This window comes from Stenella coeruleoalba (genome assembly GCF_951394435.1).
Source record: "Stenella coeruleoalba genome assembly, chromosome: 2".
NCBI classification, from domain to species: Eukaryota; Metazoa; Chordata; class Mammalia; order Artiodactyla; family Delphinidae; genus Stenella; species Stenella coeruleoalba.
In genome coordinates, this window is record NC_137147.1 from 45,100,076 (window position 1) to 45,216,936 (window position 116,861).

Consider the following 116,861-nt stretch of genomic DNA (forward strand, 5'->3'; position numbering starts at 1 on the left):
GGGAACACACTTGTGGTTTAAGTTTGGTTAATTTACTGGCTGCTGCAAGAGAGCATGCAGCCTCTCCTGGGGATCCTGGGATGTCTGGGCAAGAGAGACTTGGGAGGGGCTTACCTCAGGGCATGGGCCAGTGCTGAGTGGTGCTGAGGAGGGAGCGGAAGAAGCGGGGATCCACTGTGGACTGGTGCTGTCACGAACAGGGGCACTTTAGCAATTGAGGTTTCTCTGTCATCTTTGTTCTGGAAGCAAAAGCAGAGCAGGCGATGTCACTGGTAAGAAAGCAGTGATCACTCCAAAGGAGAGGAATTGTACAGCCTGAGGAGAAACATGGTTTACATGGCCTTGGCCTCCTCCTGTTGCAAACGTTTTTTAAACTTCTGTTAGACATATTCTGGTCTGATTACCTGTTTCTTGGAAACTACCATTTAAAAACCTCTTTTCTGAATCCCTGGGTTGGAAATTGAGGCTCCTTCCCTGTGTCAAAGTAACCCACAGGGAGTGAGACGTTCCATTTTCCTTGATACTTCAGACAGCGAAGTTTCTCATAAATTACAATGGCATTTCCCAGTAGAAATGTAATGTGAGCCAGACACGCAATTAAAATTTTTCTAACAGCCACATTAAAAAGAAACAGGTGAGTGGCGAGGCCTTCGTGGGGCAGCCAGAGCTGTGTCTGCTCAGAGGTCAGCCTCAGACACCAGCTCTCAGTCTCCCTCTCAGCCTGTGTCCTCGAAGCCAGAGGACCAGGAGGCCACTGGCCATGCCCAGCGGGCCCAGCATGCAGGAGGTGGACACTAGGCAGCAAGGCTGCTGCCAGAATCATTTCTCCAGTCAGTGTTCAGAGTATTATCATTTTGTGCATTTGTGGTGGGGGGAAGGTAGGGCTCATTTATTTTTCAATAAGGTTGGAGATGTAAGTTTGGTTCACTGGCAGTGTGGAAAGAGACCCACTGAAGGGCCCCTCAAGCCCAACCAGTGGGCTTCCTGTAGAGTGGGAGTGCCAGGACTAGCCTGCTCTCGGGCTCCGGGAAGGGGGGCAGGATCTCAGGCCAGCCCGCTCCAGCTCATGACACAGTTTGGCTTTTTTGGGAAGCAGATGGGATATTCCCGCTCAGCAGCCCCCAGCTTTCCCACAGGGAAACCCTGGAGCCATCCTTTAAGCCAACAAGATGCCCCGGGCTTGAGCAGAGAGAACTTCAGAGCCTGGGAGGTGAGGCCTGGCCCAGCCTGATGGGCCCCACCCCCCAGCTGCCACCGGCCCCTAGGACTGTGCCTGAGGCCTAGAGTGACCAACCTGGCAGCTGTTCTGAGTTTCAGCAATGAGACTGCCAGGTCCTTGGACCTGGACCAGAGGGAAGTGAGGCTCAAGGACCTCACTCAGGCTGTGGCAGCCATCCTGGGCATCCATCACGGAAGCAATAAAGCTCTTCCCGGAAATAAACAAAATAAATAAATAAAAATAAATTTTTAAAAACAACAGGTGAAATTAAGTTTAGTAATATATTTTAACTCAATAGATTCACAATTTATCCAAAATATTATTTCAATACAGAATCAATATATTAAAAAAAAAGTTAAATTAGACATCTCACTTTCTTTTATTCATACGAAGTCTCCAAAATCCAGTATAGCAGATCTCAGTTTTGAGTTTAGATTTTCATTGAAATAGTTTATCTGTATTTAGATGTCATAAAATTTACAGTTGAAAAAGTGTACTGATGGACCAACGTTGTTCCAAACATACTTGAGTTTTCTAATAACTGAATCAAGTACCAGGTTGTAAATTCAAATTTAGACTAATTAAGATTAAGTAAAATTTAAAATTCAGTTCCTCAGTCACCCTAGTTACATTTTAGCCACATGTGGCTGGTGGCAACCATGTTGGATAGGTCAGGTCCATGATTTTAGAGAACAAGTTTTCTCATCACCATGCCCTTGATGGTAACTAATAAAAGCAGATTTTATAGGTTCACATTATCCTTAGTTCTTTTTTTTAAAATTTTTATTTATTCTTTAATTTTATTTATGGCTGTGTTGGGTCTTCATTGCTGCGCACGGGCTTTCTCTAGTTGCGGTGAGTGGGGGATACTCTTCATTGTGGTGCGCGGGCTCCTCACTGCGGTGGCTTCTCTTGTTGCGGAGCACGGGCTCTAGGTGCGCAGGCTTCAGTAGTTGTGGCACGCAGCCTCAGTAGTTGTGGCATGCGATATCCTTAGTTCTTTCTTCTCCTATTCCACCTTTTTTGTACCACAAATTCTCTGCCACGCTAAAAGAACTCTCGATTTTCTTAGATTCCAGTTTTTCTCTTCAGCTGCAGGGCAGGCCCAGCTACCCTAAATAGAAGCTCAGGACGGCTGATCAGCCCAGTTTCCTCCCCTTTGCAGAGATTCTATCATCATTGTGAAATAGAGACATTATCGTCTACATCTTCCAAGTACATCCCTGACAGCATAAAGGGACTATAAAGAAGTTTTTCAAAGCTCTTCCCTGAAATGTGATGCTGTTACAAGTAAGACACACCACAGGTTCCTTTGTGCCTGGAGTTAGCATTAAAGAGTTTTGGCAGGGCTTCCCTGGTGGCACAGTGGTTAAGAATCCACTTGCCATTGCAGGGGACACGGGTTCGAGCCCTGGTCCGGGAAGATCCCACATGCCGCGGAGCAACTAAGCCCATGTGCCACAACTACTGAGCCTGTACTCCAGAGCCCATGAGCCACAACTACTGAAGCTCACACGCCTAGAGCCTGTGCTCCGCAACAAGAGAAGCCACCGTAATGAGAAATCTGTGCACCACAACAAAGAGTAGCCCCCGTTCACCGTGTGGCGTACAGGCTTCTCATTGTGGTGGCTGCTCTTGTTGCAGCACGTGGGCTCTAGGGTGAGCAGGCTTTAGTAGTTGTGGCACGCGGGCTCTAGAGCACAGTCTCAGTAGTTGTGGTGCGTGGGCTTAGTTGCTCTGCAGCACGTGGGATCTTCCCAGACCAGGGCTCGAACCCGTGTCCGCTGCATTGGCAGGCAGAGCCTTAACCACTGCGCCACCAGGGAAGTCCCTCAATGACTAACTTTATTGTACATATGTGCTTTGAAATTTGTTGAAGCTTTCTTCATGGCCTAATATATGATTATTTGTAACTGTTCCATGTATACTTGAGAAAAATATGTATTCTCTGATTGTTGGATGTTTATTTGGCCTAGTTGTTAATTGTTTTGTTGACATCTTCCATATGTCCTTGCTAAAATTTTGTCTGTTTGGCCTATCAATAATGAGAGATGTGTATTGAATTGCTCACAATAATGGTGGATTTATCCATTTTTTTCTGTAGCTCTATAAATATTTGTTTCATCTACTGTGAAGCTATTTTGTTAGGTGCATACATGTCTCAGACTGCTCTAGCTTGGTAAATTGAACCTTTTATCATTCCACCATGAACGTCTCCACCCCTAACATGTACCAGCTTTTTTCTGGTTAGTTATTGCCTGACATAGTATATACCATCCTTTTATTTTTCACTGTTTATATCCATGTGCTTTGGGCATATGTCTTTTAAACAGAATATGTCTGGATTTCTAAAATCCCATCTATCTTCTAACTGGTGAGATTACTTCATTTATACTTACTATAATTATTGATATCTTTGTAACTTTTTCTATCTTAATTTGTAATTTCAATTTATCTCACCTTTTTTATGTTTTCTACTTTAAAAAATGATATAGTAGACAAGAATTTTATGACATCTTCATATCCCTTGTTTTTCCTTCATTTCCACTTTCCATATCTTATTATCTAGAGTGTTTCATTCTAGGTTAGGTTAAATATATGCTCTCCTTTTCCTTTGCTCGTAGCAGTTTTTAAACAACAACAAATACTTCAAAGGTATTTGCTCATCTTAAAATATCTGTTTGTCTCTCTGTACCTGCTGCTATATAGAAGCAGGTGCAGTTTGTCCCAAGAGAATAGCAGGGATGACACAAAAGCCAAACAATTTCTATCATATTTTATCCTCCATTGCCTTATGCCCCATGCCATATGCATTATCCCATAAACACCAGTTCAGAACAGCCATATTGCTCCAGAATTTTCTATTTCCTTGGTATTTGGGTGTTTACCAGGTAACTTGGCTGTTTTTTGTTTTTTGTTTTCTCTCTGTAGCTCCTCTGAGATTGATCTTGGGGGAAGGAGCTAGTAACTTTATTTTGTCAGCATCTTGTAGGAAGCGGAACAGGAACTAATTATTTCGTTTAATTTTCCTAACATCCCTAAGAGGTAGATAAGGAAATGGAGATTCAGAGAAGCGCAGAAAACTTGCCAATGTGAAGTGGCCATTTTAAATGCCAACCATTTGACCCCAAATCCTATGCCCTTTTCCATTCTCACACCAACACGGAAACAAGCTATGTTTCCAGCCAGGAAAATGAAAATACCTCAGTTTGAGTCCTGATTCTGCTACTTAGTTAGCTGTGGGATCTTGTACAAGTCACTCATCTTCAAAGTCCTTTCCATCACTAAAGCTGCTAATTCCTCAGTTATACTCTCTGCCTGTGTTTCAGTAATTCCTAATGAAATTTTAATTCATTGCAGTATGGTTTCTGCCGCCACCCTTCAGCTGAAATAATTCTCACCAAAGCTGCCAATCACACCCTTGCTGCTAAACGGATAGAACGTGCAATGCTGTGTCCTTCCACATGTTATGCTTTGCTTTATTATTTCTTAATGCACTAAAGTGCTTTAGTTATAGTTAACTCAAAAAAATCATCTGAGGCTTTGCAGGGGGAACTTTTCCCACAAACAGCTATACACACGGGTTTTATTTACATGTGATGCTGGACAATGTATTAAAAAAGTGAGAAAAGATTGAAGATACCACACACAAATTAATTCAAGATGGATCACAGACCTCAACATAAGAGCTAAAACTACCAAGTTTCTAGAACAAAAACATAGGAGAATAACGTTATGATCTTGTGGTAGGCAAATAGTTCTCAGGAAACAAAGCACGAAAGATAAAAGAAAAATATTTTAAATTAGACTTCATCAAACTTAAACCCTCTGCTCACCAGTGATGCTAAGAAAATGCAAAGGCAACCAACAGAGCCAGGTTTTCTACTGTTAGGGTGGGAGGTTACAGATAAGCAAGGGGAGGAGGCTAGAATGATCCATGTGGTAATGGATTAGAGTTGGAGGCATCAGCATGAACTCATGATTAGCTTAATGTAGGTACAGATGTTTACATATAGAAATATTTATAGATCTGTATATACATATGTTAGTCTACTTTCTCACCCTATCAGCTGAGAAACTCCCTAGTAGCAAGGAGCACACCTACTGTCCGGATCTTGGTTTCTAGTACCATTCTCCAATAAGAGGACCTGAACAGACATTTTTCCAAAGAAGACATATAGATGGCCAATAGACACATGAAAATGTGCTCAGCCTCCCTTATCATCAGGGAAATATTGATACAAATCAAAACCCCAATGAGCTACCACCCCACACCTGTCAGAATGGCTATTATCAAAAAGACAAGAAACAACAAGTGTTGTCAAGGATGTAGAGAAAAGGGAACACTTTTGCACTGTTAGTGGAAATGTAAATTGGTGCAGGCACTATGGAAAACAGTACGGAGGTTCCGTAAAAAAATAAAAATAGAACTACCATATGATCCAGCGATTCCACTTCTGGGTATTTATCTGTAGAAAATGAAAACATAATTCAAAAAATATATACCCCTATGTTCATTGCAGCACTATTTACAATAGCCAAAATGTGGAAGCAACCTAAATGTCTATCAATGGATGAGTCGGTGGTATAATAAGATGTAGTATACACAGACACACAGACACACACACACACACACACACACACACACAGGAATGTTACTCAACCATTAAAAAAGAATGAAATCTCACCATTTGTGGCAACATAGATGGAACTGGAGGGTAATATGCTAAATGAAATAAGTCAGACAGAGAAAAACAAATACCATATGATTTCATTTATATATAAAAACCAAAACAAACAAAAAACAAAACAAAACAGACACTGTGGGAAACGGTCAGCCTTGAGAGCAAGCTGTGGACATGCCAGGCATGCCGCCGCTGCTCGAAGGGACTGTCCCTACTTGTTCCCCTCCTTGTTTCATTCCATGGGAGATAAATCACCAGGGCCCAGAGATCAGAAAGAATGTAAAATGAGACAAGCAAAGCTGTCTTTCCCCTGCACGTGCAGGTTATTTTGGATAATTCCGGGTTTTCTCCCAGGGAAGTTAACCTTGAAGCCGAGACAGTCTGTAGATGATGTAAACCACCATCTGGCAACCAACCTCCCTTTTTCTAGTCTATGTAATCTGGAACTGTAGCATAATAAAATTTGCCTTGTCACCATCAGTTGTCTTGGTCCTTCTGACCCCATTCGTCGGTACTGCTTCAGTTCCTTACCCCTTCCCTTCTGACCCTGGGCGGTGAAATCCTCTTCCTCCGGCTGGTCCGCGGCAAGAAACAGACTCATAGATACAGAAAACAAACTGTTCGTTGCCCAGGGAGGGAGTGTCAGGGAAAGGACCAAATAGGTGAAGGGGATTAAGAGGTAAAAATTTTCAGCTATAAAACAAATGTCACAGAATATGGTAAATAATATTGTAAAAACTTTGTATGGTGACTGATGGTAACTGGATTTATTGTGGTGATCATTTCATAATGTAAAAAATATTGAATCACTATGTTGTACACCTGAAACTAATACTGTATGTTAATTAGAACTCAGTTAAAAAAAAAATTCCACACCTACATTTCCCCAAGAGAAATAAAACATGACCACAAAAAGACTTGTACAAGAATGTTTATAGCAACTTTATTCATAATAGCTAAAAATTGGAACAATTCAATATCCATCAACAGGAGAATGGATAAGCAAATTATTCAATGGAATACTTTTCAGCAATAAAAACAACGGCTGATTCATGTTAACAGTAGGGATGGATCTCGAAAACATTACACTGGGAGAAAGAAGGCAGACAAGAGTACCTACCACTCCTATTTTTAAGGTGATAGAAATCAGAAGAGTGATTGTCTAAGCTGTGGGAGATTTGGAAGGGGGCTTGAGAGAACCGGGTGATGGAAATACTCTATATCCTGATTGGGTGGTGGTTACACAGCTGTTTACATTTAGCAAAACTCATCAAATCATATACTAAAAAAAACTATGCTTTTCACTGTATTTGATAATTTTACCTCTATTTAAGAAGAAAAAAAAAGGACGAGAAAAAAAAAGACTGGTAACGCTGAAAGGTAGCAGTAAAAGATGTAGAAGAAATTTGATGTGGTAATAAGCCCTTTCTTTAAAACGTTAAGTGAAGAAAATATTCCAATAAGCTCTGCTGGATTTATGTAATCAAATAAGGACTCAGACTCTGAGTCCCCTCTCCTCCGTCCGAGTTCCTCGGTCTTTTCTCGGATACCCGCGAGGCCCCGGGAACTCCAGGGCGGTTTCAGGCGTAGCGCCCTCTCAACCGCCGGCCATTGTAGCTCCCCGACAGCCCCACTGCTCCCACCGCTCACCGCCTCATCAATATCGCATCGCGGACCCGCCCATTGATTCAGCTCACAGCCACCCTTTGAACGGTCCGTTCACCTTTCAATCAATTCAAACATAGCAAGGAGCTAACCAACCGCAAGCCTCGGCGAAGGGAAGAGGCGGGTACTTTTACAGGAAGTGTTGCTTAAAATACCTCCAATCAGAAGTTCGGTGTGGGAAGTTTGAATTTTGCCGAGTCTTGTAGGCGTTCCTTCTTCGGAGGCGGCGGTGGTCTTCCAGGCCCAGAGGGTTCCTTTACTTTTAGTTTGGTTGAGGTTTCACGCTAGAAGCTGCCTCAGGTAGGTGGATGCTGGGGAGCTGGGGGGAGGGCGCTGGTCCGCTTCCTTCTAGAAGGTCTAGAAGGGTCGGAGGACCGGCGGCTGCGAGCTGGACGCCGCTCAGGGGAGGCTCCTCTTAGGACCGTGTTACCTGTCCTTCCCGAAACTGATGACGCAGTCCTTCGGAAGAGTAAATATTTGTTGCCATGATCTGTGTAGCAGCATCATTTCACCACCGGGGCGTTATTGGCTTTGGGCCCCAACATTATTCCAGTGTCTCTTTCCAGGTTCTATGACAACTAAAAACGCCTGGGTTGACAACCTTGGCAAGCAAAACTAAGGCATTCTAGACTTTCAAGCTGGAAGAAACTCCAGTCAGCCAAAGAAGAGAACTTAGATGTGTGTGAAGAGCCAGGCTGCCTGGCTTAAGATTCCAGCTCCACTACCTTTTAGCTGTGCAAATGTGGGCAGTTAATATACCTCATCTGTATAACGGCAGTTATACTAAATACCTTTTAGGGTTTAGGTGATAATTAAATATGCCTTCGGTGTTAGTTCTCTCTCTCTCTCTCTCTCTATTTGCCGTGTATAGTTCTCTGCTGTGTTTTTAAATACCTAGTACGTAATTTTAATTTTCTTTAATATTTGCGGGAAGTGGCAAATCAAATAGTAGAGGAGAGTTCTTGATTAAAAAAGCACAGTCCTTTGTCACTTCCCCTGGGCCTTTAAAGGAGAATGTTATTAGCATCCAGGTCAGATGAATTCTCATGTTTTTATACTCTGTTGATTGCCTAAAATAATACAACATTTGAATTTGTTGCATTTCTTGTGCAGTTTTTTTATCTGCATTTTTCTAGTGGACTCTCTTCTTGTTGTTGAAGGTATAGTGTGCTTGTATCTTTTTTTTTTAAATAGACCTTTATTGGAGTATAATTGCTTCACAATACTGTGTTAGTTTCTGTTGCACAGCAAAGCGAATCAGTCATATGCATACATATATCCCCATATCCCCTCCCTCTTGAGCCTCCCTCCCACCCTCCCTATCCCACCCCTCTAGGTGGTCACAAAGCACCGAGCCGATCTCCCTGTGCTATGCTGCTGCTTCCTACTAGCTATCTATTTTACATCTGGTCGATGCTACTCTCACTTTGCCCCAGCTTCCCCCTCCCACCCCATGTCTTCAAGTCCATTCTCTATGTCTACCTCTTTATTCCTGCCCTAACTTTCTAATGGCAGACCTCCGTCCTTTTTTTTTTCCTCCTTCTCTTTTAAGCTGGCAAGACTTTTCCCTGGAGAATCAATCCTCTTTCTCCAGTTTGGCTTGGTTCTCCATACCAGCTGTATAGGAGATGCCTTTAGACTTTCCACTTTCCTTTTTTCTTTTCCTCAGTTGGATCCACGATTTCTTGGAACCCATGACATTGTCTTTCTTGGACTCCCAAGGATCTTTCTAAGAAAAGAGCATATGCCAAGTAAACTGTATGATTTCTTATATGGCCGAAAAGAATTTTATTTTGCCCTCACCAGGGCACGCTGATATGATTATCCTTCTGCATCACCATGGTACTTCTGAAAACCCTTCTTGGGCTTCCCTGGTGCCGCAGTGGTTGGGAGTCCGCCTGCTGATGCAGGGGACATGGGTTCGTGCCCCGGTCCGGGAAGATCCCGCATGCCGCGGAGCGGCTGGGCCTGCGCGTCCGGAGCCTGTGCTCCGCAGCGGGAGAGGCCACAGCAGTGAGAGGCCCGCGTACCGCAAAAAAAAAAAAACAAAAACACCTTCTTTTTCTCAATCTCGTATATCTAACTGCCTATTTATCATTCCTACCTACCTAATAGGCATCTTGTGTGTTTTGTTTTTTGGCTTGAGAAAAAATGCCAGCCTGCCTGCATTCATCACCAGGGGAAAGTTAAGGAAACTATTCTGTATACTCTATCCCTATTTTCACCTTTACTTCCTACTCTATTTTGCAGTGCTCTCTATGGTAAGCCTAGACCCTCTTATTTATATTCTGGACTTTAGCTTCCTGGGCTTCACTTCATCTGTCAAGCAAGTTCCTGTTCAGAACCTCAAAATAGGTTGTAGTGTTTTATCTTTTGATAACCTCCTTCCCACTCTTCAGTCACATATTTATTCCATTTTGTATTTTTTATTATGTAAATTAACCCATTTATTATCGGCTAGCAATGTTTCAAATGGTGGCCTTCTACTGGTCCTTCAATTCCTTCAGTCTTCTGGTGACTTTACTGTGACGGCAGAAGTGGTGTTGTAGGTCCAGGCACCATCAACAACCGTTTTCATGCAGGAAATGCCAAATGCCCACAGCTTGTCTCTTCATCTTGGTTTTGCCACAGGAGCAAGTGTGCTAGGCGTGCTGGCTGATTTCAGTTTTCTTCACCATTTTCCTGAGGGAGGCAACATGGGTCCCGTATTTACCCACGATTCTGACCTTGGTGCGTTTAGCCATGTTGCCACAACCTAGGTCTGAGCCCAGAGAGCTGTATTTTAATTTTTTTTTTTTCAGAAGACTCTGGGGTGGGAGGTGAACTGGAATCCTAACTTTTTAAATAATCAAATGAAATTTCACGTAAGTTGGTCTTTCTCTCTTTTTCCTGATAGGATGGCTTCATCACATTTTGCCAGTCGACACAAAAAGCAATTAAGTACCGACATGATTAGAACTAAAATTGCTCATAGGAAATCACTGTCTCAGAAAGAAAACAGACATAAGGAATATGAACGAAATAGACACTTTGGTTTGAAAGATGTCAACGTTCCAACCTTGGAAGGTAGAATTCTTCTTGAATTAGATGAGATATCTCATGAGCTTGTTCCAGAAAAGGCCGATGTCAAGCCAAGTAAGTAAAAGTCTATTGTAATTTCAAGTGTTTGAAGAGTGAATAAAAGTTGGTTTAATACCTGAGGTTAAAAACAACCCTGACCAGAAGAATGGAGTTTTGAAATGCCATTCTAAATAAATAACTTGGTGTTTTCTACAACTAAATACTGTCTATTTCAAGTAAAGGCTGTGTTGGGAATTCCCAGATGGTCCAGTAGTTAGGACTCCACACTTCCACTGCCAGGGGCCTGGGTTTGATCCTTGGTGGGGGAACTAAGATCCTGCAGGCTGCCTGGCGTGCCCCCCTCCCCCCCAAAAAAAAGCACTCAAGTAAAGGCAGTGGACGTCCTAGCTAGGCTAAAGCCATTCACCTATGGAGTATTATAACACTTTTTACCTATATGACCTTACAGGAATCCTAAAGTTCTTACTTCTGGAGCTTGGATAAGATAAATATTGACAAGATAAATTGATAAGGGACATAAAAATAGAACTGATTGAAGTATCCATGAAGTAAGGGTACTTTGCCAATGGGAACACTTCTTAGAGGGAAGAGCAAAGGATTCATCCCTGTAGTTTGCCCAAAAGGATTTGGGGTAATTAGTAGGGAAAGAACCAACCAGAAAAGAGAATGATCTCAGCAAGAGATAAAAATAATAAAAATGGTTGTCTTAGAAGGCAAGGGATGCTATAGAAAAGAAGGAAGAGAACTGGGAAATGACATGCATTTAATCGGAAGGACTTATTGGACTCCTATTTAGTTGTGTTTATATAGCAGGCACTAGGAGCTAGATTGCAGTGAAATAAAGCAAGGATAAATTGTGAAGAAATGGCAGAAAGATGAAGTCTTAGAAGTTTTATAGAGAAAGAAATGAGATGTCAAGTTGTTTTACGTGTTCACTACTTCAGTTTTATCATTTTTCCAGAACCAGTGTAATGTGTGACACGTACAAGACACTCAACATATTCAGCTTAATTGCTTCTGTAAAAGGGGAGGTTGGGCTAAACTATTTCTTCCAGATTTGTCATTTTTGTGATTCTAAAGGAAAGTGAGAGAAAGGAATTGGATTAAAGTGTCGTAGGGTACTTTTTTGTTTTTGAGATGAAGTGATCAGTTTATGTTTGAAGGTCAAAGGAAGTGGGTTGGTGGTTGAGGGGGATAGAGTAAAGAATAACATCTCTTAGGAGTTCAGAGAAAATGAACACTGGGTCGTAGGATTATATAGGATGGCCTTTGAAGGAAGAGCTAGACATTTTCTGTCTGAGAAGAGGTGACATTACCTTCCTCTACTCATACCCTCTCAAATGCTTCTTTCCTCGACCAAAATCTTTCAAACAAAATTTAACCTTGTCAATATGCTATTAGAATATCTTTTATTCCTCATTTGCGAAGGCCTGGAGGTGGGAGTGGGTCTGGTATGTTCCAGAGAAAGCAAGTAGGTAAGCATGGATGGAGAAGGCAAACAGCTTAGCTCCCATAGAGCCCTGAGGGCCATCATTATAAGGACATTGGCTTTTTTTTTTTTTTTTTTTTTGGCTGTGCCGGGTCTTAGTTGCGGCACGCAGGCTTCTTACTTGCGGCACATGGGCTTCTCTAGTTGTGGTGCCTGGGCTCAGTAGTTGCGGTGCACAGGCTTAGTTGTGGTATGTGGATCTTAGTTCCCCAACCAGGGATTGAACCCGGGCCCCCTGCATTGGGAGTCTTAACCACTGGACCACCAGAGAAGTCCCTGTTTTGATTATTGTAAAGGATCTGCTTCTAAGGTGACTCATTCACATTACCAGCAAGATGATGCTGGCTTTTGGCAGGAGGCCTTAGTTCTTTGTCATGTGGACATCTCCATGGGGCCGCTTGAGTTCCTTAAGGTTCCACGTGGCCACTGGCTTCCCCCCAGAGCAAGGGATCCAAGAGAGAGCAGGACAAAAGCTGTGATGTCTTTAATGGCCTAGTTGTGGGAGTCGTTCTCTATCATTTCCACAGTACTTTCTTGGTTACACAGGTCAGCCCTATTCAGTATGGGAGGGGATGACACAAGGCATGTCTACCAGGAGGTGAGAATCGCTGGAGGTCAGCTTGGAGGCTGACTATCATAGAAGCTAATTAATTTAAACATGAAGTAATACATGCCTAGTACATAGTAAACAGTTATATATTTGAACAAATGAAGGTGAAAGAAATAGGAATTTTAAAATAGGGGTGGAAATAACTTGAAGTGCTAAGGAATTAACAAGAAGTTACTAAAAGCATTTCTTAGCAACAGTTGAAGTTAGAAGTTGTTTGCCTAACTTTTTATCTGAAATGTTTTATATATTGTATTTTTCTTTTTTTCTTTTTCCTACTTAGAGTCAGTGAAAACTATTCTAGGTGATCAACGAAAGCAAATGCTCCAAAAATACAAAGAAGAAAAGCAGCTTCAAAAATTGAAAGAGCAGAGAGAGAAAGCTAAACGAGGAGTATTTAAAGTGGGTCTTTATAGACCTGATATTCCTAGTTTTCTTTTCTCAAACCAGAGTACTATGAAAGCTGAGCCAAAAAAGGTAAGTTTAGTATCCTAACTTGATATATATTCCTTTTAACTGGAATTTTCTTTAGGAGATTAGATGACTAAAATAACCATTTCCCCGAGTCCCTTTATTCATTTAATTAGCTGGTAGGAGGTGGGAATGACATAATAGTAACTCAGAAGATGAAAACAGGGTCTCTTGATGTAGCTGTATTTAGGTTGAGATTGGATAAAACTAGGACAGCTGGTAGAGCCAGGCTGAACAGTGAATGCTATACCAAAGTATTTGGCATTTATCCTCTAGGATATGGAGAGTCAGGGGAGGTTTATAAACGAGGTTGTACCATTATCAAAGTAATACTCAGGGAAGATTAGGCTGGACTTGAGGATTATAGTCTAGAAAGGGAAGCATTTATAGATAGGAAGACTAGTTGTGAGTTTATATTGTGAATATTCTTTATAGAATAGGTGAGATGAGATAAGTGGACTGAGACATTTGTTTAAAAAGAAGAAATAGGGGGCTTCCTTGGTGGTGCAGTGGTTGAGAGTCCGCCTGCCGATGCAGGGGACGCGGGTTCGTGCCCTGGTCTGGGAGGATCCCACATGCTGTGGAGCGGCTGGGCCCGTGAGCCGTGGCCACTGAGCCTGCGCGTCCGGAACCGTGCTCCGCAGCGGGAGAGGCCACAACAGTGAGAGGCCCGCGTACCGCAAAAAAACAAAAAACCAAAAAAAGAAATAGGTTTAAGATATCATTTTTCTGGAGATATAATTGACATATTAGTTTCAGGTGTACACCATAATGATTCATTATTTGTATACATTACAAGATGATCACCACAGTTAGTCTAGTTACCATCCATCACCACACATAGTTACAAAACTTTTTTTCTTGTGATGAGAACATTTCAGATATACTCTCTTAGCAACTTTCAAATATACAATACAGTATTATTAACTGTAGGCACCATACTGTATATTACATTCCCGGGACTTACTTATTTTAAACCTGGAAGTTTGTACTTTTTGACCACCTTCACCCATTTCACCTACCCTGCACCTCACTCAAGTGATGGGCACCTGAGTTGTTTACAAGTCTTGGCTATTGTAAATAATGCTGCAACGTACATGGGGATACATATATATTTTTGAGTTAGTGTTTTCTTTTCCTTTGGATAAATACTCAGAATTGGAAATGCTGGATCATATGGTAGTTCTAATTTTAATTTTTTGAGGATCTTCCATACTGCTTTTCATAGTGGCTGCACCAATTTACATTCCTACCAACAGTGCTCAGGGGTTCCTGTTTCTCCATATCCTCACCAACACTTATTATTTCTTGTCTTTTTGATAATAGCCATTCTAACAGGTGTCATGTAAGACATCTTAGGAGATAAATTTGATAGGACTGGTGACCAAGTAGATGGTGAGGGGTGGAGGAAGTTGAAAAGTTAGAGATAAGATGATGATTCTGAAGATAATAGTTTGATCAATAATACAAATTTTGCTGCTGCTAGAAGAGATGAGGAAGGCAAGAAAAGCTTAAGTGGGTGAATATTAATACCCTTTTTAAAAAAAATCCTATTTGGGCCATCTAGACATCAGGCAGTTGGGAATAAAAATTTGGAAATCAGGATGGGGATCCATGCTAAGATGTGGATTTTGGATATGATATTGGGAGTATGAATGGACACTTAAGCTATAGAACTAAATGAGACCATTCCAATTAGGGTATATAAAATTATGAAAGTGAGATCTAGAGAACACCTTTAGGTGGGCAGTGATATGCTGAAAAGGACTGGTCAGAGTGGCAGCAGAGCTAAAATGGAGGATAGAAGCTAAAGGAGGAGTGATCTAAAGAGAATGGTTAGTGAATCAGGAAGGATGAAGTTTGAACAGATCAGTTGGATTTGTAAACTTGTAAACTTGCTAGTCACTGGTGATTTGCTATTTATTTATTTTATTATTTATTTATTTATTTTTGGCTGCGTTGGGTCTTCGTTGCTCTGTGCAGGCTTTCTCTAGTTGCAGCAAGCCGGGGCTACTCTTCATTGTGGTGCGCAGGCTTCTCACTGAGGTGGCTTCTCTTTGCGGAGCACGGGCTCTAGGCGCGCGGGCTTCAGTAGTTGTGGCATGCAGGCTCAGTTATTGTGGCTCGTGGGCCCTAGAGCACAGGCTCAGTTGTTGTGTCGCACAGGCTTAGTTGCTCCGCGGCATGTGGGATCTTCCCGGACCAGGGCTCGAACCCGTGTCCCCTGCATTGGCAGGCAGATTCTTAACCACTGCGCCACCAGGGAAATCCCTGATTTGCTATTTAAAGATATGTATAAAAGATCTCATTGACTGTATACTCATTCCTGATTTAAATAAGAACTGAATAATATAAAGGCTGAAGATATTGCTTGTTTTTCTAGGCTTCATGAATCTCAATGATTCATTTGACAGATCTTTGATTTATTTACTCTGTATGATCTTAGGACACTGTAGAAGAGACCAAAATTAATAAACTGTAGTTCATGGTGGAAAGATACAGATAAATATGTTCTTTATATTAGAGGAAGGATAGATTGTTTATATTTGGAGGAACATCAAAGAAGACCTCTTGGGATTAGATTTAAGCTGTCTTTTTAGGAATATGTAGATACCAATCATTGGTCTACACTGTAAACAACTATTTTAAAATATCTTAAAAATATGTGTAGGAGGAACAAGAGACACATCGTTGTGGGTTTTTTTTTTTTTTTTAATTTTGGCTGCGTTGGGTTTTCGTTGCTGCATGTGGACTTCTCTAGTTGTGGCGCACAGGCTTAGTTGCGCCGTGGCGTGTGGGATCTTAGTTCCCCAACCAAGGATCAAACCCATGTCCCCTGCGTTGGAAGGTGGATTCTTAACCACTGGACCACTGGGGAAGTCCCTGATTATGTTTCTTAAGAAATTTTACAGAGTTGATAAATACCTTATAATTTTTTAATTGGTCTTTCTCATGCTAAATGTTTTTCACATTTTGTGATTAGGTCTCCATTTTCTTACTGACAATGGACAGATATAATCATGAGATTTGAAGGCAAATTGTCAAAGCTAGGGAAGTAAGCTGTACAGTATCTTTTCATAAACAGAAAACAAAAGATCCTAATACTCTAGTTTGTTCATCTACCCCCTTTTAAATATGTCTAGCTAATCACATTAATGAGGATCCTAATACTTGGAAAATATGCTTTGAAATTTCTTCTCTCTCCTCATTGAAAAATATGGGTAAGTTTTGAAGTTATTAACTTAAACATAATTTAAATCAAGCCAGAACCAGAAAAAACAATAACTTAGGGAATTCCCTGGCAGTCCAGGGGTTAGGACTCAGTGCTTTCACTGCCAGAGGCCTGGGTTCAATCCCTGGTTGGGGAACTAAGACCCGCAAGCTGCACGGCACGGCCGAAAAAATTAAAATTTAAATTAAAAAAAAATTAAGTTAGCAAGTATCTTTTTGCCATAAATTATTAAGGATAAAATTTAACTTTAAAATGGAAACTTTATTTCATAATGAAACATGGAAGTAAATTTTGCCAGTTTATTTATTTTTTTAACTTTATCTTCTTTTGACTGTTTTAAGGCTGTTCCATCTTCTGTACGGATTACGAGGTCAAAGGCCAAAGACCAAATGGAGCTGACAAAGGTAAAGTTGATAGTTAGTAAGTCATTGTTAATAAAATGACAAATTGTACTTTTTTTTCCTCAGAGTAAGTAAATTTATTTTTAATCTAATACCATCTTCAAGCATAATGATTATTTTACTAGAGTCAATAGTACTACCAAAATCACTGTTTTGGTATGGTGGCAGAGCAGATTTGGCTAGATGCTAAGGAAATAGTCACTTAAAATATTCTTTGCCCAGACATCCCTTATGAGATCTATACTAAACTCTGTGCCACACTCTTTTTTGTTTGTTTGTTTACCGGGCTTCTATTATGCATCCCATGTCACCATGAAGTGCAGATAGGGATATAAAGCATACAGGGTGAGTGTTATAAACTTATGGGTCTTCAAAACACGGTTATGGATAAACTTATTAGGAGGATTACTAAAATAAAGTTAAGTGGGCAAAGAGGGAAATAGTATGCCTCTTTGTCAGGTGAGGAAGCTAAGTTTCATGTATTCAATGAATTTGAGTCACTACCATGTTCCTTTAGGCTCTAGAATATAACTGAGCAAAACAAACAAAATTCCCTGTTTTCAAGGAGCTTACGTGAGAGAGAGCACTAAAAAAAGAACTATATAGTATGTCAGATGGTCAAAAGTATTATATTATGGGGGAGATTAAAAAAAAAGAAGAAGAAGGGAGGTGGGGAGTTTTGAAGTAGGTGTAGGGTGGAATTTTGATCAGGCCTCAGATGGTGGCATTTTATTTTATTTTTAATAAATTTATTTATTTATTTTTGACTGTGTTGGGTCTTCATTGCTGTGCGCAGGCTTTTCTCTAGTTGCTGCGAGCAGGGGCTATTGTTTGTTGCGGTGTGCAGGCTTCTTATTGTGGTGGCTTCTCTTGTTGCAGAGCATGGGCTCTAGGCATGCGGGCTTCAGTAGTTGCAGTGCGTGGGCTCAGTAGTTGTGGTGCACAGGCTTAGTTGCTCCGTGGCATGTGGGATCTTCCCAGACCAAGGCTCAAACCTGTGTCCCCTGCATTGGCAGGCAGATTCTTAACCACTGCGCCACCAGGGAAGTTCCCAGATGGTGGCATTTTAAATGAAGTCTTTAAGGAAATAGAAGAGTGAACTGTGGGAAAGAGCTTTCTTCCAGGAGAAGAATTTTCTAGACAAAATTCAGAGGTCTTGAATTGAAAACATGCCTGGTATGTTTAAGGAGTCTCAGAAGATTATAGTCAGTTATTTTTTTAATAGCTTAGGTTATTAGCATTTTCTAAATTCTAGGTTTCTGAAAAAGCTTGTAAGGAAATGTATATAATGGAAAACTTGTTTCTTCATTTCATTTTATTTGGGGTAATGGGTTTTTTGCTGAGTCATTTACAATATCAGGTTTCAGATGAGGGGTCGATTTACACATTAAAAATGTGGTGGTTTGGTTCATTATGCAATTAAATCACATAGTACCTAATATTTTGAATAGATTGATAATGGGAGTGATGTTCGAGCAATCCGACCTGGTCAAAGACAGGCTTCTGAAAAGAAAGTGTTGGACAAAGAGAAAAAAGGTAAGTTCTGATGTTGCCACAACAATAATTTAAAATTACCACAAACATTTGATTTTATTATTTGTTCCCACAGCTATACAACCTGTAATGCCGCCAGTGAGAATGACTCGATCGGCTACTCAAGCAGCAAAGCAGATTGCCAGAACAGTCCCGCCTACTACAGCAAGAAAGCCAGTGACAAGGGCTACTAATGGTAAGAACATTTCTTGATCAGTGACTGAGCTAGGATGTTTTGGTACTTGAGGTTCTTTGTGTTCAATTTTTAAAAATTAATTAATTTTTGGCTGCATTGGGTCTTCGTTGCTGCGCGCGGGCTTTGTCTAGTTGCAGCCAGTGGGGGCTACTTTTCATTGTGGTGCACAGTCTTCTCATTGCATTGGCTTCTCTTGTTGCGGAGCATGGACTCTAGGCGCACTGGCTTCAGTAGTTGTGGCTCTTGGGCTCTAGAGCACAGGCTCAGTAGTTGTGGCACACGGGCTTAGTTGCTCCGCAGCATGTGGGATCTTCCCGGGCCAGGGGTCGAACCCGTGTCCCCTGCATTGGCAGGTGGATTCTTAACTACTGCACCACCAGGCAAGCCCCTGTGTTCAATTTTTAAAATCATTATGTACTTTTTTGAGTAGGAGAGGAGGAAGATAGGTTTTGTGCCCCGATATCCTAGTGGGTGCTCAAATGTTGAAGTACTGAATTGGTGTAAGCAGTGCTTCAAAGTGAAAAATTAATGGCCCCAATAAGTTACAGTCCATCCATTTGGTGGAATACAATGTAACCATTTAAGAACAATGTATGAAAGAACACTTAATGACATGGTTAATCGTATTAAGTGGGCAAAGAAAATCAGCTCAAACCCTGAACAGTATGATTGAAATTCTAAAATATGTATGTGAATGTGAACATAGGAAAAAACTGGAAAAACGTACTCTGAAGTGTCAATAGTGATTACCACTGAGTAGTGAGTGTAAGCTTGGGTAAAATTTTTGATTGTTGTTGTTTTTGTGCTTTTTAAAATTTTTTCTAATTTTCTATAATAAATACATATTTGATATTCAGAGGCAAAAGGTAAAATACCTTAACACTTTTGTTTTGAAAACAGATGGCCTAAACTTGGCAGGAAATTTCATCTATTTATTTCCTATTTTATAATGTGACTTTTAATCATAAAATTCTTTGACATACATTCCTATTGCCTGTTTTCCTTTCCCAAATTAGTACTTTTAATGCAGCATTTTTTATCTAGTCTAAATGGATGGCTTATTTCACTTTTATTTTAGTTAATGAAGCAGAAACAGAGGCACCAAATCAAGGAAGACCTGCCAAAAAGATAGGAACAAAACCTGACAAGGTAGAGTATAAACATCTGTTTATTTCTAGGTACTTTGAAAATCTCACTACTACTTTCATAAAATTGAAATTAAGCATATAGAACTGCTTCAAGAAGATAACTTACAACATGTGTTAAAATCTCTTGAACCATAAAGAAGCATCAGGAGGATTTACTGTTGTTTTTCAGGTGTCTTATCCTCAGAGTTTTATAGGTAGAGAAAGCATAATTTGATTAACAGGAAATAGAGAAAAGTGATAAAAACACAGCTGACCGAAACCTTCATGTGGGAACTAGCTAAGAGATAGGATGGAGTAGGGTGAAATGCATTGACTTTGGATTCAGCTAGGCCTGAGTTTGAATATTGTCTCTGCTTCCAATTAGCTATATAACCTTGGACAACTTAGGAATTTGTTTTCCCATCTCCAACCCGTAATACCTACATGGAGTAGTTTTAAGAATTAAATAACCTAACATTTCTGATAGCGTCTACCATAGTACATGGTAGAGTCTTCAAAAAAGAGCCACAATTTTGAGGCCCCAATGCCTTGTTTTATAATCCATGCTACACAGTTCCTTAACCTTAAAAAAGTTAGGGACTTCCCTGGTGGCGCAGTGGTTAAGAATCCGCCTGCCACTGCAGGGGACACGGATTTGAGCCCTGGTCCGGGAAGATCCCACATGCTGTGGAGCAACTAAGCCCGTGCACCACAACTACTGAGCCTGAGCTCTAGAGCCCGCGAGCCACAACTACTGAGCCTGCATGCCACAACTACTGAAACCCATGTGCCTAGAGCCCATGCTTCGCAATAGAGAAGCCACTGCAATGAGAAGCCCATGCACTGCAATGAAGAGTAGTCCCCGCTCACTGCAACTAGAGAAAGACTGTGTGCAGCAATGAACACCCAACGCAGCCAAAAATAAATTTATTTTAAAAGAAAAAAAGTTATGCCAAAGTATAAGAAATGTGGCTAGATTCTTAACTAAAAATTAAAAATCAGAAATGTAAAAACCTCTAAAAATTATGTTTATATGGGTGGGTGAAATCGGTGAAGGTGGTCAAAAGTTATAAACTTCCAGTTACAAAGTGAGTCCTGGGGATTCACTATAAAACATAGTGACTATGGTTAATAATACTGTGTTGTATATTTGAAAGTTGCAAAGAGGGTAGGTCATTAAAGTTCTCATCACAAGAAAAAAAAATTGTACCTTTGTGTAGTGACAGTTGTTCATTAGACTCATCGTCTAGATCATTTTGCAGTATATACAAATATCAAATCATTATGTTGCACACCTGATACTAATATAATGTTATATGTCAGTTATATCTCAGTTTTAAAAAAACCAAATAATTAAATTGACAGAGAAAATAAGCTTCACATTTTATATGGTTAATCTCACTGTGTCGTCACACTGAAAAATATTTTTCTCATGATAAATTTATTTATAATCAAGGTGATTTTAAAAGAGGATTTGGTCCTTGACAATAGTAGTCATCCAATAAACATTGGATTTCTGATTCTCAACCATGGTAATTATCAACATAATTTAAATAAAAAGGTAGGTGTTTGTTAGGTGGGTAATTTTTCCACCTTAGTTTTCATATATTTAATTTTAATACTTAAAACCTATTATTTAGTCCTTTTAATGAGGATTGGTTCTGTGTCTCTCTGGATCATGACAGTGGTTTAGTTAGCTGGCTACTGATTCCATATTTACATTTAATTGTATTTATTTTTTTCTCCTAAATTATGCACAAGGGACACATAGCTCAACTTTCATATTTTCAGGCCTGTAAAAATTGGTTTGAATATATCCCCAGAAGAGAAATTCTTACTCCATTCTGTTTCCTCCCATCTAGGCCATTTCCTTTAAAGTTGATAGTGAAGAAAGTACTTTGGATTCACAAACCAGTACAACAATTGGAATGGATCCAGATGGTGTCTTATCAAAAATGGAAAATTTATCTAAGACAAATAGTGCAAAAATGAAGGGGAAGAATTCCTTTGCACCTAAAGATTTTATGTTTCAGCCACTAGATGGTCTGAAGACCTATCAAGTAACACCTATGACTCCCAGAAGTGCCAGTGCTTTCTTGACACCCAGTTATACCTGGACCCCTTTAAACACAGAAGTGTAAGAATTTAATGTTAATAATGAATTCCTTGCTAAGATGGATAACAAATGCCTTTCTTAGATTTGTCCTGTGCTTTTTAAAAGTTAATATTTAGTTAGTAAATTATATTAATTATAAATCATGAAACTTTGGTCTTTTAAAAAAATTCTTCAGAAGGCTACAGTAATGTATTTGACAGTTTTGGTATTTCCTATACATTGTTTTTATCATTATTTTCATGGTACACTTTGTGTTTTTTTGCTTTTTATAAGTGTCTTTATTATAATACTTAGAAATAAATGTTTAGAAGGAAGAGATTTCTATAGTACTGTAGTTCAGACATGGTTTGGGGTTTTTTTTGTTTGTTTTTTTGCCGAGTATTACTTTAGAAAAACTACTTCTAAAGCCAAAGATAATTAACTTGCAAAGTGGGGGGAAAATCAGTTGGAATCATTAAGAGAAACAGCAAGGTTGTTTTGCAAAGACTGGCTGGCGGCAAATTTACTAGAAACTGCTCAGCAGCATCCAAGACTATGAGCGCTTATGTTCCGTGAGGAGATCTTCACAGCCTTTGGATCTCATTATAATTAGTAAAGATGGACATTCCACTATAGGTGTTTAAATTTTTCCCCTCCAGAAAGACACATTAAAAAAAAATAGAAACATATTTCTATTAAATCCCAGGTTTTTAAAAAGTAACATCATTTTGAAATCCTTCAGTTAGATATAGGAGGCTCATGTTTCATAAAGTATTTTTTTGCTATTGTTTTTAGTGATAAGACTGTAGCAACAAAAGAAATCTTGGCACAAAAATGTAAAACTTTCTCTGCCAAGACAGTACATCAAGATTCAAGTAAACTACAATGTCCTTTGGGTTCTCTAACAGTTTGGAATAAAGGTATTGTATTTTAATTAATTTTTTACTTGCTTTTCTGGATTGTGATTTATCAGACATTTGTTTAGAGCCCTTTTCAACATATAGTTCAGGGATGTGATCTCAGGGTCAGGAGAGATGGGAAAACATGGGGAAAGATATCTGGAGAGAGAAAGAGTTGGAATAAGGAATACAGACTGAGAAGATGGGGGGAAATAAATGTAAATTTGAGGAGATGAATATAGGAGACACTTTAGAGGATATGTGGTGAGTGAAATCATTGAGGCAGAAATAAAATTTTAAAATTCAACACTGAAAAAAATTAAAGGATTTTAAAAAAGTTTGTCTTGTGGGGGATGTCATTTTATGAGTTGCTGCTTTGAAATTTATATGTAATATTTTCTTTAATCTGTAGAACATGTTTTAAATAAAAATGAAACTACTAATAAAAATTCAGATGGCCTTTCAATAAAAGAAGAAGTCCCATCACTTGAAGTAAATCAAGATCAGATATCTCAGCCACAGCATGATGTGCCATATTTCAGGTTTGTCCATTTGTTCCTAGTGTAAGAATTTTGTATCAATGTCTAGACATTTAAAACCAAAATTATACTATTTTTAACCTGAATATAGTAGATGAGTTGGGGGAAATTGAATTTTGGTGATTTTCATTTATCTTTTAAATTTTAATGATTTTTTTTCAGTAACTAGTACATTCATGTGGTTCCTAATTCAAAAGGTAGAAAAAGGTACAAGTGAGAAGTCTTTTTCCCAACTCTGCCTCCCAGGGGATAGTTTGAACCTTCCACGGAGGCAAGTGTTACTCATTTCTTGTGAATATTTCCAGAGGTAGATAATGCATATGTAAACTAACATAAACATGTGTGTGTGTATATATATATATATATATATATATATATATATATATATTTTAATATTGTTTCATTTAATGTTAAATGTAGTAGACATTCCATTTTAGTACTTAAAGAGCTTTCTCATGTTGTTTTGTGTGTGTGTGTGTGTGTGTGTGTGTGTGTGTGTTCTTTAATGGCCACATAGTATCCAATAATATGGATATACCATAATTTACTTAATAGGTCCCTGTTGGTGGTTATTTACATTGGGTTCAGTCTCTTACTATTACAATCAAGGCTGCCAACAACAAACTTGTATTATGTTTCAATTTTCTCATGTACAAGTATATAAGGACCTCAATTTACATTCCCCCCAGCAAGGTATGGGAGTTCCTATTTTCTCATACCTTTTTTTTTTCCCCACAAAGAACTAAATTAAAGTTTATTTTATAAAAGAAGGATAATGGGAGATGGTAGGAGGCTCTTTGGCCCACCAAATTATGAGATAGGATTATGTTTCTCTAACTGAATTGAAAATTAACATCCTGTTTGGGGAACTTCAACATGTCACCTAAATGCCTTGGAAGCATATCAGAGGCCTGCATTTCGAGAAAGGCCTTAACATTCCACATCACACAGAAAATGATTACATTCTGTTATCTTTGAGTGAATATAGCAAGAAAATTCCCATACCTTTTCCAATACAATGTTAACAATTTTTGAGCTTTACCAATCAAACAGATAAAAAATATTAGCTTTCTCTAGTTTATTTTATTTATTATTTATTTATTTATTTATTTATTTTGGCTGCGCTGTGTGGTGTATGAGATCTTAGTTCTCCTACCGGGGATCGAACCTGTGCCCCCTGCAGTGAATGCTTGGAGTCCTAACCACTGGACCGCCAGGGAATTCCCCTTACTCTAGTTCTAATATCCATTCTTTCTATTATGAATGAGTATCTTTTTATATTTTGGGGAACCACTTCAATTGTTTTTAGAGCATAATGTTTTAGAATTATAAGGTCTTTCAGAGATTAGCTAATCCACTGTGTTGTTCAACTGAGACATTGAGATGATAAACAATTTATCCAACTAAATAATGTCAGATCCAAGCCAGGTCTCTTTCTCATTAATTAAGCTGTTCCCTGTTGCCACTGGACATAGGCAGCTAAATTATTCTTCTAAGAAAAACTATCCTCAGTTTTCCTGCTTGGATGTTTTTGTAAAGAAACAGTTTAAATTTTAAGCCAGGGTTTCTTTTTTTTTTATAAATTTATTTTATTTTATTTTTTAAATTTATTTTTGGCTGTGTTGGGTCTTCGTTGCTGCGCGCGGGCTTTCTCTAGCTGTGGCGAGCGGGGGCTACTCTTCGTTGTGGTGCGTGGGCTCCTCATTGCAGTAGCTTCTCTTGTTGCGGAGCACAGGCTCTAGGTGTGTGGGCTTCAGTAGTTGTGGCTCGCAGGCTCAGTAGTTGTGGCTCACGGGCTCTAGAGCGCAGGCTCAGTAGTTCTGGGGCATGGGCTTAGTTGCTCTGTGGCATGTGGGATCTTCCCGGACCAGGGCTCGAACCCGTGTGCCCTGCATTGGCAGGCAGATTCTTAACCACTGCGCCACCAGGGAAGCCCGAGCCTGGGTTTATTAACCTTGGCACTACTGACATTTTAGACTGGATAATTCTTGTTGTGGGGTCTGTCCCCTGCATTGCAGGACGTTTTGTAGCATCCCTGGCCAGTAGCACTCCTCCAGTTCGTGACAATCAAAAATGCTTCTAGATATTGCCAAATACTCCCTGGTAGGAAAAATTGACCCAGTTGAGAACCACTGCCTTTGGACAAGCAAAGCCTAATAGAATCTTTAAGGCCCTATCACTGTAATTTGAGACTTACAGTAATTTGAGACTTAACAGTTTTTAGCTTCATCTTACTCTTGGCAATTGAATTCGCCTTAGTTTCATGGAAAATAACAGAACTAAGGAATGTCTGATTCTTTCTGCTTAGCCACTGAAAAATAAGAACAGAAAAGACTAGAAATATTAGCTTGAAAAATGGGCTCTTGGCATTAACCATCCACTTAAGTTTTAGGTGTGGAAGGATGGACATACATAGAATATCAAATTGTATTTATGGATTTTAACATATCACATTTCATAAAATAATTAAGCATCAGCTCTGGGAAGTTAATGTTGTATAATTGTCATAGTGCTAACGTATGTCATCATTTTAGAAATACTCTCCAGTCAGAAACTGAGAAGTTAACTTCACACTGCCTTGAGTGGGACAGAAAGCTTGAATTGGACATTCCAGATGACGGTGAGGGAACATTTATATGTTTTTATGTCTTACCTTTATTTTTTTTAATATGGTTACATTTATTTGAAACACAAAAATCCAGTGTTGTCCAACTTTATAATTTCATTGTTATTCAAAATAGCAAGAATTTTTCTTATCTCACATATGTTCACTAATATCTCTGTGCTAAAATGGTACCTGACTTACAAGATATAAGTAGTTAGAATATTGACTATGATTCCTGAGAGTTAGACATTTGCCTATTTTATTATTAGATTTTTTTACTGTGACTTTATGAATGACAGCTATAGTTGGTATTGCTTAAGTATACAAAAATATTTTCTGAACAAAAATTACCTAAATCAATATGAAATCAAATCAAAATCAATCAAGTTTTCTGAAAAGTTCCAACCTTACCTATTCAGGAAAGCTATTTAGAAAAAAGTCATTTGTGTACTGCCACATCAGTCCTTAGATACTGATGTGCAGTGAGTTTGACGTTGAATTCTTATAAAATACAAGGAGAGGTAGAATGCTCTTTACTGTGTAGCAATATGTATGAGAATGTATATTGATAATTTTTAGCAGGAATTGAAGCAGATAGTAAATGCTCAATATTTGTATGACAAAGTTTTGTAGTAGATAATTTTGTTTTGCTTTAAAGTAAGAATTTGATTCTGTAACTGTAGGATATTTGGAATGAGGTCGTCTTATCAGCTGGTTGGCTTGCAGTAAAGGTCCTGTCTTGTCCTTTAACTTTTAAAAACCTCATATTTCTTTTAGCTAAAGATCTTATTCGCACAGCAGTTGGTCAAACAAGACTCCTTATGAAAGAAAGGTTCAAACAGTTTGAAGGACTGGTGGACAATTGTGAATATAAACGAGGTGAAAAGGAAACTACCTGTACAGATCTGGATGGATTTTGGGATATGCTTAGTTTTCAGGTATGTGGTCAAGTATTTTGAATATGTTAACTTTGAGTCTGTTTTTTTTGTTTTTTTGGATTTTTTGAAAATGAGGTAACAGTAGTATAAAAGGGTTAGTATTAGCTACTTATGTGCCTGTAATATTAGTTATGTATTTCTTTATTTATTTGTGGCTGCATTGGGTCTTCGTTGCTGAGCGTGGGCTTTCTCTAGTTGTGGCGAGCGGGGGCTTCTCTTGTTGTGGAGCATGGGCTCTAGGTGTGCGGGCTTCAGTAGTTGTGGCACGCGGGCTTCAGTAATTGTGGCACGTGGGCTTCAGTAGTTGTGGCTCACGGGCTTCAGAAGTTGTTTCTCGTGGACTCTAGAGCACAGGCTCAGTAGTTGTGGCGCACAGGCTTAGTTGCTCCGCGGCATGTGGTATCTTCCCGGACCAGGGCTCGAACCCGTGTCCCCTGCATTGGCAGGCAGATTCTTAACCACTGCTCCAACAGGGAAGTCCCTGTGCCTGTAATATTAAATGAGATATTAGCACCTTAATAAACTGTAATGTGCTGTCTAAATTTTTACTTTATTTATTTATTTGTTTATTTGACTACGTCGGGTCTTAGTTGCAGCACATGGGATCTCTGTTGTGGCATGCGGGGTCTTTTAGTTGCGGCATTCGGGAATCTTTTAGTTGTGACATGCGGGATCTTTAGTTGCAGCACGTGAACTCTTAGTTGCGGCATGTGGGATCTAGTTTCCTGACCAGGGATCGAACCGAGGCCCCCTGCATTGGGAGTGCAGAGTCTTAGCCACTGGACCACCAGAGAAGTCCCAAGTGCTGTCTAAATTTGATGACTGATTTCTTCTCCTCCCCTATATTGTCAGTATGATTTCTATTTGGGTTGGAAACTGAGATTATATTCAACTGTTGAATAATCTGTAATGATTCTACATGTGAGAAGATGAGTAAATCTAGTCTTTAGTAGTTCCGTTCATCCAGCAGTTACTGAGTTCCTACCGTGTGCCAGACATTGCACTAGGAGTTGATAATATAAGGCACATTCTCGGCCCCAAAGGAGTTTGTAGTTTGATTAGTGAGCTAGACAAAATATATCATTCCAATCTAATGTAAAAAAGTGCTATGAGGGCTTCCCTGGTGGCGCAGTGGTTGAGAGTCTGCCTGCCGATGCAGGGGACGTGGGTTCGTGCCCCGGTCCGGGAAGATCCTGCATGCCGCGGAGCGGCTGGGCCTGTGAGCCATGGCCGCTGAGCCTGCGCGTCTGCACCCTGTGCTCCGCAACGGGAGAGGCCACAGCAGTGAGAGGCCCGCGTACCGCAAAAAAAAAAAAAAAAAAAAAGTGCTATGAGAGAGGGAATCACTAGGAAGATCAGTAAAGGCATGGGAGGAGATGATACTTTGTAGCTTTTTGAGCATATTTTAGAAATAAGCATATAAATTACTATTTCAGGAACCTATAGTCAACAACTATTAGACATTTCAAGAAAGCCTCAAACCTGAAAGAAAGAAGCCAAAGCAAAAATAAGAAGAAAGGTATTTGGATGGAGGAAGTGGACCAATCTAGGAAGTATAGTATCCAAATAATAGGAATTCCAGAAAAGGAGTACTGAAAAAATAGAAAATCATCAATGAAATGGTTTAAAAATTTTCCCCAGTACTGCAGGACATGAGTTCCAGATTGAAGGAGCCCACTGAGTGCCTATCACTGTGAATCAGGTGTAGACCCACACCAACGTATGCCATTAAGTATAACTGTACAACTCTTGGGATGAAGAGAAAACTGTAGAAGCTCCCAGAGAGAAAACAAGTTTCATACAAAGGGTCAAGGATCACAGTAGCCTTGGAGTTCTCAACTGCAACATTTAAAGCTGGGAGAACAATGCCCTCAAACTTCTGAGGGAAATAACTTCCAACCTGGAGCTCTGTAGCCAACCAATCAAGTGTGAGGGTGGAAGGGCATTTTCCAAACACACACAGTCTCAGATTTTACCTCCCAAGCACTCTTTCTTAGCAAGCTAAGTGAGAAAGTACCTCACAAAAATGAGGGAGTAAGCCAAGAATGGAGGAGGAGGTGGGTTGGATCCCCAGCAAGGGGCCAAGAGAATTGAGGCTGAGGGGAGACAAGAATGTGTGAAGCATGCTTAGGAAGCAGCACTTCCTGATCAGCACAAGGGGACCAGGGGCTCTACCAGACCTGTCTCTGGAAAGCTGAACTGAGTAAAATACCTGATTTGTTTTTTATTAAGAGGAGATTTAATGCATTCTTTTTTTTTCTTTTCTATTTTTAAAATTTATTTTATTTATTTATTTTTGACTGCGTTGGGTCTTTGTTGCTACGCGTGGGCTTTCTCTAGTTGTGGCGAGCAGGGGCTACTCTGTTGCAGTGCGTGGGCTTCTCACTGCGGTGGCTTCTCTTGTTGCGGAGCACGGGCTCTAGGCGCATGGGCTTCAGTAGTTGTGGCATGTGGGTTCAGTAGTTGTGGCTCTAGGACTCTAGAGCTCAGGCTCAGTAGCTGTAGCGCGCGGGCTTAGTTGCTCCGCGGCATGTGGGATCTTCCCGGACCAGGGATCGAACCCGTGTCCCCTGCATTGGCAGGCCGATTCTTAACCACTGGGCCACCAGGGAAGTCCTTAAGAGGAGATTTATACTTACTGTGCAGAGTTTAGACTGAATCGATGATAGACACATGAACAACTAAGCAAACAAAAGCAAAACAATTATTATGTCTAGAGAAAAGTGAGTAAAGGAACATAATAGTCTCAATAACTTTATGGCCCAGATGTGAATAGTGTTTATGTAGTCATAATATAAGCATTACTTTGTGAGCAGTTTTTATACATTTACCAGTTTTCATATTGATGAGTTGGTTAACTAGTATCCTTTGAAGGTGGTCAATTAATTCTGTGTTTCTTACTTTCATTGTTAATTTATGGATTTAAAGATATTTGATGTGTTTTCATTATTTACAGTTACTGTCTTTACTGATGCTCGTTTCTCAGCTTTGGCCAATGACAGCCTCTTCAAACTGGCTGCTGGGGCCTTTTTTTTTTTTTTAAGAGTTATATTGAAATACAATCTGTGTATCATAAAATTAGCCTGTTTTAAATACCGTATGCTAACACATATATATGGAATCTAAAAAAAAAGAAAATGGTTCTGAAGAACCCAGAGGCAGGACAGGAATAAAGACGCAGACATTGAGAATGGATTTGAGGACACGGGGAGGGGGAAGGGTAGGCTGGGACGAAGTGAGAGAGTGGCAAGGACATATATACACTACCAAATGTAAAATAGATAGCTAGTGGGAAGCAGCCGCATAGCACAGGGAGATCAGCTCGGTGCTTTGTGACCACCTAGAGGGGTGGGATAGGGAGGGTGGGAGGGAGGGAGATGCAAGAGGGAGGAGATATGGGGATATAGGTATACATATAGCTGATTCACGTTGTTATACAGCAGAAACTAACACAACATTGTAAAGCAATTATACTCCAATAAAGATGTTAAAAAAATTTTGCCTGTTTTAAGTGTACAATTCAATGACTGTCAGTAAATTTACAGAGTTGCACACCGTGACCGTAATCCAAATTTAGAACATTTTTAGCACCACAAAAGGATCCGTCCTGCCTATTTGCAAGTCAATCCCCATTCTCACTCCTAGCCCCAGGCATCACTAATCTTCTTGCTGTCTTTGTAGATTTGCCTTTTCTGGGCATTTCACATTACGTAGAATAATACAATATGTGGTCTTTTGTATGTGACTTCTTTCACTTAGCATGATGTTTTTGAGGTTCATCCATGTCGTAGCTTGTATCTATATTTATCAATTGATGGACATTTATATTGTTTCTACTCTTTGGTGATTATGAATAGTCTTCTATGAATATTCATATACAAATATCAGTGTGGATATATATTGTCATTTCTCTCGGGTAGATACCTAGATTTTGCTGGATCATGTAGTAAATTTATGTTTAACTTTTTAAGAAAGTGCCAAACAGTTTTCCAAAGTGATTACTCCATTTTACGTCTCCACCAACAATGTGTGCTCCTGTTTCACCACATCCATACTTGTTACATTGTCTGTCTTTTTTAATACAGCCATCCTAGTGGGTGAGAAGTGTCTCTGTAGTTTTGATAATGATGTTAAGCATCTTTTCATGTGCTTATTAGCCATTCATATGTCTTTTTTGGCAAAATGTCTAGTAAAATCTGTTGCCCATTTTTAAATTGGTTTGCCTTTATTACTGAGTGGTGTTTTTCATATATCCTGGATACAAGTCCTTTATCAGAAATATTATTTGCAAATATTTTCTCCCAATTTGTGGCTTCTGTTATAATTTCTTAATGATGTCTTTTGCAGTATAAATGTTTCTGATTTTTGTATTTTTTGGCCACACTGCACGGCATGCAGGATCCTGACTAGGGACTGAACCCGTGCCCCTAAATTGGGAGCAGAGTCTTAACCACTGGACCGCTGGGGAAGTCCCAAATGTTTTTGATTTTGATGAAGTTCAATTTATCAACTTTTTTTCTTTTATGTTGTGTACATGTCTAAGAACTCTCTTTGCCTAACCACAGGTCACAAAGATTTTCTCTTATGTTTTCTTCTAAAAGTGTTACAGTTTCAGCTCTTACAGTTAGGTCTGTGATGCATTTGTAGTTCGTTTTTCTGTATGCTGTAGATAAGAGTCTAAATTCATCTTTTTTCTTGAGGATATCCAATTTTCCCAGTACTGTTTCTTGAAAAGATTGTCTTTTCCTCATTGAATTACAGTGGCAACTTGTTGAAAATCAGTGATCATAAATGTAATCCTGAGTCTTTTTGACGTTTAAATTTTTTTTTTTTGAGAGAGATTGAGAATACATATGAATATAAATGCATAGTAAGGGGACTTGAAGCAAGTTTACCAAACTGTTGACAGTGGTTACCTCGTTGGAGGAGATTGGAAATACCAGAAGGATGGGGATATTATTTGAATCTTTTAAAATGAGATTGTGTGAAGAGAATGAGAAGGCATGCCACAGACTGGGAAATGAATATTTATAAAAGATGTATCTGATATTTGATATAAACATCTGTATCAAAATATACAAAGAACCCTTCAAACAACCTGATTTTTAAATGGAGAAAAGACCTGGTCAGACCCTTCACCAAAGAAGATACACAGATGGCAAGTAAGCATATGACAAGATAAGGCTCAACATCGTAGATCATTAAGGAATTGCCAGTTAAAACTACAATAAGCTACCACTGGATGCCTATTAGAATGGCAAAAATCCAAACCACTGACAACACCAAATGCTGGTGAATATGGAGAGCAGCAGGAACTCTGATTCATTGCTGGTGGTACATTGCAAAATGGTACAGCCACTTTGGAAGACAGTTTGACAGTTTTTTACAAAACTAAACATGCTCTTATCATACAGTCCAGCAATCACAGTCCTTGGTATTTTCCCAAATGGTTGAAAACATATGTCTACACAAATATGTGTACACAGGTGTTTATAGCATCTTTATTTATAATTGCCAAAACTTGGAAGCAACCAAGATGTCCTGTAAACAAAGAGAGAGAGATTGTATTCATATTGTGTAATTTAGGAAACAAAAACATTTAGGATATCTCTCCTACCATTTAGTGATCAAAAATAATTTAGGAGAGTTATCCATATATGGCTTTTTTTTTTTTTTTTTTTTTTTTTTGCGGTACGCAGGCCTCTCCCTGCTGTGGCCTCTCCCGTTGCGGAGCACAGGCTCCGCACGCGCAGGCTCAGCGGCCACGGCTCACAGGCCTAGCCGCTCCACGGCATGTGGGATCTTCCCGGACCGGGGCACGAACCCGTGTCCCCTGCATCGGCAGGCGGACTCTCAACCACTGTGGCACCAGGGAAGCCCCCATATATGACATTCTTTGTGTAGATTTTGAAGGTTTGTAAGACCAAAAAGAACAATGAACAATTTTACTATAAGAGTTTTTCACTTGAATACTAAATTCAGGGTGATTTAGTCTAATTTTATGTTGCCATTCTCAATTTTTTTGAAACTTCAGTTTATTAGTTTGTAATTTTAATGTGGTTAGCATTAATCTGATAAACTTGTGCTTTATTTATTAATAGGTAGAAGACGTAAATCAAAAATTCAACAATCTGACCAAACTTGAGGAATCTGGGTGGCAAAACAATAACAATACAAGCAAAAAAGTTTTTCGGGTAAGTTTGTGGGTTTCTAATATAGACTCTTCTACTCTAAATTTTATTTTCAAGCTTTATAAACATTTAGCTTCAGATTTTTTATCATTTTTTAAAATAAGTTTCATATATTGCTTACAATGTGCTGATTGTCTTTGAAGAAAGAAAGGAAATGAGCAATGCAAAATTCAGGATGGTTATTTCCGGAGGGAGGAAGGATAGGGGCTATGATTGAATTGGGGCTGTGATTGATTGAGAGCTTCTGAGTTGCTACATAGTGGGTGTGTGTGTGTTTGTTTTATTCTTTAAATTGTGTTTATACATTTTTTGGTAATAATAATGGTAGAATTAGATAATTTATATAATGCTTAGTATGTGACAAATGTTGTTCCAAATACTTTACATGTTTTAACTCATTTAATCCTCAACAATCCTCCTGAGGTGGGTACTGTTATCCCCATTTTACAGTTGAGGAATATGAGGCCCAGAAAGATTAAGTTACTTGCCCAAGGTGGAGCTGGGTTTCAGGCCAGACTTTCTCATTCCGGAATTCCTATTCTTATCCAGTAGGCTGTGCTTTTGTGTGATATATTTCAAAATGAAAGATTTTTTGGGTTTTTTTTGGCCATGCCGAGTGGCTTGCGGGATCTTAGCTCCCTGACCAGGGATTGAACCTGGGCGCCCTGCAATGTAAACGTGGAGTCCTAACCACTGGACCACCACAGAAGTCCTGAAATAATTTTTTAAATAGAAAAGAAAGAGGAACAATGGCTCTTTAGAATGTCTGTCTTCTTCCCTATACTTTGTCTTGTAAAATTTCCTATTACTTTATCGTGATAACTTCCATTCTTATCTATTTGTAGAATTTTTTCTAGTAATGTTTTAAACTCAGAGTTTTTGATTCAGATGAATGCTTCTCAAACCACAGTAGAGCATTGCCAGTTTTCCTTTTAGATTTTAGAAAAATGTCTGTGGTTATAAAATCAGGTTTCTAGATTGGTACTTTATCATGCTATGTAATCCATAGCAAAACTGTTTTAAATCCTTAGGAGTTTAAGCTGTTACAGTATTAAAGAAACATTTTAATAAAATTATTTTACTAATTGTTATGACAAAGACTCAAAGGACATTGACAAAATTGATTGAACGAGTTTTAAATCTACTAAACAATGAAGGATGCTTGAACATTTTGAAGCTACTGTGGATATTTCTTATTGAGTACTTAGTCCTGGAAACATTAATATCATCAGGGATGCAGATAATGGCTGTATCAGTACAGCAGTATATCAGAGCCTTGTAATTCTGCCCCTTGTCACCAGGTGTCTCTCTCCTCCTACTTTATTTATAGGCTACTGTTAAGATATTGGACAAATAAAATAAAATTTATCTTTTACCTATACTTTGTTACCATTCCCTTCTACCTCCTATTCATTGCCTCTCATTCCATCACTTATCCTGTTTTCATCTTTCCCTCTTTTTTCCATCAGTTTTTAGGTATGTTTAAGGGTCTTATCTCTGTTTACATTAGGAAAAAGCAAAACAACAACAGCTAAACCTGTGAGGGCCACATCTGTGTACTGTGAGGGTACACAGTTATCTGTACCTCCCCTTCCCCCATTCCCATTTCTTTCTTCCCAGTCACAGACAAGCCTCCTGAAAAAGTTGTCTATACTCTGTCTTTATTATTTTGATTCCCACTTACCTTTCCAACTCACTGCAATTCAGCTTCACCCCCTCTATGCTTCCAGAACAGTTATAACCAAGGTTATTGATCCATTAATTGCTGCAGTTATTAGGTACTTAATTATAAAATCTAGTCCCTCTGCAGTATTAAATACAGTCTACTCCCTCTTTCTTGAAATTATTTTATACTGATTTTCCTCCTACCTCTGTCCCTTTTTATCAGTCATGTTTGCAAGTTTCTTTCCATTTATCCCTTAAGTGTTTGTGATACTCCAGTTCCTACCTCAACTCTCTTCTCTCCTTCCATATTCTTCATGCGCAATCTTACCCACTCGGCGATGATTCCCGAATCTGTATTTCAAACCACTCTTACTGCTGACACAGTAATACTTTAAAATCTGTGTATCCCAAACTGAAATCATCTTCACACACATCGATGTTTCCCTGTCTCAGAGAATGGTATTATCATCCCTCCAGGCCTCCAAGATAGAAACCTGGCTATCTTCTGTGGTCCTTTCCTTTCTGTATTTCACCACCTTCATTCCACGTATCTAAAAGATTGCTAAGTCCTCTCAATTCTTCCTCATATCTCCTGAATCTGTTTACTTTTTTCCATTTTTCCCTCCGTTATCTAACTGCTAGCATCTTTTTCCAGTATCACTGAAGTAATCGCCTTCCTAACTGGCTTGTAACCCTCCAATCCATTCTCCAGGCTGGACACAGAGTGACTTTTCCAGAATGCAAATTTGATAATGTTAACCTCCTGATTAAAAATCATCAGTAACCTCTATTCCTTTGTCCTCTGTGTAAATGTAGCTCCTCAAAATGGTTACATGTGAGGGATCATAATTAGCTGTTACTTACCTCTTGCCAACTCCTCTGTACTTTCTTTCATTCCTGGTTTTGCAGACATGCTATTCTCTCTACCTAGCCCTTTCCTCATCCCATCTTGTAGCCCACCTAGCTGTGATTTCAGCTCAGGTGCTACTTCCTATAAGCCTTCTTGGTGCCTCTGAAGGTTGATTAATTGATAAATTCAGCCCTCTGAGTTTATTTCTAACACGACATTTATTCTTCTCAGTGTCCTTATCTAGCTCTTCCACTGTGAAGCTGAGAACTCCTTGAGGGCAGGAACTTTGTCCTTTACCTTTTGAACCCCAGCATTTTATTTATTTATTTATTAAAAATTTATTATTTTTAAATTTTTGCCTGCTTTGGGTCTTCGTTGCTGCATGTGGACTTTCTCTAGTTGCAGCAAGCGGGGCCCATCTTCATTGCGGCGCGCAGGCTTCTCATTGCGGTGGCTTCTCTTATTGTGGAGCATGGGCTCTAGGCACGCGAGCTTCAGTAGTTGCAGCACTCGGACTCAGTAGTTGTAGCCCATGGGCTTCGGAGCAGACTCAGTAGCTGTGGTGCACGAGTTTAGTTGCTCCGTGGTATGAGAGATCTTCCTGGACCAGGGGTTGAACCTGTGTCCCCTGTATTGGCAAGCGGATTCTTAACCACTGCGCCACTAGGGAAGTCCAACCCCCCCACCCCCCGCAAGCATTTTAGCACGTATTAGGAGCTTGGTAAGTATATGATGAATGTGTTGAGTATTTCATGTATGCCTTATTTGTTTTTCTTATAAGATGGTAATGAATCCCTTTAATAAGTCATAATTTCTCTTCACAGAAAAAAGTTGTCTCAGGTATAGTGAGTAAACCCAAACAGGATGATGGTGGAAGAATTGCAGCTAGAAATCGCCTAGCTGCCATAAAAAATGCAGTGAGAGAGAGAATTAAGCAGAAAGAACATGCTGAGGCAGCAGCCTCTGCAATGCCAAAGGAAGTGGATAAAATAGTGTTTGATGCTGGATTTTTCAGAATTGAAAGTCCCGTTAAATCATTCTCAGGTTAGTTTTTCTGCTGAGACTACTAAACGGAAATATTTGGGTTGGATGGGAGCTTGTGTAAGAGGTGAAAAATAGTTTTCACATGAAGATTTATGTGTTTTCTGTGATTTCTGAGAAATAGCTTATGGAAGGTGGGTTTGGTTTAATTTTCATTTGGAGTAAAAATTTTCCTCCTATCTTTTTTTTTTTTTTTTTGCGGTACACGGGCCTCTCACTGTTGTGGCCTCTCCCGTTGTGGAGCACAGGCTCCGGACGCACAGGCTCAGCGGCCATGGCTCACGGGCCCAGCTGCTCCACGGCATGTGGGATCTTCCCGGCCCGGGGCACGAACCCGTGTCCCCTGCATCAGCAGGCGGACTCTCAACCACTGCACCACCAGGGAAGCCCCTCCTCTTATCTTTTTGAAGTACAGTAAATGTACCAATTTCCTTATTTTATTTAAAAAAAAATTTTTTTAATTTATTTATTTGGCTGCACCGGGTCTTAGTTGCGTCATGCGAACTCTTAGTTGCGGCATATGGGATCTAGTTCCCTGATCAGGGATCGAACCTGGGCCCCCTGCATTGGGAGCGCGGAGTCTTAGCCACTGAACCACCAGGGAAGTCCCCCATTTTCCTAATTTTAAAATATTGCAGTGTAACCAGCTTTTACTACTTCAGGAAACCATTCTTTCTTATGATTTTCTAACTCTGGTTGTATTTTTCAATAGCTATTTTTCATAGGCTATCTTTATTAGATTGAATTTATTTACCTAGATTGAAATTATGTATAAGCCATATAATGAGAGGTCATAGTTGAGGTAATCTGTTTCTTCAATCTTGGTAGACATTTTTTTTTTTTTTTTTGCGGTGTGCAGGCCTCTCACTGTTGTGGCCTCTCCCACTGCGGAGCACAGGCTCCGGACGCGCAGGCTCAGCGGCCATGGCTCACGGGCCCAGCCGCTCCGCGGCATGTGGGATCCTCCCGGACCGGGGCATGAACCCATGTCCCCTGCATCGGCAGGCGGACTCTCAACCACTGCGCCACCAGGGAAGCCTGACACTTCTATTAATGCTTCAAGTGCTAGATGTTTATTTTCAAGGAGAAAGGGGCTAAGTCCTCTTTAAGTACTAATCAGGAGAAGGGATTTTTTTTTCCTATTATTTAACTGTGTCCACTTGGAAGATTTCTGACAATAAACTTGAGTTGCTACTTAATATTTACATTAAAATGTAAATTTATCACCTCAAGTATATTATTACCTCCCTGTCAATTTAGGTATCACACCTAGTGGGTGGTTTTGGTGTGTTTCCTTTACCCCAAGCAGCTGCACTCCCTGGACTCCAGGAATCGCCTCACTGCTAATGGCATGGGTCCTTGTTACTTACTTCCCAAGGATCCTAGTGGTTTCCATGACTATGGGCCCACCACTGTCTATTCTTTCAGGGAGCCATCTTGGTACTTATGACGAGAGAGATCAAGGTTTTTGATCAAAATTGATCTTTCTGAAATTGATTTTTAATTATAGAACTCAATAGAGTTTTAATTGTAGAACTCATAGTTTATATGAGGTTTGTTACAAGACAGAAGTCCCCCAGGAAGCCCCACTCATCCCGTTTGTCACTTCCTAAAGGCAACCACTTCCAATGCTTAAAGGAGTCTTGGGGTATTGTTTACAGCCCTCTCTAAACAAGGTGTAGATTTTTTTCTTGAATTATTCCTTTGATGTACTTTCCTTGGTTTTCTCTGATCTTTCAGAAACTCTTATCTTTCTCCTGGTAAATAGACTGTTTTTATCATTCTTTCCTGTACTTGTCATTTTCTTCTACTTCCTGAATTTCTTACTTTCCTGTTGGCTATCATGTTTTTAATTCCCAAGAACTCTTTCTTAGTCTTTGAATGTTCCATTTTATAACATTCTGTACTTGTTTCGTAAGTGCACTGTCTTATTTTTCTACAGACGTTAACGATAGCTTTTACGTATTCTTCCCTTGGATAATTTGTTCCAAGGTACTCTCATCTGTTTGGTTTTGGTTTCTGTCTCTCGTATTAGAGTCTTCCATCGGGTGTCTGATGATCATTCACTGCTTGCTCATGGTTAAGAGCGGGACTCTGCGCGGCAGCGTGTGGGTAATGAGGTCTTTACTGTGGGGTGATTTAGCTGCACCATTATGCTGGGAACCTGCACATCATCACTGTATTTAAGTCTTTTCTCATGGGCTAGTTAGATTCCCCAGAGAAGATCCTTCTGATCTGTTGCCTGGAGGGTATAATTCTGGCTTCCAGTCTTTCAGGAGCCACATGGGGGGAGGGAAACTGAGTGTATCAACAATTTAAATAATACTCATTTAATCCGCCCTTTACCATATAGTACCCGTCTCTCAACCTTATCCCCTAAACCAGAGATGCCCTGTTTCACCTTTTTGGGGAGATAAGCCTCTAGATTTTTTTATCTTGGTGGTGGGAGGGGGTTGTTGACAGTTTCCCAGCTGTGCATAATGAGGAAAGGAATCTGGACTAATTGTTCTTTAAACTGACTTTGAACCAATCTTCCCATTTTTACCTCTGCTTGCAGAGATTCTTGAGGCCACCAATTCTTTTGAGAGGTGCTGCGGTATAAACTGGGTTGATTCACATTGTTCCTGACTAGTGGCTTAGGATTTATTTTCTTGAGTCTACTAAGTAATATACCACTCATCTATCTATATTACGCTTCCAAATTTTTCTGAGTTTTGTTGTTTCTGGTTTAGTTTCCTTTGTCCTTGAAAATTATATTTCAAATTTTAAAAGCCACTGACCTTAAAAAAAAGGATGCTTTGTCCTTGTAGCATTCAACCTTTCAAGATTATCTGTTACTGTTTATAGTAGTGGGATGTCAAGAGGAAGCAGTTTAGTGTGTGTATTCAGTACTATCTTTAACTGAAAGTCCCAGGCATTGACTTTAACAAACATTATTTTATAGGAGAAAGGTAGGGGAATAGGAAGAATTTGCACTGTCTTCCTAGTTATAGTGAAAAATGAATGAAAGAGCTTTTTGGTATTAAGATGATTTCTCTCATCTTCTAGGACTTTCTTCTGAATGTCTTTCTCAACGACTTAGAATACCTAAGTCTGCCAGCAAAGCTGCGTCTGAGAGCAGGGCTGAGATGGGCGTTTTAAGACAAACCACATCACCAGAGAATCCTGATCCTCAGGGCACCAAAAGTGAACATGTTGATAAGACTTTGATTTCAAATATTCCTGGAAACAGGTATTTCTTTAATATTAAGGGTTTAACAGATGCAGACATTAAATACCATTTCAGATTGTTAACCTGGTTAAGTATGCAAGATATGTATTGTTTATTAAATTTCACAATGACCCTGTAACGTATAGGCAATACTTCTATTTTATAAATGAGGAAATTAGGGCTTCACATTTCAGATTGGTAAATGGTCATATCTAGATGGGCAAAGTAAATGCTACAGAACAAAGAAGAAAAGAAGTAATATAGTGTTCTTTGTTGATAAACGGCCTGAAATTTTGGTGCTTGACAGATCTGAGCTCAAAACCAGCTCTATGACATACTAGCTATGAAACTTCAGGAAAAGTTTAATTAACTCACTAAGCTTCAGATTCATCATCCACAAAACAGTGCTGATACCTCCCTGCAGTGTCATTGAGAGGTAGGCACTTTTGTACCGGCCATTATAGAAAGTACCTTGAGGTTGCTGACTTGACAGATGGCAGAGTGAGACAAGGGGGAGCTAATATGTACTGAACAATTATTATGGGCTGGATATTGTTCAAGGTTCCTATCATATATTATCTCATTTAATCCTCAAAACAACCATGTGAGGTACTAGATCTCCATTTTTAAAAAATGAGGAAACTTGAAAAGTTAGTAACTTACCCAAATTCAGCTTACAGTTGGTGAGAGTGGATGTTACCTACATTCTTTATGCTACATAGTACTGCCTCTGCAAAGATGCATCAAAATTACCTATATAGTCCTTGTTCGTGGAACATAAATGTACCAGAAATATAATAGGAAAAAGATACTTTAAGTAGGAAATAAAATTGTAGTCTGGAGCCAAGATAGGACTGTTGGATTTATTATTAATCTGGAGATGGGACAGCATTGAATATTCTGCCGTCACACCAAACAAGGTTGTCAAAAATAAAGAACACCCTATGCATTGACTATTTCAATGGGGAAACAAATGAAAGTTTTTCTTTTTAAATATTTCATGGAACAAGTTATAAAATTTCCAGTTTTCAGTATAAACTAAAGTATATTTAGCCTTTGTAGGGATTAAATTATTTTAGATGTTTTACAAATCTGTGGATTATAAAATACCAATTTATTGTCATTTCTTAAATGCAAGTTACTTTACTTTGTGTACCCTGTAGTTCATTATCCTGTACTAAGAAGATCCAAAATTGTATTTAAGTGATATTACAAGTACTCTTTAAAATTTTTTTTACTTTATTTCTGATAATAGTCCTGAAAGAGCATCTTACAAATAAACAACTTCGTACAATGAAGGGAAAGTGAAGCTGAAAACCAGAAAAATAGAGTATATATACATATTTTTAAATGACTCCAAGAGGTTGAGACAAATGTTTCTAGTAAAATGCAAGTTAAGAACTTCAGGATTAGAATATATTGTGCTATAACTAGCTAACAAGTAAAGGTAGGCAACTCCAGCCATACAATAATTGAGTTGATGCTTTAATCCCCCAGAAGTAAGCTTTATCCTGACTTTTTCTAGTATGTGGCTCTGGATTTGGCTGAGGTTCAAAAGATTGCCAGCAGACTGACCAGCACGGTCACAGCTTGTGAGCTTTCTGACGAAAATGCGTTTGGTTTGTAAGGCCATCCTGAAGTAGCTGTCATCCAAAACTAATCTATTTGGAACAGGCCTGATCTCGGATGAGGCTGCATCTTTGACCCATAAAGGATAGTCTCAAAACACAAGTCAAAACATAGCAAAATGTTTAATTATCTGAGTACAATGCTGCTTTTTTCCTTTTTCAGGAACAGCATGGTAGAAGATGCTAAGTGTCCTGGATTACAAGATTTAATTGAAGTAAACCATGTAAGTCCTATTCCAGTTCATTAGATAGCCCAGTATGTTATCTATTTATATCATTATATATAGTAACTCCATAAACAACCTCCAGAATTTCCGTTGGAAATCTAAAGCAGTCATATAGAATTACAGTTCTTATTTCAAAGACCTTTGGCTTGTTTGAGATCATAGTACCAATTTGGTTTTCAGCTCACATCAAGATTATTTTTGTAAATAAAGTTTTATGGTATCACAGCCACAGTCATTTGTTTATGTGTTGTATCTGGCTGCTTTCAAAATATAACGGTAGAGTGTTCATGTTTGTGCAGAGACTCTTTGGATCACAAAGGCTAAATATTTATAGTTGGCTCTTGAACAACAGCATGAGGGGTTGCCATCCCTCTGCACAGTCAAAAATCCACGTATAACTTACAGTTGGTGCACCCCTTATACTTGGTTCTTCCATATTTGTGGGTCCGCATCCGTGGATTCAACCAACCACAGATCCTGTCGTATTTACAATTGTAAAGATTCTGCGTATAAGTGGGCCCTCGCAGTTCAAACCCATGTTGTTCAAGGGTCAACTGTACTACCTGGCCTATCACATGGAATGTTTGCCAATCTCTGAGCTGGACTGTTGGTACTTGCTGAGAAACTTTCCTTCATTTGTACTATTGCTGTAATATTATCTGATCTAATTGTTCAAGAAGCAAGATGGTAGGATTTACAGTGTTCTTTAGCTTGTGCTCAGAATGTCATCCTTGTATTATTTCTTATTTTTAATAGCAATAAGACTTTTCTGTTTGTTTCAATTTGGGGTAATTAAATGTAATAACATTTTTACTTCCAGGATGTAAATAAGATAAACTTTGAAATAAATTGTTTGCCTAGTGAAAGAATGAATTTGGCTCTCCTTGCTGGCAAAGCGGCAGATGATGTTAATACTAACAAAAAGGAAGAAATTTCAGATGTTGTGTATGGAATGGAGCTAAATTCAATTACAGCACAGGATGTTTTGATGATTAGCCCTGAAAAAAATGTACCATCACAAAATAACATCTCGCAGGAAGAAGAAACTAAAATTTCTCAGTCAGGTAAAGTCTTTTAATATATTTAAATGAGGCTTTGTTAAATAAATGAACTTGGACTAAAGTATAGATTATTATAAACACTTCGGGATACAGTTTCCAAGAATGAAGGTTGAGAAATTGGACACTTGCAATAAATGTCTTGTGAGAATTAGTTTGTGTTGTGGTACCCTACTATCCACCCAAACCTTTTGAGGTAGACCCATTAAAAATCAACAACAGATACTAATCCATATTGGATGTCAGCAGCACTTTACATTAGACCTAACTATGTGGCATCCTTTGTTGTTTGTGAAGACTCAGAAAAATTCCCTGAAGTTTTTTTAGTTCTCTTCTTTTCCATCAAACATCCTCAAACCTTTCTTCAAAACACCCTCTTTTTCTGCCCTAGTGCCTTTTCCTACCTACTGTGTTGTGATTGTTCAGTAGGAAATGGCTCTTGTATTTTTGTTACAATATAATGTGTGATGGTTTCACCTACTATTTTCATCTGCTACTGCATGGTGCCCTTCTGGCTGGGGTCTAAGGCAAAATAAACATTATAACCTTGGTCAGACATTTAAGGCACTCCAGCTATGTTCTAGCATCTTTTGGGTACCTTTAAATTACAAGCATGAGATTTATTTATAGAAGCCTTTTTTAATACTGAAATTAAGGATGAGAATTTTACAAAGAAATTTAACTACATTTAAAAAAATATTCTAGCATAAGATGATCCATATTTTTCTTAGCATATGATGTATGGAATTTTTCATATCTTTCAAGGCTTTGTTCCTTTCTAACAACACTTAACTGCGAGAATATTACTTTAAAAGTTAAAAATTATTCCTTTTTGTTTTTCAGTACTATTTGATAATAAAAGTCTCACTACTGAATGCCATCTTCTTGATTCAGTAAGTTTTCCAACTTGATTTGAAAAGTTCTTTATATTCCAGATTTGTTTTATAAAATGAATATTACTCACTTTTCAATTTACGTGCAAAGTTTACATCTTGTCATTGTTTTATTTACTCTGAAATCCACTTTTATTCATTTTTTCTCAAAATGGGAAAAATTGTTATATTAATACTTTAAAATATAGTGTGCTTTAGTATTAAACTCTGAAGATTTAATTCTCTATATGGTTTATGTATCAAATTTGTTGTGACAAAGTGGTTGAATACTTGAACATCTAATACGTAGCTTGGATTATGCTGGGTAGTTCTCAGTGATGTATGAAAAATATAATGCAAGATTTCTATACTTTTGAAGCTTACAGTTGGAGAGATAATGTCTGTCCTACCTTCAGTCATTGCTTATTTTCATTCTAGTTCTTTTAGATTACTATATTTATGTCCTGCTATTTTATTTGGAAGCTCCCCAGCCTTTACTTTTAGTGACCTCTTGCCTTTAAATCTAGTGCAAACATTTGCTCATCTGTGAAGCCTTCCTGTATAAGCTCTCATCTCTCGCATGTTAATTTCTGTATAGGCACAGGTGCACAATGCATACAGTGCACACATTGAATCTCTTATTAAGAGTATAATATGAATAAATGATACTGTATTCCTAAAACATATTGTACTTTCAGGAATCTATTTCCCTTATTAACTATACATTCCTCTTTAGGCAGAGCTGTCTGATTCGCATTCATGGGTGCTGGCACTGAATAGTAGGGCATGAATGGAATAGTGCTCTCTTGCCTACTAAGTGTTTACAGCATTGGCTTTCACCCCTACTGCCAGATATTTTTATTTCAATGATCTGTATTAGGATGTTTGTCAGGCGATTCTAACATGTGGCCATGGTCAACAACTCTGGTTTATAACCTTACCTTGAAATTTTCCAGGACCAATTGCTAAAATAAATCAGGGAGTGGCTTTGGTTTGCTAATCTTCGATCTCAGAATATAAAAAATTCATTAAGGCAAATGTAGGATCAAACAGAAACAATTTTTGTTAACCTCATGAAGCCTGGCAAATGCTTGGCGTCCTTAAGCCACTAATTTCTTAAGGACCTCTGAATATGTTGACTTTTTTTTTTTTTTTTAACATCTTTATTGGAGTATAATTGCTTTACAATGGTATGTTAGTTTCAGCTTCACAACAAAATGAATCCGTTATATATACACATATATTCCCATATCTCTTCCCGCTTGCGTCTCCCTCCCTCCCACCCTCCCTATCCCACCCCTCCAGGCGGTCACAAAGCACCGAGCTGATCTCCCTGTGCTATGCGGCTGCTTCCCACTAGCTAACTGCCTTACGTTTGGTAGTGTATATATGTCCATGCCTCTTTATCGCTTTGTCACAGTTTACCCTTCCCCCTCCCCATAGCCTCAAGTCCATTCTCTAGTAGGTCTGTGTCTTTATTCCTGTTTCACCCCTAGGCACATATATACAATGGAATATTACTCAGCCATAAAAAGAGACGAAATTGAGCTATTTGTAATGAGGTGGATAGACCTAGAGTCTGTCATACAGAGTGAAGCAAGTCAGAAAGAGAGAGACAAATACCGTATGCTAACACATATATATGGAATTTAAAAAAAAAAATGTTGACTTTTATTATCTTTCGAAGATGCCTTCTTTGTATTCAGCCTTCTGGGGTGGCTACATCTCAGGAGCTGAACGGAGTGTGTTACTGCGACCACACTGTTCCTTCTTAGTCTTGGCCTTCTTTATTTATTTATTTTAAAAATAAATTTATTTATTTTATTTTTGGCTGCATTGGGTCTTCGTTGCTTCACATGGGCTTTCTCTAGTTGTGGTGAGCGGGGGCTGCTCTTCGTTACAGTGCGCGGGCTTCTCATTGTGGTGGCTTCTCTTGTTGCAGACCATGGGTTCTAGGCGTGCAGGCTCAGTAGTTGTGGCACACGGGCTTAGTTGCTCCACAGCGTGTGGGATCTTCCTGGACCAGGGCTGGAACCCGTGTGCCCTGCATTGGCAGGCAGATTCTTAGCCACTGTACCACTAGGGAAGTCCCAGTCCAAGCCTTCTTTTTTTTTTTTAATTAATTAATTAATTTATTTATTTTGGCTGCATTGGGTCTTCATTGCTGCGTGCAGGCTTTCTCTAGTTGTGGCGAGCAGGGGCTACTCTTCATTGTAAGTTGCAGAGCACAGGCTCTAGGCGCGCAGGCTCAGTAGTTGTGGCGCACAGGCTCAGTAGTTGTGGCTCACGGGCTTTAGTTGCCGCGGCATGTGCGATCTTTCCGGACCAGGGCTTGAACCCGTGTCCCCTGCATTGGCAGGCGGATTCTTAACCACTGCACCACCAGGGAAGTCCCAGTCTTGGGTTTCTTTAATCCTAGGCTGAGACCTAGAGAGACAGGGATTTCAGCATAAGGCCAAGTTATATAAACCTGATTTAATCTTGTTCTCAGAGCTGAATTCTGAATGATTGGTTCTGATAATATGTGGTATTATAAGTAAATCTGGATGTTAATGAATCATAATATTCTATTTTTGATACATTAGTAATATGATTAAAATTGCTTCACAGTTATCATATATTATCTTGTTGATAAATCTTAGTATCTTAAAACTTAGTCTCCCTGTGAATTATTTTCCACTTCCATAAATTTTAGAAGTTATATTTTTGGATTTTTTTTTTAATAGGTCCACCTGTCTATTTTAGACCCACATTATTACTAGCTCTGTGCATCATTTGAACTTGAAGTAGGGTTTGAGAGGGAACAAAGAAAAGGATCCCAGCAGGATCACACTAGTAAAAGACCTATTAAGTACAATTATATGGACTAGGATTTGTGGAATCTGCATAAGTGGCCTCAGTTTTATTCATCCTGCATATGTTGCTGAAGTCCATTTACATATTACTAATCACCTTTTAAGGCGTATATTCCTAATATGCTTTTCAGTTAAAAAAAACTATGTGTTGAAATTAGATCCATGGAAAGTAGCATAATCATGTCATTAATAACTTTTTATTGTGTATAAGAAACGTCATTTATATTATTAGTTAATCCATTACTAATTTGCAATGTTGAAAACTTAATTGGTGAAACTCTTGATGGTTACTTTAGTGACTTCTCTAAATTTATTCTCTAGCCAGGCCTAAACTGCAGTAATACATTCACTCAGGTGGAAAGAAGACATCAAGAACGTACCAGACACATTCCCTTTGGTGGTAACCTGATTACGTTTTCACCTCTAAAGCCCCTCACTGGAGATCAACCAGAAGAATTTTGAATTTAAAAATAAATCCAGACGTTTTTCTTCATGTTATCAGTGCTGTGGTATATTCTTAGAATATTGAAAAGTTGAAGAATATGTATTTGTGTTCACTTCTATTCAATCCATCTATATAGTGTCATACAGCAGCCCTCCGTATACTGAGGGCCTACTGTTGGGTACTTGAGCATCCTTGAATTTTGATATCTGTGCATGTGTATGAGGGGAGGGGGGGTGTCCTGGAACCAATACCCCCCACCCCAGGATTCTGAGGAACAACTGTATACTATTTCAATATTCAGTGTTCATCAAAGTATGTTTTAGATATGATACTGTATCTCAAGGGAAGTGGGGAAATTTTGTATATTAACCATGCAGAATAAAAATGTACTGTGCCTTGCCTCTCTTGTTTAAAATGTATAAGCTTAAATGTTAAGTATACCTACTCAGAGCTTATGAACATTCTTTCATTTAATCAAAATACAGTGTTAAACTCTGACAAATATTTGCATTCCTTTATACTTTATTCTTAATTTGAACTCTTAAATTTGTTGATGTTGAACAGCTTTGCATAGTGCATTTTCCAGGGTACGTTGAGTTTCTTTAGATGAGCTTTCTGGATTCTGAAGTCAGTTTACATGCTGCAGTTTCACATGGTTAAATTATAAGCGGTTCCCATTAAATTCTTGTATTTTTTTTTTTTCATTTTCCCCTTGACGTGACTGACAGCCTTTGAAGGAAATGCTGCCTTCCCTTAAAGAGAATTATATCAATCACTTAATGCGTTCGAAATATTTTCTCTTTTATGAAACTCGTAACTACAGGATTTGTAGAAGACAGGGTGATCAGAATAACAGAGCACCAAGATGACTTATTGTAGCTAAAGCTCATCACCAGACCTGGATCCAGTTATTTCTGTTTGCAAATGAGGTGAGTGTTAGAGGTATTCACCAAACAAGCAGCAACTTTATGGATAGTCCTTTAAGGTGAAGAGTTTGCAAACAAAAAGGGAAAGCACATCTACTTTTGTTGTCAGAGGAAGGTATGTTAGGCTTGTGGAAAAGACAGTATTTATTATCAAGCCCACGTGAGCAGTTAGGAGACTATGTGAGGTGCTGGTTTAGAAGCATATTCTCAGAATGCCTAGTCTTAACAAAATATAAAAGCAGCTTTAACAGCCCATTAATGAATAATCCAAGCAAGACATTCAGAACAAAGAAACATTTTATGTAAAAGTTAGGGTTTTCTAAGGGTCCAGGGCCATGAACATGTAAAAGAGATGGGTACAAAGCAACCCAAGACTTAGAATCTATATAAAGCAATATGCAACAATGGGACTGCCCTGGTGGTGCAGTGGATAAGACTCCGAGCTCCCAATGCGGGGGGCCCGGGTTCGGTCCCCGGTCAGGGAACTATATCCCACATGCATACCACAACTAAGGAGCCCGTGTGCCGCAGCTAAGGAGCTGGTGAGCCGCAACTCAGGATCCCTGGAGCCACAACTAAGGAGCCTGCCTGTTGCAACTAAGACCTGGCGCAACCAAATAAATAAATATTTTTTAAATGCAACATAACAATAAAATAATGTTTGCCCTCAAAGATAAAGTAGATGAGAATAAAACAATGTGAGTAAACATGATTTTTTTTGGTAGGTTTAATAAGATGTACTATTGAATCATTTAGAAAGCTTTTGGCTATTAAGTGATAATGAGTTGAACTCGAATTGGCTTAACAGTAAGGAAATGTATTATTTCACAAGTTGTCAGGGTGATTTCAGGCACTTTACAATCAACAGCTCAATGATGCCATCTAAGTCCAACATCTGTTCATAGTTCATTCTGGCATCCTTGGTGTCAGTGTCTCTAAAGCTGGGTCCTTTTGGAGTCACATGATGGTGCTAGTGGTAATCAGAGCTGTGTCCTTCCCTTTAGTCTGGTTAGGCCAGCTAATGCCACATCTCCATCTGCAGATCAGCTGGGGTTTGCTTAAACTAATCAGGTTTCCCTATTTTATCTGGGATTATACCTGGGTAAAACCAGGACTGTTAGGAAGCAGGGAATGAGTTGGGTAGGCAGCCATCAATGTGTCCTACAACTAGAGAGAGTGTCCTTGGGCTATTGGACTCTAGAATTATGAGGTATTAAGAAAATCTTTAAAGACAAAATGAAAGAAAACTGGGTAGAACAAGAGCCTTTCCAAAAAGAAAAAAAAAAAGGAATTTCCATTTATTGAGGACCTACTATATGACAACCTCTTTGCAAACAGTATTTTATTCAATGGTCATAGTAACCCATTTTATAGACAAAAGATGTGTTATAAAATGTATTATACAGTTCGTTTTACAGACAAAGGAACCAAGGCTCAGAGGATTTAAGTAATTTTGTATAAACCAAATTCCCTTTTTTCTCCATAGCTTACTATGTTCTTCTGTTTAATCACTGGAGTACAACAGTCAAGATCAGAATGTTAGAATAAGGAATTAACATACTTTTTGAAATGAGATGTGATGTGCTGCTCACATCCCACTTTAGGACTAAAGGACTCACTTTTTTAGTTGCTATAACTTTTTGAAGCTGATTACATTTCTAATTAAAAACCTACTTTTTTTTCCCTCTATAAATCTGGAGATTTCATAAAACCAAAAGAACCCACGGGAAGATTGTCTGATACTGGTATCCATTACTGATTTGAAAGCAGTGAAGTATAGTTTGGAGAGATGAAATAGTTAAAAGGAGTCCAGAGAAATATACCAGAATGCTAACAGTAATTGTCTATGGGTTGCCTATATGTAAACTTTTTCTTTCTGCTTTTCTCATTTCCTGAATATATTATGTTTCCTGAAGTAAGAAAATAGAACAATTTCTTTGTAGCATCTGTTGGAGAGGTTAATTTGGGGGTAGTATTTACTCCTATTTACTTTTTTTTTTTTTGTCTTTATTGAATGTTACAATATTGCTTCTGTTTTATGTTTTTTGTCCATGAGGCATGTGGGATCTTAGCTCCCTGACCAGGGATGAACCTGCACTTCCTGCATTGGAAGGCGAAGTCTTAACCACTGCACTGCCAGGGAAGTCCCTCCTTTTTAAAAAATAGTTTAGCAAATATTGAAAACTTTGGGAGACTCTGATGCAGTATTAACATTGCTACATATTTCTTTTTCCATTGAGTCCATTGCGCATTATCAAGAATAAACTGCCCCAATTAAATGACATGTGAAGACAGGTAACTCTTTATTAAATGGATGATTTGCAAGAAGGACATTGATGAATAAAGGTAAAATTTTTCACTCATAGTGAACATGAAACTTTTAAATGTGTAAGGTTTACATTCAGTTTCATTTCTTTAAAAAGTATCTGCCCCTTTATATCATGGTGTGCGAAGCACTGGTGAGATTTATGTCACCAGAAATTCCCAGTTTGCTGATTTCCCCGAGATTTTTCACCCGATGATTGTACTGCAACAAGTGAGCATCATTGACCGCAACCTTGAAGTGGTCAGCTTCAACCAGGACTTGTATCTGAAATGGCACGTACACAAAACTGTTAGGAATGCCCATTCATCACAAAACCAGTGTGGCCTGAGCTCAGGATGTCCAGCATTTCACCTTTATGATCAATTGTAGAACTAATTAAAGTCAGAAAAAGTAACTTTACAGCAAAAATAAACTCCAACTTATTCAAGATTTAAACAAAACAAAATGATAAAATTTTTAGAAGGATATATAGTTGAAGCCACAGAGGAAAAGATTAGGTAAAGTTTTTGGATGGCCTCAACCACCTAAAACTAAAAATAAAAGTAAATGCTAAAATAGGAATCCTCTACTTAGAGTGGCAAATGTTATGAAGATTGATAATAACCAGTTTTGGCAAGAGTAGGGGAAACATACTCTCCCAGTAGTTAGAGGATGTGTTAATCCTTACATCCTTTTGGAAGCAGCACTTTGGCAATATCCTTATCTAAATTTTAAACATGTATATTCTTTGAGTAAAGTTATTCTAGGAAGCAAAGATTTATAAGGATAGTTATCACAGTATTTTAGTAAAATAAATAAAACTTTCCCATTTTACTTGTTTGGAATATTTCCATACTCCAAATTTTCATCAGTAGGGTACAGGCTGAATTATTACACATCTGAACAATGAAGTACTATTAGGTGGCAATGTTCTCATAAGGAAAGATGTCCACCAAATGTAGAATATGGTCCCTGTTAGACCCTGCCCTTGAGCTGGCGGTCTAGCTGTTTTTTTTTTAATTAATTTACTTATTTTTATATGTGGCTGTGTTGGGTCTTCGTTTTTACGCACAGGCTTTCTCTAGTTGCGGCGAGCGGGGGCTACTCTTCGTTGTGGTTCACGGGCTTCTCACTGTGGTGTCTTCTCTTGCTGCGGAGCACGGGCTCTAGGCCCATGGGCTTCAGTAGTTGTGGCTCATGGGCTCTAGAGCACAGGCTCAGTAGTTGTGGCACACGGGCTTAGGTGCTCCGCAGCATGTGGGATCTTCCTGGGCTAGGGATCGAACCCGTGTCCCCTTCATTGGCAGGTGGATTCTCAACCACTGCGCCACCAGGGAAGCCCGGTCTAGCTGTTTTATGACCCAATCTATAGTCAACCCTTACCTGATACTGTGGACCTAATAAATATTTGTGAAGCAGTGCTTAAAAATGAAAAGTGTGTTGCTTGTCATAGAAAACACTGGAAAATTACTCATGTTGAAACCTTTGTGAGGATGGGGGAAGCAGTAAAGGATGGAGGACTTTTTAGTTAATTTTTAAAAATCTATAAATTTTTCTTTTCATAAAACAAGTATGTATTACTTTTAGAATTTAAAAATTTTAGGTTTTTAAATTTTTTTTGACTATGCCACACGGCATGTGGGATCTTAGTTCCCCAACCAGGGATTGAACTCACACCCCCTGCATTGGAAGCATGGAGTCTTAACCACTGGACCACCAGGGAAATCCAATATTTCGTTTTGATTGCCATGCTAACTATGTTGTTTTGAGGAATTAAGTCTCAGCCCAACTGTACCATAAAGACTCTCTACTTTTTTTATTAAAGATGCTATTTTTCTCACTTCCAGAAAAGCTTAAACTCAGAAGGGTGGTAACAGGTGATGGTAAGGTGCCTGAATGGAGTTGGGGAGAGTGCCACTATTTCTGAGACCTGTCCCCTGGTATGGAGAGCAGATGTACTGGTTAGGTGTCCCAGGACAGCTGATGAAAATTCATTTCCAGTGCATTGTGGTTTAAGAGTGATTCCCCATGAGAAATATACATTATCATTGTAATAGTAGCAATAACTTACTTTGAAAGGTTTACCACTTTCAAATGGGAAAACCGTCTGTCTTTCTTCCTTCCCCCAGTTATTATTAAGCTTCGAATTGCAAACGATGACTTTCCTGTTGTCCTCATTGAAGCGTGGGTTAAAGTGGAAGGCGACATCATTTCCTGTCTTGAAATCTAAAGCAAGTCTGTTTTAAACCAAAGACCAGAGTTAGTAAAATTATTCAAGTTGTACATTTGTATCAAGTGAAGAACATAAAATTTTCTAAAGAGCAAATCATTTATAAAATACAGGAAAAATTTCTAAACAGAAAGCAAATAAACCAGAGAATGGGTTCAAACTGGAAAGTATACTGGGCCAAGTACAGTACTTCCACTTTATGTGCAGAGGGTATGTTCTAAGACCCCATTGGATGCCTGAAACCATGGATAGTACCGAACCAAACATCTATTTAGCTAGCTAGCTAGCTGGCTAGCTATCCACGCACACTTTTTTCCTATACATGTATACCTATGATAAAGTTTAATTTATAAATTAGGTACAGTAAGAGATTAATAATAAAATAGAACAATTACAGCAATATACTGTTGTAAAAGTCATGTGAATGTTGTCTTTCAAAATATTGTACACATTTAATGCCTTTTCCATCTGAACTAAGCACTTATGCACTGGGGCTGTAACTTTTGCAGTTTGAGGTATCACAGGAAAAAAAAAACTAGCATGAGTTTCTTTCCTTTCTCACAATTTCATGGACAGAAGATTTGTACTTACTATAGATCTTAGCAACCTCAGCATACAATTTTTTTTCTTTCCATTAAGTCAAGAACCTTACCTTTTTCACTTAAAAGGAGCCTTTTATAGCTTCTCTTTGGCATATATGAATTGCCAGCATCACTACTCTTGCTTTGGGGGTCATTATTAAGTAAAAGGTTACTTGGACACAAGCACCAGGGTACCACGACAATGGATCTGAAAACGGAGAGCTACTAAGTGACTAATAGGCCAGATATTGCTGCACAAAGGGATGATTTCACGTACTGGGCAGGATGGGGCTGGACAGCGTGAGATTTCACCATGCTGCTCACAACGGTGGCAACTTAAAACTTATGAACTGCTTATTTCTGGGAATTTCCATTTAATATTTTCAGACCGCGATTGACCCTGGGTAACTGAAATCGTGGAAAGCGAAACCTCAGATAAGGGGGGACTACTGTATTCGATGTACTACCACAGTATCTCAAAGTAAACAAGACAATATGGGTTGAGTTTTTTGGCCTCGTTGTCTTTGGTCATATCCTTCTATTCAGCTGTAATTCTCTTTTTACTCTCTACACATGAAACAGTCAAGGTGTGCTCGCTTCGGCAGCACATATACTAAAATTGGAACGATACAGAGAAGATTAGCATGGCCCCTGGGCAAGGATGACACGCAAATTCATGAAGCGTTCTATTTTTTTTCCCTGGTGGTGCAGTGGTTAAGAATCCGCCTGCCAATGCAGGGGACACGGGTTCGAGCCCTGGTCTGGGAAGATCCCACGTGCCGTGGAGCAACTAAGCCCGTGCGCCACAGCTACTGAGGCTGTGCTCTAGAACCCACGTGCCACAACTATGGGTGCCTAGAGCCCGTGCTCCACAACAAGAGAAGCCACCGCAATGAGAAGCTCGTGCACCACAACTAGAGAAAGCCTGTGCGCAGCAACAAAGACCCAACGCAGCCAAAAATAAATTTTTTAAAAAAGAAAATTCAATTGAGTAAAATTCTTCTTAAAAAAGCAAGGTCTGCTTTCTAGACCTACTAACAATGATTCCTTAGGTATTTAATTCACCCAGTAACAGACACATACAACCACCAATGATTAAATTCACAGGGAAAGGACCAATATGGTCAAATGGCAATAGAAGTTGTATTTGACTAAATATGCAATGCTTGTATTTTCTCAGCAGTGAAAAGGAAGATAATTGTCAACTCTACCGCCGTACGTTTTCTTTCATGTAACTGCTCACATAGATTTTGCAGATCAAAGCAATACATTTCTCAGTTTACTACCACCTTAATCGTTTCAACCAAAATTGGTTTTGACCTGCCACAGTCTCAGTCGACATCTCTATTGTTATTGGAACTAACCTTTTTAGTGCAACAGTCATAAATAAGGCAAAGATACCAGTGTGGTCCTGCGTGACAGCAGCTGCAGCAGGAGGAGAGCAGATATTACCAAATCGTGAGTGCTGTCTGCAGAGGATCAGGGCGCTGGGTCCTATGTTATTTTGGGAGGCAAGATGGATAAGGACACAGGCAGAGGATATATATGTTGTGTAACTTGCTGTGAGACAAGCTTTATTATGTAGGGAAGTATTGTGCTGAGAGAAGCTGTATAGGCTGTGTGGAAGGAAGAGCTGGCTTAGGGTAGTGACTACCACGTAGAACCAGAGCAGGCTGGCTGGAGGTGGAGTGAACTGGTTAGCTGAATGTAAAACGATCAGATCAGAATCTGAGTCCACCTCCTGGTAACAGAGGAGGTTGCTCCTGCCGATTCACGCGGATCAAGATGACAGGCACTCACAGGGGCTGTTTATAGATTCTTAAATAAACCTGTGTACACAGCTGGAATTTGTACCTTTTGTGTCCTGTCTATAAGACCCAGAAACAGATATTAGTTAATCTAGGAGCTTTAATAGTACTACTAACCTCAAGGACAGACATACTGAACAGCTTCAGGATAGCCCTAGCCTGCTTGTATTATATATAAATATAACCAGTGGTGATAACCAGAGCCAAGCATCCCAGGGCAGCCCGTAAATCAGCATGGATTTTCCTAAGTGAGTTCAAAGTCTTACCCGCCCCGAGCTCACCCCACCAGTACCAATGGCAGAGGCTGACTTATTTTTACAAAGTCTTTAACTTGCAGAGTCTTTTCAAACTTTTTAAGTAAACAGTGTCTACTCAGAAGACTGGGGTTCCCCACCGTGTCACTTATCATCTGTAGACCAGGCCGACACGTGGGAATCTGTGACTCTGCTGTTTCACCCGGTATGAAGACGGAAATGGCGGCCAAGCTCACAAATCTGAGAGTGCACCAAGACCTGCACAACTGCAGGGAGATTTGTACCACTATGAGGACAGAGAGGTATAATTGTTTTGCTTTTTTTTTTTTTTCCCTGCGGTACGCGGGCCTATCCCGTTGCGGAGCAACAGGCTCCGGACGCGCAGGCTCAGCGGCCATGGCTCACGGGCCCAGCCGCTCCGCGGCATGTGGGATCCTCCGGGACCGGGGCACGAACCCGTGTCCCCTGCATCGGCAGGCGGACTCTCAACCACTGTGCCACCTGGGAAGCCCCGAGAGGTATAATATTTAAGCTCTCAGATCAACTAGACATCTTTTTGTCTTTGACCCTAGTTTTTTTTTTTTTTATATTTATTTATTTGGCTGCACCGGGTCTTAGTTGCGGCACGCATGATCTTCGTTGCGATATGCAGGATCTTTCAGCTGTGGCATGTGGGATCTTTTTTAGTTGTAACCTGAGAACTCTTAGTTGAGGTATGTGGGATCTAGTTCCCTGACCAGGGATCAAACCCCGGCCCCCTGCATTGGGAGCATGGAGTCTTCGCCCCTGAACCACCATGGAAGTCCCTGACCCTAATTTTTGATGGGCTTTGTGTTTTAGACAATCTATGGCTCAGAGGTGGAGGGATGGCCAAACATTACATTACAAAGGCTCTACTTTCCTTTAATTCTAAGGCTTTCACTGCCTAGAAGAACCAACAGAATGGGTTTTCCTGCTCTTCCTCTTTGTCCTCACAAAGTAGAACTCTGTTTTATTCTGGTTCTGGGAGAAACACAAGATTTAGTGAGGGAAACCTTGTCTTCTTGGTGGGAATGCATATTGATTTATGGGGAAATCCCAAACTATGGTATAGCCAAGATTCTAAATGTGCAATTTTAAAAACTCTATCAAAATTCAAAACAGATCACCCTTTATTCCAAAAGCAATCAGTAAATATGTTAGACTTGCTGACTTTGCTCTTTACCTGTTTGCATCGGGCTTTACTGTGCCCAGGATTGTTATCAGCATGCGAGGCATGACTCCTCCGGAAAAAGGCAGGTCATAAGGCACATTCTGACAATTAAAAAAAAAATATATATATATATCAATAAAGAGTCATGTTTTCTTGAGGCAAGAAAGAAAAAGATATCGCTAAAGTTCAACCGCTTTTAATATGTGTGAATAACACATAATCCTACTTTAGCCATCTTTTCAGACTCTCAGGCCACCTTGCCCAGGGCCTGAAGAGAGAAGGCTCCCTACACAACTGCAGCTAATAATCGAGAATAAGGCCATCCGTTAATTGGTGCCAAAGGCAGAACATGTTCCCTTTCGGAGCACTGTATCTCTCATGACAAGGCCCATCCCAATCTATAACTCATCCACTTGACCTATTTTCTGGAAAGACCCTTGTCATATAACATTCTCTGTCAGGTTGTTCTGCTCCCTGTGGGCAGGCACTGTGGTACCTTCTGGGCTTCTGAGGCCCCCTATGTTCCACTCACACAAGGCCCTGAGGAGTGCTTCGAATGTGGCAGGTACTTGATATTTGTAGAATGGACACTTTCCAATTAATACCTTCCCCAGTTCATTTTACAAATATTTCTTGACCTTCTACGTTCAAGGTACTATAAATATTCCCAATGCTCTGTCCTTGGCCTCTTCTCTTTTTCCTGTAAAATTGTTTCCCCCTGGGTTCGACCATCACCCAAGTCTTTTCTCTCTAGCACTGATCTGTCTGATCTGTAGTAGTCCTGTGCTTCCTCCCGGAACTCAGTAGTCCTGTGCTTTTGAACTCTTTCCTCATATCTGTATCTTTTCTCCCAACTACACTATTTGGAAGGGAAGGGTCTGTGTCTGAGATGTGGCTGGAGCCCCACAGAGTTTTATGCTTAGAACTCATTTATTAAAATGGGTTTTAATGTAAGTGAAAATTTAATCCTTAGATGACAAAATTATCTTTAGAAGGTTTTTAAAAACCCGATTACCGTGGTTCCCCCAAAGGTTCCCTCTATGACCATGGGAAGTTGTATAACTCTTTATTGCCCCATTTCCTCATTTGTGAAGTGGGGATAACAGTATCTTAGAGGGTGCTTATGGGGTTGAATGAGATCATCCATGTAGAAGCACACAGCTGGCACATGTTATATACTCAGTGTTTATTCATAATAATAACCAAAACTTCCCCCATTGCTATGATCTTAACTTGATTTATATTAAAGCTGCTTTACAGATGCCTTCAAAAGATGCACTAGCTTCTCTTTAACACTACACATACTGAACGCAACATGAGCAGCAATTTTTTCTACTGGACCAACATACACTGTGGCTGGTCCTTGCAAAGCAGCTGTAAGCAGTGAGTTTAAAGCTTCAGCTCTCCCAGGAGCCCTTTGCAGGTCAGTACCCAGAGCCAGCTCCCAGCCACAGCACCTCAAAGTGATGGCACCACCGCTCCAGACAACTGCTACGGGCTTCATTAGCTTTGTCCTGATCACAGTCAAGCATACGAAATGACTAACACCATCTTACCAGGGGTCCAGAGGGGACGCCATAAGGGCCAGCAGCAGGGTAGGCTCCAGGAGCACTTGGCTGTCCAGGAGGTGGGTAGACCCCAGGCCCAGGGTAGGCACCTGGTGCAGTTGGTCCAGGATAACCAGGTGCAGTTGGGCCAGGGTAGGCCCCTGGAGGTGCCTGGCCTGGGTAACCCCCAGGAGGGGTTACCCCTGGGGGTAACCCCTGGCCAGGGTAGGGGCCGGGTGGTACCTGGCCAGGGTAGGCCCCAGGATAGGATGCTCCCGGGTAGCCTCCTGCCCCAGCAGGCTGGTTTCCCCATGGACCAGGCCATCCTTGAGGGTTTGGGTTTCCAGACCCAGATAAGGCATCATTAAGCTGGAAAGAAAGACATAAACAGTTACAGGATGAAAGACATTCACCACAACAGAATTTTCAGGAATATGTGATCTAAGAATTAGAGCGACATGCTGAAGATATGAAATTCATATCAATAAAATTTCCCCCACCTATTAGTTTTGAGTTCCTAAGACTAAAATTAGACTTTAGGATTATACATGTTTGATCACTCTATTCTTGCTTCCCATCGTCTCAGATCATTAAGGGTTGCCTTTTCGTAATTTGCTAAAGTCAGGAGCTAGCCATCCTCTGTGTAAAAGCACATACTTTCTGACACGAGAAAAACAATCATGAAAATCAAGATGCATGTGGGCTGGAAAACCTCCACCAAGCTGGCGCTGGTTGCCTTGGCCTTCCCTTGGCTGGATGTCTACTGCACTTCAGGTGCACCAGGTTAGTCACCACTTAGTGGCATCCAGGCTCGTATCAGAGAAGCTGCCTTGTACACAGGGATGTGGAATCACAATATCTGGTTTGAAATCCAGCGCCATCCTTCAAGAGCCCCAAACCCTTGGAGCCATCATGCCACTTGTACAGGACTTAGTGTTTTTGTCTGTGTAACAGGGATAATGATCTTATCTCATGTGATTGTTGTGAGGAACAGATGAGGCAGCATTTGGGACGGCTCTTTATAGACCGCAAGATGCTGTGCCAGTGTTGGTTTGTGTCCTTTCTCTCCAGGAGGAGACTCTGCCTTCTCCCTCTCTGACATCTGCAGTATTTAGCAGAGTGCTAGGTGGTACATGGAAGATACTCAGTAAAAACTTCTATGTTGATTGAATATGATCTGCCAGGATTGTCTGACCCTTTGGTGCATCAGGAACCCAACCCCAGACCTGGTATCGGGGCAGCAGAGTGAGGCTGTGAAGGGAGCCCATGGGGTCTGGGGGAGGGGGAGAGAGAAACAGAGGGCTGGATGATGACGGAAAGTAAACCGGATTTAGAAAACAACTCGAGCTCCTGGCTGTAGGTGGTGTGAGTCATTCTGTTAAGGAATTTGAGAATACATAAGCATGCTAATAGGAATTTATTTTGGCTGCTTCTTACTCCAGCATTTGGGAAAGGAGGAGTAGAGGGCACTGCAGGATTTAAAAAAAAAAAAAATCAGGATGCTCAGACTGTACCACACTGCCGTTTGTTCAGCTGGTTTCTCAGCTCCTGCCAGTGGAATCCACCCACTTCTGTCCTAGGCCTTGGGTAAAGGGGTTACTGTTAGCGAGGCCCAGGCCTCTCTCTTCCTGGCTTTCTTCCCAAATCTGTTGCTGGAAAAACAAGACTCCAGCTAACAAGCCCTCATTGGACGGGTGAGGCCAGAGGAAGCCAAGTGGTGGGAGAGTTAGGAAAACTTGAGTGGTTAAAAAAAAACAACCTTCAACCTGCATGACTGTATACATATTAGGGTAGGAAAACAGACATAAAACACTTACCGAAAAACTGTCTGCCATTTTCCTGAAAGGAGAAACAAACAAACAAACACAGGTTATTGATCCTAAAAGATTTCACTGGTTTCCGTATGAATTTAACATCACAAACAGCTCGTTGTGCAGGTCTAGTCAGTGTACAGGCATTCTCCTAACACAAGCCAGTCTATTCCTCAAATATGCTGAAATCATTAGCGGGGAGCCACAAAAATGTCTCATCAAAGGGCGGAGATGCACTCCACCTGGATCACCACGCCCTATTTAACTCATACCTTTAAACTCTAATCACACTAGCCTGTGGCCTGAATCCTGGGAGTACCAGGCGACCCAACGCAGGTGGGAGAGGGGGGAATAAAATGCTCTGCCCCTTTCCTAGGTAACAAATGTAAACGGTCCTGGGTTTTTGGTCCTCCTTCACCTTCCTTCCTGTGTTCTTTTTCTACCACCTCATAAAAAGTGTTCAGTGCATTAATCTCACCCACCTCCCCTCCGGTTCCCTCTAACAGCCCCACACCCTCCTCTGGGTTTTGGGAGGAAGCGGTTGGTTCTTCCTACTGAGATTTGAAAGACAATCCTTGCCTTCCCTGCCCCACCCTCCAAGACCTAGTTGCTGCTGTTGATTTATTCCTTCATTTGTACACATTTATGCCTACTCTGGGCCAGGCACCGGGTGGCTCCTGTCTGGGTTTGAAGATGAAATCGACCAAGATGTATGGCCAAAGGGTCCAGAGGCCAGAAGGGGGTCACAAGTGATGGACGCTGTGAGCCAGACTGCATGCTGTGGGAAGTCACAACTCGAAAGATGACTTCTAACAGGGGAAGAGACAGTGTTGCTTGAGCTAAGCCTTGAAGGAAAGGTGAGATTGTGATGTGGAGCAATAAAGAAGAAAGGTGGGCACAAGATGATTCCCTTTTTTTTTTTAAAGATACTTGTTATTCCAAATGAAATGTCTGGCAGTATAACAAACAACTAAGGTTTAAAAAAAAAAAGTCAGGGTTTCCCTGGTGGCGCAGTGGTTGAGAGTCCGCCTGACAATGCAGGGGACTCGGGTTCGTGACCCAGTCCGCGAAGATCCCACGTGCCGCGGAGCGGCTGGGCCCGTGAGCCATGGCTGCTGAGCCTGCGCGTCTGGAGCCTGTGCTCCGCAACGGGAGAGGCCACAACAGTGAGAGGCCCGCGTACCGCAAAAAAAAAAAAAAAAAAGTCAGACAATGTGGAGGAAAATATTTTTGGGTAGGATGCTACCAGAAAGGGTTGGCCTTGCCCACAGCTGCCTCAAAGGGTAGCCCCGAGACATCATTCTTGCTTCTCCGGCTCCTCCCCCTGTGCCAAGGCCCCATCCAAACACGATGTTTTACACCTGCTCCCGCTGCGGGTGCTCTCTAGCGGTGAGGGGAGGAGAGTAGCTTTGGACTCCTCAGGCCTGGGTGAGTTTTCTCAGCTCAGGATCACTGGTGCTGTGGCCAAAATTACCTGGACTTGAACAATCAGAATCTCTTTTTCCTTAAGTCGCCTATTTGTGATAGTTACTCAATTATTATTCTTAAAATAATTGAGTAAATGGTGGCTGCTTGATAGGTCCTAAAAATGTAGAATATTAGATTTTATTGTTAAAAAACCAAACAGGCAGACCTCCTCCTAGAACTTAATGTGTGCTTTATTTATACACCAGATATTTTATCCTACTCTGCTGTAGGATAAAGTACTCTGTCTTTCTTTTTGCACATCTCTTTTAAAATTTGGGCATTCTCAAATATATTTGGAAACACTCAGGTTGTCACTGTTACCACTGTGCCCATCTTCCAACATGGAAACTGCTAGCAATTTGATTAGGAAGTCACGGTGACTCTCCCAGGGCTTATATTCACTGTATTTAGTATATAGTATTTGACCTTTTAAAGCAAAAGTCAGGTGCTCTTCTGTGCTTCCTTCCCCAAAAGGCTACCACTGCCTTGAAAACTGTGCTGCTACCCCGGAAAGAACTTAAGAGTTGTTAAAGAGAAAGAAAGGACATTTCTTAAGTCAAGAAAATAAAGCTTCTCATTTTGGATGCCAGTAGGAAACAATCTTGAACTTCATAGTGGGCAGAAAGCTTAGTTCCTTTGATTACACTCCTGGGCAACGTATCAAAGCCTCAGCAATAACATTGTAAGTGTTTTGACTTCTTTTAAATATCCCCATTGTGTTCAGGCCTATTCCCAACCTCACACCACTGACATTTCAGGTGGGATACTTTGTAGGGAGGGGCTGTCCCGTGCATTGCAGTACGTGCAGCAGCATCCCTGGCTTCAACACACAAGATGCCAGTAGCACCCCTCCCCCGCCATCGTGATAATGCAGAATGTCTTAAGACATTGCCAAATAACCCTGGGGGAAGCGGGAAGAGGGCAAAATTGTGCCTGGTTTGAGAACCACTGGTGTAGGCTAATTAGCATATGTATCCTCACATAAATGTACCTATGCAGGTCAATAAAAAACAGAAAGGTAGTTTCAATTGTTAAAACTAGCTAAATCTGTTCCATTGGCCTCATAAAGTGTCGTATTAACATAAATCCAATTAAACTTAGATGTGTTTAAAGGCTGATCATAACCAGAAACTCACACAAAGACATTTACATTTACATTTCTAAAATGTAACATTTATTCTTCTCAAAGTTTCTGTTCAAGCATACTCAGTTTATTTTCCGACTAGCCCCAAACAATTTAAGAAACAAAGCAGATTCCACTTTATTTCTACTGTGTTTCACATGACACCAAGGATGACAGTTTGGATTGTGTTGTGACACATTAGACAAGCCCATTAGAATAATGACACCCTGCATTTATGTGGTGCTTTTCAGTTTACAAAGCACTTTCACATACCTTACCTATTTTGATTCTGATAATAATCTTATGAGATTGACAGGGAAAAATTAATATCCTCACTTTAAAGGTGAGGAAACTGAGTCTCAGAGAGGTAATGTGGTGACCCAAAGTCATTCTGTCATTGGCAGGCCAAGGACCAGGGTCCAAGCATCCTGACTCCTAATTCAGGCTGATTTTACACTAGTATAAAACCTCACACTTTGAAATTTTAAAGTATAGTCCTTCGAAAGTGTTAGTTACTTCATTTAGAAATTCATTCTCTGGCTTAAACATTCAGAACTGCATAAACATGCTGAAATTGTAAACAAATTAAAAAGAGATCCTGGGGACTTCCCTGGTGGCACAGTGGTTGAGAATCCTCCTGCCAATGCAGGGGACATGGGTTCGAGCCCTGGTCCGGGAAGATCCCACATGCCGTGGAGCAGCTGAGCCTGTGCGCTACCACAATGAGAAGCCCCGCCCATAGCAACGAAGACCCAATGCAGACAAAAATAAGTAAATAAAATGAATAAGTTAAAAAAAAAATCATGTTTTTGTCAGAAAACTAGTTGGGTGACTCAGTGTGCAGTGATATTGAATACAAGGATGGCATTTTGCACAGTCACTTTGCTAATTATAACCACATTTAAACCGATAAAACTTACTTTTCCAAAAATTGGGTATGCATTGTTTTGATTATGTCAACTCCCAACCATCAGATCTCTGATGAAACAGGTTCTAACCAATGTTCTTTTGAAATCAAGGTTAGCAACCTTAGAACTTAAAAACAAAAAAAGGAACCAAAAAAAGAATAAAAAAAACCCCACATCTATTTGGGTAAATATCTTCCCTACTTGCCTGGAAATTTTCTTTTTTTTTCTTTCTTTCTTTCTTTTTTTTTTTTAGAGGAGTAGCTTATACAGACAATCAAATATAAAATTTAAAAAATCTTCCCACTCCACAGGTACTATAGGTTTGTGAACTCTGGCATTCCCAGAATCAGAGAATTTTGAAAAGCCAGGATAGAAACACTACGTCAAAGACAAAAACATTTAAAAACTACTACCTGAGTCTTCACATTTGGAAAAACCTACAGAAAGTAGTTCAGTATTGCTTTGGAATAAGGAATTGAAACATGAGTCAGAACGCAGGCCACTTTAATTGGTTGTTAATTGCAGCTCTGCCCTTCAATAAAGAGTAGCTATCCACTGTACTAAGCTATTCTAGGCCCATGCAGCAATTAATTCAGTTGCCAGGGTTCCCAGGAGCACTTCTGAAATTTCTGCCCACGAAGGGCCCCAACTTTTATACGAGCTGTAAGGGAAGTAGATCACAAACGTATTTCCTCAGAACCCCAAGCACTGCCCACACTCCTCCCCAAAGAACACAGGACAGGCAGTCTACGTCCTGGACTTACAGAAACACAGAACAGGCCTTGAGGAACGCTCACTTACCAAAGCCAAATTCAATGATGCTGATTAGAATAAAGGAAACTGGTCCTTTACTAGGATTTCTTTTTCATCATTGTTCCTCAGCATCAAGGAAGGTAAAGTTACTTTGTGCCTCTCAGTTACTGATTTTTTTTTCCCTTATGGAAAAGCTGAACATCAGTCAAGAGAGAACACATGATACTTAGTCAGCAGCACATTGGAATTACTGCCCTGGCAGGCTTACCACTCAGAATTTAATGAGAAGAACCCATTCAGGCACCAGACACAAAATGTTAACTAGCTGTCCTCAGAGAAGCCTGTGTCCCAAACTATCACAGGAAAGAGAGGCTAAGTTTTAGATCAGTTACTATGAGTCTCAGGTATATGAAGTTTACAAGCCAACTGGTATTTAAGGTAACATAAGAGTCTCAAGTTTTACTATATGAATAAATATCTGTATTACAGTTAAAATTTAGAGTCTGACTGATGAAGGTTCTAGGCAAACAGTATCTAAATCACAGGTGAGACCAATATTGGCCTTTGACCTCACTAGCAGTAAGTAAAAAGTCTTTATAAAGCACTTCTGCATATTTGTGGCATAGCAAAATGTCATTGATTAAGGACCCCTCAACAGAGTGAGATTTGCTATTCCATTTTTTTTAAAACTAGCTTTTGCACTTCCCTGGTGGAGCAGTGGTTAAGAGTCCGCCTGTCAATGCAGGGGGCACGGATTCGAGCCCTGGTCCGGGAAGATCACACATGCCGCGAAACAACTAAGCCCGTGCGCCACAACTACTGAGCCTGCGCTCTAGAGCCCGTGCTCCACAACAAGAGAAGCCACCGCAATGAGAAGCCCGTGCACCGCAGAGTAGCCCCCGCTCGCTGCAACTAGAGAAAGCCCGCGCACAGCAACGAAGACCCAACACAGCCAAAAATAAATAAATAAAATAAATAAATTTAAATAAATAAATAAAAATAAAAAAGGCATTGGTGACTTACAAAAGAAAAGCATGTCTTAAAAAAAAACCAGGGCTTCCCTGGTGGCGCAGAGTCTGCCTGCTGATGCAGGGGACGCGGGTTCGTGCCCCGGTCGGGGAGGATCCCACATGCCGCGGGGCGGCTGGGTCCGTGAGCCATGGCCGCTGGGCCTGCGCGTCCGGAGCCTGTGCTCCGCAACGGGAGAGGCCACAGCAGTGAGAGGCCCGCGTACCGCAAAAAAAAAAAACCAAAAAAAACCCCCAAAAAACTAGCTTTTGGGGTCAATGCTCCTTCTTTTCTGCTTCTTATGTAACCTGGTGAGGTACCACCTAATATTTCTAAGCTCAAAACATTCAAGACCCATCATCAAACTTCTCCCAAGAATATGAAGTAAATGCTGATTCTAAGTATAACGCCCACACATTATTAACTTAGGAAAGAGCTCCAATCTCCCATAGATCAAGGATGAGGCATAGCCATCAAAGGATTGAAAGACTCTCCTCTAGGGATTCAAAGTCAATGTCTGAAAAGGAGACTACTGTGGAACAATAAATTTTTATTATTAAACTTTAACTTTTATGGAAACAATTTCCTAGTATGAAAGATAAACTTGAGGCAAATGAGTCAGAATTTTGGAAGCTGGTGAAAATTTTCTCTCATGCTCTGTGCCAAGAGGTCAATTTTCATTGCTATCATTTTCTTCAGAACTAAATGAGCCTTTCTTCCATTCCCTTTCCAGAATCCTAGAAACAGACTGGGTCACTGAGGTCCAACTGTCCTCATTGTCCAGCAACCCAACTCCCAGGAGTCAGTTTACAAATATTCCACGGTATCTGGAATAGGAATCGCTAAGGGGAGGGCATGAATGAAGCCTAAGGCACGGCCTCAAGCCCTGTGTCCCTGAGCTCTTACTCCTCAAAATGCATGCATTTTAGTGCTTTGATTTGAGCAACTCACAATCCAGAATAAATGCTCAAACATGTTTGAGAAGCCTCCCCACCCCCGCCTCAGCTAGGCCTCTGCACCCTGGGACCAACATTGTGCCACACCCCACATATCCCCGGCACAGATCGTTAATGCCCAAACCTGGACAGGGATGAGTCACTGATTTGCAAAAACTGAGGGTGTACTGTCTTTGTCAAGCCGGGCACATGTCCACTCAGCCTTGGGGCAGCACCCTTTTCTACGGGATCAGCATCCTGAGAGAGGCTGCAGCCCTTGACCCTGTTGGCCAGGTAGCAGGGCGCATTCCCATCCCACAGCAAGATCAAGTGGTCGACAGCCAAGTCAGGGGTCGTGGAGCCGCCCGACAGAGTCCGGGAGCAGTACCCTCTGTGGACTGGGGGCAGGAAGGCCTGCTTCCTCCCGCCCAGCTGGAGCGCGCGGCTGGGGTGATGCGCGCGCGCCCGCCGCTCACCGCCGGCGGCCCTGGGCGGCCGACGACGGGACGGCGCGACGCCGGGGCTGAGCCTCCCAGTCGCCTCAGAGGGTAACACACCCGTCCGCCTCGAGTAAATGCAGGTGAGTCCTTGTAAGGCGTTGCTAACTTTTCCCGAGTCTCAGACTCCGCTCTCCCTTCTCGGCGACCCCCTCCCGCGGGCCTCCAGGAAGTCAAGCCCCGGCCGCGCACCGAGCAGCGCCCGGGCGCCCTCGCCCTGACAGGCTCAGCCGCCAGCAAGCCCGTGCGCGCCCCAGTCCCGGCGCCCCGCGCCACTCACCCGACGCCTCGGCACTAGCTCGCGCGCTGCGGGGGTGGCTTCGGCAGAGGTGCTGTCGTCCTGGCTGGGCGGCGGCCGGCTCTGCGCCTCAAATACGCCGGGCCAGGCCCGCCTTTCCCGGGGCGGGGCCGCCACCCCTGCCACCCACGGCCTCGCTCTGCGGACCAGGCGGGGCGAGTCCCCGGCCTCGCTGGACACCCGGGCGCCCAGGCGCCGCGGTTCCAGGGCGCAGAGGAGACGCCTGACTCGGAACAGCGGCGGGTGGGACCCTGACCCGAGGCCTCCATCCCCGCAGCGTCCAGTCGGTCCCCTCCGCAGCCGCTGGAGATCGGGGTTCACCGCCCTCTCACCAGATTCACCTGCTAACTCCTCAGACCAAGATAGGGAGAGTCTGCGAAGCTTTTTGTGTGTGCTTCTTTGGGGAGTTTTGCTTGCTTACTTGCTTTAACCGTGTTTACTCTTTTTCTGCCTGAATCTCAGGCACTCTCAGCCCTTCTGCATTTACTTTACCTAAATCCCTTCTCAGCATCAAAGCCTTCGCACAGTGACTTGGGTCACAGTTTTCTGAGATGCTAGGTGAGATGCTCCCTGTTCTTGGCCTTGCTTTCATTCCCTTTATGAACCGTGATGTGGGTCCACACCTCAGACTAGGAGCCCTAAATTGTTTTGCTGTTTGCTCCCCACTGCATCCTTAGCATCTACCCTGTGTTTGGTAAATATTTGTTTAAATACCCTGTGTTTGGTAAATGAATGAATGATTGAAATGGTGAACCACTTCCTATTGGGAAGAGTCCTGATAAAGGAGGGAAGAATTAAATAAAATAAAGCTATGGCTCCAAAAAGGTTGTTACAACAAGTAGTGATGCTTCCAAGAGAAATGGTATTTGTTTGGTAGCATTTAGCTGGGTAATAGCTGAGTGAAATGGCTAAGGATGTCAAAGATGAATTTCTTTTTAAGTTCAGACTCACAAAAATTAACTCGACTCCCAGACATCGAAAACAAATTTATGGTTACCAACGGGGAAAGTGAGGGGGGGATAAATAGGAATTTGGGATTAACAGATACATACTACAATATATAAAATAAAAAACAAGGAACTACTGTATAGCACAGGGAGCTATATTCAATATCTTGTAATACCTATAATGGAAAAGAATCTGAAAAATAATATATATATGACTGAATCACTTTGCTGTACACTGAAACATTGTAAATCAACTATACTTCAAAAAAAAAAAAAAAGATTAACTCAGAATGGATTAAAGACCTAAATGTAAGACCTGAAACTATAAAGCTCCTAGAGGAAAACAGGGGAAAACTCCTTGACATTGATTTTAGCAATGATTTTTTTGGCTATGACACCAAAAGCACAAGCAATAAAAGCTCAGAGTAAACAAGTGAGAGTACATCAAACTAAAAAGCTTCTGTACAGGGACTTCACTGGTGGCGCAGTGGTTAAGCATCTGCCTGCCAATGCAGGGGACACAGGTTCGATCCCTGGTTTGGGAAGATCTCACCTGCCGTGGAGCAACTAAGCCAGCGAGCCACAACTACAGAAGCTCATGCACTCTAGGGCCCGTGTTCCACAACAAGAGAAGCCACCACAATGAGAAACCCGTGCACCGCGACTAAGGGTAGCTCCTGCTCGCCACAACTAGAGAAAGCCCGCGTGCAGAAACAAAGACCAAATGCAGCCAATATATAAATAAAAAGCTTCTGCACAGCAAAGGAAACTATCAACAAAGTGAAAAGGCAGCCTACAGAATTGGAGAAAATATTTGCAAATCATATATCCAAAGAAGAGGTTAATATCCAAAATATGTAAGGAATTCATTCATACAACTCAATTACAAAAAAAAAAAAATCTGATTAAAAAATGGGCAGAGGAACCAAACAGACACTTTTCCAGAGAAGATATACAAATGGCCAACAGGTACATGAAAAGGTGCTCAGCGTCACTAATCATCAGGGAAATGCCAATCAAACCCACAATGAAGTATCACCTCATGCCTGTTAGAATGGCTGTTATCCAAAAAGACAAGAGATAAGTGTTGGAGACGATGTGGATGGAGAAAAGAGAACCTTTGTGTACTTTTAGTGGGAATGTAAATTGAAACAGTATGGAAGTTCCTCAAAAACTTAAAACTAGAACTACCATATGATCCAGCAATTCCACTTCTAGGTACATATCCAAAGGAAATCAGATCACTATCTTGAAGAGACATCTGCTCCCCCATGTTCATTGCAAAATTATTTATAATAGCCAAGACCTGAAAACAACCTAAGTGTCCGTGGATGAATGAATGGGATAAAGAAAATGTGAGATACATATCTATAGCTATATACTGTCTCTATATCTATACACATTCATACACACACACACAGTGAAATATTATTCAGTCATAAAAAATAGCAGGAAGGAAATCCTGCCATTTGTGACAACATGGATGAAACTTGAGGGCATTATGCTCAGTGAAGTAAGTCAGAGAAAGACAAATACCGAAATGATCTCACTCACATGTGGAATCTAAAAAAGTCGAACTCATAGAAACAAACATAGTTTGATGGTTGCCAGAGGCTGGGGGATGAGAGAAATGGGGAGATATTGGTCAAAGGGCACAAACTTCCAGTTACAGGATGAATACGTTCTGGGATCTCATGTATAGCAAGGTGACTATAGTTAACAATACTTGAAAGTTGCTAAGAGAGTAGATCTTAAATATTCTCATCACACACACACAGAAAGGTAACTATGTGAAGTGATGGATGTGGTAACTATTGTGGTAATCATTTCATATATATATATATATATATATATATATGTATGTATATATATCCATTATACATAAATATATCTCATTTTGTGTGTATATGTAAATGAAGTTTAGATAATATTAATGGCTACTATTCATCAAGCACTTCTTATGTGCTTTGTATTATATCTAGTTCTTTACATGCATATATGGGGGGGGTAGGTATTTTTATCCCTGTTTTAAAGATGAAAAAACTGAGGCATAGAGAATTAGATATGACCAAGATCACAACACAGATCAAGTTGAAAGTATGTCAGGGTCTAAGAAATAAGCCTTTGGAAATGGGATTTGCTATTCCACAGATTGAGGCAAAGAATACACCAGTGAACGATGGAAGGAAGGGAGGGAGGGAGGGAAAACGCCACTGCCAGCAGACCACCAAAAATTGGTAGATTTAGAAGTTGGAGGGGATCATTCAGAAAAGGAAAGAAGAATTGACCTCACCGTGAAATGATCTCTGAAAGAACAGAGGAGCAGACTTGCTCTTTTGATTCCAGTGTTTCAATTCTGAGGGACAGTTTTCTATCTTATAGTGGGATTCTGTGTCTGGCTGATAGCATATGTGAGAAAGCCTCTGTATTTGCTTGACCTGTGTCTGGGAGCTTTTGGGTTTTTGGCTAGAGGAGGAAGGGACTTGGTGCTAGACAATGGAGTAAGGACAGAGAACTAGGGAGGGGATGTCGAAACCAATTCCAGTCCAGCCTCTTTTGCTGGGCTGGAGCCCCAGGGAGAGAGGAATGGGGCCAGAAGCTGATGGGGCTGTCTTTGTGAAAGCTTTTTGAGAAGTAGCATCAAGGCCCAAGTGACAAAATACAGCTCTGGGGTATAAGGCATCTATCCTTTCCCCTTCTGCACACACCCCAGGACTTGCTGGCTCTTTGCAGATTTCCAGAGCAGACTCCTGGGACCGACGTTGGTGTTCTCACCAGGAAGACCCACTGGCGCTGGGAGTTCCCTCATGTAGGTAATGGACATTTCCCAAGGGGCGGGCAGAGGCTGCATCTGCCAGGGGCTGGGGTGGGGGGTAGGGGAGTGAGGTGAGGTGGCCGGCACACTGGTTTGTTAGCATGAGTAGGGTCCACACAGGTTACTTCTTTGGGGTGAACTGAGCAGGGGAGGGGCTGCGGAGGGCTCTGCTCTGTGCCAGAACGGACTATGGGAAGCATAGTCCCACAGTGGGACAAAGGAGGCCTCGCTAGAACTGGCCAACTGGGAGTTGTGATGTAACTTGGTGATAGTTACATGTGTTCTGTGTTTTGGGCAATGAGTTCACTCAGTAAACCAAAGTGGAAAATGGAAATGTGGCCTCGTGGTGTAATCTCTGATACAATAGGATCGAAGGGTAGAAATTTATGAAAAGTCCAAATTACATTTTGTGTCCGCAGAATATATTTAGATATATAAATATTTATCACTCCATGTATCTGTAAATAACTCTGAAAACTAAGATACATTAATGTCTTTAAAATGTATGATTCATGATGGACTGCAACGTTCCTGTGAACTCCGACATTACATTAAGATGACCCAGGTAGCCTGACAGTGTTGCTTGCGTGGGCCTTATGATGTCAGAGAATGAAGGATATGTAATATATAAAGCTGTATTGCCCCTAAGAAAGTAGAAGGAAGCAAACATTTATATTTGGAGTTTAACTCTGACTTCCCTCCTCTTCTCCTCCCCTTGCTTACACACTGGGGCCACAAGGGCCCCCAGCTGTTCCATCCCTGCACACTCCGAGCTTAGCATCCTTGCCTGGCTGTCCCCATATGTGAAACTCTCTCCTCCCATTACCGACTGTCACCTCCTTCAAGTCTTCGCTGGAATGGCCCTTCTCCAGGAGTCTACTATTCAATATTTTAGCACCTTATTCAAAATTGCAGCTCAAAAGTTCCCCAGTTCCTCGTGCTGCTGGTCCCCCTTTACCCTGCTCTAATTTTTCTTTTCTTCATGGTATTTATCAATTTCCAGCATGCTACAGAATTGATTTATTTCTTGTACCTACTGTCTATTGTTGGTTCCCCCTGACTTTCTTCTACTCCCCTCCCTGACCGCGGAGTTCTTTGCTGTATTATTCACTGATGAATCAAAGAGGCACATAGTAGGCACTCAACATTTGCTAAGTAAATAAATTCATAGTGTGAGCACTGGAGAAGAACCCTGTGGCCGTTTGATTTTATCACTTTCAGTGCTTTTCCCTCTTAGTTAACTATTTAATGCCTCTTAAAATGATTAAAATTTTAATAATGAAGAATTCAATTAATAGGTTGCTATGTTTGTAAAATACAAACAAAACAATAAAAAGCAAAAAAAAACGTTTTAAATTTTTTTGCGGTATGCGGGCCTCTCACTGCTGTGGCCTCTCCCCTTGCGGAGCACAGGCTCCAGACGTGCAGGCTCAGCAGCCATGGCTCACGGGCCCAGCCGCTCCGCGGCACATGGGATCTTCCCGGACCGGGGCACGAACCCATGTCCTCTGCGTCGGCAGGCGGACTCTCAACCACTGCGCCCAGGGAAGCCCCTCCTTAGTACATTTTGCACAGGAAAGTCATATTATGTATACTCTCCTTTTAACTTTGTCTTATCCTTTTGTTGGAAGACATACATAAGTATTATCATCTCATTTTTACTGTCAGGGAAAGTGACAGTTATCCAAGCTCATCCACGTCTAGGAACAGAACAGAAGTCCTGACTTTTACAACTTATCTAGACAAACACGGAGCAGTGAATCCTTGCAGGAACTGGCTTATGTAAACTAGGGAGGAAACCAGGTATAATCTGGTTCCTAAATAATTCCCGTCCTCTCTAAAATAACCAAATAATTCATTGTGTAAAGATGAATTCTTTCATCCAGTTTTCTACCATAGGAGGGAAGTGTGCACATGAAGGACTCACTTGATGGAATTGGGAAGGTGTCTTGCATCCTTTAGGATGCATTTGAAAGTGCCTTAGTGGCTGGTACTGTTTTTTCATTGCTGTCCCCTCTAGGCTTATACATAGAAGTCACTGTATGCTGGGGATTGTTTATGAAAATATAACCCCTTCTCTGAAGAGGGTGCCTGGCAACCAATTGACTTGAAAGCATCATCCATAGTAAGTGACTAACCTATGAGTATTAAAAAGGAGTTGCCGACAGGGAGGGCCTTTGCCTCTTCAGCAAATGCTGTAAATCTTAAGACTTTGAGTCATGAGGCCACAGGGCGAGGAGTGGCATCGCTGTCCTTAGAGGGCTAGCCTCTGGTAATAAGAAAAAGGGATGGCCAAAGCAGTTGTTATGAAGACAAGAGAGGAGTCACCCTCTTGCCTTTCTTTCCAGTAATCCTCGGTCATTTCAGGGATAGATAAAGCTCATGCCCTTGCTACTTAGTGGGCTCATCATGTGCTCAAACTTCTTTTTCGCTTCACTTCCTTAATTGCACATCCCCAAGCACCGCTTTTTGGTGTCAGATCCATGCCCCTTAGAGCTAACAAAAGGGTTTTGCTATGATCGGGTGTGCCTAGGAATTTATAATTTGTATACATGCAGTAAATGAGTCAACAGTATCCTACCCAAAGCCTATAAAACTCTTCCAAGATAAGTGTAAAAAGCAATCTAATAACATCAATAAAAATATCATTCAGTGACTACTATATACAAATCACTATGCTATTTGAAATAAGGGACAAGCCCAGTATTAGCCCTCGAGCGATAGTTTGGCTGATTTCTACTGATAAAGAGATTTTTAGGACCCTGCCGTGAAAGCAAGGACCCTGGGAGAGGCCTCTCACCAGGATGGGGAGGAGGAACTTTGAGGAAGCTGGTGGCATGCCAGAAGATCCTGAGGGTGCCTGAATGAGGGGAGCTTTTGTTAGAGAGAGCCAGGGGAGAGTAGACAAAGAAGGGAGCAAAGAGGGTGAGTAAAGAAAAGAGAGAGGGCTTCCCTGGTGGCGCAGTGGTTGAGAATCTGCCTGCCAATGCTAGGGGACACGGGTTCGAGCCCTGGTCTGGGAAGATCCCACATGCCGCGGAGCAACTAAGCCCGTGCACCACAGCTACTGAGCCTGCGCGTCCAGAGCCTGTGCTCCGCAGTGGGAGAGGCCACAACAGTGAGAGGCCCGCGTACCGCAAAAAAAAAAAAAAATTGGGGGAGTTCCCTGGTGGCCTAGTTGTTAGGATTCCAGGCTTTCACTGCTGGGGCCCGGGTTCAGTCGCTGGTTGGGGAACTGAGATCCTGCAAGCCACACAGTATGGCCAAAAAAAAGAAAGAAAAAGAAAGAAAGAAAGACTTGAACCAGAACTGGCTTTCGGTGTTGTTGCCATAGCTGCTGCTATTTGACTCATGTTCCAGGATTTCCCTGCTGAATCTCACACCGCCCATCCACAACTCAGGGGACTGGGGAACACCCTGCTCTTGGGAGGTCTTTTCTGGGAACTTGGCATTGGGCTACACCTTCTCTACAAGGTGGCCTGTCCACTGTCAGCCCAGGCTTGCTCAGGTTCACGGTTATCTGGTCTTCGTCCCCAACAAATACTCACGGCCTCCACCTTGCTGCATTCTCCAGGACTGTCATTTTTCTCCCCACCTATCCCTCAGCAGATTCTATCCTCTTCTTTTCTCCCTCCCCAAATCATATATACACACCCAAATTATGCAACCTCCTCTCCCCCCAGCACAGAATCACATAGGCTTGCTTTACGTGGATTTCCCTCAGCCTTCGGCTAAAACTGGAACAGTCAATACACTCTCTGTGTGTGTCTTCTCCAACCTGCCAGTCTGTTAGGTTAGGGGAAGCAAAGAGAAGGCCAGCTGGAAAGCACTTCAGCCGCTATAGATGAGCATCTCGTCTGCGGAGCAAAGGGAACTCTGGACATTGCCAGGGCTGTGACGGGGTGGGGTGGAACAGAGTTGACAGGCTCCTGCCCACAGGTCCTTCCAATCTGCACACTGGCAAGGTGCTGTGCATATTTTCAATGCATCTGCTGGTCAGCAAACAAATATCTCTGTGGAATGAACTGGGAGATCTGGTTTGTGCAGAAAATAAGAGAACATGGAGGAGGATTCCCCCCTCTGCATGTTTGAAGGGCATGCCATGTGCCCTGAACCCACAAGGGCAGAACCAAGGTGGTAAATCTCCAAGAGAAGCTAAGAGGCATATAAGTATGCCTGGCTGTTTATTATAAACTGTGGAAATCTATTGCCTACAAAAGTACATTCTGACGGGAATAAAGACCCAGACCTACTAGAGAATGGACTTGAGGACACAGGGAGGGGGAAGGGTAAGCTGGGACAAAGTGAGAGAGTGGCATGGACATATATACACTACCACATGTAAAATAGATAGCTAGTGGGAAGCAGCTGCATAGCACAGGGAGATCAGCTCGGTGCTTTGTGACCACCTAGAGGGGTGGGATAGGGAGGGTGGGGGGAGGGAGATGCAAGAGGGAAGAGATATGGGAACATACATATATGTATAGCTGATTCACTTTGTTATAAAGCAGAAACTAACACACCATCGTAAAGCAATTATACTCCAATAAAAATGTTAAGAAAAAAAAAGTACATTCTGAATCATACCCAGAGTGTTAGGCAGGTCTCTGTGTTAGGTCTCTTTCAGAAGAGACCTAATTCTTTCTAATCCAAGTGGTAAGTCAAAGCTCTCCAAATCCCTTTTTATCATTAACTGTAGGGTTAGAGCAGGATTGACAGGCTCCTGATAGCCATGATCATGGGATCCTCAAGGGTCTTACAGTCCAATAAGGAGCTTCTGTTTGTGCTAAATCTAGCATAGAATTGGAGGTGACGTTGGAATTGGGCCGTGAAGAATGCAGTTCGTGTTTATAGAGATGAGAATGTGCACTATAACATTTAGGTGAATAAAAGCCCTTTCTGGGGCCAAAGAAAAGGTCAGAAGTGGGTAATCGATTCCTGGTGATGCACTGGTGTAAAAGTAAGAACAAATATACCTGCTACTGATATAGGATTCCAATAGATTGACTGTTATTTATTAGCTCCCTTGTAGATAAACCACAGTTTCAACTATAATCGTTATCACTACCCAGTGCTCATTCTGCCTCTGCCAACTCATTTCTTCCTTCATCCATCATGTCGTCATTCAGACGTAATCATATCTACTATTTTCCAGACACCATGTTAGAAGTAGAGGACATAGAAGTAAATAAGACACCCACCCATCCGTCTCTAAACTTTCTCTCATGAACCTTCCCTGACCTCAAGGAGCCCCCAACTATTGGGTCAGGCACACACATTAAAAATTAAGTACAGCGGGCTTCCCTGGTGGCGCAGTGGTTGAGAGTCCGCCTGCCGATGCAGGATACACGGGTTCGTGCCGCGGTCCGGGAAGATCCTACATGCCGCGGAGCGGCTGGGCCTGTGAGCCATGGCTGCTGGGCCTACGCGTCCGGAGCCTGTGCTCCGCAACGGGAGAGGCCACAACAGTGAGAGGCCCGCGTACTGCAAAAAAAAAAAAATTAAGTACAGGGACTTCCCTGGCGGTCCAGTTGTTAAGACTCCGCCCTTCCACTGCAGGGGGCACAGGTTCGATCCATGGTTGGGGAGCTAAGATCCCACATGCTGTGCTCGACCAAAAAAACAAAAAGCACAACTAAGTACAGTACACTGTGATAACCGCTGGAGTTGAGGAGTATGACACATTCTGGGGGAGGACAGAGCAAGGAACATGTATTCTTCCTGGGAGTGAGGAAAGGTGGGACAGGGTCAGTGGAAACAGCTTGGCCAGAGTCACTGGGGTAAGTGTGCCAGGCGGAGTAGCAGTGATAGGAGTCAAAGTTTATATTGGGTTTATCACATGCCAGGAGCTCTTCTAGTGTTTTCTATCCTTTAACTCATTTCATCCCTATGAGCTCGGTAGGATTATTCTCCTCATTTTGCCGATGAGGACACTGAGGCACAGAGAGTCAAATAACTCGCTCAGGGTCACACAACCAAAGTGGCAGAGTTGAAGTTTGAAACCGGGCAGGGCAGTCTCAAGTCTGTTCCGTGAACCGCGATGCTATACTGCCTGATCTGGGAGGCACAGGGCATATGGCAGTAGGTAGGTGTGCTGTAGTTAGAGTCTAAATGGCCTTTAGTGCTGTATGCTTTATTCTGGTATGAGGGAGCCTTTCTAAACAGGCATGAATAGATAGATCTTTGCTTCGGAGAGCTAAACCAAGGTCTGGATGATTGATGATGTGGAGAAGAGAGAGATTGAAAGGAAGCAACCCCCAGAGACTATTGTAATACATTTTTTTTGTTTTTTTGTTTTTGTGGTACGCGGGCCTCTCATTGTTGTGGCCTCTCCCATTGCGGAGCACAGGCTCCGGATGCGCAGGCTCAGCGGCCATGGCTCACGGGCCCAGCCGCTCCACGGCATGTGGGATCTTCCCAGACCGGGGCACGAACCCGCGTCCCCTGCATCGGTAGGCGGACTCTCAACCACTGCGCCACCAGGGAAGCCCTGTAATACGTTTTAAGAGAGTATCCAGAGCAGGGGTAATGGGAACGGTAAAGGGTGATCTCATTTGTTCACCAGGGAAGGTTTAGAGCTGGATGGCAAATACCTGGCATGTGTACCACCACCCAAAGCAGAACCGATAGCTGATCACGGTGCCTTTTCTTGGTTAGGCCACAAGCTGCCTCAGCATCCTTCCCAACACAGTAGTGCTCCTCCAGGCAGCCACTACTAACTGGTTAGAGTCGGTACATTAGGTGAAACCTACTTGCCATCCCTTGTTGGGATAGACATTCTGGGTGTAGAACTCAATGGCAGATAGAATGCCTGAATGAGGAGGAAAGTGTGATCACAGGTAACTTGGAGGCTTCTGACTTGGGTGCCTGAATGGAAAATGATATTATTGATTGTGATAGAAATGGAGAAGCAGGGTGGGAGGGAAAACCATGAATTTTGTTTTGCACATCCTTAGATCTGAAGTTCAACAGGGCATCCAAGAGTAAAGGCTGAGATGGAAATATGGATCTGAGCCCAGGAGAGACCCAAACTGGAGCTGTGATTAAAGAGAGTGTCACTGACGCTTGGAAAGTGAATGGCATCTCCCAGATTGGAGAGAAGACAGAGAGGGCTGAGGACAGAACCCTGGGAACACCAGTGGCTTGGCAGTGTAAGGAGAAAGAAGAGAGCACCGTCTGGTAGGGAAGAACGTTCGCAGATGGAGGTAGTTGGGGTGTTAGGTCCTGGGAGAGGACCACGATGCCAGAGCCACGAAGAAGCTGCAATGAGGATTTGTAATGGTGGGATCCTTGTTGCCAACCTTGAGAGAGCATTTCAGTAGAGTGGGGTGGATGGAAACCAACTTACATGGTTTGCTGGCTGAGAAGAAGGTGAGGAATATAAAACTATTCTGTCAAGATGTTTGGAGGCAGGGTAAAAGGGAAGAACCAGAGCACGTTGCTGACAGGGAAGAAGGTGGATGAGATTGATGTTGGAGAGGGGAAGCAGCTGGGATACAAGGAGGCAAAAGGGACAAATTAAGAACAGGGAGAATTTCCTCTTGGAAAGATAAGCACTTATCACAGAGTGTAATTTACATCTATTGGTGTGATTCTGACCACCAGTCCAAGGCTCTGTCTTTTTTCGGTCATTACTTTATCCACAGTGCCCAGGGAAACATCAGGCACTGGGACTTCCCTGGTGGCGCAGTGGTTAAGAATCCACCTGCCAATGCAGGGCACATGGGTTCAAGCCCTGGTCCGGGAAGATCCCACATGCTGCGGAGCAACGAAGCCCGTGCGCCACAACTACTGAGCCTGTGCTCAGAGCCTGCAAGCCACAACTACTGAACCCACGCGCCACAACTACTGAAGCCCACGTGCCTAGAGCCCGTGCTCCACAACAAGAGAAGTCACCGCAATGAGAAGCCCCTGCACCGCAACAAAGAGTAGCCCCCGCTTGCTGCAACTAGAGAAAGCCCGTGCACAGCAACGAAGACCCAACGCAGCCAAAAGTAAATAAGATTAATTAAAAAATAAATGAAAATAAAAATGGTCTTTAAAAAAAAAACACCACCAGGCACTGAATGAATACATGTTGAATAAAGTGAATAAATGGTTAAATAGCATCCCCTTTTCTTAGACATGAAGGAAGGAGTCACTAGGACTAATATTCTTGATAGCAAGGGGTGGAGACAATCTTTTTTTTTGTTTTTTTTCCAGAGAGAGCAGCAACTAGGGTGCATTTATTTCCTCCTGGGCCTGGCAGGCTGGGAGCAGAGTACAGACAAAGGCACTGGGGCATGTGACCTGTTATGGCCTGGAGTTCAGCTGCCTGGGTGGTAACTGGGTGGGTGTGCCAGGATGTGTAGGGACTGGAGTGATCCTCCCAGAACTGAGAGAAGGGCCCTTGGGGTGTGCAAGCAACACAAATGTTGGGCTTGGCACAGATGCAAGAGAGGGGTTATGGAGTAGATGTGAGATGGGTGTGCTGGGGCAGGGTGTGTTGAAGCATGTTGGGCCCTGGCTGTTGACTGAGAATCCGGGTGCCAAGGGCTGGGAGAACAGAAAGGCCTGTGGGTCAGCAGGAGCCATGAAGATGTGACTGCAAACAGGATCAGCCCTGGGGGAGACTGAAGAGTCCAAGGTGACTCCTACAGCGAGGTGATGAGGGGGCAGGTCTGTGACTCCCGTTCAGGAATACATGGTCAGCTGCAGCCACTCCTGGGTGTTCACCTGGGTTTGTCCAGTGCCATCTTTGTCAAGAGATTTGAAGGCACGGAACATCGCATCCAGTCTGACCAGGCAGCTGATGAAGTTGTCAAAATCAGTGTTCCCTCCCTCATCTGAGTAGCGTCGGATGATCATGTTGTAGAGATGCTCATTCAGGCGGAATCCTGCTGCCTCAAAGGCCCCTGGGAGCTCACTGCTGCCAATGGTCCCTGAACAGTCAATGTCAAACTGTTTGTATATGGCCTGCCACTTTTTGATGTTGTTCCACAAGTACGTGAATTCCTTGAAGCCCAGCTTGCCGGTCGTGTCACTCCATAACGGCCACCATGCTGCGACATGTGTCAATGCCAAAACCATCAGTCTTCAGATCAGGATGTCGGGTCACGACTTTGTTGAGAATGTTCATGAGTTCTGTGGCACTGACCTCCATGTCCTCTCCAGCCAGCTGGGCAAAGAGCCTCCGGAACTGCTGGGCCTTCTCACTCTCATTGGCCTGGATGTTGGAGTATTGGGTGCGAGGGGGCGGGGTTGTACTGCGCAGACGCCTCACCCATTCTGTTCTTACCGGACAAGCCTCTTCCTCCAGGCCCCGAGACAATCTTTTTTAACTGGTGATAAGGTGATGAAGAGTGCAGGTGTGGGCAGAGAAACTGGTGGTCCAGTTATGATCAAATCCACCAGAATTCATATAAAAGCTACACCAGAATTTTCACTCTTAAAGACAAAGAAAGAAAGGCAACAGTCAATATTTCCTTTAGAAATACACACTAAAAGTGATGTGACTAAGTATTTCTAAAGCTCAGTGACTAATGATGGATATGGTACTTCTTTTATACTTTTCTTTCAAGAGATAACACCCAGACAAACATAGAATAACCAGCTTTGTCTTCTAGCATTTCTCTGATAGGTGGAAACTTTCTAAAATAAATACAGGTGCACTATTTTTTCAAATGTAAGTGCGATCAGGTCTGGGAAAAAAGTGTTTCTTCCACTTGTGTCTTTTTTTCCCTTTGGGATTAAAAAAATTTTTTTCAGTGTTTTCCCTTTGACATAGCCTGTGAGGAAACAAAATTGCATAGCTTTTTTTAAAAAATTAATTAATTTATTTAATTTATTTATTTTCGGCTGTGTTGGATCTTCGTTGCTGCGCACGGGCTTTCTCTAGATGTGGCGAGCGGGAGCTACTCTTTGTTGCGGTGTGCGGGCTTCTCATTGCGGTGGCTTCTCTAGTTGTGGAGCACGGGCTCTAGGCACACAGGCTTCAGTAGTTGTGGCACGCGGGCTCATTAGTTGTGGCTCACGGGCTCTAGAGCACAGGCTCAGTAGTTGTGGCGCACGGGCTTCGTTGCTCCGCGGCATGTGGGATCTTCCTAGACCAGGGATCGAACCTGTGTCCCCTGCATTGGCAGGCGGATTCTTAACCACTGCGCCACCAGGGAAGCCCCAAAATTGCATAGCTTTTTGCCCAAAAAAATCATAATTCTTGCAGCTTCGTCATTATATTTGTACCTCCTTATAATTAAGATGAGGTTTGTAAAAAACATTTTTATTCCTTTAATGATACTATAGAGTCTATGTTATTCCTTCTGCTCTTTCTCATCTGCTTATCTGCTTTTTTGGAACAGTAGGCACTTTTACACGTCAGTAGTTTCCAGGTTACTGAGATCTTTAGACAGCTCTCTCTAACTGCGTCACTCCCCGTTCCTCACTACCTCATTATATTTTCAACTGTCAGTGAACTCTGGGGCAGGAATCAGGTCTGCCACCCCAGGACACAGAACAGGCCCCAGGGCCTCAGATTTCCCACTTCTTGAAGAGACAGAACCCCTGTTTTTTTTATGGGGACTGTACAGGTTGGTTGCTAACTCCTTCATTCTCTCGAAACAGATTTGAGATTCTTAGAGGAAAGGTCTGAGTGAGGAAAATCCAACGTGGTTTTGAGTCGGAGGTCAGTTGGCCTTGTAGGAGCCCGCAGGGTGGGTCCTTGCAAAGCTGGATAAGAGGCAGATTCAGCCATCCCAAATAAATGGGTCCCTCTGACCATCGTTCCCTAAAGCCAAAATCTTACGGAGTAGATGTGTTAATGTTTTGGGTTAGTTCCCTTTGGCTGTGTTTTAAAAGAGGATGCTTGGTGGTTCCTCATATTATCACAATGACATCAAATCATGTGTTTCTGTGTTTGGACATCAGGGTACCTCCTATTCCTGCCTCAGTGGGTTTAGAGGTTTGTGTCGTGTGCCTAAGCATAAGAGCCTCTCTGGGGAATCCCTTCGTCTCCTGTTGCTACAGGTGAGTGTGTCCAAGCATTTAGAAATAGGGCGTCCTCACAGCTTAAGTGCATGTGGGGAAAACATAGATAGAACTCAAGCCAAGTAGCATGGTTTATTGGCTTGCATTGAGTTGGCAGTAGAGACTCTCATGACCCAGGAGACGTGCTTCAGACAAGGACAGAGTCTTGCATCTGGGTGTAGCCCCTCAGGGCAGTTCAAAACTCCAGACTTGAAGTCAAAGGGAGCCTCTGTGGTTGAATGGAAGCAGTGGACGGTCTGATGTTAGTCAAAGCCATATGAACTGTGATTCAGTCCTCCGTGCACCTGGGCCTGGTAGGCAACAAGGCAGGAGGCCTGGGGGTTTAGGGGCAAGAGATCCAGTTCCCATATTCATAAGAGCCTCAAATTTGGACTTCTGCACTACCTGCAAATGAGGTTATGAATTCAGACACAAAGCTGTAGTTACAGGAGGGAAAGAAGACAGTATTCATCATATAATTTTAATTTTAAATACACAAACCTTAAAACTTACTATGACTTAAAATCTTATTTAACCATTGTTCATTTTTTAAATATCCTAGGAGCCTCAAAGATGGAATTGACCTGCCTTCACTCTGCTTTCTTGCTCTTACTAACAGGGGCTGTTAGTAAGTAAGTGTTGACTGAATAACTAGGAGGCAGGGAGTCTGAATAATACATGATTATGGACAGGTTACCAAGAGAAACAGTTCTACACCCTTTTCCTGGCAGTCATATATCTCCTGTTCGCCCCCCGAGAATGTACTGCTCCCAAGGGAACACAGCCAGCTGCTACCACCCCTGCCAGGGCTGCCAGAGCTGCAGTGAGCTCCACACAGAGCCCGACAGCTCTAGCACAAGACTCAGCTTCCTCCCAACCCCGGTTGCTCCTCGAATGGCTCCACCCATCTACTGAGCACCCTGGGTGGTGGGGAGACCAAGATATATCTGGAAGAGGGCACGTGAAACGAGACATAATAATAGTGCAGGTTTCTCCCACTGCACGAGGGGAAACAAATCTCATGATGATTTATAGTTCATGTTTTGCTGCAGAGCTGAGCTCTCGCTGCCCCGCAAAGCGTTCGGGATGAAAGACGACACGAACACTCATTTCTCCCTTGGCTGTTCACACATAGTCAGTCGTTAAAGCCACACCTGAATCCTTTCATCCAGAAATACATTTAGGTTAATGAATTCAGAGTATCAGTATAATCCTCCACAGAGCTTTGGTATTCAGGCTCTTTCAGTTAAACAGCGTAAGGCCCAGGACATCAAGAATCACCAGTCAAGAGAGACGAACCAGCAGCAATATCCATGGGGTGATAGGAATGATCATCTCTTTTCAGTTCGATCCAACAAATATTTATCTAGGCTTACCCTGTACAAGCACTGCCAGGTCACAGGAGGAGAGAGAATTCGCTTCTTGTCCTCAGAGACACTGGGAGCAGTTTGGTGTCATTCACACTTCAGGCTTTGGAGTCCGATAGACCAGTGTGCAAAAGTGCTTGGCAGAGAAACTGTCACATACAGGATCTGAGGAAAGGGTGTGGTTCCTCTTCTTTTTTTGCCAGAAGCTTTGCTCTCACCAGCCCTGTCAAGGACTGGCCTCCTGCCCCTGAGTCCCGATTCTTGGCTGGGCCCCTGCACTGTGTTGCCAGAGCTGGTGGAAGCCAGGCACCTTGTTGGCCCTCTGCTCAAGTCTGCTCCTTAGAACTAGACACCATGTTCCTTGGGCTCTCCAGGATGCTTACCTGTGGCCAAAGCTGAACCTCCTTGATGCGGCCTGCCTGAATTTCTGGGATCCATCCCTGACCCGGCCTGTCATGAGACCAACTACATCTAGGCTACGTCAATTTTACTACTGAAAAACCTCTGATGCCCCAGCTCCAGGCAAATCAGTTTTCTTAAACCTCACCTTTGGTCATATCACACCTGTTCAGAAACTCTCAGTGACCCCCCATGACCTCTAAATTAAGATGAAATCTCAGCCTGAGGGTCTCGGTTTGGCATAATCTAGCCTAGCCCACCTCTTTAGTCTCATCTTTCTTCCCACCTGTGTGTAACATACCAGCCTTAGTGGCTCCACTCTTAGGGGACTAATTGCATTGCTTGAATATGTTCTGATCCTTCCTTCCCGTGTCCTTTGCCCTTGCTAGACTTTGATGGGATTTCAACATAGGAAGATAGAGGGAAATGGAGGAAGATGGCTAAAGGGGGCAATAGGAACATAGATGACATAGATCTGGGAGTGTATGGAGACCAGAGAGGAGATATGTTTGGTTACTGAATACTGGGAACTTACAATCCCAGAATTATAGCCCTTAAAGAGGAAACTTAACGTATCATCTGGTCTACCCCTGGCCTTCATGCTGGAGAAATATTTTTGTTCTTATTCTATATATTAGACCACAAAAGCTCAGAGAGGTTAAAATGACATAAATGGAGGTAGGGAGAGAAATGTTTAGGCAGACAAATTGGGGGCATCCTATAGAAGCCTTTGATGCCAGGTCAAACAACTTGTACTAAATTCAGTCAATGATGGGGACTACTGACATCTTTCACTGGGGTAGTGACGTGATTAAAGCTCTGTGGGGGGCAGTGTTTCCAGACTGTGGGATATGATCCATTAGTGGCTCATAAATTCAATTTTGTGGGTCTCACGATAAAAAAAATATCAGAGTGCAGTATTGTTTTGTGTGTTTTGTGTGTGTGTACTGGGTTGTGGGTAAAATATATATATATTTTTTTAATTAATTAATTAATTTATTTATTTATTTTTGGCTGCATTGGGTCTTTGTTGCTGCACATGGGCTTTTTCCTAGTTGCGGTGAGCGGGGGCCACTCTTCATTGCGGTGCGCGGGCTTCTCATTGCGGTGGCTTCTCTTGTTGTGGAGCACGGGTTCTAGGCGGGCAGGCTTCAGCAGTTGTGGCACGAGGGCTCAGTAGTTGTGGTACACAGACTTAGTTGCTCCACGGCATGTGGAGGGATCCTCCTGGAGCACGGTTCGAACCCGGGTCCCCTGTATTGGCAGGCGGATTCTTCACCACTGAGCCACGCGGGAAGTCCCTAAAATATATTCCTTATTGTGAGTCATGGCCAAAAAATTTTGAAAGCCCCAGAGTTAGGAAGACTAATCTGATGACAAATCAGAGGCTGAATTAGGGGTGCGGAGGAGGAAACTGGAGGCTGTGAGTCTAGTTAGGATGCTCTTGTCATAGCCCAAGGGGGCAGTAAGAAGGACCTGAATGGGAAGGAGAAGCCATGGGAAGAGAGATGAGGGGAGGACGTGAGGTATTCTGTGAGGTGGGAGTGTAGGGTCTCAGGATGTTGCATTGTGGGGGGCTCAGGGAGAGGGAAGAACCAGTCGGGGATGACTAAAAGTCATATGCTGTTACCCACAGCCAAGGGGGGAAGTTGGAAGAAGGGGCTGGTTTGAGTCCTAGCACAAAAGACTGATGGAAAGACACACAACCACCGTCAGGCACTGGATCAGTCAGGTCCCAGCAGTAGAAGGAATCCACTGTCATGGTTCCAAAGTAGAGACTGAAGGAAAGGAGGATTTCCAGAGCTATGTGCAGGCTTAAGGGAACCAACCTGGGATGATGAGGTGCCCAGAGATTAACCACGGAAGGAAGCCCAAACCTATAGGGCACCACTCCCAACTTCTCTTCCACTCTCCCATCCCTGAAACAAGTCCCTGACTGCCATTTGGTTTGTCGCTGTCATTACTCCTAGTGCTATTATTTCTAGCCTCATCACCACAATGGGTAAATGTTTATTGAACCCTTACCGTGTGCCAAAGGCTCTACATTTGATTTAATCACATTTATGTCATGAGTTGTTTCTATCACTATTTCTGCTTCACAATTAAAGAAATAGAAACTCAGGGACATTAAAAAAACACTTGGCTGAAAATAAAAACAAAAAAACTTGGCCAAGACCACACAGTTAATAAGTGGCAGAGCTAGAGTATGAAGCCAGGCAGTCTGATTTTTTGACCACTGTTATTCACTGCAATGCACTCCTAATTATTGAGAAATAGAAGATAGCAAAGGTAGCAAATGACAGAGCTGTTGAGCTGCTTCCCTGGTGGCACAGTGGTTAAGAATCTGTCTGCCAATGCAGGAGACATGGGTTCGAGCCCTGGTCTGGGAAGATCCCACATGCCGCGGAGTAACTAAGCCCGTGCGCCACAACTACTGAGCCTGCGCTTTAGAGCCTGTGAGCCACAACTACTGTGCCCGTGTGCTACAGCTACTGAAGCCTGCGTGCCTAGAGCCTGTGCTGTGCAACAAGAGAAGCCACTGCAGTGAGAAGCCTGCGGCACCGCAACGAAGAGTAGCCCCCGCTCGCCGCAACTAGAGGAAGCCTGTGCGCAGCAAAGAAGACCCAACACAGCCAAAAATAAAAATAAATTAATTTTTTAAAAAAACCTTAGACAAAAAAACTTAGACTAAGTCACTGGTCATGTGGGACTTACTCTAAATTTGATACAAGTGGGACTAGGCAACTCGTGGTCCCTCTTTCCTAATTCCTTCTTCAAAGCTCTAGTGGGACTTGTCAGTTTTTTTTTTTTTTTTTTTGGCTGCGGAGAGCGGGGCTACTCTTTGTTGCAGTGCGCAGGCTTCTCATTGTGGTGGCTTCTCTTGTTGCAGAGCACAGTCTCTAGGCACGCGGGCTTCAGTAGTTGTGGCGCACGGGCTTCGTTGCTCCGCGGCATGTGGGATCTTCCCAGACCAGGGCTCGAACCCGTGTCCCCTGCATTGGCAGGCAGATTCTTAACCACTGCGCCACCAGGGAAACCCCTGTCAGTTAGGTTTTATCTAGAATATCATCCTCCCACTCACCCACCACCTACAGGGTCAGCTGCTAGAGTCATGATCTCCAGTTTTAGCTGGGAGCAGAACTGGGTTCCCCTAGTTGCCCAACCATGGATTCTGCAACCTCTTTAAGAACTTCCTCCTTGGTTTTTCCTCTGGTTAGGGCCTCCTGGTTGCCCTTTGGCCCTTCTTCTCTGCAATTGCTTGAATCAAGTCCAAGTTGGGAGCCCCGTGATTCCTCTCAGGGCCGCAGGCTGGTGCGCTGATGGCAGAGTTGCCCCCTTATGCTCCCTCTGCCCTCTTGCACTTCGAAGTCTTGCCTTTTCCCATGATCCAGTTCACATCCCTGTGCAGGGTGCCTGAAGTGTGTGTTACCTAACCAAGTGTTACGGCACGGTCTATCCTAAGTCCAGATTCACACAGTCCAAGCAACTCTCTGAGCCTCATTTTCCAGCAGCTGAGTGGCCCCCGCCGAAATCCCAGGACCTGTCTGTCTGCCTTCCCCCTGTACCTCCAGCTGCCCACCATCCTGTACATCAGCCCCCTCTGGACCTCTCACGGGGCCCTCTTCTCACATCAGAAGGGCCTGATATCCTGCTCAGCTCACTGATCGGAGAGGCTTGTGCAGGATTAAGCAAGGCTCCCCCAGCTCACGCCAGCAACCCCGTGCTCTCCCCAAGCTGCCTTCTGATGACTCACTGCCCTCACGCCCATGCCTTCCCTCCCCACTTTATTTCAGGAAATGACTTTTGAGAACGGTCTCACTATTTTTTTTTAAGAATAGAAAAATACTTCTCACTTACACGGAGTAAGAACAGCAATCCCTAATGCTGTTAATAACACACACACACACACACACACACACACACACACACACACACACAAACACACGTACACACACTCTCCAAAAGGGGCTTTCAAAAACCAGGCTTACATGGAAGGGGACTGGTAGGGTTCTCCTGGTGAAAGTGGTAGAATATTAACTACCTTGTTTCTACTGCTCCCACAAATAGAGAAATCACTTCAAGCTGGATAGGAAAAGAACAAGGGCGGTCCAGAAGAATGTAAGCCTGAGATCAGCCGCATGTCAAGAAGAGAAAATCCAGCTACTTTAAGGGCCATCAAGTTTCTATGTCCAGAAATATTTTGTCCCAGGATGTGGGTTGCAAATTTTTAGTATTATAACTTTTTCAGACAAATCTTATATGAACCCTAATTTTTTTTAATGTTTAAATAATTTTTTTTGTATACATTTAAAGTTAAAACTTATTTAACATTCACTTCTTGTAAAGTTAATCTATGAGGAAAAATTATTGTCTTGATGAATACCAAATTTGGAACAATTAATATAGGTATGACCATTGCAATCTTACATAAGCTCAGCATTTAATTTACTTCTATACATTATTTTAGTTGCAAAGAGTAAACAAATATTTATTAGAAAACAAAACAAAAACAGCTTGCCTTATCACCTGTTATTTAAACTGATCCAGAAATTTGAAAAAAGGAGTACTAGAACATTTAAAAATTTCCAGATAATCATAATTAAGACTATTGAATTTCTTGTCCAGGATACAAAAGTCAGTCATGAACTACCCAACACTTTTCATAAGCAGTAGAGCCAGGTGACAGGTTACGCATTCACTTGTGAAAGATCACTGAGGCCTGACAGGAGCAGGGACCAAATAGATGCTTCTGAGTCTGGTGTGACTGAGTGCTGCATTTTGGAGAACTTTGTTACAGGAACAGACATAAAAGGTCAGTGCAGACCCATAACCTTCCTAATCAGTGGTACATGACTGACTAGTCTATGGTGGTAGAGTCAGATGGTGATGGAGGAAGGGTGCCAGTGACTTGAAAGGGCATAAGGGGACTCTCTGCAGTGCTGGACATTGTCTATATCTTGATATGGGTGGCGGTTATATGGAGTATATATGTGTGAAAATTCATGAGCTGTATACCTAAGAATTGTGCATTTGACTGTAGGTAAATTATACTTCAAAGTCCTATTGGCTGAAAGAGAGAGGGAGAAGAGAGAGAAGCAGGGAGGGCCCAAGAAGCTGTATTCCAGGATTTGCTCATAAACTTGTCAGCAAAAGTTTCTGTGCCACATATATGGAATCTAAAAAAATGGTACTGATAAACCTAGTGGCAGGGCAGGAATAAAGACACAGACATAGAGAATGGACTTGAGGACACGGGGGGGGAAGGGGAAGCTGGGATGAAGTGAGAGAGTAACATTGACATATAATCACTACCAAATGTAAAATGGATGGCTAGTGGGAAGCTGCTGCATAGCACAGGGAGATCAGCTCGGTGCTTTGTGACCACCTAGAGGGGTGGGATAGGGAGGGTGGGAGGGAGACGCAAGAGGGAGGAGATATGAGGATATATGTATACATATAGCAGATTCACTTTGTTGTACAACAGAAACTAACACAATATTGTAAAGCAATTATACTCCAATAAAGATATTAAAAAAAAAGTTTATGTGCCAGTGTTTTCCATTGTTATGATTTGATAGCTAACACAGCTGCATGTTTGTGTTTTTAATTATAGTTTTAAATGTATGTTAAAAAATGAAATCCAGGTATATTTAAAATATAAAATTCAAATCAAATATAGCTAGAAGGTGAAATTCAAATCAAATTCAAATCACTAGTGACCTCTCCATCATTCCCGACAATATGCAAAAACTCATGGGAGATTGAAGATGCTCTGGGTGACCAGAGATGACCAAATGGCTGGAGGTCAAGCCAGTGGAAAAGGCAAGCACAGCGTGCACAGCCCCTTGGAAAGCACACAGGCCTCTGCGTGTACCACCTGGGTTCAAGTCCTAACTCTGCTGGTTACCTAAGGTCCTGCATCTAGTACCTTATCAAATACACAGCTGCAGTTTCCTCATCTGTAAGATGGGTATAATGCCGTCTGCCCCAGAGTTGTTGCAAGGTTAAGTGAGAATATAACTCAAGTGTCCAGCACACTTAGCTGGCCCCCAACAAATGTTAGTTCTCATCTCTTCTGCATCCCATAATACTGGGTTTAGAGGGGGTCTGCCTACCTTGAGTAAGGCATGCCTTTGACTTGTTTTCCCAGAGGCAAGAGGGACTTGCATCTCACCACACACAGCCAAACCTGGCACCTCCTTGCTGCCAGCGACACATCTGCAGGACTATACACAGGCCCTGGACAGAAACGTTCAGCACAAGTGGAGGTGCTAGTCATCCTACTTTAGAAAGAAAATGACCAGAATGTGAGTGAGCAGACTACCCATTCCAGGCCCTGGCTCCACAGCCACAGGAGCAGAACAGAAATTTGTGAGAGGACAGGAGGAAGTTTCTTCTCTTTCGAGGTTTCTCCTACCTTTTCTTTTCCTCAGCCAAGCTTGGGAAATGGGAGAAAACTAACCAAAGGCAAGAAGGCAGAAAGTGGGAATTCCCTGGTGGTCCAGTGGTTAGGACTTGGCACTTTCATTGCCAAGGGCCCGGGTTCAATTCCTGCTCGGGAAACTAAGATCCCGCAAGTTGCATGCCATGGCCCAAAAAAAGAAGGCAGAAAGCATCTCTCACCCTTTGATCATGAGAGTGAAAACAAACATGTTTCATGTTTCTCATAGCATATTCAATGCCAGGTTCAAGATGTCCTGTTGGGGAGGTGGTGTCCATACCGGAGATGGGCGTGGCCATCACACCAGTGTGTTAGCCTCCGCATTCTCGGCTTGCGTGGACTCCTACTATTTGATCAATCGGAAACATTTCCTTGTAAGGATGAACGCTTAGTTTGGTCTCAGGGCCAGGTGTTCCCCTTCAGATCATTGCCTGAAAGAAATAGTTTTAAGCTACGAAGAAAACAAGTTAGGTCTGTCTCAATTATTCTACGTGAACCTTCAGGTTCCAGCAAACCTGCTTCTCAGGTGTACCGTATTTTCATCTTCCAGTTTCAGAGATCTGAACCAATTATGCCCTGGAAACAGATCTCAGTTTCAAAGCACTCCTCTCTGCCTGGTATTCAGGGTACGAAGGGCTACATCCTGCTTTGGTAAACTCTGTCCTGGTAGGAGTTCAAGACCAAGAGTAGTTAAAGCTGGAGCCCAGAGGCTTGTAAGAGATTTATCCAGTCGCCCTGAGAGAGGTCGCTTCTCAATCCTTAGCCCTTTTTATTTATTTTTTAAACTTTTTATAAATTTATTTATTTACTTTTGTGTGAGTTGGGTCTTCGTTGCTGTGTGTGGGCTTTCTCTAGTTGCGGCGATTGGGGGCTACTTTTCGTTGCCGTGTGCGGGCTTCTCATTGTGGTGGCTTCTCTTGTTGTGCGTGGGCTTCAGTAGTTGTGGCTCACAGGCTCTAGAGCACAGGCTCAGTAGTTGTGGCACACGGGCTTAGTTGCTCCGTGGCATGTGGGATCTTCCTGGACCAGGGCTCGAACCCGTGTCCCCTGCATTGGCAGGCGGATTCTTAACCACTGCGCCACCAGGGAAGTCCCTTTAGCCCTTTTTATAAGTAAGGCTGAATGCCCTCCCTCTGCTGGAGACTTCAGACCCCGAAAGGTATTTGCCTTTCCAGAGGCCTCTTCTTTCAGGTCAGCCCCGGGCTAACCTAACCTTGTGCAGTTCTGACCGGCTCTGCTAACCTTTTATTTCACTCTCACAGACCTGGTGAATGCCTTCGTGAACTGGCCTTGAAAAAGTTTTACAGACTCCACAGTCTGGATTTTCTCTGCCAGTACTCTGTTTGCTTGTTATGTTGCAGGAATGGGACCCAACAGCCTCCATACCCCACGACTCAGCCTCGCTCTAACGAGCTGTGTGTTGTAGGCCTTCCTGGGGCAGCACCCCCTCTAACGTCGGCCAGGTGCTGCCTAGGCCACCAGAGCCCTGCCTGAGCCGGGACGCGAGTCAGAAACACTCCCCACAGGCAGGCAGAGGGAAAGGGAAGGTGAATTCCGGTGTGTCCCACTCCCCAACACTGCAGCCACTCTTGGCCTTTCCCCGGCACCAGTTAAGGGTTAGGAAGAACTTCTGTAGTGAGATCCTTTTTTTTTTTTTTTTTTTTTTTTTGCGGCACGCGGGCCTCTCACTGCTGTGGCCTCTCCCGTTGCGGAGCACAGGCTCCGGATGCGCAGGCACAGCGGCCATGGCTCACGGGCCCAGCCGCTCCGCGGCATGTGGGATCCTCCCGGACCGGGGCACGAACCCGCGTCCCCTGCATCGGCAGGCGGACTCGCAACCACTGCGCCACCAGGGAAGCCCGTGAGATCCATTTGGCTATCTCTGACTCTGAGAAAAGGCAGTGGTGATATCCACCTAGGGGTTGTGTGAAGAAGCCTGTCTTATTTTCAGCTAATTGGTCTTAGATTTGTGGGGCATCAATTTCCTGGAAAAAAAAAAAATCAGACTGTTAAGCTTTTGGGGGCAAACCAGAGGAAATCATAGAATTAGCGATTTAGAGATTCTCAGAATCTCTGGCCAAAAAGAAAAAAAGAGATGACAGAGAAAAAGAAATCACTGTGCTCTAGAGCTGTGGCAGAAGGCCAAACACTGGATAATGGCCACAGAAGAGATATTAATGAATTACGTTTAAACATATGCTTCTCTTTGGAAAGGAATTGCTTAGGGAAAGCTTATGCCTTAATTCCTGCTACTGCTAAATGGGAAAACCTTGACTTATTTTACCTTAAATTCTTTTAACCTTAAACTCTTTTACCAGATTTAAAAAATTCAGGCCTCCTTGCAAACATGCAAACACATTTCTGTCTCTAGATGGGCTGTAACAAAAGCAGAAGACTTAAACAATAGTCAGTTTTATAAAACGAGATGAAATCTGACCACAGTTCACACATTTCCCAATGATTTTCTGTTTGCTGCATCGTATCTATGAGTCATCTGACACAAAACAGCTGTAAGGCCTCTCTGCTATAAGGACATGATGGTATAAGTTCCATGCTCTACCAGGAACTGCACCCCAGTTTGTGGTCTAGTCGATGACAAAATTTACATAACACTACAGCCCACTAAGCCTACCCTACAGGGTGGCTACCCCTCCCCTCCTGCAGTCCCTGGAATGGCCATACTTTGGACTGGCTCCCGCCCCAGCAGGAAACACAGGCCTCTTGGCTGCTAGTGCCAGAGTGTTGCCTGGTTCCTGACCACACCCGTAGATTTGTTTGCTTTCTTTCATTTTGGGGAGGATCTTTTTATTTTTTTAATTTATTTTTAAAATTTCACTGAAATATAGTGTTGATTTACAATGTTGTGTTAATTTCTTCTGTACAGCAGAGTGACTCAGTTATACATATATATATTCTTTTCCATTATGGTTTATCACAGGATATGGAATCTAGTTCCCTGTGCTATACAGTAGGACCTTGTTGTTTATCCATCTTATATATAACAGTTTGCATCTGCTAATACCAGACTCCCAATCCTTCCCTTCCCCTCCCCCACCCCTTGGCAACCACAAGTCTGTTCTCTGTGTCTGTTTCTGTTTTATAGATATGTTCATTTGTGTTGTATTTTAGATTCCACATATACGTGATATCATATGGTATTTGTCTTTCTCTGTCTGACTTACTTCGCTTAGTATGATAATCTCTAGGTCCATCCATGTTGCTGCAAATGACATTATTTCATTCTTTTTAATGGCTGAGTAATATTCCACTGTGTGTATATATATATATATATATATATATATATATATATATATATATATATATATATATATCTCACATCTTCTTTATCCATTCATCTGTCAGTGGACATTTAGTTTGTTGCCATGTCTTGGCTATTGTAAATAGTGCTGCTATGAACACAGTGGCACATGCATCTTTTCAAATTATATTTTGTCTGTCTATATGCCCAGGAGTGGGATTGCTGGATCATTTGGCAACTCTATTTTTTAGTTTTTTGAGGAACCTCCATACTGTTCTCCATAGTGGCTGCACCAATTTACATTCCCACCAACAGTGTAAGAAGGTTCCCTTTTCTCTACACCCTCTCCAACATTGATTATTTGTAGACTTTTTAATGATGGCCAGTTTGACCTGTGTGAGGTAGTCACTACCTCATTGTAGTTTTGATTTGCATTTCTCTAGTAATTAGCGATGATGAGCATCTTTTCATGTGCCTATTTGCCATCTGTATGTTTTCTTTGGAGAAATGCCTATTTAGGTCTTCTGCTCATTCTTTGATTGGGTTGTTTTTTTTGTTTTGTTATTGAATTTATGAGCTGTTTGTATATTTTGGAACTTAGGCCCTTATAGGTCGCATCATTTGCAAATATTTTCTCCCATTCCATAGATTGTCTTTTCATTTTGTTTATGCTTTCCTTTGCTGTGTAAAAGCTTATAAGCTTAAAGAGGTCCCATTTGTTTATTTTTTGCTTTTATTTCTATTGCCTTGGGAGACTCACCTAAGAAAACATTGGTATGATTTATGTCAGGGAATGTTTTGCCTATGTTCTCTTCTAGGTGTTTTATGGCATCTTGTCTTATATTTAAGTCTTTAAGCCACTTTGAGTTTATTTTTGTGTATGCTGTGAGTGTGTGTTCTAACTTCATTGATTTACATGTGGCTGTCCAAGTTTCCCAGCACCACTTGCTAAAGAGGAATTTTTGTTTTGATACAATTTCAATTTTACAGAAAAATTACAAGAACAGTACAAGGAGCTCCTACAGTCTTTGATCCATTTATTTGCATTCTTGCCTTATTTGCACTTGGGCGCTCTCCCTCTCTCTCTCTCTCTCTCTCTCTCTCTCTCTCTCTCTCTCTCTCTCTCTCTCTCTCCTCCCACCCCTTCCTTCCCTCCCTCCCTTTTAAAAGTGAGTTGGAGATGTGGTGCCCCTTTACTGCTAAATACTGCAGTGTGCATTTTCCAGGAAGACATTCTCTTACCACAGTTCAGTTAACACAATCAGGGAATTAAGCATTAATCCAATATTACTATCTATTTCATCAATTGTTCCCAAAATGTCCTTACTTTTTTTTTTTCTCTCCAAGTCCAGGACCAAATCCAAGATCACACACAACATTTAGTTGTCAGATCTATTTATTTTCCTTTATTCTGGAACATTCCTTCAGCTTTTCTTTATGTTTCTTGACCCTAACATTTTAAAAGAGTACAGGCCAGTTATTTTGTAGAATGTCTTTCAATGTGAGTTTGTTTCATGTTTCCATGATTAGATTCAGGTTATGCATTTTTGGCAGGAATATCACAGAATTGTTGGTGTGTCCTTCTCCAAGTATCCCAATCCAAGGCACATGGTATTGGATATTGGTTTATATCAATATAGCGTTGTTAGGTTTGATTACTTAATTAAGTGCTTTCTGCCTTAATAATAACTGTGAAGTTGTTATTTTTTCCTTTGTAGTCAATAAGTAATTGGGGGGCATACTTTGCAACTCTGTAATTGTCCTTTTTTTTTTTTGAGATTCATTCTTTTTTTTTTAATTTTTTTGGCTGTGTTGGGTCTTCATTGCTGCGCACGGGGTTTCTCTAGTTGCAGTGAGCGGGGGCTACTCTTCGTTGCAGTGCACGGGCTTCTCATTGAGGTGGCTTCTCTTGTTGCGGAGCATGGGCTCTAGGCGCGTGGGCTTCAGTAGTTGTGGCGTATGGGCTTAGTTGCTCCACAGCATGTGGGATCTTCCCAGACCAGGGATTGAACCTGTGTTCCCTGCATTGACAGGCGGATTCTTAACCACTGCGCCACAAGGGAAGTCCAGTAATTATCCAATTTTCTGTCAAACTTTTCCCTATCAGTTTTCTACCTCTGTTATTTTGGTGTTCTACTGTAGTGAAGAGGTTTCCCTTTACCTCCATTTATTTATTTGTTCATTTATTTATTTATATCAATATGGATTCTTCTTTTATTTAGTGGGGTATAATCCATTACAAATATTATTTATTTTGATGCAAGATTGTCCCAGATTGGGCCAGTGGGAGCCCCATCAAGCTAGCTTCTGAGTCCTTTCAACATGATTCTTTGAGTATTTCTTTACTTTTTGGCTCAACAAGATGTTCCAGGCTCATCCTGTACTTTTCCTGCCCCCAACCCTGGAACAAGCCATTTCTCAAGGATCCCTGGTTCCTTCAGTGGGGAATGGTATTTAGAAACCAAGGTCTGGGAGTTAAATATGCTCATTCCCACTGTGTCATTGCTTCTAGTCCCTTTTAGCAGACAGAATTAGATTATATTACCTACATAAACACACAGAAATAGATTATTTTCTATCTATAAATAGATTATTATTTCTAATAATGTATTAGAAATATATTGGAGGCATATATAGAGCTATATTAGTCATATATAGTTATATGGATAACTCCAATTCCAATGCAAAAAACACCTTTTCTGTATCTGTAATCTCTCCCCAACAATTGGAAATCAGACTCCCACTTACCTCGTGCCCAAGAATATACAGCTTGTAGTTTCAGAATTGCTAATTCCTAGCACTACTAAAAGTAAACCTAACCAAGGTTCGATTTGTTTACTGTTTTTTTAGGTAAAATTTACATACATTGAAATGCACAAATCCTAAGTATACAGTTCAACGGCTTTTGACAAATAGCTGTACCCACATAACCCACACTTCTTTCAAGATATGGGACATTCATCTCTGTATCTTCTCAGAAAGTCCCATCATGTTTCTTCCCAATCAGTCCCCCCCACCCACCTTAGGCAACCACTGTTCCAGTATTTTGCTTAGTCTGAAGACATCAATTAGCTGCCCTGGTTTTGAACCCCCATCTTCATCTTGTGCTCTACTCTGGGCTCTCCCGCTCCAAGGCTCATGCCACCTCAGTGCCTGGACTTAGATTTTGTTGTGCTGCTCTTCCTTGGCAATCCCAGATTTGATTTCCAGTTCCTCTTCCAGTCTTTTGCAATCTCTGGTGCCAATGAGTCTGCTCCTCCTACAGGCTAGATGCTGATTCGGTTCCTGCACTAGTCTACACCCCTCATTCCTACTGGACTTTTGACGCAGCTCCAAAGAATATCTAACCAAGCAAGGTTAGAAGCTCCTTGAGGGAGGTAACAGTGTTGTTTTCCTCCTGTCTCAGCACCAGCTCCCTGTCCGGTGACAAGACATGTTCAGTAGATACTTCTGAATTAAATGAAGTCTTCTGGGACTTCCCTGGTAGCGCAGTTGTTAAGAATCCACCTGCCAAGGCAGGGGACACAGGTTCGAGCCCTGGTCCAGGAAGATCCCACACACCACAGAGCAACTAAGCCTGTGAGCCACGACTACCGAGCCTGCGCTCTAGAGCCCACGAGCCACAACTATTGAGTCCACGTGCCGCAACTACTGAAGCCCACGTGCCTACAGCCAGCGCACTGCAACAAGGAGTAGCTCCCGCTTACCACAACTAGAGAAAGCCTGTGCACAGCAGCAACGAAGACCAAACGCAGCCAAAAATAATAATAAATAAATAAAATAAATGGAGTCTTCTTAGTCACTTTAACGAGGTCTTCCTTCCACTGTATCCCAGTTCCCAGTGCAGTACCAAGCCCAGAGTAGGCATTCAAATTGGCTGAGTAAATCATGAGCTAATTCCATTAAATTGTTGCTGAATCAAAGTGTCGTTCCTTTTAGGAGTCCACATTTTCAAAGAGGACAGCTATGAAGGGGCAATTCTTAATAACCCAAGTGGAATTAATCTCATAGTGGAATTACAGGCAACAGGGAGCCTGGATGCCATAAAGGGGTCATTATATTCTGCTGATGGTTCCCTTTTGCTGTCTACCTTTCCTGAGTTTTCTCTCCTACTCCATTTTCATTTGTTTCCTTTGGCCCAACAGCAAATTTGCTGTCACAGCTTCTTCTAAAGAGCCCTGTAGAAACCAGAATCTCCTAGTGGCAAATCTTCTGAAGCTTTCTGCTTTTATCCCTGCTAGCAAGACTGTGGAGGTTGACACCAGCAGGCAGGCAGCCAGGGGCTCTGTAGGGCTGCATCCCCCCCTCGACAGATGACATACATTACGGGATTTGGTTCCAACTCTTTAGCTCAGGTGCCTAGCTGTGGAGGATCTGCCTCTGCCATGCCTCTCACCCCGTTCTGACCTCATGCATCTTACTGAGATTATCTGAACTATCTACTTCCTAATGAGTCTGCCGGCCTGCTGGTTGTGATAAAGTGTAAAACTATCTGGCCCTAATCTCAAATTTATGATTAGCCTCCTACTCGGGGGGGCCACCACCCAACCCACTAGTCATTATATTTGGAGACAAGGCCAGGGGAACATAGGCCATTCAGTACCCCATGTAGAACTCCATCCAGTTGAGCTGGACTGGGCCACAACTGAAGTGGGCGGTCTCACTTTGATCTAAAGCCAATGGTTCTCTGTCACCCTTGGCTTCAATTAGAGTCACCTGGGGAAACATAAAAAAATTCTGATGTCTAGGCCCCGCTTCCTGAGCTTCTGATTTAATTAGACTGAGATGAGGCCTGAACATGTTTATTCTTTCTTATGAAATGAGCTTTTATATAAGTACAAAATTACTTTTGTATAAAAAAAGCGCTACAAGGCCATCACTAGTACATTTGAACTTATTATTACAAATTTTCTTTATAATTTTAATTTTTGTGCAATGTTCCATGGAGCACACATATTTTTTTAAAAAAAAAAACCATAATCCAATGTATGTATGTATGTATGTATTTATTTGTGTCGGGTCTTTGTTGCGGCACGCGGGATCTTCGTTGTGGCATTCAGGATCTTTCATTTCAGCGCACGAGCTTCTCTCTAGTTTTGGCGTGCGGGCTTTCTCTTCTCTAGTTGTGGCACGCAGGTTCCAGAGCGCGCAGGCTCTGCAGTTTGCAGCACACGGGCTCTAGTTGAGGCGCGCAAGCTCAGTAGTTGTGGCGCGCACGCTTAGTTACCCCGTGGCATGTGGGATCTTAGTTCCCCGACCACGGATCGAACCCATATCCCCTGCGTTGGAAGCCAAATTCTTTACCACTGGACGGCCAGGGAAGTCCCGAGCACACATATTTAACCAGTCACCTGCTGTTTGTTGCACATTTAGTTTGTTTCCAATTTTTAGCTATAATAAAAGGAAACAATGAGAGCAATCTTCACATAAGTTTTCCTATTTGAGGCATTATGTATTTCATTAGGAGAAATTTCCAGAAGCTTTATTACTGGATAAAATAGTATGCAAATATTTTATTTTATTTATTTATTTTTTGGCTGCACTGGGTCTTTGTTGCTGTGCACGGGCTTTCTCTAGTTGTGGGGACCGGGGGCTACTCTTTCTCTGCAGTGGCTTCTCTTGCTGTGGAGGCTTCAGTAGTTGCAGCTTGAGGGCTCTATGGCACACAGGCTTCAGTAGTTGTGGCGCATGAGCTTAGTTGCTCCGCGGCATGTCAGATCTTCCCGGACCAGGGCTCGAACCCGTGTCCCCTGCATTGGCAGGTGGATTCTTAATCACTGCGCTACCAGGGAAGTTCCTGAAAATATTTTAGACTCTTGATATTGTCCAGTTGCTTTTTGAAAGGCTTTTAACCAATTTACACTCGTTCCAGAATGGGTGAAAATTTCCATTTTACCCAGCGTCGGTCATTTGCTAACATAACAAAGCATTTATTCTATATTTCAATGTGTATATCTATATTTGAGGCTTATATTTTTTAAAAAACCTCCCCAAGAGAACAACAGTAGGCTTGACTAAAGGTTGGCCCAGTGCTGGGGGCCCTTTTCTTCAGCCCTTGGAGATCTTGTCCAGGGGTGGCGAAGGCCCAGGAAAAGAACCCCAAGGAAATGTGCACCAAGGAGAAAAGGAGGTTTCCTCTGAAGGCCTCAGGCCAAATGGGCCCCAGCCATCCTCCCTGGGCCTTACTAGAGAGGGGCTCTTCTCCTCCAGCTGCCTTGGGTTGGAAGTGACCCAAAGAGAACCAAGAGCACATGATCCCAAAGAGGGAAAACAGGAGAAAAATCTGTTATGCCTAACCAAGAGCTTGGAGCCTCTCCCAAAATTCTGGGTGAATCTACTTCCCAGCCCTTGGTCCTGACCCACAGAAGCCTCTGGCTGTGCTGACCACCCCCATCAGATATGCCTCCTCCATACCCCGTTCCCATAGCCTTGGATTTTTAGATTGCTTTTTAAATTACTATAGAGCTACTGGTACAGCATAAACAAATACTATAGAAACAAAAAATGGCAAATTTGGAAAGATTCCCCCTCACCTCCTACTTCCATTCCCTTCCCCAGAGGTAACCTGATAAGTGTGTATCCTTCTAGATCATTTAACAGTGCTAGCATGTGTGAGATTGTATGTGTATGCATACAGGATTTTTAAAATATATAAATGGAATCATGCTATATGTAGTTATCGCCAACTTGCCTTTACCATTTAACTTTAAAGTGTAGACCACTTTCTGTGTTAGTTAGTATAGAGCTGCCTGATTCTTTTTCATGGCTGCATGATAATCCATTGTATATAATGAGATCATATAATGTAACACATTTTGTTGTTGGATGCTTCACTTGCTTCTCGTTTTTCTCTTTGACGACAGTGCTGCAGTGAACTCATTTGTGTGCGTGTTGTTGTGCCATCTACCTGACTCTTGGTGTTGGGCTTCAGCTATGCATACCCTAGGGTGTCTCCACTACGGCCAGTACTCACTTAGGCTTTGGAAGAGCTCGAGCAGGCTCAGTCCTGACTTCTGCTTTCGTCCTATTTTTCTGCTGTTGTGGTCGAGAATACCTTATGGCCCAGCTTCCAGAGTTCTGGCAACACCACCACATCATGCAAAGGTGCAAAAAGTATGGCTAGTGTCCCTCTGACCGTTGGGAGGGAAGAAAAGAAGGCCAGCTTTTCCAAATGCAATCCAGTTGGAGAAAGTCTGAAAGTGGCTGCCTATCCAAGTGGTTTTCAAGATCCTCACTCTTTTGCCCCTGGGAACTGACATAGGAGATACAAGGAGCTGAAGTGGTGTTAGAAGCTCTCCAAAGCAGCAGAGGGAGCCAGGGAGTATGGGGTGTGTGTGTGTGTGTGTGTGTGTGGCCCTAGACTAAACGTCCTTGACCCATGGATGGAGATAGCCAGTCCTTGATCTAACGTGTTGTTGTACTTTTGTCCTTTAAGATTTTCAAGCCCCCTGGCCCTGTAAGAAGCAGTAAGGGCTAATGAGAAGCAGGCTGTACTCTGGGAAACAGGAAATCTGGTTCCATTTATGACTTCACCGGGCCCTACCACGGAAGTCTGAACAGCTTCAGTTTGCTGCCCTGTGCTTTGGGTCTCTTGTCTAGAGGTGCCATCTGCGTCTTTAGGGTGCTGGGGTTAGAGTTCTTGTTTTACCTGCAAGATAGTGCTAGTGTCATTGGCTGTTAAAAATGGGACAGGCCGGGGAGCTTTGCCATTTGGGGGAGATGTTTGCTGTGTTTGGCTTATCCTGCTTGCGTGTTTCTTTCTTTTTTACTTTCTGGACACACAGAATGAACATATGTTTGTAGCAGTGGAGGCAGGGGCTGAACTTCCCATGTGGCAGCCTCCTGAAATGTATTCTTGCACGCACAACTGCAAAGGCAGATGTTGACCTGCTCTCTCAACCCTTTGGGAACTCTCTGGGAAATGGTGGTGTGGTCACTGTCAGAGCGGAGCAACAAGCAAGTCTGCTTTAATCAGGGATGAGCTACGTTTGAGCAGTACTAAAGTTGCTCATGCAAAAGTAATTTATTTAGACAAATCAGGATTTTAAAGCTTTTCATTGAAGTGTAACTTACATGCAGAAAAGTGCATGAATTATAAACATACAGCTTAGTGAATTTGTGCAAAGTGAACACACCTATGTCACCCACATAACTCCTACCTAGGTCAAGGAGTAGAACATTATTGGCACCCCAGTAGACCCCTGTATCCCCCCCTCCCATTTACTAGTCCTTTGAGGTATAACCACTAACCTTTCAACACTTTATATTAATTTTGACTGTTTTGAACTTTATATATATTTGTGAAATTTATTCACATTTTGCATAGATTCTGTTCATTATTCTCATTACCACATGGAATTCATGATAGAAGTATACCACAGTCAATTTATCCATTCTATGTTGGTGGGATTTGGGGTTGGTTTTCATTTGGGGCTATTGCACATTATGTTGCTATGAACAGTTTTGCACATACCTTTTGGTGCCTGTGGGCACCCACTTCTGCTGTATACATTCCTACAGGTGGAATTGCTGAGTCACAGGGTTTGCATACATTCAGCTTTTTTTTTTTTGCGGTACGCGGGCCTCTCACTGTTGTGGCCTCTCCCGTTGCGAGCGGAGCACAGGCTCCGGACGCGCAGGCTCAGCGGCCATGGCTCACGGGCCCAGCCGCTCCATGGCATGTGGGATCCTCCCAGACCAGGGCGCGAACCCGTGTCCCCTGCATCGGCAGGTGGACTCTCAACCGCTGCGCCACCAGGGAAGCCCTACATTCAGCTTTTAACAGACCTTGGAAACAGCAGTGGCAAGAGTTAGGAATGTAGTGGGGTTTTTTTAAAAAATAAATTTATTTATTTTTGGCTGCATTGGGTCTTCATTGCTGCATGTGGGCTTTCTCTAGTTGTGGCGAGCGGGGGCTACTCTTTGCTGCAGTACACGGGCTTCTCATTGCGGTGGCTTCTCTTGTTGTGGAGCAGGGGCTCTAGGTGTGTGGGTTTCAGTAGTTGTGGCACATGGGCTTCAGTAGTTGTGGCTCGCGGGCTCTAGAGCACAGGCTCAGTAGTTGTGGCGCACGGGCTTAGTTGCTTCACGGCATTTGGGATCTTCCCAGACCAGGGCTCGAACCTGTGTCCCATGCATTGGCAGGCGGATTCTTAACCACTGCACCACCAGGGAAGCCCAGGAATGTAGTATTGATAGGGGACAGAGCACAGGGCTAAGATCAGGCCCCAGACCTCTGGTCACCTCCCAGGCTTGGATTACAGGGGAGCCAGAGTAAACCACTCACTCTCTGTGTTTCCTCAACTGTAAACTGGAAATAATCAGTACCTGCTCTATTCCTTGCTGTGGGTGGGAAAGCCCTCTGCAAAGTCTCAAGCTGCATGAATGGAAGCTGTCATTAACATGGAAGCAGGGGAGGGAGACTTTTAATTATTAATGAGAACTAAAGAACAGCTATACTGGTGTGAATTTCCGTTTCCAATGAAGAATCCAGAGATTAGATTAACTGCTCTGCTAGACAGAGTGGTATTGCCAGAGGGGCCTGTAATATTATTCTCTCAAACCCAGACACATAGAGTAACCTCCCAAGCCTGTCCTCCTCTGTATGTTACCAGAAGATTCCTCACCTGCCTGGAGCCCCAGGGGTCCTCCCAGTTTTTCCTCTCAGTCCCCAAGTGCCCAACTTCTTTGTTTCCTCTGCATCACCCCGAGTTGTCCTGATCTGGAAAATCTGTTTGGTTTGACTCTGCCCAGCTGGGCCAGTTTTAAGGCACCAGGAGAGCCAAAGGACACGAGCATTCCACACCCTCTTGCATTATTGAATGTCAGGTTTGAGTAATGTCAGGGAGGTGCTTTGGTCTCACAGTGACGCTAAAAGTTCACAGCCATTTATTCTCCCAAAGGTTGTACTATGCTAACTCAGGGGCTGTCAAAATTAATAATTAATTGAAAGTCGTGTCAAAACCTCTTCCACCCTATTGGTTCCCAAGCAGATAGTCACACAAGTAGATGGCAGTGCCCTCTTCTGGCCAAGGCCACACTTGCACGGCTGTGGCTAGGGTGAGGGGCTTGTGACACGGGGCTGGTCGTTCATTTGGGAGCAGGTTCATCTTGGGGTTAGTCTTGGATAAATCACATTTGGGGATCCACCCTTCCTTTCCTCTTCAAAAACGAAAGATCACAACTATGATGGTTAGTTTTGTGTGTGGTTAACATTTAAATCAGTCCTTTTTTTACTCTCCGAATGTGGCTGGGCCTTATCCTTAAGAGCAAAAACTGAGGTTTCCCAAATAATTTCTCCTTCAAGGCCGCAACATAGGAACTCTGTGTTTCCAGCCTGCAGATTTTGAATTCAATACTACAACATCAACTCTTCCCTGAATTTCCAGGTTGCCAGCCTGCTCTACAAATTCCAGACTTGTCAGTCCTCACAATCATGTGAGCCAATTCCTTAAGGTAAAACTGTGTGTGTGTGTGTGTGTGTGTGTGTATACAGTTGACCCTTCAACAGTGTGCACTTTAATCCAGTATATAGTCAGCCCTCGTATCCATAGTTCCTCCACATCCACGGATTCAACCAACCACAGACCGTGTAGTACTGTAGTATTTACTATTGAAAAATATCAGGTAAAAGTGGACCCACGCAGTTCAAACCTGCATTGTTCAAGCGTTTCAACTGTATGTATGTGTGTGTGTATATTATATATATGTGTGTGTGTGTGTGTGTGTGTATATATGTCTCCTGTTGGTTCTGTTTCCATGGAGAACCCTGACTGATGCAAAACCTAGTCCGAATTCCATTTTATATCAGTGACATCTCATTTGAATATATTGAATGTAAAGAGACACAAAGTATATAGCAGGTGACTTTCTCAGTTCAGGTTTAAGTTCACGTACTAGCTTCATGAACTAGCTACTCAATTATATTTAGCCTTGGTTTCTTCATTTGTATAAAAGAAAAATAGTAATATTTACTGAATAGGCTATTATGAAGATTAAGACAAAACATGTGCGTAGAATAGTGTCTGGCTCAGAGTAAGTACTCAGTAAATGTTAGTTATTATTATTAAGATTATTGAGGGAAGTTGTCAAAGAAGGGGATTTAAAGAGTGATGGGTCCATGGCACGGGAGTTAATCTTGCTCACCTCCCCCCCCTTGTCTCTCCAAACTCTCATGTACAGGCAGTCTCAGCTTTTCACTACCTGTTCCTGGGGGATATTATAAAGCAATTTCTTATAGAGTGTCCTGTTTCTTCCCATCAGAACCCAATCAAGCTTAAAAGTTGGATTCCAATTTAATGGACTAAGCCATTATTATGTCACCAAAGCAAAGTACAATAAATCTTGGTAATTATTTAAAACAGCAAAATTATTCTTTTAAGTCTTAATATGGGGCTTCCATAAAATTTAATCTTCACGCCACAATACAGCTTATCATCAGTTAGCAGTTTTGTTTGCCTTCTGACAATTTAGAAGGACTTTCACACGATGATTTAGTAGGTCAAAACCTGTTTTTTTTTTTGTTGTTTTTTTTTTATAGGGAAAACTTTGGTATTTAGAATTAGCCAGCTGACCTCAGTTTAGATGATCCCAATTTTGTTGGCAGTATCCAAAGCATCATAGTCAGGACCCAGTTAAACATATGCCTTCTTCTCTCCATCAGGCCTGATCAGGGTGTTGACCTTAGCCACGTCAATGTCATAGAGCTCCTTCACAGCCTGTTTAATCTGGTGCTTGTTGGCCTCGACGTCCACAATGAACACCAGTGTGTTGCTGTCTTCTATTTTCTTCATGGCTGACTCAGTGGTCGGGGGGACCTTGACGATGGCGTAGTGGTCAAGCTTGTTTCTCCTAGGGGCGCCCTTCCGAGGATATTTGGGCTGCCACCTGAGCCTCGGTGTTTTGGGCCGTCGGAAGGTAGGTGACGTCTGGATCGTTTTTTCGTGGCTGTGTGTGCCTTTCAACACTGCTTTCTTGGCCTTCAAAGCTTTTGCTCTGGCTTCAGCTTTGGGAGGGACAGGGGCTTCCTTCTTCGCCTTACGTGCCATCTTCGTGCAGTCAAAACCTGTTTTTAAAGTTAGCCAGATGGCTATATCTAGGTGGAGGGATTTGGGTTTTAAATATATCTATATACGTAGTTATTTTTAAATATATACATAAATATATACATAGATATATTTGTGTTTCCTCCAGTGATTCATCAGAGGGATCCACGAGACCCAAGAGCAGGTTATATACTCACTGGGATTTATGATAACAAAGGTACAGAGTAAAAGCAGCAGGAGAAAGACATGCATTAATGGCATCCAGAGAGGTTCAAAACAGGCTTCCGATGTCCTTCCTTCTCGGAGGTCACACAGGAGTACTCTTTCTCTTACTGTTGACTATGAACACGTGTGAAATGTCTTTGCCCATAGAAGCTGTTTGAGTCTGAGAGTCTAAAGCTTTTATGGGGAGCTGGTCACATAGGTATATCCTGTTATGCAACCAACCATGACAACCGAAACTCACGACCTTAATAATGAAACCAGGTGCAGATCGTAGATTTTGATGTTTGTGCAAAGCAACCTGACAAGCAGGTATGACACAGTCCATTGCTCCAGGTGTGTATAAGAAACCCATCAATCACTAGCAAAAAGAACACTCTAAGCCCACATTCCCAGCGGTTGGCCAAGGGTTAATCATGGGTCCTTGAAGACAGGTAGGGAGTAGGCAACCAGACCTGCTGTGTTAACTCTTTCCTCACAGTCTGAATTTTCTTAAATGTCTATAATTCACCTCTGTTACTTTGGTAATCAGAAAAGTAACTAATAATATAAAGGCATCTGAAGTTAATGATTTTCCTTTTTAGTCATTTAATGATGCTGCTTTGTAATCGCAGTACATTTTCCTGTAATCAGCAGAGCTGCTGAGAGACGTCAAGTCACCTTACTAAACACTTCATGGATGGCCATCAGAGCCTTCATACTCTTTGGGAAAACCATAATAACAGGCTGGGACAGAGCATGTGAGACCTAGAAGGAACCACAGCAACACCTAGTTCAACTTTCCCATCTTAGAGATGAGGAAGTAGGAATACTGAGCAGTGAAAGGACTCACCCGAAGTTCTGAATCTTAGGTCTTTCAATTAAAAACCTCTCTTGGTGGGGGTGGTGGTGGGAGGAATTGGGAGATTGGGATTGACACATATACACTATTGATACTATGTATAAAATAGACAACTAATGAGAACATACTGTGTATAGCACAGGGAACTCTAATGCACTGTGGTGAACTAAATGGGAAGGAAATCCAAAAAAGAGGGTATATATGTATATGTATAGCTGATTCATTTTGCTGTACAGTAGAAACTAACACAACATTGTGAAGCAACTATACTCCAGTAAAAATTAATAAAAAACAAACAAAACAGAAAATTTTTTTATCCCTTTATCCCTGAAGTGGGATAAGGCAATGTCTGGCCAGTTGCTTCTGACTGTCTTTAACTTGGGCAGAAACTGGGGGAGCCCTGCCTGGTGGGACTGCCTGCACCGAGTGTGCACAGTCCAATCTCCTTTGGTCTACATAGAGGCTTCCCATCTTTTGCCAGCCCCTTTCTTCTCCAGTGGCCCTATAGAAGCACCATGACTCTGTATCTAGAGCCTTACCCATGCAGTGCCAATGGTCTGGTTTGGAACCTTGCAAGAGATTAGTTTCAGCTTTACTAAAATTTCTCTTTCTTTCCCCTTCAGTTATTCTCTTGTAGTTGGGGAGGGGTGGTGTCTCTGTCTCCCCTGGACTTTAAATTCCTTGAAGGCCTCCTGGAATCATGTTATCAAGTGGTTATGATTGTGGGTAGTGAAGTCAAATGGTCCAGGGTTCACATGCTGGCTTAGCATCTCACTGGCTTGTGTAATCTGAGTGAACTACTTAATGGAAACAATAGTACCTCCCTCATAAAGTTACCGGGAATGAAAGGAAGTAGTAACTCTTAACTAGCATAGTGTTTGGCATTTAAAAATGTTCAATAAATATTGGCTATTATTTTTTAAGTAAGTACTCCATTTATTTTGGAAAACTCTATCTATTCTCTGATCTTTCTACTCCTTTTTTTTTTTTTTTTTTTTTTTGTCTTTGCCACGAGGCATGTGGGACCTTAGTTCCCCCACCAGGGATCGAGCCTGCGCCACCTGCAGTGGTAACTCGGAGTCCTAACCAGTGGACCACCAGGGAATTCCCTAAGCAGTTTTATTGAAGTAATTGAGATGTAATATACACTGTACATGTTTAAAGTATATAATGTCATAAGTTTTAACATGTACACATCTGTGAAACCATAATCAAGTTAATGAACATATCCATAACCCCCCAAAGTTTCCTTATATCTTTTGTAATCCATTTATTTGTCCTCAGGCAACCACTATCTACTCTCTGTCTCTACAGATTAGCTTGCATTTGCTAGAATTGTATATAAATGGAATCATATAGGATGCACTATTTTTTTGGCTTCTTTCACTCAGCATTATTTTGAAATTCATCTGTATTGTTGAGTGTATCTATCAGTTGCTTAGTAATTTTCCGCAGTTGAGTATATCAAATGCTAGGCAGATATACCCCAATTTGTTTATCCACTCACCTACTGATGGATATTTGGGTTGTTTCAGTTTTGAAATATTAGAAATAAAACTACTATGAACATTTGTGTACAAGTCTTTATATGGGCACAAACTTATGTTTCTCCTGGGAGTAGAATGGGTGGGTCATAAGGTAGGTAAATGTCAAATTTTTCAAGAAACTGCCAAATTAGTTTCCAAGTGGTTGTACCATTTTCCATTCCCCTTAGTAGCATATGAGAGTTCCAGCTGCTCCACATTGATGACAATAGTTGGTATGATCAGTCTTTTTAATTTTGGATATTCTAATAGGTATGTAGTAGTATCTCTTTATGATTTTAATTTTAATTTCCCTAATGAGTAATGATGTTGAGCATTTTAAAATGTGCTCTTTTTCGCCATATATATATATATATATATATATATATATATATATATATATATATATAGTTTTTTTGCGGTACGTGGGACTCTCACTGTTGTGGCCTCTCCCATTGTGGAGCACAGGCTCCGGACGCGCAGGCTTAGCGGCCATGGCTCATGGGCCCAGCCACTCCGCAGCATGTGGGATCCTCCCGGACCGGGGCACGAACCCGCGTCCCCTGCATCGGTAGGCGGACTCTCAACCACTGTGCCATTCATCATTTTGATGAATTATCTGTTCAAATTGTTTACGCAATATTGATGGGGTTTTGTTTTCTTATTTTTGAGTTTTGAGACTTTAAAAATATATTGTGTATATAAATCCTTTATGTGATTTACAAATATTTTCTTGAAGTCTGTAACTTGTCTTATTATTCTCCTAGCACTGTCTTTCAAAGAATAGAAATTCTTAATTGTAAAGAAATACAGTTTATCAATTTTTTCTTTTATGGGTCATGCCTTTCATATTATGATCCAAGGTCACAAAGATTTCTCCTATGTTTTCCTCTAGAAGTTTTATAGTTTTAAGTTTTACATGTAGGTCTATAAATGTTAGGTTAATTTTTGTGTATGGTGTGAGATATGAATCAAAGTAGTTTTTTTCCCCCTTGGATAGGCAATATTTCAGCACTGTTAAGACAATCCTTTCTCTACTAAATCACTTTTACATGTTTGTTGAAAAATCAATTTACCATATATGTGTAGGTCTGTTTCCACACTCTATTTTTCCCCCAGTGATCTGTCTTCATGCCAATACTATACTGTCTTGATTACTGTGTCTTTTCCAAAGTTGTTTAGCTATTAGATTGTTTTCATTTTCAAATAAAATTTAGAATTAGCTTGTCAAGTTTTATACAAAAAACCTGCTGGGGTTTTGATTAGAATAGCATTGAATCTATGTGTAAACTCAGGGAGAACTGACATCTTAACAATACTGAGTATTCTGGTCCACAAATATAGAGTAGCTCTTTATTTATTGAGGTCTCCTTTAATTTCTCTCAGCTATATTTTGTAGTTTTCAGTGTACAGGACATGCACTTCTGTCAATTTTATTGTTCTGCATTTGACATTTTTGGTATTAGGGTAAATGGTACGATTTTTAATTTCAGGTTTCAGTTGTTTGCTAATATATTGATATACAGTTGATTTTTATATATTGAACTTATATCCAGGAGTCATGCTAACCTCACTTATTACTTTTATAAGCTATTTTTGTAGACTCCATAGGATTTTCTGCATCGACGATCACGTCCTCTATGAATAGTTTTACTACTTTCTTTTCAATTTGATTGTCTTTTATTTCTTTTCCTTGCCTTATTATACTAACTTGAACCAGTACAATATTAAATAGAAGTGATGAAAGCAGACATCCTTCCCTTGTTCCTAATTTTAGAGGGAAGGCATTCAGTCTTTTACCATTTAGTATGATGTTAGCTATAGATTCCCTATAACAGGTTGAGGAAGTTCCTTTCTATTCTTAGTTTGCTAAGAGGTTTTTTTCTTTTAATCAAGAATTGATGTTGGATTTTGCCAAGTAGTTTTCTGTGTCTACTGATACAATTATGATTTTTTTCCTTTTTAGTCTTTAATATGGTGAATTACATAGATTGATTTAATAATAGCTTTACTAAGACATAATTCATAGAGCATAAAGTGTACCCTTTTAGAGGGTACAATTCTGTGGATTTTACTATATTTATAGAGCTGTGAACCCATTACTGCAATCAGAATGCCATAACATTTTCTTTACGCCAAAGAGAAACTCTGTACCTATTAGGAGTCATTCCCTACTTCCCCCCTGTCCCCAGGCCCTGGCAACCACCAATCTACTTCTACGGATTTGCTAATTCTGGACATTTCATATGAATGGAATCATACTCAGTGTGGTCCTTTGTGACTGGCTTCTTTGACTTAGCATGTTTTCAAGGTTTATCCATGTTATAGCGTATATCAGTATTTCATTCCTTTTTATGGCTGAATAATATTCTATAGTATGGATATACCACATTTTGTTCATCTATTTATCAGTTGATGAACATTTGGGTTCTTTCTACTTTTTGGCTATTACGAATAATGTTGCTATGAACATTTGTGTACAGTTGTTTGTGTAGACATATGTTTTCATTTTTCTTGAGTATATACCTAGGAATGGAATTACTGGGTCATATGGTAACTCTGGGTTTAACCTCTGAAGAAATTGCCAGGCTGTTTTCCAAGTGGCTGTACAATTATGGGAAGGTTTTAAACTACAACTTCAATTTCTTTCAAAGATAGGGCTATTTAGATTATTTATTTCATCTTGAGTGAGCACTGATAGTTTATGTCTTCCACAGAATTTGTCACTTTCATGTAAGTTGTTGAATTTATTGGCATGAAGTTGTTGATATTTCCTTATTCTTTTAGTATCTGCAGAATGTGTAGAAATGTCCTCTCTCTCATTCCTAATATTGGTAATTTGTGTTTTCTTCCTTTTTTTTTTCCTGATCAATCTAGCCTAGGTTTACCAATGCTATTGACTAGATTAGCTAATTTTAAAAAAATCTATGTGTGTCACTCTGTTATGTGGAAAATTACCTTCATCCAATAGCAGCCTCTAAATACACTACTAGGCAAGCTATCCCGGGGTTCATGGAATATAAAAGATCACACACCAAATCGAAGGGCTTGGATCACAAAGCTTATTAAGTCACTGTGAAACACACTGTGAGAAACAAGGGAGTGGAAATGGCTACGTTAAACAAACACTTAGGATAGGGACCAGTGGAATTGATAGGACTGTGCTACTGAAATCCCGGGCTGTGCTATGTTCCTAGGACTTCTGTCTTTCTCTTTCTGTGCTGTATTAGCTTTCCCTGCTTGCTGGCAATGCAGATACAAAGACTAGAGTTGAGGTTCGAGCTAGGGGGTCCTATGTCAGTGATACATACTTGCTCTGTTGGAGACATGAAGTTATAGCCACAGTTGTAGCTTGTCAAATCGTCTGTTGAACAGCCATGGAGGGCACATGGAGCCAGACTAGGTATCACTAATGGGTGGCCGAATTAAGGACTCATGAATATTGATATCGAATGTATCGTTGAATATTTAGTGCCCAGGCGCCCCTCATGTATGTTTATTACCTCATGTACTCTTGGTTCTTCTAGCCCTTTTTCATCAATGTTTAACCCACACATGTTCTATTTACTAATTCTGACCTTTACTTGATGTATCTTATGAGTTTATCCATCCATTTCTTATCGTCTACAGAATTAAATATATTAAAACTATACATCAAATGTCCTAAACTCTCCCCATCTGTTATTCCTTCATCTCTCTGTGACACACTCACCTACTTTGGACATGGTGTACACTGAATAAATCTTAAAAAAATAAGCAATACCCTCTTGTAGTCTTGCCATAGAAATATAATTATTCAAACAAAAAGTTCCTGTAGTTAAATACACGTGGGAACTACTGGGTTTCTTTACTGCAGGACTTGTTAGTGCCTTAACACACTCATGTAGGGGTACCTTTCGTAGTGTTCCCAAACTTACTGACCCATGGAACTCTACTCGAGGTATATATCTAGCAATTAGTGTTCTATAGAACACATCCTGGGAAATGCCCCCTAGGGGACTGCTCTGCGCAAGGCCTTAAAGAGGGCTGGGAAATGTAGATGTTTCCTAAGGCAGCCATAGACTAAGCAGTTGATTTGAAATTCCCTTGTGTACCTTATATAGACTTCAGCTTTTCTGGGTTAGAAATAAATCTATGGGGACTTCCCTAGTGGCACAGTGGTTAAGAATCCACCTGCCAGTGCAGGGGACACGGGTTCGAGCCCTGGTCCGGGAAGATCCCACCTGCCACAGAGCAATTAAGCCCGCGTACCACAACTACTGAGCCCGCAAGCCTAGAGCCCGTGCTCCACAACAAGAGAAACCACCGCAATGAGAAGCCCACGCACCGCAACGAAGAGTAGCCCTTGCTCGCCGCAACTAGAGAAAGCCCGCACACAGCAATGAAGACCCAACACAGCCAAAAATAAATAAATAAAATAAATAAATTTTTAAAAATACCAGTTGAATGAAAAACTCTATGTGCTGATACATTTTTGCTCATTTAAGTTAGGACTGTTCTGTCTTCCTCTGTCTTAGCTCAAAGTCTTCTCAATTCCCTTTATCCGAGGCTCAGATCCTCCCGTATTCATTCCAAGAAATGCCTCTCTTATCTATTCTCTGATCAAAGTAGTAGTTGGCATCCCTGTATATGGGCTAAAGTCTCTCATGGAATCTGGAGCAAAGGAGCCTTGGAAAAGCAGGGCTCTCTGTTTAAAAATGCGGTGTTCAGAGTTCCTAGTGGCCTGAGACTCTGTAATGAATAGGTCTTGTGTACTCCCAAAGGCCAGCAAGAAGGAATGGTGTAGCTGTGGGCAGCCATGAAACAAGCTGTGTTCGCAGGTATGCTGCTGACGTCACTGGGAAATAATGCTGGGAAAGCCGTTCCAGGGTGGGGCTAGCTGTTCTCTGGAATGTTGGGAACACATAGTTACACTCAAGCAGCTTCAATCAGCTCCTCCCCAGAGTAGCTGCTTGCCTCGCATCCCTCCGGAAACTTACTCACATAACCATTCCTTAGCCTACCCCAAAGTCAGCTGCTTTCAGACAGAGTATGGATGTGATTAGGAAAATGTGGCCAGGGGCAAACAGGCTGGAGGTGAGGACAGTCTCCCTCTTGTATTCATTTTCTCTGAGACAGGACTTTTTCTGAAGTGCCAGATGCCTTGAATCACTGATGGAGATCTGCATCGCAAAGGGGAAAGAATGCGGCTCTGCATTCACAGAGCTGAATTTTACCCCCTGACTCAACGGGATAATGTGATTCAAGCCCTTAGGAGGCTGTAGTGCTCAAAATATGGTAGCCGCTTAACTCTCAGGTGCTGCTTGGGTCTTCTGAGTCATCTGCACCTCCTGCATTTGGAACATCACACCGAATGAAAACGACCTGTTCACTTTTCTCTTTCTTCTGCTAGACTGTTAACACCTAGAAAAGTGCCTTCCAGGTCCCGTGGTATATTCACATTTGTTGAGTGGTTATGACATCAAGCACTGTGTGCTTTACCTGGATTACTTCATTTAATTCTCAAAACCCTATGGAGTTAGGAATTATTGTTATCCACCTTTTATAGCTGAGGAAATGGAGGCAGCAAGAGGTTAAGTAACTCACCCAATGTGACATATCTAGTAAGCGGTGTATATGGCTGGTCAGGTTCCAGAACCTGTGCTCTTTACACGCTCCTGCACCACTTCATCCTCAGTCTGTGTTTTCCTCGTTTTTCTCCACTTATCCTAATATCACCATGGAGCATACCATCCCTATCCTCTCCTCCTGTGTGGGAGGGGCTATATTTATTCTGTGATTCTCTTTGTACTAGACTAACACAATGCCTTATAAAATCGAATGCTTTTAATCGCCTCTCCACTTGTCTCGTGCTGGGTTTAGGTACCAGTTATGCTCTTTCACAGAACATTTCTTGTTGTCATTGTCAGCCTGGATGCTAGACTGAATGGACCACTGTGCAGACCCTTTATGTTTTGTGTTCTTAATGACAACCATCTGTCTCCTAAAGCAATTGAGATCTTCAGTTATGAGGACAAAGGAAAAACTGACGCTAGGCACAGCCCTATGATACTGTTACATGTCTCAGGAATCAGTCACACTGAAGCCTGGCCTTTCTACCTTTCTCAAAGGGAGTCTGGGTGAAACTGGGGTTTCCTTTCACTATTAGGTGCTCAGGCCCCATATGCTTTAACAAGTAAATTGTACATACAAAAGAGTATTACATATCTTTGGAGTTAAATAAATAGAACGAATACTCATGTATAGCCCTCACCCCACTCAATAGAACATTATCAGACTCTAACAAGTCCTCCATGTACCCATCCCAGTTGCATCTCCTTCCAACCCTCCCCCTGGTAATGCTAATATGCTTTTCATTATACAGAGTATGGGCTGTTTGAGAGCAATAATTTTCTGATGAGTAAGTCAGATGTGATTCCCAAGTACTTTGTTATGAAAGGTACTAGCAGCAAATGGATATTCAAACTTATTTTGAGGTTTCACTTTCTATTCAATCGGATGTTTTCAGTGAGCTGTTTCCGATTCTAACTTCACAACCACTGCAGCATAATAGTGTGCTGAGAACAGATGTGTCACTAAATTGTGGTCAACATGCAAAACTGATTTTTACCACCGTGGGGGACATGTACTTTTATGGCAATGCTGTCGGAATGCTAAGCTAAGAAGCCGCTGCCTGTGGTAAAGGGCAGGACTCAAACTGCAGGAGGGACGAGGCAGTGCGCTAGCACACCAGCACCGAGGAAACATGGTTTCCAGCAACTCCAAGTACTTCGCCATGCAGCCATGTGAGAGAACTTGATCGTTCTGAGAACTTGGTCGTGGCAGCAGACATTCTACCAACAGCTTGATGAAGACTAGCGTGGCAACCCCTGAAGCACTGAATCCTTACAGGAGATCCCAAGTTCTAGTATTAAAAAATGTGCTTAAATAGCAAAAACTGGAAAACGATTACTACAGCCAACAGATATTTCTGAAATGGTTTAAGTTTTCATCATTTATTTCCTGCCACTAATGGACCCTATGAACTAATCATTTCACTGTCCCCTCCCCTCCACCATTATTGTGAATTAGAAACACTCGTGTCAGCCCAGGACTGGAGGAAATGAAATGCAGTTCTACCAGAGATTTAGTGATGTTTGTATGTAGCAGCTAAAGACCCCCAAAATTGGACATGATTTTCAGTGCTACTGAGTTTGTGAGAAGATTAAGTTAGGAAAGAACTTGGAGCTTTAAGGGAAATTGCTTTCAGAATGGGGGGAAAAGAAACACATTTGAGGCTATGAGGCAAGAACCTTTGGACAGATGCCCAGAAAAGTAGGAAGCCTTATTCCCATCTCCCCTTCTCTATCTAGCTTCTCTGTTTAAAAAAGGCATGGCTTCCTGTTCTAGGACTAGAATGTGCTCTCTTCTTTGGGGATTTTCTGAAGACAATTGTGGCTGCAATTAAGTGACTGGGATATTTTTCTTCACCTTTATAAGATGCAGTATAAGTTGCACCCTAGATAATATATGTGAAGGAAAGGTTAATTCTATGCTAAAACATGTTTAGGATGTTTTTTATCTCAGGAAACAACCATGGAAAATCTTCACTTGCATTCTATTTTGTTATAGTTAAGATAACCATATAATTTATCCTTAAATCCGGGACACTTTTGAGAATGCAAGGAGGGTACTGTTAATAATTATGCCTGGGCTTCCCTGGTGGCGCAGTGGTTGAGAGTCCGCCTGCCGATGCAGGGGACATGGGTTCGTGCCCCGGTCCGGGAAGATCCCACATGCCACGGAGCGGCTGGGCCCCTGAGCCATGGCCGCTGAGCCTGCGCGTCCGGAGCCTGTGCTCCACAACGGGAGAAGCCACAGCAGTGAGAGGCCCGCATACCGCAAAAAAAAAAAAAAAAAAAAAAAAAATTACGCCTGGACAACATAAACCAGAGTTGTCCCAGGCAAACTGGCATGTATGGCCACTTATAAGGCAATCTTTGTGTTTAATAAATATATCATCACATTGTGTAAATTTTAGCCTTCAAGCTTGACAATCTGATTTTTTTAAAAAGCATTAACAGTGATACTATATATTAGATGTGTAATCTTTTAGTTAATGCTAGTACACTAAATAGAATCCCTCCAAGAAAGAATGTTCCATTTTTCCCTCCTGGTGCTTTGAGTATTTTGAGCATGATTATCTGTTTTAGAGATAAGGTAAATCAGCACAGGAAGCTAGTCAATTGTACCAAATCACACTGCCAGGCTGAGCTCAAAACTAAAAACTCTGCCCTTGAATCCCTAGCAATTGTGCTGCTCACTGAACCATGAAAAACTGTATTCTAGAATTTGATCAGATTTCTATTACGGACTCGCCAGAGGTGGAGACTTGTTACCACCTTTCAGGTAAGAAGTCTTGTGAAGTTTGTCAACAGGCTTCTCCTAGTTTACATTAATCTTCTTCATCCCCCTTCTATAAAGAGCCCAAGTACTGAGTCCTGATCGTTCGTCATGTAGTTTGGGCTTTTTTAGTAAAGATTTCTTTGTGCAGTCAAGAAGGGATCCAGGTATTCATTAAGTTTAGTACTTGGGATTTTTCTGTGTTGCAGTAACTAAGCAACAGTTTAGATGTTTTAACTTAGCATGTCCTGCATCGGCAAGTTTAAAAAAAGAACTGTCAAGCCATACTCGGTAGAACCTCCCTTGGACTCTCCCACCCTCTGTACAGTTCCTGTACATCTTGGCTGCTCATCTACTACTAACAGAAACCTCTTTTGTCTCAGCCGCTCTGACAGCCTTGTCCAAGCCTTTCCCACTTTGGGGCAGCTGGATAAGCAGTGTCTTCAATAATCGGTAGGGCTGAAACCAGTGATTTGATCATCCAGGACCTTTTGTAACAATTCTCACATCCATATTTTAACCTACTCTTAATGCTACACCTCTGAATATTATTTGTCTTTGTTTGTGAAAATACAACTCTCCAAGTTAGCAGTTTAAGAACTGTGCTTATTCACCAGACACTACGGATATACATTTCAAACAAACACTAGATTTTTAAAGTGAATATCTAATGAAACTTATTCAGTGACATAAACTGTGTGAAAGGTCTGCTACATAACATTCAATACATGTTAGATGGATTTGACTTTCCAGGTATACAATTTTGGAAGCAGAACTACAGCACTAAGGCAACCATGGCAGGCACGTGTAAGATGGAGAACCTGTTCTTAGGAAAGCAGCATTCTGCAGCAAACTGGAACAGAACAAAGCTTTGTGATCGGTCACACCTAGGATTCTCAGTTCCATAACATACCAGCTATGTGATCTCTACCTCTTAGCTGTAGTTTCATCATCTGTAAAATGAGGATTAAGAACTGTCCTTGTCTTAGAGGTTTGTTGTCTTAATTGGGACAGTGCATTTCAACAGGCAACTAGACTTGTCTTCTCCTAGACTGTGTATATCTCAAATGCAGGGTGTTAAGAGTTCCATGAGCTAAAGTATGTAAAGTGTACAGAAGAGCTATAGTTACTAGCTCCCAGGAAATGAAGCT

General features: G+C 41.8%; 4 protein-coding genes and 1 pseudogene across 8 annotated transcripts; 1 reads left to right on the forward strand and 4 right to left on the reverse strand.

Annotated features, from left to right (window-relative positions):
- The first annotated feature begins 7,713 nt into the window (after positions 1 to 7,713).
- On the forward strand, positions 7,714 to 47,279 carry DLGAP5 (DLG associated protein 5). 4 transcript variants are annotated; one of them, XM_079914070.1, is made up of 19 exons: positions 7,714 to 7,869; positions 10,466 to 10,704; positions 13,030 to 13,223; positions 16,791 to 16,853; positions 18,302 to 18,386; positions 18,460 to 18,579; positions 19,658 to 19,728; positions 21,569 to 21,843; positions 22,597 to 22,721; positions 23,113 to 23,242; positions 25,774 to 25,859; positions 26,622 to 26,782; positions 32,884 to 32,976; positions 36,313 to 36,532; positions 39,578 to 39,761; positions 41,532 to 41,592; positions 42,416 to 42,659; positions 43,497 to 43,546; positions 46,702 to 47,279. In XM_079914070.1, exons 2-19 carry the CDS (start codon positions 10,467 to 10,469, stop codon positions 46,840 to 46,842), a joined length of 2,541 nt encoding a protein of 846 aa, XP_079770196.1. In that variant the 5' UTR covers positions 7,714 to 7,869; position 10,466; the 3' UTR covers positions 46,843 to 47,279. The 4 variants fall into 4 exon arrangements, with proteins under 4 accessions (XP_079770196.1, XP_079770195.1, XP_079770197.1 ...); XM_079914069.1 differs by lacking the exon at positions 7,714 to 7,869 and having other exon boundaries at positions 10,189 to 10,704; XM_079914071.1 differs by lacking the exons at positions 7,714 to 7,869; positions 43,497 to 43,546; positions 46,702 to 47,279 and having other exon boundaries at positions 10,189 to 10,704; positions 42,457 to 42,549.
- On the reverse strand, positions 10,053 to 10,313 carry LOC307182642 (large ribosomal subunit protein eL43-like; annotated as a pseudogene). The gene has a single exon. The product of its transcript is annotated as a large ribosomal subunit protein eL43-like (transcript).
- A 1,737-nt stretch (positions 47,280 to 49,016) lies between the features above and the next one.
- On the reverse strand, positions 49,017 to 66,585 carry LGALS3 (galectin 3). The gene is made up of 6 exons (XM_079913217.1): positions 66,451 to 66,585; positions 59,486 to 59,507; positions 57,678 to 58,037; positions 56,134 to 56,222; positions 52,128 to 52,293; positions 49,017 to 50,341 (listed from the first exon to the last, which is right to left on the reverse strand). Exons 2-6 carry the CDS (start codon positions 59,501 to 59,503, stop codon positions 50,186 to 50,188), a joined length of 789 nt encoding a protein of 262 aa, XP_079769343.1. The 5' UTR covers positions 59,504 to 59,507; positions 66,451 to 66,585; the 3' UTR covers positions 49,017 to 50,185.
- A 12,318-nt stretch (positions 66,586 to 78,903) lies between these two features.
- Positions 78,904 to 80,173, reverse strand: LOC307182153 (calpain small subunit 1-like; the record flags this gene model as incomplete). The annotated part of the gene is given in 3 exon segments (XM_079913352.1): positions 78,904 to 79,255; positions 79,257 to 79,466; positions 79,468 to 80,173. Coding segments are annotated over 3 exon segments (591 nt in total). The 5' UTR covers positions 79,497 to 80,173.
- Positions 80,174 to 104,269: 24,096 nt separating this feature from the next.
- On the reverse strand, positions 104,270 to 104,745 carry LOC307182096 (large ribosomal subunit protein uL23-like; the record flags this gene model as incomplete). The annotated part of the gene is made up of 1 exon (XM_079913219.1): positions 104,270 to 104,745. One exon carries the CDS (start codon positions 104,743 to 104,745, stop codon positions 104,332 to 104,334), a length of 414 nt encoding a protein of 137 aa, XP_079769345.1. The 3' UTR covers positions 104,270 to 104,331.
- Positions 104,746 to 116,861: the final 12,116 nt, after the last annotated feature.

What these genes read in the sequence shown, in the direction of transcription:
- DLGAP5 (XM_079914069.1), top strand. Translation starts at nt 10,422, where the DNA reads ATGAAATTTCACGTAAGTTGGTCTTTCTCTCTTTTTCCTGATAGGATG. An exon ending in CATGATGTGCCATATTTCAG is followed by an intron (nt 23,243 to 25,773) that starts GTTTGTCCATTT and finishes TCATCATTTTAG; the next exon opens with AAATACTCTCCAGTCAGAAA. An exon ending in GGGATATGCTTAGTTTTCAG is followed by an intron (nt 26,783 to 32,883) that starts GTATGTGGTCAA and finishes ATTTATTAATAG; the next exon opens with GTAGAAGACGTAAATCAAAA.
- LGALS3 (XM_079913217.1), bottom strand. An exon ending in GCGTCCCCTCTGGACCCCTG is followed by an intron (nt 56,223 to 57,677) that starts GTAAGATGGTGT and finishes TTTAATTGTCAG; the next exon opens with AATGTGCCTTATGACCTGCC. An exon ending in GTAAAGCCCGATGCAAACAG is followed by an intron (nt 52,294 to 56,133) that starts GTAAAGAGCAAA and finishes GGTTTAAAACAG; the next exon opens with ACTTGCTTTAGATTTCAAGA.